This window comes from Nicotiana attenuata, chromosome 1 (assembly GCF_001879085.1).
Source record: "Nicotiana attenuata strain UT chromosome 1, NIATTr2, whole genome shotgun sequence".
In the NCBI taxonomy this organism is placed as follows: domain Eukaryota; kingdom Viridiplantae; phylum Streptophyta; class Magnoliopsida; order Solanales; family Solanaceae; genus Nicotiana; species Nicotiana attenuata.
Genome location: NC_031989.1, coordinates 57,073,887 through 57,209,893, shown reverse-complemented (window position 1 = coordinate 57,209,893; position 136,007 = coordinate 57,073,887). Strand labels below are relative to the sequence as shown.

General features: G+C 38.8%; 5 protein-coding genes across 12 annotated transcripts; 3 read left to right on the top strand and 2 right to left on the bottom strand.

Annotated features, from left to right (window-relative positions):
* Window positions 18,215-22,259, top strand: LOC109227144 (protein ROOT PRIMORDIUM DEFECTIVE 1). 2 transcript variants are annotated; one of them, XM_019392191.1, is made up of 2 exons: window positions 18,215-19,959; window positions 21,511-22,259. In XM_019392191.1, the coding sequence occupies exon 1, from the start codon at window positions 18,386-18,388 to the stop codon at window positions 19,649-19,651; it is 1,266 nt and encodes a 421-aa protein (XP_019247736.1). In that variant the 5' UTR covers window positions 18,215-18,385; the 3' UTR covers window positions 19,652-19,959; window positions 21,511-22,259. The 2 variants fall into 2 exon arrangements, with proteins under 2 accessions (XP_019247736.1, XP_019247726.1); XM_019392181.1 differs by having other exon boundaries at window positions 18,215-20,482.
* LOC109227152 (zinc finger protein 827-like) lies at window positions 22,441-24,098 on the top strand. The gene is made up of 3 exons (XM_019392203.1): window positions 22,441-23,103; window positions 23,178-23,282; window positions 23,388-24,098. The coding sequence occupies exon 3, from the start codon at window positions 23,521-23,523 to the stop codon at window positions 23,998-24,000; it is 480 nt and encodes a 159-aa protein (XP_019247748.1). The 5' UTR covers window positions 22,441-23,103; window positions 23,178-23,282; window positions 23,388-23,520; the 3' UTR covers window positions 24,001-24,098.
* Window positions 26,731-27,528, top strand: LOC109236318 (serine/threonine-protein phosphatase 7 long form homolog). The gene is made up of 2 exons (XM_019402483.1): window positions 26,731-27,066; window positions 27,160-27,528. Exons 1-2 carry the CDS (start codon window positions 26,731-26,733, stop codon window positions 27,526-27,528), a joined length of 705 nt encoding a protein of 234 aa, XP_019258028.1.
* On the bottom strand, window positions 48,739-50,113 carry LOC109227133 (adenylate isopentenyltransferase 3, chloroplastic). The gene has a single exon (XM_019392169.1). It carries the CDS (start codon window positions 49,925-49,927, stop codon window positions 48,959-48,961), a length of 969 nt encoding a protein of 322 aa, XP_019247714.1. The 5' UTR covers window positions 49,928-50,113; the 3' UTR covers window positions 48,739-48,958.
* On the bottom strand, window positions 61,674-69,240 carry LOC109227093. 7 transcript variants are annotated; one of them, XM_019392110.1, is made up of 9 exons: window positions 68,956-69,240; window positions 67,653-67,752; window positions 67,178-67,496; window positions 66,923-67,000; window positions 66,705-66,824; window positions 63,926-63,991; window positions 63,553-63,618; window positions 62,149-62,208; window positions 61,674-62,035 (listed from the first exon to the last, which is right to left on the bottom strand). In XM_019392110.1, the coding sequence occupies exons 1-9, from the start codon at window positions 69,065-69,067 to the stop codon at window positions 61,871-61,873; spliced, it is 1,086 nt and encodes a 361-aa protein (XP_019247655.1). In that variant the 5' UTR covers window positions 69,068-69,240; the 3' UTR covers window positions 61,674-61,870. The 7 variants fall into 7 exon arrangements, with proteins under 7 accessions (XP_019247655.1, XP_019247663.1, XP_019247679.1 ...); XM_019392118.1 differs by having other exon boundaries at window positions 67,178-67,493; XM_019392134.1 differs by having other exon boundaries at window positions 67,178-67,493; window positions 67,653-67,747; window positions 68,956-69,040.

Below are 136,007 nucleotides of genomic sequence, written 5' to 3'. Positions count from 1 at the left end.
TTGCTTGGTTTTGTGAGTTATTTGTTCAATTATTCATGTGCTGTGTTACTGCTGGATACCAGCTGTGTTACTTGCTGCTGATCTCTCTCATGTGTAATTCAATTTCCCAGGTACATATTCGAACTATGAATGGCTGTAGCTTTGACTTGAGATGCTGAAATGAAAAATGCACATTCCTTTACCCTCTGAAACTGGCGTGTTCATACTGTCATAGTAGAAGATATGATATGTGATATGTATTTGTTTAGGTTTACATTTGGTTTGTGTTTGGATTGTATAATTTGGATTGCGAACGATTTGGACTGTTAAACTTTGAACCTAAATTCATTCCGTCCCAACCAGTAGCTTCAATGAAGTGTAGTTGGACTTCTGTGATAGCTGTAGTTTAGAATTAGGAGCTGAGTCGAAAATTAATATACAGACTCCTGCGTATGTTAAGTCCTGGCGTAATAAACAGTTTTAGTAAATATCTCAACAATTCAGTTCTAGAACCACGAATTCCTTGAGTGAATAATGTTAGTTTGAATCAGTTTTTTTTAAAGTCGTTGGTTTGTTCTGAATTGGGATCGTTAACCTGTTCATGCATAGTGTTAAAGAAAGTCACATAATCAAGCTGCTTCTATTGTTGAATCCGATCCACGTTCCGGTTCGATTTTCGCCTTTACCAGCAAATAAATATCTGAGCCTGGAATTGGAATTAAATTGATTAAAAGTGAAATCAGTGTTAATTCAGTAAGTAGGAATAAAATCTGGATGATTGCAAGTATAGAGTTAGTTAATTTTCACTTCTTGGGCCTACAACGTAGTGGGGACATGAGCATTGCAAATCTGAATCATTGTTGCATTTGATCATTTAGTGATATTATTTTGTTTGAAGTCGTGGCTGGGCAGAACAATTTCCTGAAGTGATTTATTGGTGTAAGAATTTAGGGTGCATGCTGTCGGGCTCGTTTGGAGTAAGCCCAAGTGCTGAATAGCCTCCTTATTGGCTCCTCTTTGTACCAGTGTCGAGGCCTGTAACCGGCTAGTTATTTTGGGTGTGGACCTGGGTATAACTTCTCTTCAATGGGCTTATCTCGGAGCCCAATGGTTGGACATTGGTGCAGACTTATCACTTGGTTTGCTTTAGTTCGGTAACAAATTAATTAGGACTTTTTATTTTATTATTAGAGACAAATAAAGTAGAAAATCATAGTTGCTTTAGGTTTGCCTTTTAAATAATGAAATGAGATGAGCCTCGCTAAACAAAACATATAAATTGCGGGGCCCTCACTAATTGCTTATATTAAAGTACTTAGAATTCGGGACGCGCCGTTTAGCGAATTTTCACGGCCTCCCGCGAAGTTAATAACATGTTAGTCGCTTTAGGCGCTTTTAATAATTTTAACTTCCTAAATACGGGTGCACATTTATGTGACCCAAATCCGAATCTCAACGAAGTCGAAATGTGTCAAAAATTGCGGATGCATTTATGTGACACGGTTCGAGATATGTTTTCACGACGTTGCAAGTCTCTCTAAAATAATAATAAAAGCGGCTCAAAGCTAAAAAGAATATAAGTTGAAACATGTTTTAAAATCAAATAACTAAGCCAAATATGACAATTGAGCGACCGTGCTAGAACCACGGAACCCGGGAATGCCTAACACCTTCTCCCGGGTTAACAGAATTCCTTACTCGGATTTCTGGATCGCGGACTGTTATACAGAGTCAATAATTTCCTCGATTCGGGATTCAACCGGTGACTTGGGACACCATTAATCTCCCAAGTGGCGACTCCTAATCTTAATAAACAAATCCCGTCTCGATTGTCCTTTAATTGGAAAAACTCCTTTACGCCCTGGCGGGTGTAGTGAAAAAGGAGGTGTGACAATAGGGGCCGCAATCGATGAAAATCCCTCCACGAAGCGACGGTAGTAGCCCGCCAAGCCAAGGAAACTGCGAATCTCTGGGACGGCCTGGGCCAGCTCTGCACGGCCTCTATCTTCCTCGGATCCACCCGAATACCCTCACTCGAAATCACATGGCCTAAGAATGCCACAGAACTCAGCCAAAACTCACATTTTGAGAACTTTGCATATAACTTCTTCTCCCTCAAGGTCTGAAGCACGGTCCTCAGGTGCTGCTCGTGATCTTCCCGACTCCGGGAATACACCAGAATATCATCAATAAAAATAATGACGAACGAGTCAAGATATGGTCTGAACACACTGTGCATCAGATGCATGAAAGCTGCTGGGGCATTGGTCAGCCCAAATGACATAACAAGGAACTTGTAATGACCACACCGAGTCCTGAAGGCAGTCTTCGGGATATCTGGCTCCCAAATCTTCAACTGATGGTAACCTGAGCGCAAGTCAATCTTAGAAAACACCTAAGCGCCCTGAAGCTGGTCAAACAGATCATCAATGCGAGGTAAAGGATAACGGTTCTTCACTGTAACCTTATTCAGCTGGCGATAATCAAGACACATACGCATAGAACCATCCTTCTTCTTCACGAACAAAATAGGGGCACCCCACGGTGAAACACTGGGTCGAATAAAACCCTTACCAAGCAATTCCTGTAACTGATCCTTCAACTCCTTCAACTCAGGAGGAGCCATACGATACGGAGGAATGGTAATGGGCTGAGTGCCCGGCAACAGATCAATGCCAAAATCAATGTCTCTATCAGGCGGCATGCCCGGAAGATCAGCTGGAAATACATCGGGATAGTCCCGCACCACTGGAACTGAGTCAACAGAAGGGGTATCAACACTGACATCTCTCACATAAGCTAAATACGCGGCACACCCCTTCTCAACCATACGCTGAGCTTTAAGAAAAGAGATAACTCTACTGGGAGTGTGATCTAAAGTACCACTCCACTCAATATGCGGAATACCTGGCATAGCCAGCGTCACGGTCTTGGCGTGACAATCAAGAATAGAAAAATGGGGCGACAACCAGTCCATGCCCAAAATAATGTCAAAATCCACCATACCGAGTAATAATAAGTCTGCTCTGATCTCAAAACCACAAATAGTAACCAAACATGACCGATAAACGCGGTCCATAACAAGAGAATCTCCCACATGAGTAGAAACATAAACGGGGGCACTCAAAGAATCCCGAGGCACACCCAAATGAGGAGCAAAGTAAGAAACACATAAGAATAAGTAGAGCCCGGATCGAATAGAACCGATGCCTCTCTGTGACAAACCAGAATAATACCTGTAATGACGAAGTCGGAGGCAACAGCCTCAGTACGAGCAGGAATAGCATAATATCTGGCCCGGCCCCTCTCTCGAGGGCGGCCTCTATCTCCCTGACCTCCGCCCCTAGCCGGCTGGGCAGGTGGGGTAGCAGCTGGAGCTATGACCGTGGCCTGAGAACTCTGCTGAGTGCGCTGTGGATGAGAAGTCTGTGGGGGCGCACTCCTCCCAAGTCTAGGTCAATCCCTCACCACGTGGCGTGTACTCACCCACACTCGAAAACAACGCTCTAGGGAGGGGTGGCTGTGACTGACTAGGGCCAGGTCTGCTGGACTGACCTCTGGAAGCACCCCGCACAGGAGGCGCGCTAGAAACTGGAGGTGCATAATAAGGCTCCTGAGGTGTAGGTGAAGCTGGAGCACTGCCGGCTGCTGGAAGAGCTGAATGTACAGGGCGACCCGAATAACCTCTGCCATAACGACCTGCTGATAGGGTACGGGCACCAGAGTAGTGACCCGACTCTCGAGACCTCTTGGCCTCCCTCTCCCCTTGCTCCCTGGCGAGCATACCCTCAATCCTCCTAGCAATGCTCACTACCTGCTGATAAGGAATGTCCATCTCCAACTCTCGAGCCATGCTAGACCTGATGGGTGGGATAAGGCCCTCAATGAACCTGCGAACCCTCTCTCGAACTGTAACAACCAAAGCCGGTGCATGCCTGGCCAACCTGGTATAACGGATAGCATACTCTGAAACGGTCATAGCACCCTGGCGCAAATGCTCAAACTCTGCGCGCCATGCATCTCTGAGACTCTGGGGGACAAACTCTCTCATAAACATATCCGAGAACTGGGTCCAAGTTAGTGTAGCAGCCTCGACTGGACTGTCTATCTCATAAGTGCGCCACCAATCGTAGGTGACTCCCCAAAGCTGAAAAGCAGTGAAAGAAACCCCGCTGGACTCCACTATGCCCATAGTGCGAAGAATACGATGACACTCCTCTAGAAATCCCAAGGTATCGTCTGATGCTAATCCACTGAACACTGGGCGATCATACTTCTTGAACCTCTCAAGTCTCCGCTGCTCGTCCTCTGAAGCAGCTGACCCATCCTCGGGCTGAACTGGCGCTGCAGGCGGTGCCGGAATAATCTCGGGAGCCTGCTCAACCTGCACTCGCTACTCAGGAGTGCGGACAGCGGGAGTCTGTGCTCCTCCCTCGGCCTGGGATGTGGCTGCAGCAAGGGGAAGAAACCCTGCCTGAGCCAAGGTGGTGTACATGCTCATGAACTGAGCCAAAGTCTCCTGGAGCGCTGGAGTAGTAGTGGCAGTAGCAGGTGTGCCAGGTGCCTGGGCTCCGGCTGGATCTGCTGGTGGTACCTCGGCGGCAGCTCGCGCAGGTGCTCTGGCTGCACCACGTGCGCGTCCTCGACCTCTCCCCCGGCCCCGGCCTCTGGCGGCTGCAGTAGGGGGCGCGGGTGCCTGATCATCTTGAGTAGCACGTGTCCTCACCATCTGTGAGAGAATAGAAGTCAGAAGTTTTGAATTGATGTCCAGAAATATCGCACGACGATGGAATTCAAATGAAATGAAGATTTTTCCTAAACAGTTACATAGCCCCTCGTAGATAAGTACAGACGTCTCCGTACCGATCAGCGAGACTCTAATAAACCGGCCTATGTTCCGTGACTCCTATGAACCTAGAGCTTTGATACTAACTTGTCACGACCCCAGTTCACCCTCCATGAACATGTCGTGATGGCACCTAGTTCCTACAACTAGGCCTAACAGTGCGGAAATAACAATTTAACTTGCGGAATCATTAATTAAACTGAACATATGGAAAAATATCAACTGGAAATAAGGCCACCTGGCCTATACAACTCTAAAGATATGCGAAAGTCTACAACTCAATCCCAAAACCCGGAAACTCACGGGAAAACACAGGCTTATAGAATTACCATAAGTACTCTAGTCTCCAGAATGTCTACATCAAAGTATGATAGGAATAAAAGCACTACAACTAGAATAAGGAAGAAGACTCTTCGGTCTGCGAACGCTGCAGATATACCTCGAAGTCTCCGTGTATCTCCTCGCCTCAAGGATAGTGTGCCTGAGTAGAGGTACCTGGATGATCTGCACATGAAAAATATGCGCAGGAAGGGCATGAGTACACCACAACGGTACTCAGTAAGTGCCGAGCCTAACCTCGGTTGGGTAGTGACGAGGAAGGTCAGGGCCCTACTGAGATAAACATAATATATGATGAAATAAGGAAAACAGAATAGATAAAGTCTACAGCGAGAATCTAAACAGAATAAATAAGGGAAACATCAATAGTAAAAAGAAACGAAACGATATAAGGAATACTGCTCACAACAGGAAGTAATAGCCAGGGATCTCTTGGTATCCCGAGGATCTCTTAGTATCCTCATCATATGCACTAGGGATCTCCTGGTATCCCGAGGATCTCTTGGTATCCTCATCATTTACACGAGGGATCTCTTGGTATCCCGAGGATCTCTTGGTATCCTCAAATCTTACATTTAAATGTGCCGGGGATCTCTTGGTATCCCGCACCTCAATCCAGAACATAACAAGTACATGGGGATCTCCCGGGATACCGTCCCGTAGTCCCAATTTAAAACACACAATAATAGCCCAAACATCAGGATAAATGCTAAACTCAGAACAAGTAATAGAAATCCTAGCCTAACATATTCCACGTAGCACAAACAAGACAGTTTAAGCACTTAAGCAAGTAGGTCAACTAAACTAGCATAGGATAAACTTACAATTCAAATAAGCAGGTAAGCAAGAAGACTCAATTTAAATACTTCAAGTAAAAAAACGGATTTTCAACAATTAGCTCAAGTACGCGCTCGTCACCTCACGTACGAGGCTTTCAGATATCAAATATCATGTCCTAAGGGGAAGAAGTCCCCCACACAAGGTTAGACAAGCCACTTACCTCGAACCGGCTCAAAATCAATTAGAAATCACGCCCTTGCCACGAGTATCCAACTCCAAATGGCTCAAATCTATTCAATTCAATTACATATCGTAAATAACATCGCAAACAACTGGTTTTTGCTATTTAATTCAAAGCTACAGCGTGAAATTAGGTAAAATGACCAAAATGCCCTTCGGGCCAACATCTCGGAATCGAATAATTTTCACATTTTCAGAACCCTCGTACTCTCACGAGTCTAACCATATAAAAATCTCCCAAATCGGAGGTCAAATGCTCACCCAAAACTCAATGGTTTAGTCTAAGAAGTTTTCTCCCATTTTGATGCCAAATTCGAAATTAGATGATGGATTAAGCTATATATTGATGGAATACAACTAAAAGGGATTAAGAAAATGTTACCCAATGATCTTCACTTCAAAACCCACTCAAAATCGCCTTCTCCTGAGCTCTCAATTGATTTTTCCAACTTTTGAAACTCAACCCTCGAAATTCCCTTTTCTGAACAGGTGTTTCCGCTTCTGCGGACAAGGGACCGCTTCTGCGGTCCCGCTTATGCAGAAAAGCAACCGCTTTTGCGGTTTTCACTTAGTAGACCAGATTCCGCTTCTGCGGTACAAATGTCGCAGGTGCGAACCGCATCTGCGGTCAAACCTTCCGTACCTGCGGAAAAGCTGAGGAGTCCAAATTTCGCATCTGCGATGGGCCGGCCGCTTCTGCGGCTCCGCACCTGTGAAACCCAAACCGCAGGTGCGGTTATGACAGGTACCAGAACTTCAGCAGCCCATTCAACTTCAAAACTTTCCGTCAACCACCCGAAATCATCCCGAGGCCCCCGGGACCTCAACCAAAAGCACCAATACCACCTAATACCTTATTCGAACTTGTACCAATCTTAAAAACACCTAAAACAACGCCAAAAACCCGAATTAATCAAAGATTCAAGCCTAAGAACTTCAAATTCCAACAAAACACGCTTTCGATAAAAAACCTAACCAAAACACGTCCGAATGACCTGAAATTTTGCACACACATCCCAAATGACATGACGGAGCTACTGCAACTTCCGGAATTCCATTCCGACCCTCGGATCCAAAATTCACTATCGGGCCGGAAACTTCAAAAATTCAACCTTCGGCATTTCAAGCCTAAAAGACCTACGGACTTCCAAAATACATTCCGAACATGCTCCCAACCCCGAAATCACCTAACGGAGCTAACGGGACCATCAGATTTCCATTCCGAGGTCGTCTTCACACTGTTCCGACTACGGACTACTTTTCCACACTTAAGCTCTCATTTATGGACTAAGTGTCCCAAAACTCTCCGAAACTCAACACCGAATGTCCCGGCAAACCAAAATAGCAGAAATGAACTTAGGGGAAGCAGTTAATGGGGGATTGGGGCGTAATAAGACGACCGGCCGGGTCATCACACCCTGTACAATTAAGTACAGAAGCATAGTATGAGTACATAAACAATATGTACCCAGTAAGTATCCCGTCTAATCTCGAAGAAGTAAAGACGAGAGGTCGACTTTACACTTACTAGGGTCAAATAATGTGAGGAAAATTTATAACAAGCATGGATAGTACAAGTTATTGGCATTAATAATCATGGATTAACAGTTCTTTTCCCAAGTATTTTCATGGATGCTCACCTATGTCTCAAGCAGATACTAAATTCAGTCCTCAAAGAAAAATGCTAAGCAAAACATGCGCAAGTAACACCGTGGGACGTACGGCCCGATCTAACATAAAAGTAAATTGTGCACTACCGAGGGCCGAACGACTCGAACCATAGATGCATCTATTACCCCACTCGCGAATCACCCATGCGATGCGGTCAAATATTAATAAGCTCATCAACAAGCAAACAATAATGTATATCTGAGGAGTAGTTACTCACAGGTATACTCAATATTTTCTTTTGAAAGACCAAACAGGATAAGGTTCCTTCAATAGTCTCATTTACCTTAATCAAAGTAGTTTATACGAATCCGAATCTATTATTAAGTTACAAGAATATCACGTGGAGCATGCTTATGGGTCCTAGACTACCCGGACATAACATAATAGTCGCCACGCACGGACTCTCGTCACCTAGTACGTACGTAGCCCCCGCATATAATGGAAATTAATTTAATTATTATACCTATGGGGACAATTCCCTCTTACAAGGTTAGAAAGGAGACTCACCTCGCTCCAAGTGCACCTTCAATGCCAAGAACAAGTCCAAGCCCTCAATCCGGAGCCGAACGATCCCAGACTAGTTAAACGAAGTAAGAACTAGTTAATATAGACTCATAAGATCGAATTCTAGCTATTTAAGCGATTTTCCAACCTTAACACAAGTTTACTAAAATCCGACCCCGGGCCCACGTGCCCGGATTCCGAAATTTTTCGAAGGAAGTTGTTCCCTACAACCTAAGGATCACTAATATATGATTTCTAATCAATTCCATAATAAATTTCGTGGTTTAATCTAAGTTTTATTAAAACCCTAGGGTTAGCTCTAACCCTTTGATTTTTCCTAAGCTCTAGTGTTTAATCTACCTAAAATACAAGTATTAAACTAAGGATGGGTGGAATAAACTTACCTCTTGATGCTAAGTGAAGTCCTTCTCTCAAAAGCTCCCAAATCGCCCAAAGGAAGAGTGAAAATGTCATAAAAATGACTTAGAGCCCGTCTTTAATGAACCTCACTGGTTCAGTGATTTTCGCACCTGCGGTCAGGGGACCGCATCTGCGGTCCCGCATCTGCGAGAATGCGACCGCATCTGCGAAAAGGGGAGGGAAGGCTGGGACCGCATCTGCGGTCTCTAGGCCGCATCTGCGATGCCGCTTCTGTGGCTTGAGAGCCGCATTTGCAAAAATGGCCTGGTCGCCCTGGACCGCTGCAGTCCAAGAACCGCATATGCGGTTATGACAAAAGGAGAAGTTCTTCAGCCCTCTCTAAAAATTTCCACTTCACTTGAGCCTCGTCCGATTGACGCTCGGGGCTCCCGGGCCCCGCCCGAATATACAGACAAGTCTGAAATCACGAGGCGGACCTACTCAACCTTCAAAACACCCGAAACAACGCTAAAGGTAGAATTTACCCCCTAAAACCAAATGAATCAAACTTATGAACTTCAAGTTCTTATTTTTCTTCCAACGAGCCAAAACGCCCTAAAAATACTCGGATTGACACCAAATTTTACAGGCAAGTCTTAAATGATATTTTGGACCTGTACCGAGCCTCGGAACCAAAATACGAGCCCGATACCTAGGAAATCAATAGTTAATTAGTTTCTTTAAATCCTTAAAACTTTAGATTAACAATTTCTAATAAAAATTCATTACTCGGGCTGGGACCTCGGAATTCGATTCCGGGCATACGCCCAAATTCCATATTTTCTTACGGATCCTCCAGGACCTTTAAATCACGAATCCGGGTCCGTTTACTCAAAATGTTGACCAAAGTCAAACTTAGCCTTTTAAGAAATCCTAAGGAATCAAATGAGCATATTTCACCCAAAACTCTTCCAAATCCCGAACCAACCATCCCCGCAAGTCGTAAATTAGCTAAAGCGAGCACGGAAAGTTGTATTTAAGGGAACGGGGTTCAAAAAGGCAAAACGACCAGGCGGGTCGTTACAATATCTAATTGAAGCATAGCTCTAGAATTAATTGCAATAAGTGTCCAGCAATCATACTTGTAAAGTAAAAAACCAATCATGTACTAAACTAGTAAATGATACCTTATTACTTACATATGATCCACAAAATAACACCACAGGGCATGCCTGTATTGATTAATTACTTTTGTCGCTCGCACTGTTTGTGTTTCTGACTCGTTCCTATATCATTCCTTTCCACTGATTTGTACGACAAATTAAGTTATGTAGTTTTATTATGTTTAACAAAATGGAGTTTCTTGTGGAATTCTCAATATTATTTCCAATTTAAGTGGTTCAAATGAGGCAAGTCGTTCAAGACTTATGGATAATATCACGGTAAGAAACTTTGTCTAACTCTTGTAAAAATAAATTCGTTGGTTGATATTGTTCAATATCATATTTCATGTTTGTATTATAGTTTTCAGTTACAATTTATTTAGTTCTCTGTCATGGTTACCAGAAAATGTTTCTTGTCAAACGACTTTCCTCATACCAAGCACACATACATTTCAGTTTAAATAACATTTTGGCATAGCTAAATTATACCACAAGCCTTTGCTAAATTATACATGTATCTCCCTTTTTACATCACCAGTTTCGGTACAGTACACTAAGGTTGTCTGCTATAAAGCTCTTTAAAACTATTTTGTTTACATAAAGATTTTGTCTCATTTATCACAATAATATAAATGTTCCAATAGCACCCATTTTTGTACAGAAAAAGATCTCTTTGCTTTTTCTTTCTTTGTAAAGTTCTTGCTGCTATTATTCTGGATTCTGGAATAATTCTATAGGCATGATTTTGACAGTCTTCCATATAATTCTTACTTGATAATTTCTTAGCTTTAGCTTTGGTTATAAGAATTTTTTTATATCATTCATTGGTGCCCAAATTTTTCTTTTTTTGATATGTACTAGTGTACTTTATAATTTTCTTTTATAAAAAATATAATGATAATTTATCTTCTTTTGCAGGATGAAGATGAATAAACCAACATAGCTGACAATATGGTTCATCTAATGCTCAAGCTACTAGAAGAAGATTTACTTTTGGGTTGTTATTAGATTAGAAATTATGACCTTGTAGATGCTCTTGTTTTTACTTTTAAGTAAGAACGTGTGTTTTAGTAGTATTTAGGTTTTGAAAGTATGTAAATACTTAGTGAATCAGTTGTATTGACCTTTGCAAATATATATCATATATTAATTTATATATATTTGTGATAGTTTAAAAGAAAATGTGATTTGTGTATGTAGAAACTACACATTTTTTATTGCTAGTTGTACAAGAGAAAATATAATATTGTTGGCAAAAAGTGGTTTGTGCCCACAACAATACGTGTTGCGAAAAGCCTTTATAACAGATTATTAACTACCCTCCTGCCAATTTTTTGCCACAAGTAGTATTGTTGCGAAAATAATAATAATTAATCGCAACAATAATTTTTGTTGCTAAATATTTTTATAAGCCACAAACGTATACTCAAAATATAATTTATGGCAATAATATTTCTTGTTGCGTTAAGTCAACTTTTGGCAATGACAATTTTTGTTGTTGCAAAAACTTTTTCCATCAGCATTTATTGCAACGGCATGCAACAACTTTTTTGTTGTTGCCAAAAGTACTTTTCGCAACAATATCCAATATATGGCAACGAAAAAAGTTGTTGCAAATTCCATACTTTCTTGTAGTGAGTATTATGGTTAGATTTTGACATGGAATTAGAGAAAATTTATGAGACTTTTGTTGGAACCAAGGGTTTGGTAAAAATGGTAGTTGACCACATGATTATGGAATTGGGAATAAATTATATATTTAACGTTTATCTTTAAAAAAAAAATTCAAAATCCGGGCACGAGTGCCCGGGGGTGACTTTTATGGACTTTTCGAACTTGGTTGATCAATTAGCTTAATAGTTAAATCATGAACTTTTGAGTATATATTGATTAGTTTATACGACTTTTGACTAGTTTCGAATTGATCGGCGTCATTTGAGGATTTCTTGTGAGGTTAAGAGCCGAATAGTGAACTTGAAAGCGAGGTAAGTCTCTTGCCTAATCTTGTAAGAGGAAATTATCTCCTTAGATGTATTAATTGTTACGTGCTACTTGTTGTAGGAGCTACATACGCACGATCGACGAGAGTCCATACGTAGCTATATTCATGTTATGTCCGGGTAGACTTAGATTCACATCATGCCTTAAATGTGCTATTTGTAATCACCTTGTAATTGATTTTCCTTAATTTATGACTGGGATTGGGGCTAGAATAAAATACTGCTGAGTCTCTTACTTTGTAAATTGTGGAATAATTGATGAACAATAAATTTGTGTCTTCTTAACTCGCATGTATTTTCGCGAGTGAAATAGTTTCTCCATTCTAATAGGATCGGGACGTTTGCCTCTGCAATATGGTAATATTATTCTTATAGGATCGGTATGTTCGCCTCGGCAGTAAGGTAACACTATTCTTATGGGATCGGATCGTTCGCCTCAGTAGTACTACGTATCACTATCCCTGTGGTGACCACAGAAGAGATTTTGTAGGAGTAAGTGATTTCCGCAGATGCGGACTCTTGGGTACAGAAGCGGTTGCGCAGGTGCGAGAAAAGGGCCGCAGGTGCGAGATGCCTGGGCAGAAGGTATATAATGCACACTTCGCGAAATTTGGGTTATCTTCCACCATTTTTATTCGGACTTGGAGCTTTTTGGAGTGTTTTGAAGAGGAAATCAAGGGGGTTTTCATTAAGGTAAGTTACTTGAGCTCAATACTCATGATTATGGTAATTTTCAATTGTCTAAGCATGTAATTAGTAGAAATTAGGGATGAAATTGAGGAGATTAAGGCTTGGTAATTGGAGAATTTGATTTGGGGATTTGAGGGACCATTTGATGTCGGATTTTGATGAATTTGGTATGGATAGACTCGTGAGTGAAAGGGCTTTCTAGTTTTGTAATTTTTGTCGGATTTCGAGACGTGGGCTCGGGGGCCGGATTTGGGTGAATTTTGGGATTTTTGGTCTAAATTGATAGTTTTTCGTATGGAATTGGTTCATTGGCCTATATTGATTGCATTTTATTACTTTTGGTTAGATTCGGGACATTTGGAGGCCGATTCCAGAGTCAAGGGTATCACAGAGTAGGGATTTGACCGATTTGAGGTAAGTAATGATTGTAAATCTAGTCCTGAGGGTATGAAACCCCGGGTTTCACATCGTTTTACTTCTTTGAGGTGACACACATGCTAGGTGACGGGCGTGTGGGCGTGTGGGCGTGCACCGTTAGGGATTGTGACTTGGTCCGTCCCGTAACAACTATAAAGTTGTGTATTTGATTGAAACTATATGATACTTATGTGTTTTAGAAAGAATTTCTATAAATTGGGCTGAATGCCATTTTGGGCCTCGTGCCAAAGCTGTTCGGAACTTTAGGGACCTTTTCTTATTATCCTCTCATTGTTTTGATTTAAGAGCTATACTCAGTCATGCTGTGTTTACTGATTTCATAACTCAGTCTTTATTACGCCGTTTTGATGCATAAAATATTATTTTAGGCTGAGCACCCTATTTGTTTTTACTGATAGCCCGAGTGGCTTGAGAGGTTTATGACTGAGGGAGACCGAGTGCCTGTTTTTGTGAGGATATTATGGGATCGGGCTGCATGCCGCAACATGTTGTTACTAATTCATGATTATGTGAGGCTAATGGCCTGCTTGATTTATGCCACGAGGTGGCTTGTTATAGCGCTTGGGCTGTAGGAGCCCCTCTGGAGTCTGCACACCCCCAGTGAGCGCGGGTACCCTGAGTGAGTGATATGATATATGTCCAAGGGGCTGTATACGAGTGACTGTGAGGTCTGCCCGAGGGGCTGATTCTGGGTGATGTTATGCTCGAGGGGTTGTTTATGATTCATGTTGTCCGAGGGGCTGTATACGAGCGATGTTTGCCCGATGGGCTGTTTATGATTTTCATCACTTTTACTCTCTTTTTCATTGAGCCTCTCTTGAAACTGTTGAAAATATATTCAAATGATTTTTACCTAAAACTGGACTTTTAAACGAGAGGATTTGACTCACACTCTGATTTGAAAGCATGTTGTACTTACTGAGATTCATGATGTGGACTCTATGTGTTTTCTACTGCTCAGTCTTTATTTATTTTTATTACTTACTGAGTTGGCGTACTCACATTACTCCATGCACCTTGTGTGCAGATCTAGGGGTTGCTGGACGTGCTAGTGAGCGTTGATTTCATCCGTCGCGGATCTGCTGGAGTTGGCAAGGTAGCTGTGATAACTGTGATTTTGACACGTTTTATGCCCATACTTGCCTATGCTTTATGTATGATTTGCCATAAAATATACTCAGAATGCTTATAAGTTGCGCTTGATCGCAGGTTTGAGCAACAAGGTGACGAAAGTCAAGAATCGGCTCGAAACAGAATGAAACCTGCTCAAGTGTCAAAGATCATGAAAGCATTGATATTCAGAACTTGGTGCGGACCGCACCATCATGTCATGCGGCCGCACCACTAAAGTTTAGAGATTGGCATTCTCAGCTCCAACCAATGCGGCCGCGCTGCAAGTTCACGCGGTCCGCACCACTGAAGTTCAGAGAGTTGGTATTCTCTGTCCTAGCTCATGCGGCCGCACTACAAGTTCACGCGGTCCGCACCTCAAAAGTTTAGAGACCATCACAAGCCACTCATGCGGCCGCACTACAAGTTCACGCGGTCCGCGCCAGTCATCATGCGGCCGCACTTCATCATTGTGCGGTCCGCGTCAGCATCTTCAGAAAGCAAGTCTCAGAAGTAAAGCAACCCAGTGCGGCCGCGTGTCATCATCGTGCGGACCGCACAGACCCCGCAGGGGTATTTTTGTCCGGTTTTTCTTAACTTAGTATAAATAGAATATTTGCCATTTTTTAGGGAACGGATTAGATACAGAACAGCTGCTGCACTCGTGAGACAAAAGTGTTAGCCTATTTTAGGCATTTTTCATCTTGTTTAACGTGGATTATTGTAGATTTACCTTCTAGCTAATTAATATGTTCATTTTATCTATTTCTCCTTCAATTTCTGTTGTTATTATGGCTAGCTAAACCCATAAGTTAGGGTTGTGGCTCAACCCTAGTATGGGTAATTAATGGGTATGATTGTTTAATGCTTGAATGATGTTGGGTGTATGATATTTGGGTTATTTTTATGTTTTCACTTGGATTTGGTGGTTGCAAACACTAAGTCTAGCTTTGTGAGTTTTGACCCTTCTTGAGAAAGAGTGTCTAAGACTCTAAAATTAACCCAACAAGGAATTGATGGACCTATGAGAATAGTAGTCCCAATTAACGGGTAAAACCTCGAGAGAGCAATTATCCAACTTGAACCCTAAGTTGCTTGGTTTGTTAGCCTACCCGATTGGTCTCGAGAGAGCCAATTGGGCAAAATCATTCTCTCTACCGAGAGGTGTGAGAGTGAGTGCTATCGTGTAACGGTTATATCATAAGCCCCATAATCATCATTCTCATATTAGGAATCTCTACCCGTTAGTTGACCACCTAGGTAAATGCCACGACCCTAGTGCCGTTTTCTATCTTGCATACAACCGAGACTTGATATCTTAGCATAATTTAGTTATAATTAGTAGTTGTTAAATTGTAGTTGATAATCACAAAGAAAAACCCAAAAATGATAGAAGATCAATTAGAAGCAAACTCGCATTTCTAGGCTAAACAAATATCCAACTCCCTTTCTAGCTCCCTGTGGAAATTGACCCCGATACCTCTATTGGGTAAAAGTATTAGCGCCCACTCTTCCTAAGGTTGAGTCTGCTGCGACCTAATCAAGCTGCATGGTGATCGCTGCCATGCTCTTCTCCCTCCTATCTTCCTATAGATGTTATTGTTTGTTTTCCAGATTGTATTAGTCTTAGTATTATTGGTCAGTACTTAGTAGATTCTCATGACTAGTGACACCCCGATGTGGGGCTTTCTTTCCGCACTTTTGTTTTAATTCAAACTCTTTATGAAGGTTTATTGTTAAATAGCTTTGGTTTTATCTTAAAAATGAAAATATCACCTTGTTTTGGTAATGTATCGGCTTGCCTAGTACCACGATAGGCGTCATCACGACAGGGTTGATTTTTGGGTCGTGACAATAAATTAGTAAAAACCTTGGTCAAACTAAAACTGCTTATAAGCTGAAAGGCCATAAGTTGGGGGTGACTAAGAGCCTGTTTGGATGGGCTTAAAAGTTGGTCAAATCAGCTTTTAAGCACTTTTTCACTTGTAAAGTGTTCAGCAACCAAAAAAAAGACTTAAAAAAAGTTAAAACTTGCTTTTAAAAAAGCCAAAACCAACAAGTTGGGTAATTCCAACTTTTTCGAAATTGGCTTAAAAGCCATATTTCTTTGACCAAGGATATTAAATTCTTATCCCTTATAATTTTTCTTAATCCCGAAATTAACCCCGGTAGAAAACCCTAAAACATACTCTCTTCTTCTTTTCTCCATTCTTGTTGCAACCTCTACTTTCTTCTTCCTCTTCTTCCATAACTTTCCTAACTTCAGCTCCAATTTTGAAAGCTCTTCAGTCCACGTAAGTTTAAGTAGTGAAGCAAGTTCAAATGTGTTTTTATGAGTTGATTTTCTGCCAATGCACTACACTGAGACACCAACTGGAGAAAAGGGATAGACTGGAGAGTTTCTTCACATTGGTACATGGTTCTTTTCCTTCTTCTCCCTCCACTGTTCCCATTTTTGCCAACCATTTCTAATGCCATTACCATGGCATATCCCATTTATACGTTGCATTTCTTTTACATGGCCAGACAAACAATGTCATAATTGATTGTCTTGTACAAAGACTAAAATACAAAAATATTGGAAAAGTTGAAACAATATATAGCACTAAATATAGTAACTTCAAATAAAATTCATCTAAACATAAATTAATTTTTCCAATTTTTTTGAAGGAAATTCTCAAAAAATAACATACTTTAGTGTTAACAACTTTAAGGATATTTCAGTCATTTTAACAGAATAAGTGCTTATTAGCACTTATTTATCAAACACTTCAACAACTTTTTTTCAGCTTAAGCATTTTTATCCAAACACGTAACTGCTTATTTATAAAACAAGTTCTAGCACTTAAAAAGTGCTTTTAAGCACCGTGCTTAAAAGTTATTTTTTTAAGCCAATCCAAAAGGGCTCTAACTTATGACTTATGACTGAACTTAAATTTAAACATTGTCTTATAAAAGTTGGTTTTTGGAATTCGACATCAGGAAGTGTTTTCACACCATCGACCGACATCGACTCATCCCAATCTTTAAGGAGGAGATCGACGATCCCAAGTTCTTAAACCCCATTCAGAAAGTCTTTTCCGTCGGACGACTCGTAGGAGGTGAGAAGGGCCCTTATTCCATCCCACATAGTGTATTACTATCAGCCCTACCAGGCAACACCTACCTACACAAGCTCGATCAGGAGATAGAGAGGATCCGACAGAAGTACGAAATTCCGATTGTTCAGAGAATAAGATCGGTTCTATTAAGCACAGGTCGTATTGATGACCAAGAAAACGTATAGATAAATCAAAAAATACTTATAAGCCAGTTTGACCAGCGTATAAGCTTACAACTTGTTTGGATGGTTGTTCCCGGTTGTATCGTATTGTATTGTTATCCCAAAACAATGTTTGTTTTGATTGTTTCATTAAAGTTGGTTGTATTGTATTGTTAAATTCATTGTTCCGGAACAATGAAAAGTCTCCTTTTTTGAAACGACCGATTTGGTGTGGTGGGATTGTTTCCTATTTTTCTTTCCAATTATGTCCTAATTTATTACTCCACAATTCTATTTTATCCTTTATCTTTTTTTTTTTAATTTTAACTCCACATCTCCAACCTATAACCTACTTTGTTTTTTTCCAAAACTTCTGCCGCCAACGTTAAAGGTGTTTGCCGCATTCTATTTCATTTTTTCTCCTAATTTGCTTTTAACTCGATTCTAACTAGATGTGCTCCTTTATTTTGCCTTCTTCTGTCTCGCTTCTTTATTTTGCTTTCTTAAGGTGTTTTGCCTTCTCGTGTTTTAAATTATTTTTTATGCATAATATTTGATAAATTTAATATTTAAATAATTGAGGGTATTTTAATAAACTTATCAATTACACTACATACGATACAGTCAAACTAAATAACAAAATATTATTTAACAATAAAAAATAATACAATCTATCCAAATATTGTATTCATAGAACGATACGATATGATACAATACAATACATTATAAACGATGGGGAACAATGATCCAAACATAGTGTTAGCCAAACATCCCATACATTTGGATTGTGTCTTAAGTAGGTCCCTCGAGCACTATTTGTGCATTTCCCTAGGTTGACGGCAGTCTTGGTAGCCAGCATCAACGCATTACATGACCAAGCCCAAATCAAACCCGTTCAGTTGGAACACTCGGGTCCCGGAATTTCACCAAAACCCTAAACCCTAGAATCTGGAATCCAAACCAATTTCTATTCCACAATTACACCAAAACCCTAAACCCAGGTATGCAACTCGCAAATCGGCTTGTCTATTTACTCGGAAGCTCAAATCGGAAACCCGATGAATTTAGGGGTTTCACGCAATTCACAGCATCAATCTCAAGCCTTAAAGTAGCATGGCGCAAGGACTCAAAGCTAGACCAAGCAATCGAAAACGACAAAAAATGGAAGCATTGTGCAAGAGTTGTTAAAGAAGTGCTAAACGAACCGGGTCAGGTAATTCCTCTTCACTATTTGGAGAAACGACGCGAAAGATTGCGGTTGCCCGTAAAAATCAAAACTTTTCTTTATTTGAACCCCGGGTTATTCGATACTTACATGGATCGGGTCAGGCCTAAATCCGATCCGGTCACGTTCATTCGGGCAAGCGATAGATTAAGGCAATTCTTGGAAGAGGAGAGTAGGATTTATGTAAAAAATGAAAACTTTTTGGTTTCTAAGTTATGCAAACTTCTAATGATGTCTAAGGATAATGTTGTAAGTGCAGATAAATTAGTACAGGTGAAGAGGGAATTCGGGTTCCCGAATGATTTTTTGGTAAATTTGGTGCCAAAATATCCGGAATATTTTAACTTAATTGGTGAACCTGGGGAGGGAAAATCATTTTTACAATTGGTTACATGGAACCCGGAGTTTGCGAAGTCGGTGATTGAGCTAAGAGCTGAGGAAGAATCAAGGTTAACAGGGATCAGAACTAGGCCAGCATTTAACTGGAAACTTCCTCCGGGCTTTTTCATTAGGAAGGAAGTGAGAGAGTGGATTCGAGATTGGATGGAGCTTCCTTATATATCACCCTACAATGATGCATCACATTTGGATCAATCTTCACGAGAGATGGAGAAGAGGACTGTGGGGGTTTTCCACGAGTTGCTATCGCTTTCTATTTATAAGAGGGTTCCTATCGACATTTTGGGGAAGTTTAGTGACGAATATAGGTTCTCAAACGCATTCTCAAATGTTTTTACTAGGCATTCGGGGATATTTTATATGTCGTTGAAGTGTGGGATTAAAACTGCAATGCTTAGGGAAGCATACAAGGATAGTGAGCTGATTGATCTAGACCCACTTCTTGAGATTAAAGACAAATTTCTCGAGTTACTTGCTGAGGGCCACAAGCAGAAAGCTGAGCGATTGAGATTGCAAAGAGAGATGGTTCAGAAGGACATGAAAATGATGGCAGTTAGCAATAATGGACTAGACTATCATAAATACGAGGAGGAGCTTCTGGACGAGGAGGAAGATGCCGAGCTGTCAACACTAACATCATCTTGAAAGTGAAGTTGGGTGTAAATACAAAATGGCTAGTGATGTTAGAACAAAGGAGTCTTCATTTCCTGGATCTCAGTGAGGGAATATTCATTTTGAAGATGCTACATTTCAGAGAGGATTTCTTCTGACAAAAGAACCAAAAGATGCTGTTCATATGATTCAGTTGTTTGTACCAACTCGTTCGTTTTCTCTGCAAACTTCTACTTCCCTCATAGCAAGGGTTACGTCACTTTGGGTTTCAGCACATGCTTCTGCAAATTCTTGTTTTCTTTGTGACTTTGACTAGCAAAACAGAGAGTTGAGAGTTCCGGGTAGTTATTCACTGCTCATTGCAACTTGCAAATTAGCAGAGCACTTATGCTTTTAGTAGACACTGTTTTTGCAAAGCAGCTGTGTCTTTTCAAAAATTTTGGGACAAAGATATTATTGTTGAGAAACCCAGCTTCACAAATATGGATGGACATTCTTAGTTTAAAATTAATTGCTTCATATGAGAATTTAATTTCAACCTGAATATCTCCTTTTCTTTTTCTTTCTGAAAAGGAGTTCAAGCTGACAATCTATTCTCGACATATTTTGAGACCAACAGAGTCTTAATTTTATAAACCTTCTTGGCATGCATCTCTCTCTTTCCCCACACTCCCATACCCTGATGTCTCTTGTTTCTACTCTTCTTTGTTCCCCTTCCATTATCTAAGGGCTGTAAGAGTTGCTGATATGATGGTTTTGAATGAAATGATGAGAACTTAACCATCTTTCTTCTTATGCCCTATAACGGAGGATAATCCTGCCTTATCCGTTGGTTACATTTTATTCCTTCTTCTTATTGTTAAGGTATCCTCCATTTACTATTAAGCCAATAATCATTTCAGGACTTCCTGATTTTAGCAAGTTTCGTTCCTGGTGCCTATAAAGCTTCATTAAATGACAAATCTTATCCACCAAAATATGGCAGATGAAGTTTGATATGAGTCCTATGTACAACAACAATTACGCCTCAGTTCCTAACAAAGTTGGGGTCGGCAATATGGATCCTCACTTTTCTTTTTAAGCTCAACTCATATCATCGTCATTGCCAAAATAACATAAAGTAGTGAAAATAAGTTAAATATTATATAGATAAAGTAACAATAATAATAATAATAATAATAATAATAATAATAATAATAATAATAATAATAATAAAAGTTCTCTAACAAATTTTAACCCTAATCCTAGGTAGTAAGTATCACATATATGGATCCTTTTCTTCTATTGTGCCCTATCTTTAGCTAAGTATGCATTGGTTCAAAGGATTAGTAGATCTTTCGAGACAACTTCCTTTCATGTGATTTTAGGTCTACCTCGTCCCTCAGCATTTGTTACTTTCATGTGGTTCGTCATGCATGGTTCAGTGAATAGTTGCAAACAGTTGAGAGCACCTATGAAACCTACGATATAGCTCCTGAACTAAGATTTCATGTCTCCGCATCTTAAAAGAATGGTCCAATGCCAATCGCTCAAGGGATTGCTTTCTATGCGTAAAACACCCTGAAAGAAATAAACTGACAACAACAACAACAAACTCAGTGTATTTCCACAAGTGGGGTTTGGGGAGGGTAGTTAGTACGCAGCCTTACCCCTACCTTATGCAAGTAGAGAGGTTGTTTCCGATCGACCCTTGGCTCAAGACCCTGAAAGCAACAAACTATCCCCCAAAAAGGATAATGACTGACAAGAAGGGTCACCAGCAGGATGAATTCCAGTGGAAAGGAGGCAATATCCAGCTTGTAGCCAGAGATTTGATTTGGTCTTAATGCAACAAGTTAGAAGTTTCAAATACTATACAGAAGAAACTGATTGAATGCATTTTCCTCTTGCAGGCATCTGTAGTTCAATGTCGATAGCTGCATTAGAAGGGAGATTTGAGCATCAAGGATGAAGAATTCATAATAAATTCGAGTAATATGGATTATGCTATTCTGTGGTCGACCTGCAATTATAACGTGCCTTGTAAACGAGGTGTCAGCCTCGCATAAACTCAGTTCATAATGAGAGATGATGACTACCAAACGCCAATCCTGGAAGTGGAGCTAATCTGATGTGATAAAATCATTGATCATACCAAATTAGCAAAATTGCTGAAGATTGCAGTTTCTCAATAATAATTGCACTTGTGGACTGCTCCATAGGGCATGACAGGGGAGCACATGCTAATTATCTAGCCAATTGGTGATTGAACGGATGAAAGAGGTGGACAATACGATGACCGGACAATAGTTATGTTTCGTGGAGCAAGGGACGTGGTTGGAAACTTATGGGCCTAATGATAACTGCAGGGGATGTTTAATGTGATGTAAATTTTCAGTATAAGCATCATGCAGACCGAGAACAGGCTACAGATGCTAATTTCTTTGTAAGATAAGTCTGGTGCAATGGAGTTAATCATGATCAGTATATATTCATCTTCCTTTCCTGAAATTCCGAGCACCTTCCCTTATGCCAAAAAAAAAATAGTAAGGGACAGGGAAATGGTATAGTTTGTACTTTGTACTAATCTTTGACACTAGTGTGACTTTGTTCCCTCTAGTTTGGTTAATATTCGGATCTCCCTCTATTTGGGATTGAGGCGTATTCGTTTTTGTTTGTTGTAGTTATTGAGATCTCCGTCTAAACTTTTCCTTTGTGAGGATAATATGCACTGGTTGGATTTCCTGGCATCATCATAGCTACCAGAAACTATCTCATATCTTTGCTTCCAAGTTTCTTTAAAGTAGAGTAATATTTTGTGATCTCAAATTGTTAGAGGAGTTCCAATTTGTAATTTAACTTCGTAAAGATATTGTTTAGGGCTGGACTTAGCTGCAGTTACCTCTTGGTGTTGGAAGTATATTATGCTTATAGGAACTCCTTGATCCTGCTATACATCATTTCCTTTTTCTTTTCCAAATTTTTGTCCATAATTTTTTGCAACAACTGGCCAAGCTTATATATTAAGGGGTTTACCGATGGATTGCAGCACACATTTGTACCTCAGCAATGTTGACCTATGTTGGGTCTGTGCAGGAAATAAACAGTCATGTTTGTATAATCTACGTTTTGTATCACAAGGCTTAAAATAAGTGTGAGATTAATTCTCGCTCTCCCCCGTCCCCTTCCTTGATCCCAATGTTATAGAAATTCTGAAAAAAAATTCTGATTGTATTTGAGCACTCTTAGAAGTAAAACCCAGGCCCTTCTGATTGTGAATGATAAATCCTATAGTTTGCTTGTCTTTATGTTTTTCAACTGGTACTGTTTTTTGTTTAATTCCTTGTATTATATGCTTTTGCTGATTCATAGAGATCTCCAATTTGGAACAATAAGTCTCTAGAGTAACAAGCTGGCAGCTGCCAATAACTTTGGAATAAAAGGAAGAAAATCAGAAACATTGAATGTGATAAATAGTCTGCTAATCCCATCTCCTCCCTCAACAGGTGATAAAAATGAGTACTTATTGTAAGCGCTTGGATTTTAGTACTTCTATTTATTTTATTTATGTTTGTAACAGTTAGGAAGCTTTCAGTTGTCTCAATTTTGTATTGAGAAAAAGAAGCAGCATTCACACAAAAAGAGAGGCTTTCTCAACCATGGACCTAATATGCTCTACTATAAGGTACATACCAACATTCACCCTTTTCTCTCTTTTCAAATTTTTTTGGCTGATGAAACCTAAAAGTCAGTACCTAATTTGAATAACATGCAAAGCTTGTGAATGCAGGGTTATAGTCTATATAAGTGAAAGTTAGATTGGTGGCAGGTAGGTACTTCTACTTGCTACTGAGGATATAACAAAGACCTTGAAAGCTGCTTTTTCAAGTGTCAAGTAGCAGAACGCTTTGTCAATCGGGGAGATGGACATACACAACCTACCAAAGATAGTATTGATTGTGGTTTTCCTAGTGCTGCACCCAAGTGGATCAAGAAGCCAATGGGTGCCTCAGCCACCTATTGTCACTCGTCCGCTTTGTGCCTCTCAATTTGCACTTGTGAATCATGCATGTTCATTGCTTCCATACAATCCAGGGCCTCCACCATCTCCACCATCACCTCCTCCACCACCACCGTCACCTCCTTCTCCTCCAGAGAGAAGACACAGACACAAGCATGGACGACACCACGTTCATAAGGAAACTCCTGTAGAAGAAGAGTGCTGTAGGTGGATGAAACAAGTCGATAGTGAATGTGTCTGTGATCTGCTGGTTCGCTTGCCTCCTTTCCTTTCTAGGCCTGTACACCAGTATACTGTTGTGGTTGATTCATCTTGCAATGTTACTTTCGAGTGCGGTTCGAGGATAAAGTTTGAAACTCAAATGTTACCCCAGTTTCCCTGATGCCCCCCATCTCACAATAACCTTTCACAGGAATTATGGTATACTGGTGTTTGTTTATCTTTGTTAACTATAGCTTCTTGAAATTGAAAAAAAAAAAAGAAAGATAGATAAGTAATAGTGACCTATTTAGTTTTAATGCCGATGAAAGTCTTAATGTGTAGTTGAACTAAAGAAATAAAGTGATGTAGTATCTGTTTCCATCAATTATGTGCTAACCTTTTTTGCTCCTTGTAACTTCTATGTTTTTCTTCAAATATGTAAGGCTTAAAGCTTTTCTTGGTACTTCTTTGCTAACATTGAGAACAATGAACCCAGATTAAGAAAGCATTTATTGGTATTTTTACCTACCCTTTTTACGTGGAGGTAGAACTAGAATGGTTTTGTCGGTTTAACTTTAACTCATTATTAAGGAAATTAACACTAATACATTATACATATAATAAGATAACAATCATTCTAAAAAGCTGCCATTCTCTTTTATATATACAATACAATAAATAAAACATGAAAAGCCGCCATTCTCTTTGGCCTTACTACATCTGGCGACCAAATAAAGGGTAAAAATTAGCTTTTGCCAAGTCAACCAAATATATATATATTTTGACGTTTATAGGCTCTATTCTTTGAATAAATGATCAAATATCATATAGGCCAACATAGCCACTACTAACTTTGATGGGACTTGTGCTCTTTGTAAAGAAGTATTAGAAAAATTAAGAAGATGATTGTTAAGGCCTCAAATTAAACAGGAGCATATGAGATCGTGTAACTTCATTCACTATCCACAAATAGCACACATGAGGAATAAAGTAGAGTTTGACTAATAGAAGTATCATAGTATAGCCAAAAAAGAGACTTCGAATGGAATTACATGCTGATTATGATTGATTTGATTGACTTAAGTTTATTTCCAGATTATTTTTTTTCATTCAAGTACACCATTAAGAGTCCGGAACCAAAAGTGTGATTTTTTTTTATTCAAAGCATAAAAATAGGTGAAAAATCAACTGATGACCAATTTATATATAACGCATGGGGTGAATGCGTTATACCTTAATGACACGTTTGTCCCTTAAGGTATAGCGCATGCAATCCATGCGCTATATTTGAAATTCAAATGTCGGTCAAATTATAAGTATAGCGCATAATATGGGATGTGCTATACCTGAAGTTGAAAATATGCGCTATACCTATATAATAAATGGCCCGGCCTTCTTTCTCGACAGAACGCACAAATCGGTCTCCCCCCTCCCTCCCCCCCCCCTCCCCCAACCCATTTTTAAAGCATAAATTTTCATTGGAGTCCACCCGTCTCCCAAAAATCGTGTCCCCTTAGTATTTTAGCGAGGTAACACCGGATCCAAGGCGTTGTCATGTAGTGGATCTCTTCTGTTACTCGTTTCGGTGGTCAAATCATCAATTTTTCTCAATTCAAAAAACTCTAAAACGAGGTATTCCGATTCACTTTTTAGTAAAACTCATGTATATAAATTACCAATCAGTTGTTTTTACTGTGTTGTATGCTTTTTGTGATCGTTTTGTCATTTAAGTATTTTTTTATTTTTTATCCCAAAGTTTATTATGTGCTAAAAAATTATGAAAATTATATATTGTTATTTTGTGGAATAATTAGTGTTATATGTGACTTTATTGTTGTACATATAACAATATGTGGCTTTGTTGTTGTTCAGTTATGTTGTGCCTTTAATTGATATGTAGTGTCCTTTAGCGCAGTAAAACTGATAATAAATTTTAGTTTATGGTAGTTGACTTTGTTTATGACCATTTAGAGTAGTGTGACTTTAGTGCTCTTTAGGATTCTTTAGTCTAGAATAAAAATTATGTGCCCATATTAACTAACTCGGCTAGAGTACTCATTTATAGATTTAATGTATTAGTAGATAATTATCAAATTTAGATATGAATCGTAAAATAATTAGTTGACATTACAAAAGAGATGCTGCCGAAGTTTTGGGCAAAATATAAAAGTTAACAAATAAATCGTTATGAATGAAATAAATTTAATATTATTTATTATTAAGTTTGTAGTATTTTTAGATGAATAATCATTAAATATATCTTGATTAGTTATGAAAATTTAATTTAATTCTGTTATAACCCAAAAAATCTGAAAACATATGGCATTTCAAACAAAACACTGCAGAATTTTTGTCAAAAAATGTAAGAAACTAACATATAAAATATTAATATAGAAAATTTATCAACCTAAGTATTTGTTATATAAATAATTACTAAAATATTTTATTAGTTATGAAAATTAAATATTTAAATCTCTTATAACCCCAAAAATAACTGGAAAAAAAAAGATGATAGTTCAAACAAAATCGTACCAAATTTTAGTCAAAAAATGTAAGAAACTAACATATAAAACAATAATATAGAAAATTCATCAACCTAGGTATTTTTATATGACTAATTATTAAATATATCATGATTAATTATGAAAATTAATTATTTAATTCTCTTATAACCCAAAAATATCTGAAAAAAAGAAGATGATAATTCAAACAAAACCCTGCTGAATTCTAGTAAAAATGTAAGAAACTAACATATAAAATAATAATATAGAAAATGCATCAACCTAAGTAATAATATAGAAAATTTATCGATTAAATATTATTATAAAAAATATCGCAATAAATTTAAAGATGTTAAACGATTAGACAGAAAAATACTTTAATTAATATTGTTCAATTTACAGACATCGTCATGGAGCTTCCCCCTATGCATCCTGGACCTGCTGTTCGAGAGCTACTGTTGCTCCAGGGCAACCATAGGTCTTCACACATCTGGGATGGACAGTGTCTGTCACATACCTTCCACCCCAGACGTATAGACGATCTTTGGGAGTTCAATAGGGACCACCCACTACATCCCCGTAAAGTTAGACGCCTTCAGCAGATGGAGTTTTACCAGATTATAGAGATCGGCCGATTGCAGTTTGACTGGGCCCTGATCACGGCTATGATAGAGCGGTGGCGATCGGAGACGTACACGTTTCATCTACCCATCGGCGAGGCTACCATCACGCTAGAGGACGTGGAGGTTCAATTCGGGTTGCCCGTTGATGATTTCCCTATCAACTACCCGCATGCTCTTAGGGACTACATGGGAGATGACTAACTACATATGTTGCAGAGGTTGACAGGTTTCCAGCTTGCGGAGCCGACTGCTTTGAGTGGTGCCAGTCGATTGCAGCTGACGCCCGTTAGGCAACATTTGGTGGCGTTGCACGCGGAGATTATTGATGACTCACCACCAGAGGCTATCGACCGGCAGACGAGGTTGTTGTTGCTGATGATATTTGGTGGTATTCTGTTCCCGAATACTTCAAGAAACCTAGTTAGCTTGCGATTTCTACATCATCTGGAGAGGCTAGATGGGTTACCTAATTACAACTGGGGTGGAGCTGTTCTAGCCTACCTTTATAGGCAGCTGTGCCGGTCGTCCAAGGGCACCGTGAGAGACATTGCCGTTTTTATATTGCTGCTGCAGGTGGTAACATAATCAATTCTTTTCATGATTATAATATAGATAGTACGTCCACAATCAATATTAGGTTTGGGCCTTGGAGCGGTTCCTGCAATTCCAGCCACCCCTGCCACCGATAGCTCCAGATGCATCACCTCCACCATTTCTACCACTAGCTAGGAGGTGGGTAGATAGGCGAGGCCACGCCCGCGAGGTCGAGGCTCGATATCATCTCTGTTATTACATGGATTTGTTGGATTTACTTGAAGACGCTCAGGGACATATATACTCAAGTTTACTTGGCCTGGCTTGATATGTATTGCGTTTACTCACAGTTCTTGTGTTTAATATATAGTTCATATGGAGGCCATACAACGTCGAGCTCATAGTTGGATTGCAAGGTTATTGCTCTTGTGGTCGAGCTATGTGGATGTCTTCAGTCCCACTTATATGTCTCGATATAGTCGAGCATCATGCCATCGAGCGAGTCCTTCGACAGTTTGGTCAACGCCAGCTTGTACGTATTTCGCCCACTTGGCATCCCACACATTACCAGCGGGATGATCGCTGCAAGGTCGACCAGACATACTTCGCCTGGCTAGAGGCCCAGATAGAGGATTGGGATAAGAGGTATGGCCTGATTCCGACATACCCTCCACCTGACCATTTGGACGAGGAGCATGAGTACATGGGATGGTATCGCAGTGTTACTCACCTTCTGATCAGGCATCCCAGTTCTACCAGCTGGGACTGGAGATGCTACAATATGCAAGCGATGGAGCAGAACTTGTGCACGGACTTGGTCGTCGGGTCGCTGCAATACTGCAAAAATGTATGCCACTGTGCTCACTTCCTATATTTCTTTAATCGTTTCCTCGGCTGTGGTATAAATTCAACACCCATTTCCATCAATGACAATGCACCTCTGGATCTTTCAACAAACATCTCTGCCATCTGCTTGAATGACATCCGCACCATGGCAGTGATAGGCAATCCACGGGCAAACTTTAACAACCCATTGAAAGACTCTGACACGTTTGTAGTCAAAATTCCCCATCTTCTACCACCATCCTTGTGCAAAGTCCACTTGTCAAGCTCATGTCGCATCAACCAACGATAAGCTTCTGGGTCTTCCTGCCTAATCAAGTCCATTCGCCTTCTGAATTTACACTCTTGATGATCTGTTGCAACCATCCCTATTAAATTATGTAAGCTCTTATTCGGATGAGCCCTTTGGAAGTTGGCCTTCAAGTGCCTAACACACTAACGGTGGTAGGCATACGGTTCCTGCCATGTAACCAAATTCTGTACAGAACTTAGAATACCACCATGCCGATCAGATATTAGATAAATACCTGAACATTGTCTGACAACGTGCTTCTTCAAGTGGTTCATAAATAATGTCCAAGTCTCTTGGCTTTCATTGGCACAAATAACAAATGCGAGGGAAAATATGCTTCCATTAGCATCTACTGCAACGGCGATCAACAACTTAATATCATACTTTCCATATACATGAGTGTCGTCTATGGATATTGTCGGCCGATAATGCACAAAACCATCAATGGCTGGTTTAAATGCCCGGAATACATATCTGAATATGAATTCTTGTTTTCCCAGACTCCGCTCAAGCTTCTATTCAACAACAGTCCCGGGGTTAAAGTGTTGCAAAGCATCTATTTACCTGGGTAAAGCGGCAAAGGACTTATCCCAGTTACCATAAACAATCTCAAACACACGTTTACACCCAAGAAATGCCTTTCTTTTGGTAATGGTACAACCGTATACCTGGTGGATAGATGTTATACACTCTTTAATCTTGTACCTTATGGATTATTCAATGTGTGGAATCAAGACAAGAGAAATCAAGTCAACATTCAAGTTAAAATGATTCCTACTGAATGTGTCCATATCACAAGTGTGGGTGCCAATGTATTTTCCTATAATCTACATATTTGTTTTCAACTTTCTCGCACGCAACATCCATCTCAACCTTGAAACCATCTACGACAAATAACCTTGTATACTTTCAGAGATGACTCATGAACCTCGATCTCACGACACTATTTTATGTTGTACATTCGCACCGCCCAGCGTAGGCGCGCTTTATCAGCAAAAAGCATATTCTTTGACAGCACAATTGATCTAGATTCATCCCACATTGCTGTCCGAATATCATTAAGATCCCTTGTGAGGGCATCCACATCCGGCGTACTGGGCAACTAATCAAGGTAGGGAATCGCCCTTGAATGAATAGGCACATGTGACTCGTTCACTATGGATCTAACAGGAGGTGGAGTCTGCATATACGGAGCATGCTCATTGGTGGCATCATGCTCCCTTTGCAAATCAGGTTGCTCATTCTCATTCTCATCAGCAAAACGCGTTTCCTCATCATCATCGCCCTCATCAGGGAAGGGTGTGTTATCTCCACACTCATCAGCATTGTTGTCATAATCACTATCATCTTCCTAACTCTGTGCATCTGCCAGATCCTGATTAAATATACCGACTTCGGGCAATTGAGTAAGGACAGGACCTTCAAGGTGCTCGTTTTTACTGCACAACCAATAAAATAGTGAGTTTCTCAAATTCATCCCAACATTATATATAGATTTTATCTCTTAACTTACAACTCATAATCTGTTGATATCCCATGATGCACATTATCGAGTTGCTAATGATTTTCGGATGGACCACCATGATTCTCAAATTTTATCTCTTAGCGCATTCATTATAACCGCTATATATGTAGCGCAATAAATCTATGCGCTATACACACCAATTATTGTGGGCCAGTCAATTTCAAATATAATGCATGGGTTGGATGCGCTATACCTTAACGGACAAACATCCCGTTAAGGTACGGCGCATTCAACCCATGCGTTATACATAAATTGGTCATCAGTTGATTTTTTCACCTATTTTTGTGCTTCAAGTCAAAAAAGACCACACTTTGATTCCGGACTCCACCATTAACACGTCCTTAAGAAAATTACCATCCATATAGTGACTTAAAAGGAAAAAGAAAGAAAAGAGAAAAGGAGAACCTTGGGCATTCCTTCAATTTGCAATTTATTCAGAAATTAGTTTTAAAATAAGTTTTATGTACTGGTTGTGGTGTAAAAGTTATTTATACAGTTAGGTCATTAAATAATAATTGAAGGTAACTCTATATAAGAAATTCAGACCAATAATATAAAAATTATCTATACAACTAGTATAGAAGCAAGGGCGTAGTAACTGCGTGAAGTTGCGCCTTAGGACATCCGTTTTTTTGCTTGTTAATTCCCTTACCCCTATTATTTGTATTATAGTCATAAAGGAACTAAAAGAAATTTAACAACTTTACTAATAGAAAAGGGATACGCTCAAGCATGTGAAGGAAGCTCAAAGAGCTTCTCTTATGGAGTATTATAGAAGGTTTGTAGAAAGGAAATTCTTCAAATATCCCATGTTGTAGCTAGGGGATTCAAAGAAAAGATTGTAGTTTAGGGGAAGCCCCCCTAAACCCCTGAGATAACTCGATCTCGACGGGTCAATTTCCTGTCAGTGTTATCTCGTGCACGAAGGGTTGCTCATGCTTTCCAAACGTTACGCATTTTTTCGGTCATTACTTTGTATAGCTCTCTGGACAATGAAATAGGAGCGACTTCACATAATTTCTGACACGTCTAATTAGGGGTGTACATGGGTTGTGTTGGTTCGGTTTTTATCAAAATCAAACCAAACCAACTATATCAGTTTGGATTGGTTCGGTTTTGTTAGATTTTTCAGGTTTTTTCGGATTTTTTTGTTACACAATACATGTTTATTAAACATTAAAAAAATTGACAAACATATGATCTATCAAAATATTCTTATGGGAGAATTTGTTTAGTAATACGTGATAGTTATTTTCTTAGTTGTCTAACAATAATTTTTTGTTAATGTACGCTTTCAAGGTTGATCGAATTTAATAAAATATAAAAATAAAGATGATACCTAAATTATGATATATTGTATTTAATGTCAAATTATCGAAATACCATTCAAATTCGAAAAAGATACAAGAAATCTTGACATATGAATATGGAAGAACAAAGAGATGAATGACGCATTTCAGTAACACTTGATAAGAAAGTGATACAACCCATTATTTATAGTAAATAAAGATGAATGCACTTTATAGTTCTATTAAATATTACATCTCATGGGAAGATCTCAAATATTTCTATATTTTTTTGAAGAAAATTCAATAATAAAGTCTTAAAAGTATATATAAAAATTATATATTTGTATGCCGGTTTGGTTCGAATTTTTTTACTCAATACCAAACCAAATCAAACCAAACTTAGTCGGGTTTTTTAATCGATTTGGTTGACTTTTCGGTTTGATGCGATTTTCTGGTTCGATTTAAACACCCCTACGTCTAATATATATATCAAATCCATTTGAAAATACTTAGATCCAACGGATGATTGTCATGAAGTCCTTCGATTCGAGTTCCACTCTTTTAAGTTTATTCTCAAAACAGAAAGAGCCCTAAAGCTAGTTGCTGTTTTAGGTCCATTCCTATTAAGTACAACATTTTGTTTATTTCTGTCATTTTCTTAATTCTATTACATAACGGAAGAGATACAAGGGTAATGAGTGAACAGTGATAATCGAACCTACATTTATTGTGTACCAATATCATTTACCGTCAAAATATTCATGTATTCTGGCAGTGTTAGGGTTTACACCACTTTAACTTCTAATATGTTTCCTTATTCCAGTCTAACACGTTAAAAAATTCCCTAGCCCTGAATGTTACAATTCAACATGCAGATACTAGAAGCATTGCTTGTAATTTTTCTGATGATAATTAATTAATTTACGTAATATATATTTAATGTGGTGCAACTAATATTATGTTATGATGTCCAGTCACAGAAAAAGAGAGATCTTTTCCTTTTGTTCTTGATACTAGCGATCTCATCCAACTAATTAAATTCGATGGATCTTATCCTTTTGATATAACTAGTTGAAAATGAAAGCTACCTCATATATATGTGTGGTTGTGTGTGTACACAGCACACACTACAACTATGTGAATATTTCTTTTTACTGTTCGCTTCCTTTTTAATAATATACGCTCTTCTTTTTCTTTTATTACTAATACCTTGTTTGATGCGGAATATATTATTTTAGTTATATAATATTTTTTGTATGAGATAAGAAAAATAACATAGAAAATCAGTAAATAAACATAATTTTTTTTGGTAGGAGTATTTTTCTAATTCAAATTGTAAGTGAGCGTGAGATCCTAATCATCTATATCTATCTATATTTATACTATATACTATATTAAAAGCATAAGGCCCTTAGCGAAATGTCGTTCGCCTTTTTACCCTTTTAAAGTAGGGAATCTTAAAGAAATGTTCCAAAAATGTCCCAACTTACCGACCTCTAGTCACTAATTATAGACTTACCAAAACTAGCCAAACACATATAAAAATTAAAAACCCAAAAAAATAAAGTTCTTTCTCTCCAAGAATCACACAAAAAGATCTCCTTCCATATTTTTACGCGTGATTAGCAACATTAGATGCAAGACGGAAAGGAAATTTCATGGATGAGGTAGCAAATAAAGTGATGAAATAGAAATATATATATATATATATATATATATATATATATATATATATACACACACACACACACACAAGATTCCAAAAATCTAAGCAAAAAAGGATATTTTTTCAATGGGTATGGTTGAGATTTATTGGAAACATATAAATGAATCAATATACAAAATCTGAGAAAGATTGGAGGTGATTTGGACTGAATTGGTATCAAAATTCGTAGTTAAAAATTAAATTCAAAAAATTCTTTTGCGACACATGTATCACCCATTTATCTCACACCCAGGTATACATACATATCTGATATACAAGTGATACACAGAGTGTGATACACATTATTTTTTCATGTTCATCTTCTACTTCGAATTTTCAATTCAAACCATCTCAAAACTCCACCAAATCATCCCAAAACAGAGATTCAAGCTCCTTAAGATGTACCGTATTTATTCTAATAATACCCTTCAAAAGAAAGCAAAAATTTGACTTCTTTTTGCTACAAATAGCTAATTGGCTAATATTAGTAATATTTTATGAATTAGTCAATTTTTATAATAAGCTACTTATAAATGGACATAACTGGTATTTTTCCTTTAAAATAAAGTTCACATGGGACAAAACAGTCTTTCGATTATTTTCTTAATATTTAGGAATAATTATTTAATTATTTTTCTGGATTTAGGAATAAAGGTTTAATTAGATTTCTACTATTTAGGAATAGCCATTTAATTAGCTTCCTATTATTTAAAAGTAGTCATTTAATTATTCCCAAAGATTTAGAACTTTTATGTTTTAATTCCTTTATGTTCTAGAATTTCAAGTACACATTCAATTTACACTATGAAAGATTCATGTTCAAGTTCATTCACACGTTGGAGAATCAAATTTCTCCTTTTAGGTTTAGAAGGGTCTTTTTTGGTTAATAAAATTTTGACATATTAATTCACACTACGGAAGTTTCATTTAATTTCACCATCTTGTATTCCTTTTAGGTTTAGTAAAAAACAAATACTTTGAACTTCTTTTTGATTTAGGAGACTTTATTTTTTTAAATAATATTTTCTTTGTCTATTTGAACTATACATAATTAAACCTAATATAAATTCTTTCCCATTTGAATTATATAAGCGACTACTTCTATTAAAGAAGCTACGATTCCATATTTTATTATCAAAACTTTGTGTTGTTCGAGCAGCAGCTACAAAATTAAAAATTTCCAAGTTCTATTTTATTGAGTGATGTGTGGCTATAATTTCATAGTTTCGTACATTATTTGCCTTGCATTTTATATGTTTTAATGATAAATTACACTTTATTGGCGCATAATGGAGTCTGTTTTATGTATAGGTGGATTGGAGATGAAAGTAGAGCAAAAGGGATACTTAAACGTTGAAAGCGTACTCGAGAACAGTGAAAAGGAGAAAGCTGGTGAAGCCAGGCCAATAGCAGGCTTTATACCTGGCGAAGCCAGGCTTTTAGCTGGCGATATACCTGGCGACTCTAGGCTTGAAGTTGGCGAGAGACCTGGCGAGGCAAGGGAGAGGCCAGCTTAACCAGGCGTTATGACTGGCGACACCAGGCCTGGGGCGAGGTCCACCAGGCATTAGACGTGGCGACGGCAGGTCTCGGCGTGTACATTCTGAGTTTTGAACACTTAATTCGTCTCCTGGTTTGACTAGGACTTGACTACACGTTTAGGTTTTTTCCTACACATATAAATAGACCTAAAAATGCCACTTTTGGAGGGGATTGGACAGGGAGATCGACAAGAGACCGTGGATTCGACCTAAGGAGGCAAGAACACACTAGGAGCAAGGCTGAGAATTCATCTACGAGTTTTTCACTTCCTTCTTCCTATTTCCATTATTGGTTATGAATTCTAGTATTGTAGTTATGCATACTATTATGAATACCTAATTTGTTATCTAGGATTTTGATGGAACCTATTGGAGGATGATTTTTCTGTTACGTTAGTATAGATTTGCTGTAGCTTTTTCTCTATTTGTTCAACTACGTTTATATTGTGGTTGGTTGAAGAGCTCTCAATCGATTGTGCCTATTTAGTGTGTATTACTCGGGAGAGAGTGCATATTTAGGTAGTTGTTGAACAACATCACTCCTAACGTATATGAGGGATCAATACGGAGGGTTTAAAGGTGGGATTAGGGATAACGAAACCTTGGTGTGATTCGAGTGAGCCATACTTAATGCCAGCTAGCGTACTTCGGGAGAATATGTCTAGTAAATTATGGTAGTTACTCGGGAGAGAATTACAACACTTAGAGCACTCATGATCCGTAGAGAAGACTTAGGCAAATTTATAGAAAATGAAGCAGAAAGGATTCTGACAATAGAGAAAATCATAATTCTAGACCTCCTTAATCTTGTCTCTAATCCTTATTCTTGTTAATTGATAGTTTTACTGCTTTCTAGTATTTGTTAGTTAATTAGATAAAAATAAATATTATAATCTTTATAATTAGGAAATTATTTGGACTTGTTTTTCTTAGCAATATTGAACAACTGTAGCTAAGCCTTAGTTCTCTATGAGATTCGCCGGACGTGTAAACCAGATTATATTTACAACGACCGCTTAGTCCTTTTTAAAAGGCATAGTTGGGCGTGATCAAATTTTGGCGTTGTTGCCAGGGAACTAACGGTGTAGTTGTAGGTGTACATATTTGTCACGACCCGATTTTCCACCCTCGGGAGTCGTGATGGCGCCTACTCGTGAAAGCTAGGCAAGCCAACTGTTAAGGTTCTACACATTAACAATCAATCCAAACAGTTATAAACATAAACTAAAATTAAACAGATGATAAATGCGGAAGAGTTATAACATGATCAAATAATCCAATACAAGTCTACCCACAGATCGCACGACAGAGAAGAATAGATGTGAAGTTATTCCTAAACTCTATAGCCTCTGGGGATAAGCACAGACGTCTCATTACCGATCCCTCAGACTCTACCTAGCTTGTTCGTGAATTGTGAGACCTAGGCAACCTAGTGCTCTATTCAACCTTCTTGATATGGTAGAGTTCGACGTCATATTGGGAATGGACTGGTTATCCCCTTATCATGCTGTATTGGACTGTCACGCCAAGACCGTGACCTTAGCATTGCCGGGGTTGCTTCGTTTGGAGTGGAGAGGGACTCCTGGTCATTCTACCAGCAGGGTTATCTCATATATGAAGGCTCGACGTATGGTTGATAAGGGATGTTTGGCTTATTTGGCGTATGTTCGCGATTCTAGTGCCGAGGTTCCTTCTATGGATTCTGTGCCCGTTGTTCGTGAGTTTGCAAAGGTTTTTCCTGCAGACCTGCCGGGGATGACCCCCGACAGGGATATCGACTTTTGCATTGATTTGGCTCCGGGCACTCAGCCCATTTCTATTCTGCCATATCGTACGGCCCCGCCAGAGTTGAAGGAGTTGAAAGAACAGTTGCCGGACTTGCTTGATAAGGGCTTCATTAGACCTAGTGTATCGCCCTGGGGTGCGCCGGTATTGTTTGTTAAGAAGAAGGATGGGTCGATGAGAATGTGTATTGATTATCGGCAGTTGAACAAGGTCACCATCAAGAACAAGTATCCATTGCCGAGGATTGATGATTTGTTTGACCAGCTTCAGGGTGGCAAAGTGTTTTCGAAGATTGATTTGAGATCTGGCTACCATCAGTTGAGGATTAGGGCATCCGATGTCCCTAAGACAGCTTTTCGCACTCGGTACGGGCATTATGAGTTTTTAGTGATGTCGTTTGGGTTGACAAATGCCCCAGCAACATTCATGGATTTGATGAACTGAGTATTCAGGCCTTATTTGGATTCCTTCGTGATTGTCTTCATTGACGATATTTTGATCTATTCCCGTAGACGAGAGGAGCACGAGCAGCATCTTCGAGTCGTTCTTCAGACTCTGAGAGATAGTCAGTTGTATGCTAAGTTTTCGAAGTGCGAGTTTTGGTTGAGTTCAGTTGTATTCTTGGGCCACGTTGTATCAGCAGAGGGTATTCAGGTGGATATGAAGAAGATAGAGGCAGTCAAGAACTGGTCTTGACCCACATCAACTACAGAGATCCGGAGTTTCTTGGGTTTGGCGGGTTATTACCGTCGCTTTGTGAAGGGGTTTTCATCTATAGCAGCCCCAATGACCAGGTTGACCCAGAAGGGTACCCAGTTCAGGTGGTCGGACGAGTGTGAGGCGAGCTTTCAGAAGCTCAAGACAGCTTTGACTACGGCGTCGGTGTTGGTATTGCCTACGGGTTCAGGGCCTTATACGGTGTATTGTGACGCATCTCGTATTGGACTTGGTGCGGTGTTGATGCAAAATGGCAAGGTTATAGCATATGCTTCGCGGCAGTTGAAGATTCACGAGAAGAATTATCCAGTCCATGATTTAGAGCTAACAGCCATTGTCCACGCGTTGAAGATTTGGAGGCATTACTTATATGGTGTGTCATGTGAGGTGTTCACGGATCATAAGAGTTTGCAGTATTTGTTTAAGCAGAAGGAGCTCAATTTGAGGCAGAGGAGGTGGTTAGAGCTTTTGAAAGACTATGATATCACCATCTTGTATCATCCGGGGAAGGCGAATGTAGTGGCCGATGCTTTGAGTAGAAAGTCAGCCAGTATGGGCAGCCTTGCGTATATTTCGATCGGTGAGAGACCGCTTGCTTTGGATGTTCAGGCTTTAGCCAATCAGTTCGTGAGGTTGGATGTTTCTGAGCCTATCCGTGTGCTAGCTTGCACAATCGCTCGTTCTTCATTATTTGAGCGTATCCGAGATTGGCAGTATGATGATCCTCATTTGCTTGTCTTTAGGGACACGGTGCGGCGGGGTGACAAGCAGGTTACAATTGGAGATGATGGAGTTTTGAGGATGCAGGGTCGTGTTTGTGTACCTAATGTGGATGGACTTCGTAAGTTGATTCTAGAGGAGGCCCATAGTTCCAGGTATCCTATTCATCCGGGCGCCGCTAAGATGTATCAGGACTTGCGGCAGCATTATTGGTGGATGAGGATGAAGAAGGATATTGTTGATGTAGCTCGGTGTTTGAATTGTCAGCAGGTAAAGTACGAGCATCAGAGACCTGGTGGTTTGTTCCAGAAGATTTAGATTCCCGAGTGGAAGTGGGAGCTTATCACTATGGACTTCGTTGTTGGACTCCCACGGACTTAGAGGAAGTTCGACGCATTGTGGGTTATTGTGGATAGGTTGACTAGGTAAGCGCATTTCATTCCTGTGGCAGTTTCCTATTCTTCTGAGCGGTTGGCAGAGATCTATCTCGGGGATATTGTTCGCCTTCATGGTGTGCCCGAGTCTATTATTTCTAACCGAGGTATGCAGTTTACCTCGCATTTCGGGAGGGCAGTGCAGCGTGAGTTGGGTATGCGGGCCGAGTTGAGTACATCACTTCATCCTCAGACGGACAGACAGTTCGAGCGTACTATTCAGATTTTGGAGGATATGCTCCGAGCATGTGTTATCGACTTTGGAGGTTTGTGGGATCAGTTCTTGCCATTAGCAGAGTTTGCCTACAACAACAGTTCCGGTCGAGCATTCAAATGGCTCCCTATGAGGCTTTATATGGTAGGTGGTGTCGGTCGCCGGTTGGATGGTTTGAGCTGGGAGAGGCTTGATTGTTGGGTACAGATTTAGTACAGGATGCCTTGGACAAAGTTAAGATCATTCAGGATAGGCTTCGTACAGCTCAGTCCAGGCAAAAGAGTTACGCCGACCGCAAGGTTCGTGATGTGGCATTCATGGTCGGAGAGCGAGTGTTGCTTCGGGTGTCGCCCATGAAGGGCGTGATAAGATTTGGGAAGAAGGGCAAGATAAGCCCTAGATTCATCGGTCCTTTTGAGATTCTCGATCGAGTGGGAGAGGTGGCTTATAGATTTGCATTGCCACCGAGTTTATCAGCAGTGAATTCAGTGTTTCATGTGTCCATGCTTCGGAAGTATCACGGTGATCTATCCCATGTGTTAGACTTCAGCACTGTCCAGTTGGACAAGGACTTGACCTATGAGGAGGAGCCGGTAGCCATTCTAGACCGGCATGTTTGTCAGTTGAGGTCGAAGAATTTTCCTTCAGTTCGTGCGCAGTGGAGAGGTCAGCCTGTTGAGGCAGCAACCTGGGAGTCCGAGTCCGATATGCGGAGCCGTTATCCTCATCTTTTCACCGACTCAGGTACTTTTCTATGTCCGTTCGAGGACGAACGGTTGTTTTAGAGGTGGAAAATATGATGACCCTAAAGGTCATCTCTTGTTTTAGAAGTCAAAACTGTGTTCCGAGGCCTTAAAAACCTCTTTTTGTCTCCCCTCGATTTTCGTGCACAGTCCGGGCGCGTTTCCGGAAAGCTCTCATGTGAAGTTTTAGAAAAATAATGAAATTGGCCTTTAAAATTGATTAAAGTTGACTTTGGTCAACATTCTTCGTAAACGGACCTAGACCCGTAATCTGATGGTCCCGTAGGGTCCGTAGTAAAATATGGGACTTGGGCGTATGCCCAAAATCAAATTCCGAGGTCCCAAGCCCGAGAAATTTTTTTTTGAAGAAAATTCTTTGCTGGAAAATATAAAGGTTTCTAGAAGTAAAATGATGCATTTTCTTGATGGTATCGGGCCAGTATCTTGGTTCCGGAGCCCAGCACAAGTTTAAAATAATAACTAAGTTGAACCTGTGAAATTTGGTAAGAATCGGAGTTGATTTGGTATAAATCGGACCTATAGTTGAGAAAATGGAAATTTTAATATTCTTGGGTAATTTCATGAATTTGAGGTTAAATTCATAGTTGTTGATGTTATTTTGATGATTTGATCGCACGAGCAAGTCCGTATGATATTTTTAGACTTGCGTGCATGTTTGGTTTGGAGCCCCGAGGGCTCGGGTGAGTTTTGGATAGGCCACGGAGTGAATTTGACTAAGGAAAATTGCAGCTGGTGTCTGGTATTTTGGCCAGGCCTCTGATCTCGTAATTGCGAGATCAGAGGCCTGGGCAAAAATACCAGACACCAACTGCAATTTTCCTAAGTCCAATTCAATCTGTGGCCTATCCAAAACTCACCCGAGCCCTCAGGACTCCAAACCAAACATGCACGTAAGTCTAGAAACATCATACGGACTTGCTCATGCGATCAAATCATCAAAATAACATCAACAACTACGAATTTAACCTCAAATTCATGAAATTACCCAAGAACATTGAAATTTCCATTTTCTCAACTAAAGGTCCGATTTATACCAAATCAATGCCGATTCTTACCAAATTTCACAGGTTCAACTTAATTATTGTTTTTAACTTGTACCGGGCTCCGGAACCAAGATACAGGCCCGATACCATCAAGAAAATGCATCATTTCACTTCTAGAAACCTTTACATTTTCCAGCAAATAATTTTCTTTAAAAATTCTTTTCTAGGGTTTGGGACCTCGGAATTCGATTCCGGGCATACGCCCAAGTCCCATATTTTACTACGGACCCTACGGGACCGTCGGATCACGGGTCCGGATCTGTTTACCAAGAGTGTTGACCAAAGTCAACTTTAATCAATTTTAAAGGCCAATTTCATTATTTTTCTAAAACTTCACATAAAAGCTTTCCGGAAACGCGCCCGGACTGCGCACGCAAATCGAGGGGACAAAAAGAGGTTTTTAAGGTCTCGGAACACAATTTTGACTTCTAAAACAAGAGATGACCTTTAGGGTCATCACAATATATCTAGGTTGCAAGTTTGAACTTTTATTTTTGTTTTCTTGTATTTGATTATTTATTTATTTTTTATTTTTTTTATTTTTGATTTGAGAAACATGGCATCTTGAAATTATGAGAGTTTTGATGTTGGTAATTCTACTATTGATCTTCATAATGCTTATTGTGGAGGAAGCCACCCATGGCAAATTATCAAAATATTTCCGAGAGCGAGTTATGTGCACCAACTCAATCTTATGTGTGGAATATGTGTGATATGTGTGAAGGTCAAGATGGTCACTTTCATGGTTGTGCTTATATTTCTTATCTTCCCCCAACCCCTTACTTTGATGGTTCTTCTTTTTCTTGTAAAGTTAATAGGAACAAAGAACCCAGGGATGATGACCTGAAAGAGATTAAGGATATGTTAAAGTGCCTTGCGGAACAAAATAGTAAAATACAGCTGCAGATAGAAAGGCAAGAGGAAACTGTTCACAACTTGAAAGTTCAAGTGAGTCAACTGGTTGAAGATTTTAATGCTCAACAAGCCAATATTCTGAATAGTATCCAAGAAGAGCGTGAATTAGATGCAAAAATTGAGGTGCTAGTGGAGAAGGCTAGAGTAGAACACCAAAAATCAATTGAACTAGATTTTGAGGATACCGATGTTGTAGAAGAGATACTAAAGTCAACAAACGACATTGATGATACGTATTTAGTTGACTCTAGTGTCATTAGTGTTGAGGATGTTGACAATCCCAATGTTTATGTAGTTGAGTGCATTGGTCCACACTCCAAGCATTTTCCACATTGTGTTTGGATGATGATATAGAAATAGAGTCATCCGAGCCACTTGAGGAGTCAAGGAATGAGGAACAAGGTGCCTACATTCTGGAATTCTTCTTGCCAGAAAGTCGGGATTACACACCTCATCTAAAGGCCAAGAAGTGTAGAATACAACATTATTTTATTGGGCCAGTCAGATTCGTTCCACCACCCCAGGAGCATGATCATAGAGCATAATCAAAATTTGGGGTCCAATTCATAAGCTCGAGGTGGAAGCAGAGAGTGATACGCGTCGTGCCGCGACATTAAATCAAGCACTTGTTGGGAGGCAACCCAGCTTTACTGCTTTCTTCTATTTTATTTTATTTTGTTTATTTTTAATTGTATTATTTTTGTAGTGTCGATTTTTAATTTTCTAGGAGCATGGAAAGCAAAGCTATTGGAAGGATGCAACAGCAAATCAGATGGTTGGAATTAAGTGTGAGGTACCCGCACGAAGGACAAGGCCTGGGAGAAGTCTGAGTACACCATGAGCTGCTAGTGTTTTGGCCTTTGGCCTACAAGGAGTTTCTTTTACCCTCTTATTAGTTATGGTGTGCATTAGGGACAAAGAACAATTTTAAGTGTGGGGTGAGGAGATTGTCTGGGTGACTTTCTATGCTATTTTAGTTGTGTTAGTTTAATTAATTAATTTTTTTTCTTGAGGGATCTAAGTTTAAAGAAAAAAAAAGATTTTCTTTGTAGGTAGGCGTTAGACCTGGCGACGCCAGGTCTGGGCGTGTACATTTCGAGGTTTGAAGACTTAATTCGTCTCCTGGTTTGCAAGGACCTGACCTACACGTTTAGGTCTTTTCCTACACATATAAATAGACCTAAAAATGCCACTTTTGAAGGGGATTGGGCAGGGAGACCGACAAGAGACCGGGGATTCGACGTAAGGAGGCAAGAACACACTAGGAGCTAGGCGGAGAATTCTTCTACGAGTTTTTCACTTCCTTCTTCCTATTTCCATTATCGGTTATGAATTCTAGCATTGTAGTTATGCATACTATTATGAATTCCTAATTTGTTATCTAGGGTTTTGATGGAACCTATTGGAGGATGATTTTCCTGTTACTTTAGTATAGATTTGCTGTAGCTTTTCCTCTATTTGTTCAACTACGTTTATATTGTGGTTGGTTGAAGAGCTCTCAATCGACTGTGCCTATTTAGTATGTATTACTCGGGAGAGAGTGCATATTTAGGTAGTTGTTGAACATCACTCCAAACGTATATGAGAGATCTATACGGAGGGTTTAAAGGTGGGATTAGGGATAACGAAACCTTGGTGCGATCCGAGTGAGCCGTACTTAATGTCAGCTAGCGTAATTCGGGAGAATATGTCTAGTAAATTGTGGTAGTTACTCGGGAGAGAATTACAACACTCAGAGCGCTCATGATCGGTAGAGAAGACTTAGGCAAATTAATAGAAAACGTAGCAGAAATGATTCCGACAATAGGGGAAATCATAACTCTTGACCTCCTTAATCTTCTCTCCAACCCTTATTCTTGTTAATTGATAGTTTTACTGCTTTCTAGTATTTGTTAGTTAATTATATAAAAATAAATATTATAATCTTTATAATTAGGAAATTGTTTGGACTTGTGTTTCTAAGCGATATTGAACAACTGTAGCTAAGCCTTAGTTCTCTGTAGGATTCGACTCCGGACTGGCAAACCGGATTATATTTTCAACGACCCTTAGTCCTTTTTATAAGGCATAGTTGGGCGTGATCATTAAACAAAAAGATTGTGTATTACTAGTTGAATTGAATTCACGTATTTGTATTAGTAGTTGAATTCATTAATAGACTAAATTGAATTTTGCATTCATGTATATTATTTATATTATTTTTAAAAGTTTTCTTATTAATACGAGGGTCACACGCTATATTAAAAGCATGAAGCCCTTAAGCGAAATATCGTTTGCCTTTTTTATCCTTTAAAAATTGATTTCATACTAGACAAATTAGTGATTTAATGCTTTCCTAATATTTAGGACTTCAAAATCTACTGAATTATATGTATTAATTTTTTCTTATTTTAACTACTTTGTAAGAATTCCTAATAATTAAGATTTTAAATGTTTTACCTTATAATTTTTTTTCTTATTTGAACTATTTATTATAAATATAATATTATTTGAAAATTTAAATGGGAGGGCATTCACGCCTATGTTCCTAGATGAAGTATCTATTTTTTTTTATAACTCTTATGTAGCTATTTTTAATTTTAAAGCTTAATTTGGTAGGTTTTAGTATTCCCTAATAAGGATGCAATATCAATAAAATAAAAGAGTATGAAAAAATAGGCAAAGTTGTTTTTGACAAGAAAAACGAACAAAAATTGATTTCGCATAATTTTGATTTTCTATATTGGCCTTTTGTCATTAGATTTTAAATTTTTAACCACATAAGCACAATTTTGTCCGTCTATTTTGTTGGGTTTTTTGTGTATTTAGTATATTAAATACATAAAAGAGTGTAAATGGGAAATGGAGGGAAATAAAATTTTTGAATGAAATTTTAAGTTCGGACATTGTCCCATATTGGAAGAGGAAGAGGTTTTTTATGGGTATATAAGCAATTGCTCTTCTTATAGCTCTTAAAGAGTTGAGAAGAAGGCAAGCCTCGCGCCGTCGTCGTCGTCGCCCGCTCGACTCGGCTTCGGCTTCGGCTTCGGCTTCGGCTTCGGCTATTTGTTAATAGTAAAATATTAGCAGAAATGTTATTAAATATTTATTTTAATAACAGAATATTAATATTAAAAATAAATATTAATATTAAATTCAATTCAGTTATCCAAATTTCAGTTTTCTGTTTTTGTAACAGAAAATTAACTACCCTTTAATTTTCCCTCTTTATTTTCCCTCTTTATTGTTGAGTAAATGGCCATTTATATAATGGCATTTATGCTGTGGCCGTTTTGCATAAACAGTCATTCTGAAGAGTTGCACCTCTTCAGATTTCAGCCCAACTTTGGCTATAAATACAACACTATTCTGCTCAGAATTTCACTACGATTTTTTGAGTTTCTCCTCCTTCTTCTGCATAGTTTAAACATCAAACAAAGCAACAGTAAGTGTGATTTGCTACCGAACTTTGTGTTCGCTGAAACACTGGGGTTTGAAGTACCACTACACCAGTGTGTAATTCGTTCTATCCTGGGAGGAAATAATCCATAACCTTGGGTACTAGGAGGGGATTAAATTCCTTAAGGAAACACTGTGAATTCAGTGGGCTCGAATTAGTTTTCTGATATTTTGTTGTACATTTCTGTTGTTGTTCATTTCTGTTTATGTTTATTTTTGTTTATGTTTATTTATATTTCCATAATTATTTTACAAATACAGTATAATAACATATTTTTCTTTCATATAACCTATTCACTGTTCATAAAACTCAATTTGCAAGTGTTTTTTAAGAAGTTCTATTGATAATTATACTTTTGACTATTCTTGAAATTTGATTCTGTAAGTATTTCAACAATATTTTTAGATAGTATCTATTATTAAGTTTACAAATTGTAGTTATTTTCATAAAATTAATTTGTAAGTGTTTCTTTATTTTGAAAGCTTAATTGATAATTTATATTCTTTCTTGCTTTGGATTTTTGAAGACACTGTACCTCTTTCATCTTTATTTCACAATTCAAATAATTTATAATAAAATATTTATATAATTTTTTAACATATTATATTATAGGGTACACGCGCAACACGCGTACGCTTAGACTAGTTATACCTAAAAAGACTAAGATAGTAACCCACTGAATCTTTTTCTTATTTTCTTCTCATTCTCTTACATCATTTTTTTTATAATTATCTCCACTTTATTAGAAATATTGTATGGGTGGTTTTCTTACAATCATATGGTAGTTGAAATTCATTGGCTCGTCTAATCCAGAATTGTGCTGCTTAGGAACAATTAAAGAGGAAAATTTGGAGAATTCATTACAAAATGGACCATGGTTCGTCTTTGGTCACTTCCTCTCAGTGCAATGATGGGAACCAAATTTCGTCCCTTCAACTGCCAAACAAATCTTTACTGCAATTTGGGTTCGTCTACCTCATCTTCCCACAAAATTCAACGATGAAAAAATTCTGAAAAAAGTGGGTAACACAATTGGAAGACTACTCAAAGTCGATGCTTGCACATCAGCAGCTCTACGTGGTCGTTATGTCAGGCTTTACGTGGAGCTACCTCTGGACAGGCCAGTTAAATCCAGTGTGTGGATAGGTACTCACAAACAACAAATCCTCTATGAAGGACAAAAACTCCTCTGTAAAAATTGTGGCCATTTAGGTCACACAACATGGCAGTGTACCATAGAAAAACGATGCCCAGCAAACTTAGTAACAAAAGAGCGTGGTGAAAATGAGCAGAGTGGCCAAGAGCATGAGAACCCATCCAAAGCAAAAGAAGAATGGAAGACGGTCATATTCAACAAAAAGAAAAAGAATCCTTCAATGAGTGGGAGCTCAGAAACATCAAAGGCTGCAGGTATTAATGTCAACATTTTTATGCCACCACAGGTAAGTTTCTTAGCTCACAAATCTTTAACTATAAATCTCGTTCTATACAGAATACTCCTAGTGAAAATGGTTCTGGGAAATCTACCACGCTAAAGGAGACCTCTTCACAAGCAAAGACAATATCCAAACAAAAATCACTTTACAACTCTAATGGAGCAGGATAGGGTTTTGGAAAAAACCACAAACCAGCCATCGGAAAAAACTACTAAAAATAATTTAAAAACTAATAAGACACACAATATTGACAACTCAATTGGGCACGTACCAAAAAAATCAGACTACTCTACCCAAATACATAATAATACTGCTAACAAAAGCTATCAAAATAGTTTTAATCACGCCAATTCCACAAATCACCCTACTAATCCTAATAATTATAATCTGCACGCCACAAATGACAAATTATACTTGTCACGCGAACAACCTCCTTCTTTCCAAATGGCCAATGCCTTGCAACATGTAAACCAAGCCCAATCTACTCCCACCTTCAATAATTCTATACGCTATCCCCCCTCCTCCAAATGACATGCAAACTGAGTAAGCAATTATTGACAAAGATCCTGCAAAAATACAAGGATCCACTACTCTCCCAAATCCTTCTATAAGTACTAACCCTTGAACAGACAATGCCAAGACTACCATTCCCAGCAGAAGGCGTTATTGTCTCATCCAAATCCTACGCCAACAGCGACCTCTAAACATGGCAAACCAACCACCTCCTCACTCCCAAACAATGAACACCCCCATAATCTTCATCCAACCTCCACTGCTGGAGAACCACCAACCATTATCGTGGGTGGAGTTGGGCCTGATGGGCTATGCCATCTCCTTCAACATAATATTGAATGGAAGAGAGACAGTGATCGTGTTACAAAACTCTCACTACCTAGCACAGCTAATCTCGGAGGGAATCCGGATGGTGATGAACAACTTTATGAATCATGTTTGAGTGAACAACATATTCCACCCCATAGCACCAAGTACAACAACATAACCCAGATGATGATGGGACAGTGGAGTTTGCCACCATACTTTGTCCCGATTCAAAATGCAAACCCATTGATGGAGCTCCCATTCTTCTTTCCGGAAGTGATGACCAACATCAACCCGATGTTTACACCTTGGAATGCACATGCAAAACAAGGCCAAGCTCCAAATGCTCAGCATGCACCCCAGTTTCATCACCACGGACCATCACAACCCCAGACACACTTAAACACACCGCAACAAGACATGATGGAGGAAGCAGTGGAACCCATCAACTTAATCCTAGAATCAATACTCGACGAGGTAAAAGTGTTTATCTTCGTGGAGACGTAAGAGCAGAGGCAAGTACTCAACTGTCCGATGGCACTTTACAAGTGCACAATAAACATAAGGCCAGCGACAGACCCAACAGTAGGGCAGCATGTAATGATCTTGGTTCCCTTTCAGAGAAGGAGTCCAATACATGCACCATCAGTGCTGGAGAATGGGGATCTACACAACCAGACCATCAACATGAATAGAGCTATCTCATTCATTATATGGAACATTCGGGGTGGGAACAATGATAACTTTAGATTAAATTTTAGGGAAATGATTAACACCCATCGATCTTGCATGGTCACTCTCTTGGAAACAAGAAGTGACAATCATATGCCTCTCGTAAACCCATTTGGTTTTTCGGATATGATTGAAACTCCGGCTCAAGGTCAATCGAGTGGAATGGTGTGATCATACCCTTGTCAACGTTCACAGCTTTGTACGTTGAAACCATGAAATCAGTGCCACCATTGAAGTCATTAATGCACCATGAGAGGGACCTTCTACTACGACATAATTTCAGGCAAGGGAATGCAGTAGCTGATGCACTAGCCAAGGAAGCCAAAAACAAAAAAACCAATCAATTACTACCTATCTCTCTATGTAATATGCTTAGATCTCTAGGAAATCAAAATATTGTGAGTGACAATAGTTGTTTGTATGAGGGGATACACGGCCCCAATGTTACTTTGGCGTGTAATATGCAAAACTCTATCAAGTACGTAATATGTAAATCTTTTTTACTACTCAAAAAAAAGGGGGGAAACTTCCCCTACCAGATATTTTTCTATTTCCAAGGCATAAACCCGGGACCTCTAACCAAGGGTGAACTGATCCCGTCCATCTATCACACTCCTTGGTTGTAAATAGAATGATAATAGTAATTATTCCTTCAATTATATTTTATATGATAATTCTCTTCTTTTGGTCTGTTCCAGAAAATGACTAAAAAGAAGAATGTGCAAAAAGTTTTTTTTGTCTTTTTCAACTTTCGCGCCTAATCAAATACCATTACATAAAATGAAACGAAGAAATAATAAATGTCTGTCCAACCCCCACCATCTTTTGTGGTTTTGTTTAAAAAATTGAATAAATAAATTAAATTTACACGACTTAGAAATCTGTGATTAACACAAAAATCATCATAAACTATTCTTGAATGTTTTAACTGAGAATAACTATATATCATTCATCCTTCGTTGCAGCAATTAACATACAAATTCAGCAGCAACAGCCATTAGAACTTTGTCACTTTTTTTGTCCATGAAAAGAACTAGCACTCTTATTGTCTCTGTCAATTATTTTATGTTCCATATATCAGAAAGGGTTACACTCTTTATGTAGTTACAATGGTGAAAAACTAAAACTCGAAAGTGATCAGTGAAAAATACAATAAAATAAACTATATGCTAAAAGTGGACATATATGAATGTTATCTCCCAAAACTGGCGATCGATCACGCGACTAAGGTACAAAAAAGAAGTCTTCAGATTAATGCACAACTTGCTCTAATATTGAGCTATGGCCGACGCTGCTGCTCTCTTAATGGCTGTCACATCATTTCTGTAAACCATTTTGCTCCTATTATTTTCGCATAAAATTTTACCCACAATCTTTATGCTCTGTCCCATCACCATATTCTTCCAAATTTCCTCTGCTTCTTCCTCTGCATTTCTCTGTTTCCTCCTAAAAACTTCTGTTGCATCTAATCTTTGAATTTTCCATCCCTTAACATTTATCAGTCTCTTTATTTTCTCTAATTGTTTACTAGCTAGTATACAGTTATTGATCTTCACTTCATTAATAGCTTCCTTTAGTAGCCTCTCGCGCGTCTCCACGTCTACTGAGTTTGATAATTCAGCTCGAAAATAACTATCAAATTCTGGTACGCCAATTGCTTTACGTATGCCTTTGGTATAATCTGTGTTTTTTGGATTGAACATGTTTCTTACCTCGTCAATCATACCTTGCTCCATCATTTTGTCCACTCGTTCGTACAAAAATGAATTTAGTACGTTCATGGACACATCGACCCATAGGAAACAACAATCATACCTCGTACGAAAATTATGAGAGTTGTCGTGGACAAGCGCCTCGATAAACGAATTGGAACCTCCAACGATGATCGGAAGTTTACCACGGTCGGTTATAGAGTTAACTGCAAGTGAAGCCATGTTGCAGAAGTTTTTGGTGGTGAATTCTTTGTAAGGATCAATTACGCCTAGGAGATGGTGTGGTATACCACAACGTTCTTCTTGTGTGATTTTGTTAGTTGCAATATCAAGACCTTTGTATACTTGTATTTTGTCGGAGTTCACTATTTCTCCTCTGAATTGAGTGGCTAAGTCTATTGAGAGTCTTGATTTTCCGGCGCCGGTGACTCCCATCACAAACACAACCTTGTCCTTTTGAGGCAAATTTCGCAAATTCGGCCATACTTGTTTGCACATTAGTGTAGAGTTTCTCATCCCAATCATACTAGGACGATAGCAACTGCGCCTCAATCTCAAACAAGTTAGGATCGACTGCTCGGTCGTAAAATGGGTACGGATGGGAAGTACCTTATAGATGGAAATGCGGCAACTTGACAATGAGTTTGTTATAAGCGCGTTTTGGAGAAAGAAAAGGTTCTTTGAGGCTTTGGGTGGTAATGGTTTGTCAGCTTTATATAATGGTTCTGAGCTTCAAAAAGCTAAATGGAATACTACAAAAAATCACCATACAATGATATACCAAATGATTGATTGATATAAAAAAAAGTGTCAATGGTAGGACCCTTTGGTTGAAAGTGGGTTTAAAGTAGTCTTTCTGAAATTAAAAAACCAAAAGCCTTTTGGCTTAAGAAGCAAATTTTCATTTTTTATCAACATATTTTTCCAAACAAAGTGGTGGTTAGACCGGCCATGATGTATGGGGCTGAGTGTTGGCATGTTAAGAACGTACATATCCAAAAGATGAAAGTAGCAGAAATGAGGATGTTGAGGTGGATGCGCGGGCATACTGGGATGGATAAGATTAAGAATGATGATATTCGGGAGAAGGTGCATGTGGCTCCCATTGATGACAATATGCGAGAAGCGAGGCTCAGATGGTTCGGGCATGTACAGAGGAGAAGCTCAGATGCTCCAGTAAGGAGGTGTGAGAGACTGGTTGTGGAGGGCACGAGAAGAGGAAGAGGGCGGCCTAAGAAGTATTGGGGAGAGATGATCAGGCAGGATATGGCGAGACTTCATATTCCGAGGACATGACACTTGATAGGAAGTTGTGGAGGTCGAGTATTATGGTTGTAGGCTAGGAGGTAGTTGAGTCTTGCCTTTGTACCTTTGTGACCCTAGTCTAGTAGGATTTTTGTCTAAGATAGCTAGTGGCAATGTCGTGCCTTTTTTTTTTGCTCTGCATTTTATGTTCCTATTCTCCCTATGATCTCTGTGGTGAACTAATATCGTCTCCTTTTGTCTTTTTATTCTCTTGAGCCGATGGTCTTTCGGAAACAGCCTCTCTATTCCTTCGGGGTAGGGGTAAGGTCTGCGTACACACTATCCTCCCCAGACCCCACTTGTAGGATTTTACTGGATTGTTGTTGTTGTTGTTGTATATTTTTCCAAACAAAACTCTTCAATAACATTTTCCAAAAAAAAATAATAATGTAAAAGAAGAATTATAATAAAAAGTGTCCTCCCAATTGCTTAAATTAAAAAAATAATTGATGATCGTATAATAAAATATATGTGTAGTTTGGGACGAAGTGGACAAACAATTATTTTTAAGGTTGTTATTTAGGAACTAACCAATATTTATTTTGTTCTGAAATTTTGAACTAAAAATCTTAATTGAAGTACAATTCAGGATATTTGTGTCCCGAAAAATTAAAGTGAAATGCAGAATGAATTGCCTAATTCTTAAAGAGCAGTCCTTTCAGAGTGGCTACTTGGTGCAATTTCTACTATATAATCTATGTATACTAACAAAGGAAAAGTAAACAGATCTAACCGGCTATTTGTATAAAGATTCCAAAATAAAACTTTTTCACAAAATTATTTTTGAAAGTTAAACTAAAATCAAATTCAAACGCCACCCTAGTGTTTCTGCCTTTTCAATACCTTTTTTTCTTTGGCTTTTGGTATTTGAGTTTTTCTTGTAAGAGGCCTTTTTTGGACACTGTGGACGGTGATACAGTAGGTACCTTTATTCTTATACCAAATAAATATTACGAATTTCATATGTAAGCTATTTTAGCCGTGAGTTATGAAAGGTGATATAAAATTAAGTTTGATAATGCATAATTAGTTCTACTTGGAATAAATAATTTGTGGAGTAATTAATTAGTAGAATCTATGAAAGGCGTAAGTTATAGGGGTTCAATTAAATTAAGAAAAAAAGAGTCACGCTAAAAGTCAATCACCTTATATGTTGGATATTTTGGTTTGATACTGTACTTTTTTTATTTGGGACGATTATGATATAATCCGCCTTGTTTATCTTGGGAAATTGGACAGAAAACTATTCCAATGCAAAAAATGATCACGATGTTCCATAGCTTTACGATGGCTTTCCTTGCATTACCAGGTATGAGTGGTTTTATTGCCGAATTGATAGTATTTTGTTGGAATAATTTAATAGCATCACTAGTTAATTACTATGATATCAAATAGATATATATCACATCATGTACGGATCAAGTGAAGGATGCCATATTTATTTTTACGATTAATTTAAAGGTCATTATCGACGATAAGTATGGTTACTATAAATAGTCGAAAGGACATATTGTAATCCTTTTCCCACATCCACTCTTTTCCAGATTCTTTCATTATTATCAATTAGTTCACTGATTTAGACATTGAAGTATAAATTCTGGAAGCATCTTGGAGTAGAAAACTTACTTAAATTTTCTTGGAACCTACTCAATTTACCAACATAGTCTATGTTAATAACGAATAAAAGAAAGAAAAAAAAAAAAGAAGGTGAAAATTAAGAATATTGTTCGAGGTGTGTTGTATAGTTTTTTATGGTGAGAAACTGATAATACAATCAAATGGAAAGGGGAATATGAATTTTTTGTCCTCAAGTTTATTGGAACAGGTCACTACTCACCTTTTGGGGCTAAAATTATTTTACTTAAGATAACTTAAACAATTTTCTTGGAAATTATTTTAATGATAGGTCCAACGGTACGCATGATTTCGATATGCATGTGTTGGTTTGGTGCTCTCTTTTTTTAAATCATCAAATGGGAGATAAATATTTTATCGTACTAGATGAGGAAAGGCCCGTATACGGGCCCAACATTGTAATTTTATTAAAATTATTATTTGTTGGTGTTTAGTTAATTAACTTTTGAGGTTTAACAAGCTATATTTTTTAAAATTACTTTTGAATATAAAAATATTTAGTTTGAAATCGTCTTCAAATAGTATGAATAGATGAAAATTATTTATTTTTTATTTTCTAATTGCTTTAAGATAGTATGGGTAAATATGAAAATCTTGTAAATATTGATACTTTTTTTGGTTGTTGTATTATTTAAAAATTAATTTTATTTTCTCTATGAAAACCTATTTGAATAAAACAAAATTAATAATTTTCCAAAATGAGGAAAAGATTGGAAATGAGCATGCATTGCACAAACAGTCTAATCAACACATGCATAGTGCATTTAAAGGAGAGTTGTGGCTAGAGGAATGTGGGGTCCACGTGTATTTTGTATTTAAGAAATGCAAACATGGAATTTTTATGAAATGATATATATGCCCTTGATCAACCATCTTTCCTTTTCTATATAATAGAAATAACTACTACTACTACTAGTAAATTCACTTATAATATATTCGTACTACTAATAATATATTATATGGGAATACATCCACTTAGCTTTCGGTTTAATGAGAAGTCAATTTACTAAATTGGGTATTGTCCTTTTTGTAATAGTAATAAACATAGAACGTGTGGGGGATAATCATAGATAATTACTGCTAATGGAAGTCGAATCATGCCTTTTTTGTATTTTTATATTATTTTCAACCTTAAAGTTGACCATAGATTTATCCATGAGATGAGAATTGTGAAAAGACGGATTCGTACGGTCCATTTATATAAGCATTGTCGTTTCTCAAATCAAATCTGATTCCTCATGCAAGTGGAAGGGTTTATTTAGTCTTTTTATCATTTAAAAGCAGTCAACTAGTGGAAAACCTTTACAACATTACAGGATAAGTGAATCTACTTTAGTCTTTTTACAGCAATTCAACTTGTGGAGACCTTACATTGCATGATAATGAATCTACTTATCGCTTCATTAAAAAAATATCAAAAGATTCTATGCCTATTTGTTAGTGTATGGTTTTTACTTTAATATATTAACAATGTGAAAAAATATTATATTATATTATCATAATACTTTAAAGCAAATTATAAGTGATTTTATATTAAATATTGATCAATAACTTGAAAAATAAAATTACTAACCTGTTAAAATTAGCTAAACCTTATTGTTAAGTATGGAAGTTGTTTATGCATATAATTTAGATTCAATTGGATAGCAAGTCATTAGAATCTAGACCCGCAATATTATACGAGTTGTGACTCTCTGATCGAAATATCAACGCATAATTTAACATTCTTTTTGAGTTAGATCAAGTCATTTTAGTAGTACTCTATTTTTTTCAATAAAATTTTGGAGGGATTATAACCTCTTAATCAAAAGATGAGAATCAAGTTGTATGTACAATCAAGTCGATAGTCGTATCAAATGAAAGCGTGGGATGGAAATTGGAATAAAACAATGAATGATGAAGTAAGTAATTGTGGATACCAATCCAAGAAGGAAAGGCTATGAATTAGGCCTCGTACCATCAAAAGCTTTAAAAAAAGGCTTTTCACTTAGCTAGGCTGTGGTTGGTCCAAAAGCCCATTAGTGGAAAATGGGCCCACCATTACATCATCTTTGATGAGTAAAGGATCAATTTGATTTCCATTTTTCTTTCTTTTTGCCCTTTTGGTAGTACCTCAGTGGATCTATCTGTCTTGTTATAGCCAAGAATAAAAAAGGTTTTTAGCTACTTTTTCTGTTTGCTTGGATAGACTAGTGCAGTTGCGTTCACGTATAGTACGGAAAAGGGTCGCATTATTATAATGTAGGTAATCTTCCCTGATGTAAGCATTAATGGCTGATTCCACGGCTCGAATCCGTGACCTGTAGATCACACGAAGACAACTTTAATGTTACTCCGAGTCTCCCCTTCTTAGATGGACTAGTGCATTGTAAGAAAAGGTGAGAGGAAGAAGCGAAAACACTCTAGTTTTATGAAATCCCTCGGAAAGGAATGAAGCGATAGAAAGTAATCAACATGGCCTTTATGCAAGGATGATAGAGAAGATTAGCACCGCTTTTGTGCAAGAATGACACGCACAAATCAAGAAATGGTTTCACCAAAGAATGAAGAAAGACTTTTAGTTAGGTCCAGAGCTGCATATTCTAAAGGGGTTCAACAATAGAAAATTATAATGTGCAAACGATTGAATTCTCTCGACAAAAAGAAAGTTTATGGGTGTAGCAACAAAGTAGTTCAAAAATTATTTTAAATCATAAATTCAAATAGCATTTTTCTACTTTCTGAATCTTTAATTAAAATTTCTAGCTTGATCACTATTCTCAGTGGAAAATCTTTAACCTGATATATTTTCATTCCCAATAGGGTTGCAATCATTTTTACAGTGTTCTTGAAAAGTTTAGAAGGGAAAACGAAAGTCAGTATAACAATCATTAGAAATTAAAGTAGTACTCCCTCCGGTTCAAAATAAGTGATTTTTTGACCTTTTTCTTGTGGTCCAAAATAAGTGATTTTTCCAGATTTCAAGAATGAATTAATTATTTTTTTCCTACATTGTCCTTGAAGTAAATGGTGTTGGAATATGTGTTATGAGTGTTTATGTGAGATAGTAAAGGTTAATATAGTCAATTCCATTGCTAATTAATGCTAAAAGGTGGATTTCTTAATTTGTGTGAAAACATCCAAAAAAATCACTTATTTTGGACCGGAGGGAGTAAGAAACAATTTAGATGTCAGCTTATTCATTAATGAGTTGATGGCTCTCCTTCTCGTCATTTATATTCGTGAATATCTTTTCAATCATCAAACCATTAGTGACTAATGATGGTTTATATGAAGAATAAATAATGACTGTTCAAAAAGAAGATGCACTTTCTTTTTTTTTGAACGATGGAGGACTGATTTAGCCATCATTTCAGCAGAAACCTAAGTCACGCTAAGAATCAAATAGCCTTTGTTTTCTATGCAGATGAGACGCACATTGCACAGTAAATATGTTAAGTCATCATACGTAGATAAAATTAATTAAACTTTTCAACTTGGTGTTATTTAATTTGATGTTGTATTAGACCTTAGTTGATTAAACTAGATGTATTGTTTAGATACATTTAGAAGTACTTTCAGTTGTCATTAGGTATGATTGATGAATATTCAAGCTTAGACAAACAAATGCAATCTATTAAACTTTGCACGTTTTTATTAGAAAACTATGGTAGCATAAAATGGGAATCTGGAAATTAAGGCTTTAAGGCAGTCTTTTACTCTGTAAATTTGATTTTACGCTCCACCTATTATGGTGTGTAAATAGGTTTAGTAAAGGAATTACAATAAGTATAACATACCTAGTGTATTTCCACAGGTGGGGTCTGGGGAGGGTAGTGTATACACATACATTACCCCTACCTTCAGGGGCGGATTTAGGGGGGTGGACCCGAACCTCCTTCGTCGAAAAATTACACTATATATATAAGGCAAAATCTGTTTTTTACCTCTATATATTACGTTTTTAATCCCCTTCACACAGTCCAAAATTGTAGCTTAGTGGTCAAAGGGGTTCAAAGTCTTTGTAAGGTCATAGGTTCAATTCCCACTGGCTACAAGCTTTATAACCTTTTTCTTTTTGAACCCTTTTAGCGGAGATCCTGCCTCCGCCACTGCCTACCTTATGAAGGTAGAGAAATTATTTCCGATAAATCCCCTGCTAAAAAAAAGCATTATATTTCAAAGCAGGTGGCTTAGCAAATTAAAGGAATTAAGTTATATAAATTGATAATGTAAAGATAGTTCACATTGCCGATGTAGTTTAACATGTGATAGTAGGTGAATTGACATTTTAACTTGGTTATTAATTAATATGTATCATAGAGAATAATTTTTACACTATCGGTACATAAAACTTAAACTTGTTAGCACATATCCTTTTGAATAGAATGAGGTTCATTTCTGAAATGTGAGCATTCAAAGGTTGAATTACTAGAATGCAAAATTCCTCAAAACAAAAAAAATGGAAGAATCGTGACTAATTCCAATCACCATCTAAATGTGGCGCGATAGATTGTGAAATGGATTTGGAAGCATGCCTTTACGTACCTAGATACGGCCGGTATGTTATTGGGTCCTAGCGCGCAAATTAAATGTGCAAGACAACTGCAAGAATATAATAGACATGATTCTTATTGCTTTGGACCATTTAAGATTTTGATCTTTTATCCGATTCCTATTTGATAAGATCAATCTATCTATGCCTCAATTTCAAAAAGTAATTCGCCTACCCCTACCAATGGTTAAAAGTGTACAAACAGGTTTGACAAACCTCTATCAAGTTTAATGGAGTATGACAAATGAAATCAGGATAGAATAACTAAAACAAACAATTCTGCAGCTAGCGAAGTGTGTTTAGGCTGAGGTAAGGCTCCCAGAAGAGTTGAATTTCCCGGAAGAAGATGAAGAAGATTCACCCGACGAAGTAAATATTAGTTCTCCAAAGTGAGTAAATAACTCTTTCTTCCCTTTGCTTTGGTTGTGTTTGACCGCTTAGCTAATAGTAATAGTTAGAGCGGGTATCAGTCTAAAAGCGAACGAGCTAACTAATATATAAATATATAGAGCTGAGCGCGAGTAAGCAAGAACTTAATTACGTCCGGGAGTCTTCCTCTTTTTTCTTTTTCTTTTGCGTTTAACTTAGTAAAATATAGCCTATTTAGGATAGGACATAACGGTTTGATTTAATTTCAAACTAATAATGTTTTCGTGGTTAGTTAACCTCTAACATTTCATTAGTTATGGATTTAATATTAGTGCAGAAAAACAAAAATATAAAGAAATACTAGTTCCTCGAACTTATTCGCAACTAGTGGCGAATTGTTATATTTATGTATCGACCCTAAGGAAGTTTAGTATATCCAAAGAACTTTTCGACTACCTTGTGCGCATACGCTTATAAACTCACTAAAATTCCTCTTAGGAATCAACGTGGGACAAAGTCCCAAATTCATACTGAACACAACCTAATTGTTGAGCAGATTACCTCATTATATAAAGTATTTTTTTTCCACAAATACTGTAGTAAAGAAGAGGTCCTGTGGTAAGGGACGAAAGGTGTTTTCTGTTCCCCTGAGCCGAGGGATGCTCGTGGGACTTGGGTGAGGGTGTCCTACGACGACACAAGGCAATGAAAGGTTGCTCGCTTTAAATTAAATAGCTGACATGAAACATTTTCCGTGAATTTCTCTATAAGAAAATAGATTGTGGGCTTAATTGATCAACCTCAAACGTTAACTTATGAGATGACTGTATTGGGAAAAAACTGAATTTAAATATTGAAGATGACGTGTCATGACACGTGGACCGGTCAAATAGTCAAAGCGTGGTAATCAGTTAGAAGGCACGAGCAACAACAGATGCGGGAGAGAAGATACTTAAAGGCACGAGCTATTATTCAAATGAAACGAGACTCGTACCTGTTCGAGTCATTTAAAGTCCGAAGATCAGAAGGAATTGAAGAATCTGATAGCGAAAAAGAGTCCAAATTCAGCATTAAATGCCAAATACGTTAGAGAATTTGTATTTAATATGAATGATTGAGTAACGTTTCTTTCAATGTCATTTATTGCTCGTAATTGCCTCATTAAGACAAAGGCATTACACTTTCTCTAAAAATTAACTATAAAAAGAGAAAGTCACAACATCTGTAGGGGACAAGAAAATATTACGGGAATAAACTTTGTTCTTTTTGCTTTCTGATTATATCATTCAAAATTTCTTTCTTATATACTTTTCCGATTATCAGTAACCCGAGTTCTTCTAAATTCAAGCTTTGACCTAAAATCTAATTTTTGGTTAAACAATGACGATTGTCCAAAATCTTACAAGAAGTCGGAGACCAAATAACCCTTTAAAGGTTCTTTGATGGTGACATAATAGACATGCAGGCAATTCCCACAATAGACTTGCAAACTTTTCTTGACCAAGATACGGTCTGAGCTAGAGTTGTCTGTTTCATTTGGTCCTAGAAATGTGCGAGACAACTGCAATATAATTGATCCTTCTTTGAAATATTTGAACCTTTCCAGATATTGTCTGATTCTTAGATATGACTTTGGACCACCCCCTCCTTTGAACTGATCCTCCTTGACTCACTATTTCTTTAATTAGCTCCAAAAGCCTTGCCTCTTTTTTTTTTCTCACTATATATATATATATATATATATATATATATATATATATATATAAAGGAGAGAAGACAAAAGGAGAGAAATATGCATCAAACAAAAAGGTCAACCCCTATCTGGATCTAATTCTGATTAGGACACTTGTTCGGTTTCTATATATTTTTTGGTGTTATATGCTTTTATGTGATATACTTCCTTAATACAGTAGAAAGCTGAAACGGCTAAATTCGACGCCGCTTTCAGTCGACATCTTTTTAGCAAATAATGGCAGCAATCAAATTGATATGCGATTATAGCAAATGTAAACCCGATGGTGGAGTGATAAGTATTCCTCCATCTTTGACCAGAAGATATGAGTTCGAATTATAAGGATTAAGTCGCTTTTGATAGGGAGCACTTTACACCCAATATGAGACTTTCTAACGCGAATTCAGATTAGTCGGCCCTAAAGTAGATACCGGACAACGGGTGAAAAATAAATAAATGAAAATAAACCCAACACCACGCCATTGCCACAGCTTTGACATAGGCAAATACAAATTTATATGTCAGTTGGCAATCCAGTGTACAAAGCATTCTGCGTTCAAGCAAGGTCCGAGAAACGCCGCATCCAAGGGGCATAATGTAGGTAGCCTACCTTCCTACGCAAGCGTCAGTGACTGATTTCACGGCTCGAACTCGTGACTTTTAGATAACGCGGAGACAACTTTACCGTTATTTATGTGTCAGTTAATATAAAATGACGCTGCGTCTGCTCTAACCTTGTAGAAGTGGGCGTGAAATTAGAAATATACGTTCTTTAAAATAGTTTCTACTATATATATACGGTTCAAGTTGAAAGTGGATAACGGCCATACCTGCTATCCAAATACTACATTTTTCAATGGGCAGCGATAATTGTCACCCCAAGATTGAAAGAGTTATGGAGAACATTTCTCACGATCCCGACATTTCCCCTTGGTCTAAAAATTCAAAGCATCCTCTAAAGTTGGCACTAGTGCTCAACTATTGCACTTAGGACAGCAATTTTCTTTATTGAACTGGACAAAAATATAAGAATCTGGTAAAAAAAATATTCATTCCATTTCCATGTTCACGAATTTTGTGTACGAAAAGTTTAAAAAAAAAAAAAAAAAAGAAGTAGAACTCATTGCTGCTTTCATTTTCGATGTTATCACTCGCATATGATATGATTAAAACACAACAGTAGCAGACCTTTCGTCCTTTCTTGTCCTTCATTTGGACCTGATAAAACACAAGATGCTGTTTTGTCAATTTCACAAATGACCCTCTTTTTGTTATTTGGCCACTTACTTTTCTTTAGTCGCTGTTCAAGTTGTCATTCTTAGGTCACAGCATAGAGTAACTTTAATCAGGAGTGGCAAGACGCAGAATGAAGTAATCAAGAAGGAAGCACAACATGACTTCCCAAATCCAAGTTAAGGAGAATCTGCTTTCTTATCACAACTTAAGATGGAAAGAAAAGCATACTTCGATTGAACGCGGAGTTTAAACCAGTCTTTGACATGCAAGTCAAACATCTACAACATAGCAAAATTATCCTTTTAGATGAGTGGTGGTGAGAGTTTCACATGTCTTTTCATTTAAATAAGCGGTGAGGCTCCCAACCAAATCATGTCATTAAGGGTAAAATGGAGATACGACAATGTATTGTTCTCTTTGGAAAAAAATAGGAAGGGAAGTGAGAGATAAATTGGGACATAGAAAGTACTATTAGTAGTAGTAGAAAGCACAAGAATTTCTTTAAATTTAAGTTTCACATTTTACACTTTATCTCTCAAAGGTACCTATCTGCTTCTGGTACACAGAGGGGTTGAAAAGATGGGTTTAAGGGTGAGAACAGCTGTTTGCACTACTGCCAAATCATGTACATCAATCAATAAGCATCACAATCCAAAAAGTATTTTGGCTGCCAAAAAAGAAAAGGTAAGGAAATGTCCCCAAATAAGCTGTTTTCTATTCGACTACACGACAAGTTAGGAAAGTGAAGCATCTTATACTCATCCAAATATCAACATGGTTTTAGTCAGTCAGTACTGTAGAGAACTTTCATGGACATTAATTTGACTTTCGTTGTTTAAACTAATCCCAATGTCCACTAAGCTCTAAATCTAGCACAAATCAAGTGTGTCCAGTGGTGCCTGGGCAGGAGTTGCAGTCTCCTGGAGAGTAGCAAGGAAGAGTTGACGGGGGGTGGGGTACATCAGTAGAATGGCAGCTGAGAGAGAAAGAACGAAAAGAAGAAACAGTAAAGAAGGATTATATAAGGAACTCTTTTCTTGGACCTCGATTAAACAGATACAATAGATCCTAATGCAGAGGGTTAAAACAGCAAGAGTAGAAAAAAAGGGGGTGGCGGTTGAAGGTGTAATGTGCCAAAGGGACTGAGATTTTAGTAATTCAGTTGTACTCTCTCAATTTCATTTTATACCTCTTATTTCTTTTTTAGTTTGTGTTCAAGAAAGAATGCCAGCTTTCTATACTGGAAACTCTTCAACTTTAAACTTCTCATTTACCCTTATTACATGCTCTTATGACCATAGAAATGTCATGGTATATTTAAAACCATATGTTCTGAAGGCAATTGGTATGTGCCAAAAGTCCTTTCTTTTCTTTCTTAGACTCCGCGCCTGAAACAAAGGGAATTTTTTTATTTTTTTATTTTTTATAAATTCAATTGTCCTTTACCTTTGACAAACAAATAAAGCAGAAAATGAGCACCTAATTGATAGTGAAAGTTGGAACAAGCAACCAGCCAGGGAGAAGATATGTACAAAGACAAATCCTCTTGAGCTTTGCTTATACAAAAGCATACGATATTTTTCTTGCCTAATTACCACTTCAGATTTCTCTGCCATAAGAAAACATGAAAAGTTATATGTAGACCTGTTCTCAGTTTCTACTCATGATGATGCATTCCTTCTGCCAGAGCCATAGGCATAAAAATTAGGCCCTTATTCTCCAGCAGTTGAGTTGCCATTGAGGGATTCACTTCCAGCAACTTGCGCAATGTCTCTTCCAGAGGTTCAATCAGTTGTTCATCAAGAATGTAATGTCCACAACCCTGCAAATCAGTCAGAAACTATTACGTTCTCCAAAAATTAGTTTTTGTATGAAGAAAGAGTCCAAAAGTTTGATTAGTAATGTAATTGTATATATTGGAATCACGAATGGTACCTCAACGAATAAAAATGGGATAGAAGAAGGTTCACCTCCCAATCTGCTCCTTGTGAGATCCTGCACAGTCAGGATTGAGTTAATTACAGAATGCTGTTAAGGAAATAAAAAACTACAATGGTTCTTGATGACCTGAAAGATGATACAAAGTAAAGAAAAGAAGTAAAAAGGCAGCTATTCGTCCGTGATACATCAAGATTAATAGCACCAACATTAACATGAAGATCGATCACTTTGAGGCACAAAAATAGGTCACCAGTTAAACCATTATCCAAATAATTGAACTACTGATACTGACACAGTAAGAAACCATAGCTCCTGAGGAAAAAACTGTAAACTTATAAATATACTAAAACTATTCTAGAGAATGTACAACTATACAAGAAACCACACTCTATACAGGCTTATATATCTATGAGCAACAAGTATAGCATTAAATAAGAATCATTATTTTATGTTTGCTTAAAAAACAAAGCAATTTAGGAGCCTAATATGTTCAAAGCTAAATGAGAAGGATGATGATGGTGGAGTTTAAGGTCTATATAATTCTTTGGAATGATCTTCCAAAGAGGATTTGGCTGGAAAATGAATATAGTATGCACAACAGTGTTCCAGTCGAAGGAAAGTTATAGGCTAGCAGTATGTCTTCGGTTCCATACTAACTGGACAGGCACTTTTTTTTTTTTTTACACAGTATTCCAGTAGAAGGAAAGTTATGGGCTAGCACTATGGCTTCGATTCCATACTTACTGGACAGGCACAGTTTTTTTTTTTTTTCTGCTTTGCTCTAGGTCTTCTTTTTTTTTTTTTTTTTTTTTTTTTTTTTGCTCTAGGCTCTAAACGGCCTAGGTTGATGGTTACTGGAGACAAGCCAATTCTTCCTTTTTCAAATGGTTGAACAATTGAGCTAGACTTGCTATGCATCCGGTTTACCGGGTTAACTGGTTGTTTCCTCCTTTCTTAGCTTGAGTTTGTAATGTCAAACAAAAAGAAGCTCCCTTAAACACATCATCACACAATCACGTTCAGCAATATTGATCTTAATTCATCTTCTTTGAAGAAAATTGAGGGATTCACGGTAATAGAAGGCTTCAAGCTCTTATAGCCAAAATTTTCTAGTAATATTAGGAGTGGCATAAGCACTACATGGTGTGGCTGTTTGGTGCTTAGTTTGCAATTTTGCGTATGGCTCAATTAGTTAAAATCCTTGTAGGCAGAGAAGCAGTATCAAAGTCAAACACACAACAAAATTATTGTTGCACTAATATGTTTAAAAAGCCAAATCAGAAAATGTTCAGGCATTCGGATGGTTCATCGCTTTAAGAACAGGAAAGTTCTTTGTCCACAGTGTATGCAGATGAGCTTATTTTATTCGAAGGACATTAAATAAGAACATCTATGTACCTTTATCTGGAACTGCAGATTTTTGATGTGGTCGATAACTTCATCCATCAGAGATGCTCTTCCACCCTGCAAAACCACAACTTATCAATTCTTTAATTCATTGTAGCAATCATGCCATTCCTTTTTTGGTCTTTTAGTTTATAAGCATGGAGAAAATTGGCATGAAACCAGAACATAAAACTACTGCTTCACCCATTCCTTAGGGAGCAGAAGACCCTATAATGCATAGATGATTCCAGTAACTAATTCTTTGTATTCTCCTACTTTCTGTGTGAAAAGCTTCACGTGCACAGCTTTTAAAAGATCTGAATATCCAGCATTTTGAATATCTATGCAATATACATAAAGGTCAAATGCCAAAAGGATGTGTTACCTGTTTAGAGCATGGAAACAATTCTTGGAATGCGTCTATTCGTTCAGCAATTCTCATCTTGCGACGCTGAATAGAAAACCAGCTACAATTAGGTATCAGCTAAATGATATTTTGATGAAGTAAATTAGATTCATTAAAGGGCATCAAGAAGATGCAAAGAGTACAAAAGAGATAGGATAATTAGCTCCATTTACAAAAGCCTATGCTACTATCAGGGAGCTAATGAAATCCACAAAAGTATCGGCACTATTAACAGGGGTGAGATAGTTCCAGCTAAATAAGTTAACTAAACACGCAGCCTTCGAGGGAGTAGAGTGGAGTTGATATGCCATCAAAACATCTTCGGTTCCTTTCTTTCCAAATACACCAAAAAATTGCAGCCGACACCATTTTCCAGATTTTTCTGATGGATTTGTCAACTCTCCAAAAATACCAACTTTCAAAAGCTTGCTTTGTTGATTGTGGTATAACCCATTTCAGACCAAAGATAGTGTAGAAGAAGTTCCAAATTTCTTTTGCGACTAAGCAGTGGAGGAATAGGTGGTTTACACTTTCTGACCATTGTTGGCACATGTAGCATCTATTAACTAGTGTGATGTTCCTCTTGATTAAGTTGTCTTGAGTGAGACAGGCCCCATTTAGAGACAACCATGTGAAGCAAGTCACCTTGGTAGGCACTTTAGGTCTCCAGATGTGTATCCATCGCCAGTTATCTATTATTGGATTCTGGTCACAGAGGTGAATGTATCCTTCTTTGACTGTGTACTTGCCTTTCTTAGAATTTCCCCAGATAAGTTTGTCAGGCTGTTGATCTTCGATGTCGTGACCTTCTAGGGAGCTTAACATTGCGAGTAGGCTGTTGACCTCCCAATCCTGCAAATTTCTTCTGAAAAGTGGGCACCAAGTGCCATTGTCTCTATTTTGAGCAACAGTGGAGTCTTTGTTCAAGGCAATTTGATACATACTGGGAAACATGTCTCTCAAAGGTGTATTTTCGCACCATCTATCCTTCCAAAACTTAATACGAGTTCCATTCCCAACTTTGAAAGTTGCATTTTGGAAGAATTCATCCCAGTGGTTGCTGATGTTCTTCCACAGACCAACTCCATGAGGTGTGTTTGTTTTCGTGGAACACCAGTGGTTGTTTGCTCCATATTTAGCAACTATGATGTCCTTCCATAGCCTAGATTCCTCCTGTCCATATCTCCAGAGCCATTTAAAGAGCATAGCTTTGTTGTGTGCTTGTAGATCCCTGATGCCCAAGTCTCCTTTGAATTTTGGTTGTGTTACCTTGAGCCATTTCACTAGTGGAAATTTGTGTGTTTTGCTGCATCCTTCCCATAAGATCTTCCTTCTGAGTTTGTCCATCTGCTTTAGGACTGAGATTGGAATTGGGAACAAAGACATGTGGTATGTGGGAAGACTGTCCAATACACTATTGATTAAAGTTAACCTACCACCCATGGAGAGGTATTGCATTTGCCAAGTCGCAAGCCTCTTTTCAAACTTCTTAGGACTCCATTCCAAACTTCTCAGCTAAATGATATTACAATTTGATTACTGTAAAGCTTAAGCTTCACCAAAATTATGACAATCTCGTAAATGCAACGGTAGGAGCAGAAAATTTTCTTTGCGGGGTAGAGTCTGGGACTATCAGCCGTACAAACTTATTAATTCTGATCATATATTCTGTATGCTAGGAATTATATACAACATACTGTAGAGCACATTCAGACATTTATAACAACAACAACAAACCCAGTGTAGTCCCGCAAGTAGGGTATGGCGAGAGTAGAGTGTACCCAGACCTTACCCCTGCCTTTAAAAGGCAAAGAGACTGTTTCCAGTAGACCCTCGGCTCAGACATTTACAATGTAGGGGAATTACTTTGACCTCTCCTTTAGTACTGCTAAATTAACCGGACTTCCCTTCTAGTTTGAGAAATACCAAGGACTTCTTCTCGGCTTTGATGTTTCATTACGAAGACCTCCCTTGCCGTTAACGTCCATTAGTAAGAACGTTTAACAGCTATATCAGCTCAAACATCAGGTCTGTTGTAATTTTACCTTCAAACTAATGTAGGAAAAGATTCACTTCAGACCATTCTCCCAACCACCAAGCTCTACCCTCACAACCTCTCCCCTGCCTAGCTGGGCTAGCCCTTCTCCTAACTAACCCCTACCCCCCCCCCCCCAATCACACTGCTCCTTGCTGTCCCCTACCCATACATATACATATTGTGTTACATGTGTAACATAGCAGGATGATAGCTTCAAAATTGCAACTGCTGGTTTATGCTGTTTGTCAGTGGATGTCAAATTAATTCATCCCAAACTATTAAGAAAATAAAGAAAAAGTCATAATTAGAGAGAGTATCTAAACTTCCAAGTAAAGACTCTGTAGTACAAAATGGGATACACGTTTTGACAAATAAATATTCCATAAACAAATGCTGAAGCTCAATATTGCATTACCCCCGCCATGCAAAGTACTAACTGTTAATTACAACTCATGATGACTAAATTTGTCTGTTTACTAATGGAAAGAGCCTTAGAAAAGTTGCACCAACTATTACAAAAAACCTAGAGAACACATCTTGATATTTCTAGATGACCTGATAATCATGAATATTTACAAATAACAAAGAGCCAGTAATATTTGTACTAGTCTTTAAAGGTGGTTGGATAGGCACAGTCAGTATATAAAATCTGCAAGAAAATAATCAATCCCCGATCAGACAATGCATACAGCAAGAGAGGATTGAAGGATTTAGGCTTACTCGATCAGACAATGCAGCCCTTGCTTTTCTAGAACTTTTGGAAGGATACGATGATCCAGCAGCTAATGCTTCAGAGCAAGGTCCAGAAGCATGCCTGACATCTCCTGTTGGCTCCCATGTCTGCCGTCCAAAGATCAAAGGTCATGAAATAGTCACATTTCTTTTCTTTTTTTCTCCTTCAACTTTGAAGTACAGATTGAAAATAATCTCAACATTACCAAGGCACCAACTTGATGTTCTGAGCCAATTAAAAAGTCGAGTGGAACCCCTTCATAATAAGGACTCGGATATCTTATCTACAGAAAAGTTAAAATTCCAACTCTCTCATTAGAGATGAATTTAAACAGTTACCACAGTGATGCAAGGAATCTTGACTTGCTAACAGAACATAGTACCCCAAACTCTAATCTCATATCTGGTAAACCAGTTGATTGTCAGTTTTATTGGCTAAGCATGCAGATAAATGGCCATACCTCCTGCGCTATCATGTCAGCAGAGCCATCAACTAGTCTGAAACCAGAAGCTTCTGCGGAAGCATCAACTTGAACCTCAGAGACCACATTCTCTGCAAGATATTCAACATAATTTTGTGGTGTTTGCTGGTTATGGATCCATTGAGGTGAAGGCACAGGAAGATAATGGATCCCATCAATTCCAACTCCTGCCATGTACTGCTTGTTAAGTTCAGGGCCCGCTAGATAATAAGAATCATTTGTACTTCCAAGAAATCCCCATTGTGCTTCTAGGGCATTTGGCTGATTCTGCTCTTCCATGATACCAAAGATCAGACTGCTAACTCAAAGCAAAACAGAGATTGTTAAATCGGAAAAACATAATCTTCCCGATAAACATGAAGTCAAATTGCATATTAAAGAGGGCAGAAGATTTTAGTAGTTAATATAAGTATCTGTTCTACCCCAAAAAAAAAAGAGGGCAGTAAGATCTCACAATGATATAGGAGGCGGATCCAGGATTTGAACTTTATGGATTTGAGTTCGAAATTCTACAGCAATCCACTTGATTTTAGTAGTTAATATAAGTATCTGTTCTACCCAAAAAAAAAAAAAAAGAGGGCAGTAAGATATCACAATGATATAGGAGGCGGATCCAGGATTTGAACTTTATGGATTTGAGTTCGAAATTCTACAGCAATCCACTTGATTTACTGGGTTCGAAATCAATTATTTGTACTTATTTTAGTGATTTTTTTAACACGTATGCACGGTCCGAGCAAAAGCTACTAGGTTAGGATGAATCTATATCTTACTCTCTACATCATCCCACAACTTCAACTAGAATAAACATTCATTTTCAAATGAAGAGCCACATTTAAGAAAAGTCCAATTCAATCAACAAATATAAGGACTTTACAAAAACGAGCTTAAGCTTTTGCATTTCCTTTTCTTCTATAAAGTTTAAGGAATGTGCAACAGAACAAATGCTCAACATTGAAATCTTAAGATCATAAGTTAATACTAACAAATTGGCGTGATCATTGAAAATACAACACAATAGATTTTGGTGGTTAAATATAACTATCCAAATTGTTAATGCCTTTTTCTTTCCTACTAACTGAGAAATCTTCGAGGGCCAGTAGCTCATGGTATGAGACTCAATGGATTATGGGCCCACTCCTTACCCTTCTCCACTTAAATATCACACTTTTATCATGAAAGGGCTCGATCGCATGATGTGCATCTAATCCACACATCACTCGTTGCGCTCTTACCACTAGACCAAAGCCCCACGCTGTGGGCTAATCATTCTCCTTTTTTAATTTATTTTGCTCCCTCCCCAGGGGCCAATAGTTGTTTTTGCAACTTCCCCCCGCTTGGCAACTCGACTCAACCTCTTGGAGGGAAGTGGAGTATTGTTCCACTTAAGATACAGAGTAATTAAATATACCTCTTATAAACGTAACAGATTACATTTCCAATTTTCATTTCTCAGCTCGAAATTCGCCTTTCAACAGTGTACAACCTCTTAGTAACCACAAAATTCAAACAAAGAAAAAAATTAGAGCATAAAAATGGTGTCACGAATCTACAAATACAAATAGAGGGCTTAGATGTAGACAACTAATTTAATCAGACTAGTTTCAGTGTTAAGTGTATGAGCATTGACAAGAAAAACACCAAACGAATCAACATGCATAAAACCAGATAAACGTGATCGATGACATGAAAAAAAAAAGAGTTTCACATAAAAGAAAATCACCACCTAAATCGAAGAGTGTGAAGAAAAGTTGTACCTGAATTTTCGTATAGAGATGCTGAATGGTGAAAAGAGTATGGAGTATGTATGAAATAAAAGAGGCAAACAGAAGATTCTACACTAGGGTTCGTTGGGCTGCTAGCTAACATGCGCTCTATGTAACTGGTACGTACACATCCATGTAGCTAGCAGAGTATCAGTCTGCACTATCGCCTGGCAAAAGTCGTGCTCAAGCTAGGCAAAATTAACTTTTTTTCCCAAAAAAAAAAAAAAGGGGAAAAAATAGCTAGGAAGAGAGAGAAAGGAAAAATTGGCAAGACTGATAGTTTTAGCCATTAATTTTAAAAAAGAACTATGGCTTTTTATATATAAAACTCTAAACTTTTTTTTTGAAGGAAAAACTCTTTAATTTTAAAATTTATGTTAAGAAACTAACCTCAAAGTAACAATACAAAACAATAAAATAGACAAGAGATATAGAGGGGAAAGAGAGGAGAGATTTTTATTTCTTCCATGTATTCAAGTGTGTACAAATACCCAAACCCTCTATTTATAGGATGATATTTAGGTAATACAAAAGGATGCCATGAATATGGTATTAACTATTGAGATCATGGGGGGAGATCATGGAGGAGGTTACGGAGGTATGGGAGTTACAACCATAATGGTAAGAAGTAGTGGGAGGTTAATGGAGAACAGTAGTGGGCATAACTTCTTAAGGAGTTATAGATATCCACTATATAATATAATGTTTCATAACACTCTCCTTGGATGTCTATAGATAATGTGCCTCGTTAAAACCTTGCTAAGAAAAAATCCTGCCGGAAAAAATCTTAGTGAAGGAAAAAGAGTACACATATCTTGTAATACGTATTGTTTGCTGCCTCGTTAAGAACCTTGCTAGGAAAATCCAGTGGGATAAAACCTCGGCTAAGGAAAAAAGAGTGCAGCGCGTATTTTACTCCCCCTGATGAAATATCACTTTACTTTTCGGAAATGACACATTCCAATCCTGTATACCAACTTCTCAAATGCTGGGGTTGATAATGATTCATTGAACAGATCCATCAAATTATCAATCAAATAATTTGTTGATCGAACATCTATATCACCAATCTGTCGAAGATCATGTCTGAAAAGAACTTTTGTGAAATGTGCTTTATTTTGTCGCTCTCAATATATCCTTCTTCCAATTGAGATAAGCAAGCAACATTGTCTTCGATATTATTGAAGTCTTCTTTATCAAAGAAAATCACACATTTGTTATGTGTTGAGTTACTTGCTTTATAAGTTGCTAATATTTTGGCATGACTTAAATCAATAGTTGATAGCCTTCGTAGAATATCATAATATGACAGTACCCTCACATGCAAATAGATTGTTTAAAGAACGAACTCTTGCATTTGCATAATCAACAAAACCTTGGAATATTTGTTAGAATAAACTAATCTATATCAAGGATTCCTTTTGCAATATAATACTAATCGTATTCCAATATCTCCACATAGGAGTAAAACTATATCTCGCTAGCATATTTTTATCTCCATGGTTCTAGCAAGATACATAAGTGTATCAGTTGCACTAGACACAAAAACAAATCATGTACGCCATGATTGATCTAATCCACAAAAGAATTTGATGAAGATTTATTTAATAAATTTTTTGGGAACCTTAATATGATTCAGAACAGTTTAAATCCTTTAATGATTTTTATATACGCATATCAAAATTTTCAGGTATTGCCAGACTAAAATCTGAAAGCAACTGCATTCACCACAAGAGAACATGTTTCCATATAATCAATGCCAGGACATTTACGAAAAATTTTGTGTCACCCCACTGGCTTTATACTTTCACGCTTTGGGATTATCAGTCCAAAACTTCACATTTTCCAAGTGATGTCAATCTTGATTGCATATTTTTGGTTGACCAGTCATTTATCTGTCCATACTATATGACAGATTTGAGCTCAAGATCCTCATCAATATTAATAAAATTGAGCGTTATACGAACAATATCGTTGACAATCATTTGATATCGGTTCCATCATCACTCAATAAAGACATAACTTATCGAGATCTCATTAGTTTCAGGTACCTGAGCCTCTCATTGAGGTCTTATTAAGTGTTATGTCGTGGTGCTCTTGTAGAGCACTTGCCTTCTTATGATGACCATCTTAAACATTTGCTCCTCTCCTTCTTCAAGGAGTTTTATCTTTGGAACCGATTAGTATATTACGCTTCATGCGTTCCATAGACTACGTCCATCATGGATTTTATTCTATTTGGAGCATTTAGCAGCTGATAGCATTTAGCTTTGGGTCAGCAAATGTCACTGGCAATATTTTGCAAATGAATTATCACTTGAATCAAGTTCACATTTTCTTGTACGAGGATCTAGATGTACTCATAATAATTCATTCCACGTATCACTTTTTCAGCTGCCCATTTTCTTCCCCTAATGTTAGGATCACCAACACATTTTTCAACCTTCTTTGAGAACCCATCTTTGTGCACTGTGGTGCTATAATAAAATCATATAGCACATCCATATTTCTAGATGAAAACTATTTGGTTCTTGACCTTGAACCAATTGTGATAGGGAAAAATTATCATAACTTGTTGCCTAGATGCGTACAAGTGTTGCTGTATATTAATAATACATCTCATACCAAAATTCTATTTGAGAGTTCTGTTCTCATAATCAATGGTTTAGCTATAATTGGAGGCATACAATTTTTGCTAAACCAACTTGGATTTAAACCAGCATTATCAAGATAAATTATCATAATTTATATTATGGAATTGTGCTCTAATAATTTGAGCAAACAACCCTGTAAAAACTAAACTGCAAGTTGATAACAGACGCACATGTGATCATATAATAGATGCATCTATTAAAATCATATAATAGTAAACGATCCACATGGCAGGTGACTGGGCACAGATATATATCACCTTTTATTCGTTTCAGAAATCAAGTGATTCAATCGCAATCTTAGCTGGTATATCAGGAGAATAAGCAGTACAAGAGAATTCTTGAAGAATCTTCTATTTCTTCAATATATGCCAATGTGAATTCTCAATCAATTTTTCGCATCATACTTGAACCGGGATGGCCAACCAGTCATGCCAACTAATATTTGTTTCAGTAAACCTCTAGTTTACTCGTGGCATGTGATTGCATCATCATGCTTATACTTGTATAGTATAAATAGAAGAAAAGTCGGGTAATCTTTCATATTTACCCGGTATGTTTATAGTAGTATGAGGATATTCATTCTTTCTTTTATTTATAGTCTCAATATGCCAATCACTTTGGCTAATACATTTGAAACTCAAAAAGTTTCGTTTGAGACTTGATACAATATCAAAGTCATGAAAAATTTCATTCATCCGGGTAGTAACAAATTAGTTCTCCTGGGCTCTTAATTGATTTTTGTACTACAAGATCTTTTGTCACACCTTCCATATGGTGAACATTTCCTTTACGGAGAAAGTCATAAAAATAATTGTCATGGTTAAAATCATCACAAGCCAAAATATTTCTTGCTTTAACTTTTCCTTTAATAACCTTTTATAAGACGCGACAAAATATTTTTGGCGTATTACATGCGGGACCAATGGCATATTCAAGTAACCACACAATAATGTTCATTATGTTTCTTTATCTCAAACCTCCTGTAGAGGTGAGTTGTAGTATTTATTCAATCATACATAAGCACATTCTTATGCATAATTTGTATCACAATATTTCCACATTCACTTTCAGGAATGAGTCTGCATTTATAATGCTTATCACAAGTCGCATTCTTTTAAAAATGGGCTATAATCGTCTGAACGTGCCTCATATTTACAGACCATATTGATACACATTTCCTTCACCTTTGAAGGATTATTTTGAGAATCATTATTGTTCTCATTTTTACAATTGCCATAATGATGACTATTATTATTTTGGTCTTTGGAAAGCCCACATTCATTAGTCAACCACTTGTCTTCATTTAGATTTATTATGCACCGCTATCACATTCACTTCAAGAATTGAGCAAATAAAGTGGGACTAGCTTCATGCTTTTTCATGAAAAATACATTTATTTTTCTTTAATCATCATTATATCATCAATATGGTGCATTGGGACTCAAACCCAATGTCTTACCCATATAACGTCATGTTAGGCCATTTGAGTTGTCGCTCAAACCCAACTCTTATAATCACGGTGCACCGGGACTCACACCGATGCCTTATCCTCATGGTGCTGTGAACTGAATCCACCGTCTTACCCTCAAGCCATAGTCAATATGCACATTCTTCATTTAGTCAGCTTATTTTCCTGCAAAAATTTATTTGTATTGTCATGTAATATAAACTAGACCAAGCCAACCTCAAATAATTTAAAATTAGAATGCATAAATTCACTCCCTATAAGCTAGTTGGACTCAATCTCAGGAACTTGCTAGTCTACAAAGGGAATTAAGATAAAATATGCAACTATATGACATATTAATGCATCTTCAAGATATTTCAATGGCGAAGGCGAGAACACTTTGGGAAAGTGCAAACTTTGCCTAGCTTGCTGACCTTGATGTAATGAGGCTAACTGTGATGATTGTAAAAGTCTTTTAGGAAAGTGATACTATCCGATTGTAATAGATATCTCAGTTGGTTCGAGACTCGTGCTGATAACGTGTTAAGAAACTAAGCTCAAAGTAACAATACAAAACAATAAAATAGACAATATTGGGGAAAGAGAGGAGAGATTCTTATTTCTTCCATGCATTCAAGTGTGTACAATGTGATATGCAAACCCTCTATTTATAGGATGATATTTAGGCATTACAAAGGGATGCCATGAATATGATATTAACTATTGAGATCATGGGGGGGGGGGGGGGATCATGGAAGAGGTTATGGAGGTGTGGGGGTTACAACCATAATGATAAGAAGTAGTGGGAGGTTAATGGAGAAAAGTAGTGGGCGTAACTTCTTTAGGAGTTATAGACATCCACTATATAATATAATATTTCATAACAATTTATATTTTACCGTTAATTATATACTTTTACAGTCAGAGAAATATTAAGGCATATTTAAAAGTATAAGTTTTAAGGATTCTTTTGTATATGCCAAAAGTATTAGTTTTTTTTGTTAAATTTCACGTTAGATTAAATACCATCATATAAAATGAAATGAATAAAATAATAATTTAGAAAAATTATTGAAGTTTTCGGAAAACTTCATGACTATTTCATTTTGTTAAAAAAAAAAGGGTACAAGTCATTCAAAACGGGACGAGTTTTTGTTTCATAACTCCAATTGGAGTTTACTTGTGAATAAAACTAAATTAAATAGAAGCATGCGTCTTTATTTAGAAAATGATAAAAAAGTAAATTAGTAAAGTAGAATAGCTTGTGAGTTGTGTACATGGTCTATCTCATTTTTTAGTAACGTCATTACCATTTTATAGTCTTTTTCTAATTAAAAAAAACATATAGTTTGAGAATAAAGTTTAGAGACTATCATCCATATTGAGCCTCCCAGTTCGAGGATCACGAGATCATAGCCCATATGCACAATATTAACGTCCTCAATGTACGAACACCACAAGACAAATATATCGTATTTACGTCTACACAGTCTCGTCAATATTGATAGACAACCCACAATAGGTAACAGAAAAAACGTATAAAAGTATCCTTTCTTGTGCAAAAAAAAGTACTATCAATGCGCAATTGCATAAGAACCTTCCGTTGGAAAAATAGTAGAAAAATAAAAATATTACTATAATATTATTTGTGAGCAGATACATGAACTAACTTGAGTTATGCTACAATATTTTAAAAAAACAATTTTAGCAATGTAAAATATTTTCTCCGAACTAAATATGCCTGCCTCTATCCAAGTGACCACCACAAAGGATTCGTATTGCATTTCCAAATGAGTATCATAGCAATTAACTAAAACAAAGGGGAATATGAGTTATAAAATTGCAGGATGAGGAGTTTCGTACGTGTCACGACCCAAAAATCACTAGTCGTGACGGCATCTAACTCGACCAGTTAGGTAAGCCAATTAACAGTCAATACATTCCAAATGAGATTTATAGGAAAACAGTGAAGAATTATCTGAACATTTACATATTAACCTAAGGACTGGTAGTACGAATCATAAACTTCTAAGACTTTGAAATTTACAAAGTTGGTAAAAATAAATATACAATCTATTTGAAAGTTACATGAACAGATTAGCAAAATCTAAAGCTACCAAGGACAAGTGGCATCTATGTTCCGGAACGCACGAACATCTTCAGAGTCAGCTCCCGACATCACCAGCAGCTCCACTCCAAAATCTTCACGCAAGGTGCAGAAGTGTAATCTGAGTACAACAGACCCCATGTACCCAGTAAGTATCTTGCCTAACCTCGTCGAAGTAGTGATGAGGCTTTTTAGTTAAAAGATACCTACTGATAAAACCTGTACCGTAAACTAGCAATAGAACAATACTACGATATAACAGAAAAGAGTACACGAAGCGAATATGCAAAGTAATAACTGAGTACTAGAAGAGATCACCATTTATCATTTCCAATATCTCGACCAATCTTTTCCTTACAGCGAAAACCAATAAACTACGATAGTCACTCCATAACTTTCAAAGCGTGAGGAATGTACTCAGATATCAAGTCAATGGCACGGCAACACCCTTCATGCATTGATCTCATCCTCACCAAATATGCGTATAACAGTACCAACCGGATGGCAAAAATGCAAATAACAATAATGACAAAGTATGAAATACGCAAGTAGCAATAATGAACGAGGATATACATATGGGCAACAGTAATAGACTAGGCGAAGGCATAGGAGTAACGATAACAATTAGGAAAAAGGAATATAAACTTCAACTAACTAGCATGGTGGAAGGCCTAGATATAGATATAACAAATAAGAAGGGAACACATGATCTTTATAAGTTAACAAGTAGAGGCAAGATTGACTAACATAGTAGAAGACTTGTACTAAAGTGCAACAAAATAGATACGGCATGAATATAATTATAACAACAGGAAGTAAGCATGGTGTTTGCAAGTTTAGCAAGTAGAAGGCATGAGCAACACAACAACAATTAAGATAAAGGATAAGGACAGGGCAATAACGACAAGTCACATAAGAACCATAAGTACGACAATAACAACTCAATGCAAAGGCATGAACGTTTACACAAGGAAAAGATATCACAATATATTGCATGTCCCTCGTCCTCGCCTGCACGGAAACACCCATCGTGCCATGAACTCATGATAATATAAAAGCATGATTATAAATGAAATGGCACGACATCACCTTTAGTGTCTTACACTCACATAACATGACACGACATCACCCTTCGTGCTTTTACTCTCAAATGATATGGCACGACATCACTCTTCGTGCTTTACACTCACATAACATGGCACAACATCACCCTTCGTGCTTTATACTCTTATAACATGGCACAGCATCACCCTTCGTGCTTTACACTCTCATAACATGTTACGGCATCACCCTTCGTGCTTTACACTCTTCCTTACCAAGCATACGTATATCAATGGCAAACACGGTAGGAAGCATAAATAACATCAAGGAGAGTGTTGAAATGAATATTCTAAATAAATACCAATCACAACTTTTCCAAGCCAACAATAATTCAATAAACCCTCAAGAACCTTATTATTCAAGTATTTCAATAAAACTCATGAATGATCTACAACACGAGTATAGAATCTTGTATCTCAAGAATATCGGCCGTAGCAATGTATTAATGATTAAGCATAGTGATGACCGAATTAGACGCATAAATGTTTTCTCAGAATTCCATCAAATTTAATCAAGTTATAATAAACTAAGTCTTGGTTTTAACATTTAATTCTATATTCTTAGAATCTATGAGTCAAGTAATACATGAAGCAAGAAGGTCACGTAATTCAACAGGGCACAGTTTGTAGCATAATCTACCCCCGAGCATGATTAACCCTGGCACATGCTTATATGTGTCACGACCCGAATTTCCCACCTTCGGAACCGTGATGGCGCCTAACATTGCACTCGCTAGGCAAGCCAACGTTACAGAATATTTCACCTTTTTCCTTTGTTCTTTTATAATTAAAATTTAATAAAACTAAATCAGCGGAAATAAAAGCGAAAGTACATGATTTAACTAGTTACGCTTATACTATTAACGAAAAACAGGAGTAGATACCACCCAGAAACTGGTGTCACTACTCACGAACAATCTACGAATACTACAAGTATTTGTTTGAAGGAAAAATATACATCTGTCTCGAAGAAAAATAAAACAGAAGGAAGTGAAGATAGGAGGGGACGGCAGGGCCTGCGGACGCCTGCAGGACTACCTTGGGTCTCCTGAATGCAGTGGAAGCAACCAACCTCGATCAACCACTAGCTCCAAAATCTGCACAGAAAGTGCAGAGTGCAGTATCAGTACAACCGACCCCATGTACTGGTAAGTGCCGAGCCTAACCTCGATGAAGTAGTGACGAGGCTACTACGGGGCATAACAATATATAACCTGCAACAGTTTATACTAAAAACAGAAAGGAAATACAGAATGAAATAAAACAGTATTGAAGTTAATGGTAATTCACATTGTTACCAAAAAAAAGAAATAAAACAGTAACTTGCATTAATAAGTACGGAACCCAGTCGTTCTACCAATACTCAGCTATAACCAATTCTTAAGGGAGTTTTAACACCCCAATAATGAACCTCGGCAGAATATAAATACATAAACAACAATTGATGTGGCGCGTATCCCGATCCCACAATATAATCAATAACAGTATAATCATTCACCCTTATTACTCCTTGTTGCGGCGTGCAACCCGATCCCACCAGTCCACCCTTATTACTCCTCAATATATCACCCTTATTCCTCTTATTGCGGCGTGCAACCCGATCCCACCCGTCCACCCTTATTACTCCTTGTTGCGGCGTGCAACCTGATCCCACCAGACAATCACATTCACTCTTATCGTGCAACCCGATTCCAATATATATATCTGCACCAATCACAACATAGAGACAAGTGTTTCACAAGTTAACTCAAATCCTCCACAACACTTATACCTCAAACCAACACAAGAAAATATCATTACAATTATGAAAGATCACATACTAAAACTATACAGCGAGACCAACCAAAGTGTACGATGAAGCACCAATAAACCAACATAAACCAACAGTGTAATATAATGGAACAATGGAACAATTAACAACACCAATAGAGAAACAACATTAAACAAGAAGCAATTAGACATGGAAGCATAAATAAGCAAGTAGAAAGTAAAACAGGAGAGCAAAATATAGGGAAACGGGGCAAGGGAACAGGATAAACAAGTAATTTTGGGACACACAGGTGCTCGTCACCACACCTATACGCCACACACATGGTATCTCACATAGCAAGCAAGTCGGGATCCCTAATCCCTCAAGTCAAAGTTAGACCAAACACTTACCTAAAGCCAACGGGTAATTCACAGCTCAACCACCGCTTTAACTCTCGATTCCACCACCAATCCACTCGTATCTAGCCATATTTAACTTTATAACATCAATAAACGCTAAAGAAACCAAGTCTAATGCAAAATTATAGATTTCCCAACATTTTTCCCAAAGAGTCAAAAATCGACCCCGGGCCCGCTTGGTCAAAACTCGAAATTCGAACAAAAACCCGATTACCCATTCACCCCCGAGCCCGGATATACAATTGGTTTTGGAATCCGACCTCAAATTGAGGTCCAAATCCCCAAATTTTGAAATTCCTAGGTTCTACCCAAAATACCCAATTCCACCATGAAAAACCCTAGATTCTAAAATGAAATCTTGTAAAAAGCTGAAATAGATTGAAATAAATAAGTTAAGAATCATATACCTATGATTTGGGGAAGAACTTGCTTTGGGAAAATCGCCTCTTGAAGTTTAGGTTTTGAAAAATGGGAGAATGAATGAAAAATTCCGTCCAAGTCCCTTTTTGCACAGTTGCAGATGTCGCATTTGCGACCAGAGCTTCGCAATTGTGAAGCTCGCAAATGCGAGACAGGCATCGCAAATGCGAACTTGCCGCATTTCTGCTACTATCACAATTGCGAACCTTTGGTCGCAATTGCAATGATTCCCCCTTCCCAGACTACTTCGCATTTGCGAAGGTTCGTTCGCATTTGCGAACTCTGTTGTCCTAGCCTTCTAATCGCATTTGCGATGAAGGGCTCGCAAAAGCGGACCTTGCAGGGTTCGCAATTGCGATGCCTGATCTCGCAAACAGCTGAAGCATACCAGCAACTATTTCCTAAGTCCAAAATCATTCCGTAGCCTATCCAAAACTCACCTAAGCCCTCGGGGCTCCAAACCAAACATGCACACAAGTCTTAAAACATCATACGAACTTGCTCATGCGATCAAATCGCCAAATAACACCTAGAACTATGAATTTAACACCAAAACGCATGAAATTTTCAAGATAGTTCAAACTTTCTATTTTCTTAACCAAAGGTCCGAATCACGTCAAATTACTTCCGTTTTCCACCAAATTTCACAGATAGGGTATAAATATCATAACGGACCTGTACCGGGATCCAAAAATAAAATACGGGCCCGATACCAATAATATCAATCATTTTTCAATTTCCAAAAACTATTATATTTTTCAGTTAACAACAATTTTCTTCAAAAATACATTTCTCGGGCTAGGGACCTCGGAATTCAATTTCGGGCATACGCCCAAGTTCCATATTTTACTACGGATCCTCCGGGACCGTCGGAACACGGGTCCGGGTTTGTTTACCCAAAATATTGACCGAAGTCAACTAAAATCATCTTTTTAAGCCAAAAATTATCTTTTCTTAAATTTCACACAAAAGCTTCCCGGATACGCGCCCGGGCTGCGCATGCAAATCGAGGAGAGATAAATGGAGGTTTTTAAGGCCTCGAAACACGGAATCGGATTCTAAAACAAAAGATGATCCCTTTGGGTCATCATAATATGCTCGTCACCTCATATATGTATCACCCCCGCATGTAGCAAATGATGTTAAATAGTCGAAAAAATTCCCCCAACAAAGTTAGGCAAGACACTTACCTCAATTCGGCTAAACTCAATACTCAATTTAGCTTTTTCCTTCACAAATTTACCTCTGCTCGGCTCAATCTAGCCAAAGACGACTTAAATATATCACACAATGCAAGAGAAAATAATTTCAATTAATAAATATGTGATCTTTAGACAATTGCTAAAAAGTCAATAAAAGTCAACCCCCGGGCCCGCACGATCAAAACCCGAGTCCAAGGGTAGGTCTTGACTAACCATATCCCTACAAGTCCATATACGTGATTAGTTTTCAAATTCGAGTCTTATTCGACTCTCAAATCCCAAATTTTAATTTTTCAAAACTTTGACAAAATTCCTAAATTTTTCCCTTGATTCTCATGAATTTGATGTTAAATCTTATGTATAGTCATGAAATATAATTGAGAATTGATTAGAGGTACTTACCCAATGGTTTGGTATGAAAATCCCTTCACAAAATCGCCTCCCATCGAAGCTATGGTTCACATATGACAAAATGAAGCTAAGTCTCGGAATTCTCAGCTATATGCAGGCTGCAGATGTCGTATTTGTGACCCAAAGTTCGCAATTGCGACCACATGTTCGCAATTTTGGAGTTCGCAATTGCAACCAAATGTGCGCAATTGCGGCCAAGGTTCGCAATTGCAACAAAAAGTTCGCAATTGCGAAGTACCAGCACCAGCAAACCCAAACTTCACTGAAATGATCCGAAACCACCCTGAAACTCATCCGGAACCTCCCGAACACAAACCATATATGTATTTCAATCATAAAACACGCTACAGATCTGCTTGCACCCTCAAAACACCGAAAAGAGGTCGTCTTGACCTGATATTGACCATGATCAAACTCCAAATTACTTAACTTAACTAGTCTCTCAACCAATGATACAAAATACACCCGAGCCCCTCGGGAACCCGTAAAATCATACCAACAAGTCCCAAAATATAACACGGACCTACTCAAGGCATCAAATCTCACATATTAACATCGAAACGACGAATTGCGCCTCAAATTAATATCGATGAACTTTGAACTTTCAACTTCCACAACTCGCGCCGAAACATATCAAATCAACCCCGAATGAACTCAAATTTTTCATACCAGTCCAAAATGATATATCGAAGCTATTCCAATTCCCGGAACTACAATCCGAATTCGATATCCTTAAAGTCAACTTCCGGTCCAACTTATGAAGTTTACAAAACTTTAAATTTACAACTTCTGCCAATATCCTTCTAGAAACATCCAAATGCAAATCCAGGCATACGCCTAAGTCCAAAATCACTATCTGGACCTAACAGAACCATCCAAACTGCAATCCGAGGTTAAATTCTAAAAAGTCAAACTTTATGATTCTTCCAAATCGATTCCGAATAACTTGAAAACTAGAGCCGACGATTCACACAAGTCATAATACATCATGTGGGGATATTCGTGCCCTCAAACTACCGAGAAAAGTGCAAATGCTCAAAACGACTAGTCGGGTGGTTACATCCTCCCCCACTTAAACATACGTTCGTCCTCGAACGTGCCAAGAGTCATTCCAAGGCCATCAAATCACGGTGTAACCTTACGATGCACATACCCGGGGGTGATCCCACGTCACCCTGCTCCGTATAAGCCTGCCAACACAACATAGCTAGAGATCCTTACTTCAACCTTGGTCCTTAAACATTAGAACCCAATCTCTAACATCCAGAATTCATTACCAGACCCCAATCTCACATCTACAGACTGTATATGTCTGAGCTAGTTGTATTAAGTAATAATCATAACCCAAGATGTAATAACATGATATACCCCATCACTCAGATACTCACAGTAGTAACTGTCGACCACCATGGCTGCCCAAAAACAAATTCGCCACCGGTAGTAAACCTCATTTCGATTAGAACCTCGTTCAAAACCTTCATACACTGCCGATGATGAAAGAAACACGCATAATCTCTTAACCACTCATCTGATCAATAAACCAAGAAGCTGACTCGTCCGACCAGGCCATTGCCCAAATCTTCCACAGAAACATGGTATCATTCTTCCAAACATTCCTTATCTCGATACGATAGTGCAAATCTCAGGTCTATAAACCTCATCTCAGCTAATATAAGCAGCCCCACCAACAAGTCTTAATAATAATATAACACCCCATAAATTCGGCTTAGGTATGAATGAGTTAAAGGAGTAGTAAGGTTACATTTCAGACATATGAAGTCCTAGCTGGATGAGTATGGGTAAAAATAGTTGGTTTAGAATCAAGACGGAGAGTGAGGTGCATAAGATTTGACAAAATCGACTAAGTTTGCAGAAGGTCTGTCTTCCAGCAGGGTTTAGTAAAAATGTGTAAGGAATTTGGGAAAACTCAAAGCATGAATGTTTTATGAGCTTTCCAACAATATATTGCGGAGCCCAAATGGAGCTCTGTGCAAAAAGTTATGCATGCTTTACAGAACAGTATGCGATATGCGCGCCCTGAGCGCGCCCCGAGCGCGGCCGCGCTTCTTTTGAGGCAGTGTTACTTCCATTTTGCGCGGTCAGATCTACAGGTGCGCGGGCGCGCTCATGGAGGGTCATTTTAAAGCCCTACTTCGTCCCCCACAATCCCAAAAACACAAAAACTTGCTCTTGAAAGGGGAGCTCTCGAAAACCTAACTCCTTAAGGGTCCCTCCACCACCCAAGGTAAGTTCTAATGGTGATTCTAAGTTAATTTTAATTTCCCAACATTTTATTAACATAGGTAAACCCTCCATATCATTAGATATTCGATTGGGACATCATCTTTGAGAGAAGGAACCCTAGAACTCGAATTCAAGAAGATTGAACGTCAAGAAGGTAATATCTTCACCCTTTAATTGATTATATCGCTAGATTAATGGTTGTAGACTACAAGTTCATGAGATATGAGTTGATGGGTTTGATAGAAAAGCATCAACAATTATAGGTTTGGGGTGTTGATTGTTGATTATTGGTTAAGGGTGTTGTTTACCTTATGGGTGATAAAGAATGATGTTGATTATAACAATTTGAGACTTTAGAATTTATCTAGGAGCAAGAGAATGGGCTATTGGGTGTAGAGACACCATTAATAAGGACTATGAAGCTTTATGTTACCAAGTGTTTGAGAAAATGCTTAAGTGACCAAAACATGAGAATTATTGCTAATATGGAATACCTTTGACTTGTATTGATATAGATTAAAGTTGAAAGGGTTGGCGAATGTTGTATTACGCTCAAGAGCAGGAAGTTAAGGTATGTGAGGCTAACTCTCTATGTTTGGGAATTTTAATGATTCTCCCTACACTACGTTTCTTTTACGACGTTACCAATTACCTCAGAAATTTAGTTAAGCCTAGTTCCTTGAATAGTTGCAGAACTTCTATTCTCTAGCTTCATAACTCGTTTACCACTTTCATTCTGAACGTGGTGAGCTCAGTGCGTAATCAATATAGACTTGGGTTTGATGCCCCCGAGTCTTAGTATAGATTACTCAGTATGCCATAAATAGTTGAAGTTTCAGTGTTCATAATCAATTCAAGAATACATGTCTCAGTCTAGTCCTATTCAACATTCCAGTATTATGTAACTCAGTGTGATCCAGTATTCCAGTATCATGTAACTCAGTGTGATTCAGTATTTCACTATCATGTATTGCAATTTGATTCTCAGTTCCTGAATGTTGAACACCTGTATTTGGGCCTGAGGCTGCAGTTTATGCTTTATGCATTTTGGACCTGAGGTCGCAGTTATGTATATGTATACTTGGGCCCGAGGCCGTAGTTGTGCACATATATATATTGGGCCTGAGGCCGCAGTTGTGCACATATATATATTGGGCCTGAGGCTGCAATTTAGTATTCAGATAAACAGGTTGTTCATCATTCAGAAGGGGGAGTATTAATATCCTTACTTCCTTTATCATTTCAATTATCAGTTATCATTTCAGTTACCAGTTATCAGTTCAGTTATCAACTATCAGTTCAGTTATCAGCTATCAGTTATCATTTCAGTTTCTATTTCAATAGTATCATTTCAGTACCAATTATCAATACTCAGTTATCATCTTAGTTTCAATTTCATCATTTATAATTCTTTCTTTCAGTTGCTTTACATACCAGTGCAATTCAAATGTACTGACGTCCCTTTTGCTTGGGGCCTGCACCTCACGATGCAGGTAATGGTTTACAGGTTGATGATTCAGAGCGCTAGGATTCTCGTTCCAGCTATTTGGTGATCCCCAGTTCTTTCGGGGCATTATCATTACTACAGTCTTCAGTATTTTCAGACAGTCAGTGTTTTCAATATAAATTAGAGGCTTCATAGACTAGAGTAACAGTTAGACAGAGTCTCAGTCTTTTCATGTAAAGCTATGTTGGCTACATATATGTTTCAGACTTGTTTTTAGTATTTCTGCACTTTGATTTATATCATCCAGACTTTCAGTATATCAGCATGTGTTAGTTTATCTTCTACATTCAGTATGTTATGATATCACATGTTGATTCAGCCAGCCAATTGGTTCGCTCGGTCACATGTAGTTAGGCACCGAGTGCCGTGTTACGTCCAGGCCCAGGTTTGGGGCGTGACAAAGCTTGGTACCAGATATAAGAAGCCGCCTCGTACCATAAATGAACGACTGGAACATTTAACACTGCATCTTCTCCTACGGATAGACAACATATCACGATGATAATCAAGCATCCATCGCCCATCGTAATCCATCCGCAGCATCACAAATCGTCAATACTGAGTGCACAACTTCAAATATGAGCGATTGGGAAGAGTCAAAGCCATAGATTTCAAGCTGAAACAAGGCCGCACGATAAGGAAAGAAGAAAGAGAAATTTTCCTAAGAGCCCTGTGGCCTCCCGAAGATAGGTATGGACGTCATCATGCCAATCCGCAAGACTCTACTAGACACTTGCTCATGACTCGTAGAACCTACGAACCTAGTGCTCTGATACCAATTTGTCACGACCCAAAAATCACTAGTCGTGATGGCACCAAACCCGACCCTCTAGGTAAGCCAACTAACAGTCAATACATTCCAAATGAGATTTATAGGAAAACGGTGAAGAATTATCTGAACATTTACATATTAACTCAAGGACTGGTAGTACGAATCGTGAGCTTCTAAGAATTCGAAATTTACAAGCTGGTACAAATAAATACACGATCTATTCGAAAGTTTCATAAACATATTAGCAATATCTAAAGCTACCAAGGACAAGTGGTAGCTATGTTCCGGAACACACGGACATCTTCAAAGTCAGCTCCCGACATCACTAGCAACTCCACTCCAAAATCTGCACGCAAGGTGCAGAAGTGTAGTATGAGTACAACAGACCCCATGTACCAAGTAAGTATCTTGCCTAACCTCGTCGAAGTAGTGATGAGGCTTATTAGATAAAAGATCCTTAGTGATAAATCCAGTACCATAAACTAGCAATAGAACAATACTACGATATAACAGAAAATAGTACACGAAGCGAATATACAAAGCAATAATTGAGTACTAGAAGAGATCAAAATTTATAATTTTCCAATATCTCGACCAATCTTTTCCGTAGAGAGAAAACCAGTAAACCGCGATAGTCACTCCATAACTTTCAAAGCATGAGGAATGTACTCAGATATCAAGTCAATGGCACGGCAACACCCTTCGTGCATTGATCTCATCCTGACCAAATATGCGTATAACAGTACCAACCGGATGGCAAAAATGCCGATAACAATAATGACAACGTATGAAATACGCAAGTAGCAATAATGAACGAGGATATACATATGGGCAACAGTAATAGACTAGGCGGAAGGCATGGGAGTAATGACAACAATTAGGAAAAAGGAATATAAACTTCAACTAACTAGCATGGTGGAAGGCCTAGATATAGATATAACAAATAAGAAGGGAACACATGATCTTTATAAGTTAACAAGTAGAGGCATGATTGACTAACATGGTAGAAGACTTGTACTATAGTGCAACAAAATAGATACGACATGGATGTAATTATAACAACATGAAGTAGGCATGGTGTTTGCAAGTTTAGCAAGTAGAAGGCATGAGCAACATAACAACAATTAAGATAGAGGACAAGGACAGGGCAATAACAACAAGTCACATAAGAACTATAAGTACGACAATAGAAACTCAATGTAAAGGCATGAACGTATACACAAGGAAAAGATATCACAATATAATGCATGTCCCTCGTCCTTTCCTGCACGGAAACACCCATCGTGCCATGAAGTCAAGATAATACATAAGCATGATAATATAAATGAAATGACACGGCATCACCCTTCGTGTTTTACACTCACATAACATGGCACGACATCACCCTTCGTGCTTTTACTCTCAAATAATAATGGCACGGCATCACCCTTCGTGCTTTACACTCACATAACGTGGCACGACATCACCCTTCGTGCTTTACACTCTTATAACAGGCACGACATCACCCTTTGTGCTTTACACTCTCATAATATGGCTCGACATCACCTTTTGTGCTTTGCACTCTTCCTTACCAAGCATATGTATATCAATGGCAAACAAGGTAGGAAGCATAAATAACATCAAGGAGAGTGTTTAAATTGTCACGACCCAAATTTCCCACCGTCGGGACCGTGATGGCGCCTAATATCGCACTCGCTAGGCAAGCCAACGTTAGAGATATAATCACCTTTTTCCTTTATATTTTTCATAATTAAGATAACAGAAGCTGATCCTACAGAAATAAAAGCGGAAGAACATTTTCAACTAATTACCCTTATTCTATTAACCAACCCGAAACAGTTACCTCCCACAAACTGGTGTCATAACTTATGAACGTTCTATGAATAACTAAAAACATGGGCTTGAATGAAAAATACATCTGTCTCGAAGAAAGTAAAACAGAAATGAAGTAAACATAGAAGGGGACGCTAGGGCCCACGGACGCCTGCAGGACTACCTTGGGTCTCTTGAATGCAGTATTAGCAACCGACCTCTCGATCAGCCACTACCAGCTCTGAAATCTGCACAGAAAGTGCAGAGTGCAGTATCAGTACAACCGACCCCATGTACTGGTAAGTGCTGAGCCTAACCTCGACGAAGAAGTGACGGGGCTACGGCGGGGCATACCAATATATATACTGCAACAGTTTATACAAAGACAGAAAGGAAATGCAGAATGGAATATAACAATAACTTGCATTAAATATACTCAGCTATAACCAATCCTTAAGGGAGTTTCAACACCACAATAATGACCCTCAGCAGAAAAAGAATACATAAACAACAAATGATGCGGCGCGCATTCCGATCCCACCGTATAATCAATAACAGTATAAGAATTCACCATTATTACTCCTTGTTGCAACGTGCAACCCGATCACACCTGTCCACCCTTATTACTTCTTGTTGCGGCGTGCAACCCGATCCCACTAGATAATCACATTTCACCCTTATTCCTCCTGTTGCGGTGTGCAACCCGATAACATCACATCAGTACCAATCACAAACGAAAAACAAGTATTTCACAAGTTAACTCAAATCCTCCACAACACTTATACCTCAAACCAAAACAACGAAAGATCACTACAATTATGAAACTTCATCAGTTATTACTACACAGGGAGACCAACCAATGTGTACCATGAAACACCAATGAACTAACGTAAGCCAACAGTGTGATATAATGAAACTACGGAACAATTAATAACATCAATAGAGAAACAACAATTAACAAGAAGCAATTAGACATGGAAGCATCAATAAGCAAGTAGCAATTAAGACAGAAAAGCAATATATATTATGAAACGGGAAAGGGAACAGGCTAAATAGGTAATTTGGCGTCGCATAGGTGCTCGTCACCACACCTATACGCCACACACATGGTATTTCACATAGCAAGAAAGTCGGGGATCCCTAATCCCTCGAGTAAATGTTAGACCAAACACTTACCTCAAGCCAACGGGTATATCAAAGCTCAAAGACCGCTTTACCTCTCGATTCCACCTCCAATCCACTCGTATCAAATCATAATTAACTTAATAACATCAATTAACGCTAAATCCTATTAGCCATTCACCTCCGAGCCCGGATATATAATTGGTTTTGGAATCCGACCTCAAATTGAGGCCTAAATCCCCAAATTTCGAAATTACTAAGTTCTACCCAAGAACACCCAATTCCACCATGAAAAACCCTAGATTCTAGGATGGAATCTTGTAAAATGATGAAATAGATTGAAAGAAATGAGTTAAGAATCATTTAGCTATGATTTGGGGAAGAAATAGTCTTTGGAAAATCGCCTCTTGAAGTTTAGGTTTTAAAAAATGGGAGAATGAATGAAAAATCCCGTCTAAGTTATGCCTTGAACAACTGCAGATGTCGTATTTGCGACCTAAGCTTCGCGCTTCGCAATTGCGAAGCCTTCACAATTCTTGCTGCCTTCGCAAATGCGAGGAAAGTGTCGCAATTGCGACCACTGACCTCACAAATGCGAACAAAAGGTCGCATTTGCGATCCATACCCCTCCTAGACTCCCTTCGCATTTGCGGAGGTTTGTTCGCATTTGCGAACTCTGCTGGCCCAACCTTCTAATCGCATTTGTGGTGAAAGGCTTGCAAAAGCGGACCCCGCAGGGCTCGCAATTGCGATGCCTAATCTCGCAATTGGGAGATCAGGGGCCTACAACAGCTGAAGCATACGCTCGGACTGTCCGTCCGTCTGAGGATAAAATGATGTGCTCAAATCGACCCGCGTACCCACCTCACGCTGCACTGCCCTCCAGAAATGCGAGGTAAACTCCGTACCTTGGTCAGAAATGATAAGTACGGGCACACCATGAAGATGAATGATCTCCCAGATATAGACCTCAGCCAACCGCTCTGAAGAATAGGAAACTGCCACAAGAATGAAATGCGCTGACTTAGTCAGCCTATCCACAATAACCCATACTGCATCGAACTTCCTCTGAGTCCGTGGAGTCCAACAAAGAAATCCATAGTGATACGCTCCCACTTCCACTCAGGAATATCAATCTTCTGAAGCAAACCACCAGGTTTCTGATGCTCGTACTTTACCTGCTAACAATTCAAACACTGCGCTACATATGCAATAATATCCTTCTTCATCCTCCTCCACCAATAATGCTGCCGTAAGTCCTGATACATCTTGGCAGCGCCCGGATGAATAGAATACCGGAACTATGGGCCTCCTCTAGAATCAACTCACGAAGTCCATCCACATTAGGCACACAAACTCGACCCTGCATCCTCAAAACTCCATCATCTCCAACTGTAACTTGTTTGGCATCTCTGTGCCGTACTTTGTCCCTAAGGACAAGCAAATGAGGATCATCATACTGCCGATCTCTGATACGCTCAAATAATGAAGGACGAGAGACTGTACAATCTAGAACACGACTGGGCTAAAAAACATCCAACCTCACAAACTGATTGGCCAAAGCCTGAACATCCAAAACAAGCGGTCTCTCACTGACTAGAATATACGCAAGGCTACCCATACTAGCCGACTTCCTACTCAAAGCATCGGCCACCACATTGGCCTTCTCGGGATGATATAAGATGGTGATACATAGTCTTTCAATAGCTCCAACCACCTTCTCTGCCTCAAATTGAGCTCTTTCTGCTTGAACAAATACTGCAAACTCTTATGATTTGTGAACACCTCACATGACATGCCATATAAATAATGCCTCCAAATCTTCAGCGCATGAACAATGGCTGCTAGCTCCAAGTCATGAACTGGATAATTCTTCTCGTGAATCTTCAACTGCCTCGAAGCATATGTAATAACCTTGCCATTCTGCATCAACACCGCACCAAGTATACGAGATGCGTTACAATATACTATATATGGCCCTGAACCTGTAGGCAACACCAACACCGGCGCCGTAGTCAAAGCTGTCTTGAGCTTCTGAAAGCTCGCCTCACACTCGTACGACCACCTGAACGGGGCACCCTTCTTGGTCAACCTGGTCATTGGGGCTGCTATGGATTAAAAACCCTCCACAAACCGACGGTAATAACCCTCCAAACCCAAGAAACTCCGGATCCATGTAGCTGATGTGGGTCTAGGCCAGTCCTTGATTGCCTTAATCTTCTTAGGAACTACCTGAATACCCTCCGCTAATACAACGTGACCCAAGAAAGCAACCGAGCTCAACCAAAATTCACATTTCGAAAACTTAGCATATAACTGGTTGTCTCTCAAAGTCTAGAGAACGATCCAAAGATGTTGATCATGCTCCTCTCGGTTGCGGGAGTAGATCAAGATATCATCAATGAAAATGATCACAAAGGAATCTAGATAGGGCTTCAACACCCGGTTCATCAAATCCATAAATGCTGTTGGGGCATTTGTCAACCCAAATGACATCACTAGAAACTCATAATGCCCGTATCGAGTGCGAAAAGTTGTCTGAGGGACATCGAATGCCCTAATCCTCAACTTATGGTAGCCAGATCTCAAATCAATCTTCAAAAACACCTTGGCACCCTGAAGTTGATCAAATAAGTCATCAATTCTCGGCAATGGATACTTGTTCTTGATGGTGACTTTGTTCAACTGCCGATAATCTATGCACATCCTCATCGATCCAACTTTTTTCTTAACAAACAACACTGGCGCACCCCAGGGCGAGACACTAGGTCTAATAAAGCCCTTATCAAGCAAACTTGCAACTGTTCCTTCAATTCTTCCAACTCTGGCGGGGCCATGCGGTACGGCAAAATAGAAATGGGTTGAGTGCCCGGAGCCAAATCAATCCAAAAGTCAATATCCTTGTCAGGTGGAATCCCCGACAGGTCCGCAAGAAATACCTCTAGAAACTCCCGAAAAACTGGCACAGAATCCATAGAAGGAACCTCAGCACTAGAATCACGAACATAAGACAAATAAGCCGAACACCCCTTCTCGACCATACACCGAGACTTCATATAAGAGATAACCCTGCTGGTAGAATGACCAGGAGTCCCTCTCCACTCTAGTCGAGGCAACCCCAGCCATGCTAAGGTCACGGTCTTGGCATGACAGTCGAATATAGCATGATAAGGTGACAGCCAATCCATCCCCAAAATGATATTGAAATCAGCCATATCAAGAAGTAGGAGATCTACACTAGTCTCAAGTCCTCCAATAACAACCACACACGAGCGATAGACACGATCTACAACAATAGAATCCCCTACTGGTGTGGACACATACACGGGAGCACTCAAAGAATCATGAGGCACAACCAAATATGAAGCAAAATAAGAAGGCACATAGGAGTATGTAGACCCTGGATCAAATAGAGCCGAAGCATCTCTACTACAAACAAAACAGTACCTGTGATAACTGCATCTGAGGACTCAGCCTCAGGCCTAGCTGGGAAAGCATAAAATTAGGGTTGGGCCCCACCACCCTGAACCATGTCCCTGGTACGACCTCCTGCTGGCTGGCCTCCATCTCTAGCGGCCTGGCCTCCACTTCTAACAGCCTGACCTCCACCTCTAGCGTGCTGACCCCTACCTCTGGCTCCCTGACCCCTACCTCTAGTTGGCTGGGCAGGCGGTGCTGGAATCATGGCACGAGAACTCTGCTGCTGTGACTGAAAACCCACTAATCTCTGACAGGTCCTCCAGACATGCCCATACTTACCACAATCAAAACATCTATCTAAATACTGCGGCTGAGAAAACTGAGACTGACCCTGACGGGCCGGCTGACTACGATAATAACTCTGAAGAGGAGGTGCTCTGATGGGGGCTGGCGGTGCACTATAAGCTGGCTGCCCTAAAGGAGGTACATAAGGACCACGACTCCTTGAAGCTCCATGGGATATCTGAAGTGCTGAATGAAACGGCCTGGGATGATGGCCTCTACCAAAAGTACCTCTACCTCTAGATGAGGTCCCACTGAATCCACCAGTGTGACGAGGTCTCTTGTCAGACCCCTGACCACTCCCCTGAGCTAAAACCATCTCAACTCAGCTCGCCACATTGGCTGCATCCTGGAACGAAATCTCACTCCCTGTCTCCTTAGCCATCTGCAATCTGATAGGCTGAGCAAGTCCCTCAATAAAGCTCCTCACCCTCTCTCTCTCGATGACAATTATAAGAAGAGCATGACTGGCCAAATCAACAAATCTAGTCTCGTACTGAGTGACAGTCATAGAACCCTGCCGAAGGCGCTCAAACTGCCTCCGATAGTCCTCTCTCTGAGTGATAGGAAGATACTTCTCCAAGAATAGCTAAGAGAACTGGTCCCAAGTGAGAGCTGGTGATCCAGCTGGTCTGGCTAAACAATAATTTCTCCACCATTTCTTGGCGGAACCTGATAGACGAAAGGCAGCAAAGTCGACCCCATTGGTCTCCACTATCCCCATGTTCCATAGAACCTCATGGCAACTGTCCAAATAGTCTTGGGGATCCTCCGAAGATGTACCGCCATAGGTAGTAGTGAAAAGCATGGTGAACCTGTCCAATCTACACAAGGCCTCAGAAGACATAGCTGATCCATCGCCGGTCTGTGCTACAACACCCGGCGGGACTACCCCAACTGGCTGATCTGCTGGAGTCTGAAATTGGGGATCCATCTGCTCCGGAGTGTGAGTAGCGGGAGTCTGTGCTCCCCCCCCCCCAGCCCGAGAGACGTCTGGTGCTACCGAAAGTATGCCGGCCTGAGTAATACTCTCCATAAGGCCCACTAGACGAACAAAGCATCCTGAAGTACTGGGGTAGCTATGAACCCCTCTGGAACCTGAGCCAGCCCCGCTGGAACGGTTTGGGCCAGAACCTCATCATCAAACTCTACCTGAGGCTCCGCCGCTGGTGCTGCTGCTCGAGCTCTGGGCTGAAACTCTGCCCCGCGTAGGAGCTATCACTGGGGGCTCGGGCTGCTGATCAGCTGATAAAGCGGTACGTGTTCTCGCCATCTGCGAAAGAAAAAAGTAGAGAGTTCAATTAGCATTGAGAGATCAAACCGCACGACAGAGATGGATAGAAGTGAAATTGTTCCTAACTCTGTAGCCTCCGGGGGATAAGCATAGACGTCTCCGTACCGATCCTTCAGACTCTACCAAGCTTGTTCGTGAATCGTGAGACCTAGGCAATCTAGTGCTCTAATACCAACTTGCCATGACCCGGGTTTCTCACCATCGGGACCGTGATGGCGCCTAACATCGCACTTGCTAGGCAAGCCAATGGTAGAGATACAATCACCTTTTTCCTTTATATTTTTTATAATTAAGACAACAAAAGCTGATCCAACAGAAATAAAAGCGGAAGAACATTTTCAACTAATTACCTTTATAGTACTAACCAACCCGAAACAGTTACCACCCAGAAACTGGTGTCACAACTCACGAACGTTCTATGAATAACTAAAAACATGGGTTTGAAAGAAAAATACATCTGTCTCGAAGAAAGTAAAACAGAAATGAAGTAAACATAGAGGGGGACGCTAGGGCCTACGGGCGCCTGCAGGACTACCTTGGGTCTCCTTAATGCAGTATCAGCAAGCGACCTCTCGATCGGCCACTACCAGCTTCGAAATCTGCACAGAAAGTGCAGAGTGCAGTATCAGTACAACCGACCCCATGTACTGGTAAGTGCCGAGCCTAACCTCGACGAAGTAGTGACGGGGCAATGACGGGGCATAACAATATATATACTGCAACAGTTTATACTAAGACAGAAAGGAAATGCAGAATGGAATATGACATGAACTTGCATTAAATAAATATTGAACCCAGTCGTTCTACCAATACTCTACTATAACCAATCCTTAAGGGAGTTTCAACACCACAGTAATGAACCTCAGCTGAAAAAGAATACATAAACAACAAATGATGCGGTGCGCATTCCGATCCCACCATATAATCAATAACAGTATAAGCATTCACCCTTATTATTCCTTGTTGCGGCGTGCAACCCGATCCCACCAGTCTAACCTTATTACTCCTCAATTTATTACCCTTATTCCTCCTGTTACGGCGTACAACCCGATCCCACCTGTCAACCCTTATTACTTCTTGTTGCGGTGTACAACCCGATCCTACCAGACAATCACATTTCACTCTTGTCACACCTCCTTTTTTACACACCTACCCCGAAGGATAATGTATAAGGGAGTTTTTCCATTTAAAGTGACATTATTCGAAATGGGATTATCTATTTATTTTTAGAGTCGCCACTTGGGAAATGATTGGCTTTTGGTGTCCCAAGTCACCGGTTTAATTTGAATCCCAAATCGAGGAAAAATTCGACTTCCCAATTGGAGTCTGCGAACCAGAAATTCTGTGTAAGGAATTCTGTTGACCCGAGGGAAGGTGCTAGGCACCCCCAGATCCCGTGGTTCTAGCACGGTCGCTTAAATTATTATAATTGGCTAAAAATCTGATATTAAAATATGTCATCCTATAGTGCAATTTTGAAATTATTTACCGCTTTAAATTAAATTTTTTAAGAAATTGAACGTTGTTTAAAACATGTTTTTGGATCACGTCACATGAAATGCACCCGGATCCTCGACACATTTTATTCAACGTTTTGGGATTTGGATTTGGGTCACATGAAATGCACACCCGAGTTTAGGAAAGTTATATTTTTAAAATTCGCACCAAAAGTGACTAACGTATCAATATCTTTGCGGGAGGCCGTGAAATTTGCTAAACGGCACGCCCCAAATTCTAAGTATTTTAACTAAGCATTTAATGAGGGCCCCGCAATTTGTGCATTTTTGTTTGGCGAGGCTCATCTCACTTATTATTTAAAGGCCATCCTAGAGCAAACTATAATTTTCTATTAAGGATTGCCTCTAAAAAAAAAACTTAATTAATTAATACCATGAATCAATTACTATAAAAGCAATCAAATAAAATTCGGGCCTCAAGATCAAGTCCAAACTTAAACAAGGGGACCTCCATTATTGAAAACCCCCTTAGCTCAAGTCTGCTACCTAACTTGAAAGGCCCGATGCCTGAACCTTATTATTTTAAACACCTGCTCAGTCCGAAAAATAAACGAAGCCAACCTAGTCCATAAACGAGCAAGAACCTGGCCTAGGAGCTGAATCTCGAGCCGAATTTTGAGGGCCTTAGCTTAGCAGATGTAACTGATTAGTCAGTCTAATAATTTTGAGGCCTGAAGACAGGCCCATTTAATCGCTTGGATAACCTATTTTAATTAACCAGTCCATAGTGCCAATTGGGGTTGGATTTGAAAGAACTGAAGCGATTGAAAACAATTACAAACAACAATGATTAACAGGACTAAAATTGCTCATGATCTACATTTAAAACCATTAAAGCCATTTGAAAAAAAACGATTAAAACATCAATGAAAACAACTGGAACTGCCCATTATCCCATTTTAGAACAACTGAAACATTTTATTAACAACACAAGGCGATTTAAAAGCATATTACCAAATTGGCTTCTTTTGAAGGACATATGGATTAGATACTGATTCTAACAACTATACGTTTAGGTCTAGGATACATACAAACAAGCTTATAATCATTTTTGTCATGCTCAAACAACATCCGAATTATGAATTTGAACTAAAATCTGAAACAGGATTACAGATCCTGAAAGTACTTAACCAAAATCAGTATTCTTATAGATCAATTATTGAGGATTTCCCTGATTCATGACCAATGATAGCTTAATCATTATAGCCTAAACGAAATGCTACACAATTATCAAATTTTAACACTAAACTAGATAATCANTGATAATTCCATGGTACCGCAGCAGGGTTCGTCATAGGCTTCTGTGGTACGCGTCTAATAACCACTGGCTCATTCAGCCGAGATGGTTTAATTGTCCCCCGTACCACATAGGCTTGCTTGGGTATGTATATTTTTGTTCCTTTCTTCAAATCAACTTTCTTTTCTGGTTCTGACTTGGTGATTTTGCTCTTCTTTTCCCCTTTCTCTTGCTTCGGGGCCACCTCGGGCTTTCTTTCTGCATCGGTGATAGCAATTATAGCTTTTAGGGCCGGATCGAATTCTCTGTCCTCACAGATCATCCCGATTACTGGCCCGTTGTTGTGAGCGGGCAGCGGATTATTGGTCACATTTGGGACATCCTCATCCCTCAGCACAATTTTCCCTTGCTCTATTAAGTTCTCCACCGCTTGTTTCAAAGTCCAACAGTCATTTGTATGATGGCCCTCTGCCCCTGAATGGTATGCACACCTGACACCAGCTCTGTAGGCAGGCGATGCCGGGTTTTGTCTGTTCTGAGGAACCGACTACAGTAGACCCATTTGGACAAGTTTCGGGAATAGACTGGAGTAAGATTCACCAATTGGGGTAAAGTTTGGTCTCCTGGGTGGTTCCGGAGGACGAAAGTTATTCCGCGGAGGATGGGGGTTATAGTGGTTTTGCTGAGGAGGCTGATGTCTTTGAAATGGAGCTTGGTTTCTATTGGCACGTGGCTGCAGCCGAGCAAAGGGTTGAGCATTCATGACTGCATACGGTTGAGGAGCATAAGCCATGTCATGGTGAGGGTAGTGATGTTGAGGGGTTCTTTCAGAGAAGATGGGCCTAGGGGCCCAGTGTCTTCTTGCCCCTGATGCTGCCATAACCATTTCTTCTTTCTGTTTACCCTTGGCCATTCCTCCAGAACCGCCTTGGATGGCTTGGGAGGTTTTTCTAATAGCCGATTGACTCAAAATCTTGCCAGTTTTCAAACCATTTTCTACCATTTCACCAATTTTAATCGCCTCTGCAAAAGGCTTGCCCATGGCCGACATCATGTTCTGGAAGTAGTCTGCTTCCTGGGCCTGAAGGAACACAGTGACCATCTCCACCTCATCCATTGGAGGCTTCACCCTTGATGCCTGTTCGTGCCACTTAATTGCATATTCTCGAAAACTCTCTGAGGGTTTCTTCTTTAGATTCGCCAAGGAGTTCATGCCTGGCGCAATGTCTATGTTGTACTGAAATTGTCGAACAAAGTCTCTAGCAAGATCGTCCCAGATATGCCAACGTGAGATGTCTTGATCCATATACCACTCTGAGGCAATGCCTACTAAGCTTTCTCCAAAGTAAGCCATCAACAACTCTTCTTTTCCGCCGGCCCCGCGCAGCTGGTTGCAATATCTTTTGAGGTGGGCAATAGGATCGCCATGCCCGTCATACTTTTCGAACTTTGGCGTTTTAAATCCCATGGGCAGGTGCACATGAGGGAACATGAACAAATAAGTATAAGAAACACTTTTCTGCCCGCTTAAGCCTTGCATATTCTTCAAGCTCTGCTCAAGGCTCCTCATTCTTTTCGCCATCTCATCTTGTTCAGGAGCTTTGGGAGTTTTATCCTGCCCCGGTGTAAGCTCAAATGGTGGTGGCTGAGAGTAATTATATGTGGGATATTGAGGAGGATCCACTGGAAAGACAGGGTTTTGGAAAGTGAAAGCTGAGGGATTAAAGGCGGGCCTTGGCAGTGAGGGTTGTGTTGTAGCAGAGCATGGTGGAGCAGTGAAGATGTTAGGAGCTGCTCCTGCCGGGAACACCTGGGGGCGGACCTCAGAAGGTGTTCCGACGAAGTGAGCAGTCATGGTAGGCTGTCCCAAAGGAGTATGAGGGTGGCTGATGGGGATATTGGAGGTACCCCCAGATCTAGGGAATAGTTCAGGAAATTCAGGGATGGCGCTTGGAGGCTCCCTTCCATTGGTCCAGGCGTCCCACATTTCCATGAGTCGGAGACGTAGTATCCGGTTCTCTTCGGCTGTGCCAGACTCAGATGCCGAGATCCCCGAGATGGGGCTGTCCTCAGAGATGGGAACTGCGGGCAAAGTCATTTCTGTAGACATTTCCATACTTCCTTTCGGTCTGGTAAAGTATTGATGCGATGCCAGCTTACCACAACCAACCACCGTTTCTAAAAGCTAAGCTGGATTGACAGCAACACACGGTTAGTTTGAGACAAGTAACAGATAGGTAATCGCACATTGGGGTGTGATGCACCTATACAGTTAAACGGATGTCTACATGTTTGCACTGGTTGCATGCGTCATCCCGGCTTTTCTTTTCTATTTTCTCTTCTTTTGATTTCCACTCTTTGTTTTTCTTGCTTTTCTTTCTATTTTTGTTTTTCTCTCATTTTTCCTTTCCCTCTGTTTTTCATTTTCTGCTTTTCTTTTTGCCATGATCTTTCTCTCGATTCCTTATTTTCTCTTTTTGCATTTCTTTTCCTCTCTTGTTTTCTTTTATTTCCTTCCCTCGTGTTTTCTCTCTTTTTTTTTAGGGTACGGTCGAATCCTATGGAGATTGCCTACGTATCATGACCCCGCATGAATCAGACCAAGCGTAGTTCTTGCAAATAGGGTAAATAAACTAACTCTTTTTTTGAATTTTTTGAAAGAAATGCTTTAGAAAGGAAAGGGAAATATTTTTGATTTTGATTTTGATTTATTTTGACCTAAAAGGAAAAAGTGACTATTTTTGCAAACTTTTCTTTATCTAGAAAAACAAGGACTTGGTTTTGCAGATACGGCCTTTCAGCACTTCTGGGAGGAAGATTTTGAGGCTGTGTCCGCAAACCATTTAAAATGACTCAGGGTGGCTGTTCTTGCAGAAACAGCCTTCCGGCGTCCTTTTGGGGACATTCGGCTTATTTTAAAACAAGAATTCCATCACCCGCCTTATTTTGACATTTTTGGCTATTTTTGCAAAAGGGAGGTTGGACCCGATGAGGGTTGCCTACGTATCTCACATCCGGTGAGAATCAAACCAGCGTAGTTCGGGCCGATTGGGAATGGAGTAAACTAACTCTTTTTTTTTCTTTTTATAAAACTTAGACCATGAAGCTTTAAGGCAAAAGAAAATATTTTTTGTTCGAATTTTCATTTGTTTTCTCTTTTTCTAAGGAAAAAAGAAAATATTTTTGGATTTTGGATGTAACCTCTTAATTTTCGAAAGAGGGACTTCTTTAAGAAAAATGTTTTGAATTTCTGAACTTTTATTTATTTACAAAAGTACTTCTAAAAAAAGCAAAAATATTTTTGGTCTTCAAATTTTCAAAATTTTTATTGACGTTTACAAAAGAAAGACTTCTAAAGAAGAAAAGAGTATTTTTGGATTTTTGTTTATGATTTTTTTTTTGGATTTTTTTTTTTTGTAAAAAAAATTACAATGAAGGAAACCCGTATTTTTGGATTTTGATTTTTATGAAAGACATTAGAAAGAAGGAAACCATTTTTTAGTTTTAACAACTTCTTTGTTTTTTTTGAATTTTCTAAGGAAAGATTTCTAAAGAAAGAACTAAAAGAAAATATTTTTGGATTTTTTTGAAAATTGGCGTCGGAGCCGATGAGGTTTGCCTACGTATCTCACATCCGGTGAGAATCAGACCCGCGTAGTTCGGTAGACCTGCCAAAAACTATTTTGAACAACAATTTTCCTTTTTTTTTCAAATAGTTTTCTTTTTTCTTTTTTTCATTTTTCAAAAATCCGGCAGCATTTCGGCACTATTTGGGCATTGGTTTTTTCTTAAATGGTCACCCTCACTTAGTCCTAACACTGCTTATTTTCTCAATTTTCACTTATTTAGACAAGCCGGTCAACATGCAAAGCCGAGCAAATAAATGCGCAAGTAGCACGTAAGATGCATCAGGATGGTCAATTCATTTCCGGTCACGTGTCCTAGACGGACCCAACCCATGTGTTGAGTCCCCTAAGTCAAATGCACATGATGCAAACAAACGTCCTACTAGGGATCCGGCATGAGGTCGAGTTATTCTAGGTTCAAAACCTGAGTATATGTTCTAGACTGTGTACCCGAGCGGACAACTCGAGTCGAGGAGGGGGCTACGTACCGGGAACCAAAAGGCCATCCGGCTCAGTAACTTGTCCGGCCTCTTTCTTATTTTAAGGTATTGACACTAACAGAATAGAGAGTCTCAACCAGTGAGCACATCCCCGGAGATGAGAAGAGAAGGGTTTCGTAACAATTTTATATATACAATTCAGACAATATCAAAGCAGTAAAACATTTAGCACATATAGCATGGAATATGTAGAAAAATCAGATAAAGCCAAATATAACAATTATACTAAGCTCGAATTCTTGAACCCTGAATCGAAATTCTGGGTTCGTGTCCCCAATGGAGTCGCCAGAGCTGTCACACCTCCTTTTTTACACACCTACCCCGAAGGATAATGTATAAGGGAGTTTTTCCATTTAAAGTGACATTATTCGAAATGGGATTATCTATTTATTTTTAGAGTCGCCACTTGGGAAATGATTGGCTTTTGGTGTCCCAAGTCACCTGTTTAATTTGAATCCCAAATCGAGGAAAAATTCGACTTCCCAATTGGAGTCTGCGAACCAGAAATTCTGTGTAAGGAATTCCGTTGACCCGAGGGAAGGTGTTAGGCACCCCCAGATCTCGTGGTTCTAGCATGGCCGCTTAAATTATTATAATTGGCTAAAAATCTGATTTTAAAACATGTCATCCTATAGTGCAATTTTGAAATTATTTACCGCTTTAAATTAAATTTTTTAAGAACTTGAACGTCGTTTAAAACATGTTTTTGGATCACGTCACATGAAATGCACCCGGATCCTCGACACATTTTATTCAACGTTTTGGGATTTGGATTTGGGTCACATGAAATGCACACCCGAGTTTAGGAAAGTAATATTATTAAAATTCGCGCCTAAAGTGACTAATGTATCATTATCTTTGCGGGAGGCCGTGAAATTTGCTAAACGGCACACCCCAAATTCTAAGTATTTTAACTAAGCATTTAATGAGGGCCCCGCAATTTGTGCATTTTTGTTTGGCGAGGCTCATCTCACTTATTATTTAAAGGCCATCCTAGAGCAAACTATAATTTTCTATTAAGGATTGCCTCTAAAAAAAAACTTAATTAATTAATACCATGAATCAATTACTATTGAAGCAATCAAATAAAATTCGGGCCTCAAGATCAAGTCCAAACTTAAACAAGGGGACCTCCATTATTGAAAACCCCCTTAGCTCAAGTCTGCTACCTAACTTGAAAGGCCCGATGCCTGAACCTTATTATTTTAAACACCTGCTCAGTCCGAAAAATAAACGAAGCCACCCCAGTCCACAAATGAGCAAGAACCTGGCCTAGGAGCTGAATCTCGAGCCGAATTTTGAGGGCCTTAGCTTAGCAGATGTAACTGATTAGTCAGATCTCTGAACCTCTTCCCCCTTTTGCAAGGCAAGAATAGCATGCCTTTATAAGCAAGCCATTAGGGTAGCCCTGCACATTTATTTTTTACCCCCTTAGGTCCTTTTTAATTTAGCTTTTTGCTTAAAAGTCCCTAAAATCTTGGCTTGTCACTCAAGTCATACTACCCAAAAACCAAAAATTGACATTCAAACCCCACGCTAGAAGCTTCTAGGGGCTTCTATTTCAGTTACTACAAGATTCCCTAACTTAAACTACCTAATATACCCTCAAGACCCCCTGAAAATTACCTAAGTCTACCAACCAGGAGTCCGGACCAAATGACCCAATTCAATGGGTCTGAATAGATCCAAATGAATTCATTACTGGGCCTAATGATCACACCACAATCAAAATGGTGTTCAATCGACCCAAAGAACAAGAACCAGGGACTCCTTATCATCACAAACTCAACTCAGCCTTTAATGCTGAGTGATTCACAGGGACGACCCAAATAAACCAGAAGACAAACAAAAATAAAAATAAAAATAAAAATAAGCTAAATAACAGATGTAAATCAACCTTGCATAAATAGGCACGTGTAAAATTAAACCAAGAGAAAAAGAAGAAGCAGGTATATAAGAAATAATAATGAAGGAAGAGAAAACTTACTATAATCGGACCAAGAAAAGGGAGGCTCGAATCTTTAAACCTTCGTATTCTTGGTCTAAACTGATATTAATCGTATGTTCCCATAGGGAACGAACGAACAAAATCAATTTGCACCAAGAATATCCACAGAATCTTGATTTTTTTTAGAAAAATTAGGGTTTGGACTCCGATTTGGTATTCGGAAGATTTGGCTAAGGTTTGAGGGGAAAAGGGTTGGTCTTTGGAATGGGAGGAGGCTGGGGAATTTAGGGTGTAAATTTTGGGATTTTTGGGTGAGTTAGGATTTTGACCGCCTCTCTTCGATTCCAGATTCGAGAGGTTTGGCGAGGATTCGAGGAAAATTAGTTGGATATTTGGAAAGAGGAGGTGAAGGGGAGTCTAAGGTGTAAAAATGGGGTTGATTGGACAATCGCCGCCGGCGGAGAACGGAGGCGGAGTGGTGGTGTATATAGGGGTGTGAGAGAGATGACCGGATAGGGGGTGGGGTGGGGTTTGGACATATATATATCAAGATTAAACCACTTTCCAACCGTTGGATCAAAGATCCTCGACGGCCAGGATTAATTTTAACAAAAACGACGTCGTTTTGTTACAAAAGGAATTGGACCAGGTTAGGATGCGGGTTTGGGCTGGGAACAGGGGTGGTTTGGACGGATTTGGGGCTTTGATTTAGGCTGGGGGTGAATTTAGCCCAAATTTGGATCTTCTATTAAGGACTCAATTTCCTTTTGATTTTGTTTTCTTGCTTTTGTATTTTATTTATTTATTTATTTATTTTTTGGTATTTTAGTATTTATTTATTTTTTCTGGATTTATAAAATGCTAAAACAAAACAAGGACCTAATTAAACTATTTAACTCCTAAAATTATTTAAAACTCTATTTAAAGATAAATGCAACAATTAACAATTAAAAATGCAGAGAAACTATTTTTTGCAATTTTCTTTAAATTTTGTTCTAAAACTAATTAATACCTAAAATTGTGAAATTAGATCCCTAAATGCAAGTGCATATTTTTTGTACTTTCATATGAATAAAAATGCAACCAATTAACACAAAAATTTAACAAAAATTCACAAAAATTGTAAAATAATAAAGAAATCAATTATTTGAAACTTTTGGAATAATTTGCTTAGGGCAAAAATCACGTGCTCACAACTCTTATTCCTCATATTGCGGCGTGCAAACCGATAACATCACATCAGTACCAATCACAAACGAAAAACAAGTATTTTACAAGTTAACTCAAATCCTCCACAACACTTATACCTAAAACCAAAACAACGAAAGATCACTACAATTATGAAACTTCATCAGTTATTACTACACAGCGAGACCAACCAAGGTGTACCATGAAGCACCAATGAACCAACGTAAACCAAGAGTGTGATATAATGAAACTACGGAATAATTAATAACATCCATAGAGAAAAAACATTTAACAAGGAGCAATTAGACATGGAAGCATCAATAAGCAAGTAGAAATTAAGACAGGAAAGCAATATATATTAGGAAACGGGAAAGGGAACATGCTAAACAGGTAATTTGGCGACGCATAGGTGCTCGTCACCACACCTATACGCCACACACATGGTATTTCACATAGCAAGCAAGTCGGGGATCCCTAATCCCTCAAGTCAAGGTTAGACCAAACACTTACCTCAAGCCAACGGGTATATCAAAGCTCAAAGACCACTTTACCTCTTGATTCCACCTCCAATCCACTCGTATCTAATCATAATTAACTTAATAACATCAATTAACGCTAAAGAAACCAATTCCAATGCATAATTATAGATTTCCCAACATTTTCCCCAAAAAGTCAAAAATCGACCCCGGGCCTGCTTGGTCAAAACTTGAAATTCGGACAAAAATCCTATTAGCCATTCACCTCCGAGCCCGGATATATAATTGGTTTTGGAATCCGACCTCAAATTGAGGCCTAAATCCCCAAATTTCGAAATTCCTAAGTTCTACCCAAAAACACCCAATTACACCATGAAAAACCCTAGATTCTAGGATGAAATTTTGTAAAATGATGAAATAGATTGAAAGAAATGAGTTAAGAATCATTTACCTATGATTTGGGGAAGAACTAGTCTTTGGATAATCGCCACTTGAAGATTAGGTTTTGAAAAATGGGAGAATGAATGAAAAATCCCATCTAAGTTATGTCTTGAACAGCTGCAGATGTCGCATTTGCGACCCGAGCTTCGCAAATGTGAAGCTCGCAATTGCGAAGGGGCTATTGCAATTGCGAAGCCTTCACAATTCCTGCTGCCTTTGTAAATGCGAGGAAAGTGTCGCAATTGCGACCACTGACCTCGCAAATGCGAATAAAAGGTCGCATTTGCGATCCATACCCCTCCCAGACTCCCTTCGCATTTGCGAACTCTGCTGGCCCAGCCTTCTAGTCGCATTTGTGATGAAAGGCTCGCAAAAGCGGACACTGCAGGGCTTGCAATTGCGATGCCTGATCTCGCAATTGCAAGATCAGGGGCCTGCAACAGCTGAAGCATACCAACAATATTTTTCTAAGTCCAAAATCATTTAGTAGCCTATCCAAAACTCACCCGAGCCCTTGGGGCTCCAAACCAAACATGCACACAAGTCTTAAAACATCATACGAACTTGCTCATGCGATCAAATCGCCAAAATAATACCTAGAACCATGGATTCAACACCAAAACACATGGAATTCTCAAGATAGTTTCGAACTTTCTATTTTCTCAACCAAAGGTCCGAATCACATCAAATCACTTTCGTTTTTCACCAAATTTCACAAATAAGGTTTAAATATCATAACGGACCTGTACCGGGCTCCGGAAAAAATACGGGTCCGGAACATAAAATGAGGGTTCAAGGCCTCGGAACACGGAATCGGATTCTAAAACAGAAGATGACATTTTGGGTCATCACCTAAACGAATATTCCAAATGAATCCCAATCACAACTTTCCAAGCCAACAATAGTTCAATAGACCCACAAGAACCTTATTATTCAAGTATTTCAACAAAACTCATGAATGATCTACAACAAGAGTATAGAATCTAGTATATCAAGAATATCGGCCGTAGCAATGTATTAATGATTAAGCATATTGATGACCGAATTAGACACATCAATATTTTTTCAGAATTCTGTCAAATTTAATCAAGTTATAATAAACTAAGTCTTGGTTTCTAAAATTTAATTCTATATTCTTAGAATCTATGGGTCAAGTAAGACATGAAACAAGAAGGTCACATAATTCTACAAGGCACAGTTCGTAGCATAATCTACCCCGAGCATGATTAACCCTGGCACATGCATATATGCTTGTCACCTCATATATATATCATCTCCGCATGTAGAAAATAATGTCAAATAGTAGAAAAAATTCCCTCAACAAAGTTAGGAAAGAAAATTACCTCATTCGGCTAACTCAATACGCAATTTAGCTTTTTCCTTTACAAATTCACCTCCGCTCGGCTCAATCTTGCCAAAGATGACTTAAATACATCACACAATGAAAGAGAAAACAACTTCAATTAATAAAGCTTTGATCTTTATACAATTTTTAAAAAGTCAACCCCTGGGACCGCCCGATCAAAACCCGGGTCCAAGGGTAGGTCTTGACTACCAATAGCCCCACAAGTCCATATACGTGATTAGTTTTCTGAGTCCTATTCGACTCTCAAATCCCAAATTTTTATTTTTCAAAACTTTGACAAAATCCCTAAATTCTCATGAATTTGATGTTAAATCTTATGTATAATCATGAAATATAACTGAGAATTGATTAGAGGTACTTACCCAATGGTTTGGTATGAAAATCCCTTCACAAAAACGCCTCCCATCGAAGCTAGGGTTCAAAATATGACGAAATGAAGCTAAGAGCCCGTTTGGATGAGCTTGTTTTAAGTGACTTTTAAGCCAAAATAGCTTTTAAGCCATAAGTTAGGAATTCTAGCTTTTGGCTTTTGGCTTGTTTTTGTCATTTTAGCTTAAAAACCAGTGCCTAAAAATACTTTTTTACTTTATCCAAACACTACAAAATGGCTTAAAAGCTATTTTGACTTAAAAGCACTTAAAACAAGCCAATCCAAATGGGCTCTAAGTCTCGGAATTCTCAGCTATATGCAGGCTGCAAATGTCGCATTTGCGACCAAAAGTTTGCAATTGCCATCATATGTTCGCAATGCGGAGTTCGCAATTGTGACCAGGGTTCGCAATTGCGACCAGATGTTCGCAAATGCAGAGTTCGCAATTGCAACAAAAAGTTCGCAATTGCGAAGTACCAGCACCAGCAAACCCAAACTTCACCGAAATGATTCGAAACCACTATGATACTCATCTGGAACCTCCCGAACACAAAGCATATATGCATTTCAATCATAAAACACGCTACAGATCTGCTCACACCCTCAAAACAGCGAAAAGAGGTCGTCTTGACCCGATATTGACCATGGTCAAACTCCAAATTACTTAACTAGTCTCTCAACCAATGGTCCGAAATATACCCGAGCCCCTCGGGAACCCGTCAAATCATACCAACAAGTTTCAAAATATAACACAGACCTACTCAAGGTGTCAAATCTCACATAGCAACATTGAAACGACGAATCACGCCTCAAATCAAAATCGATGAACTTTGAACTTTCAACTTCCATAACTCGCGCCGAAACATATCAAATCAACCCGGAATGAACTCGAATTTTGCATACAAGTCCCAAATGACATATCGAAGCTATTCCAATTTTCGGAACTACAATCCGAATCCGATATTCTCAAAGTCAACTTCCGGTCAAACTTATGAACTTTTCAAACCTTTAAATTTCTAATTTCGCCAGTTAGTGCCGAATCCTTCTAGAAACATCCAAATGCAAATCTAGGCATACGCCCGAGTCCAAAATCACCATCCGGACCTAACGGAACCATCAAAACTCCAATCCGAGGTCAAATGCTAAAAAGTCAAACTTGGTCAACTCTTCCAACTTAAAGCTTAAATGTTGAAGTTCATTCTTCCAAATCGATTCCGAATAACTGAAAATCCAGAGCCGACGATTCGCACAAATCATAATACATCATGTGGGGATACTCATGCCCTCAAACTACCGAGAAAGGTGCAAATACTCGAAACGACCAGTCGGGTCGTTACCGTTCGACTATATTTTTTAGCAAAATATATTGTATAAAAGTCTCATTACCCACAATATTTGAGATTTTCTTGTTTATGTTTCCTTATGCAATTATTTGCGTGACATTCATTGATATTATTGTTGAGTGTCAATGTAGACTTTGGCTTGGTAACGTCCAATATTGACACCTACTTTCTCTTTTGACCTTGTATTACTAGGATCTTGGCAATATTTTTTGTCATATGCGAACCAAGAAGATAAGTAGCATCACCAGATATGTTAGACAATAATTGCATGTTAAGGCAATATAATCAAATTTGAAGGTCCTGGAGAAATAGTTACATACCATAAATAGTTGAGTATGATAAATAAGTGCCATTCTTTTTTAGAACTCGCCATATTGTATCAACAAGCTTGATTTTTTAACTGCAACAAAATTTATAGTTTTTATATTGTAATATATAATTTTATTTCAAATGAAAAACTAGTTTGAGTTTGCGTATAATATTAAATGGATCATCTCAAATTCAACAAAAAAGTACTTTTGACTTAAACTCACTATTTAAGTCTTATTATTGAAGAAAATGAGAATTTGATGTTTTAATTTACATAAAAATATTAAATATTTGACCCTCCAAATTCGACCCAAGCCGTTGGGTTTGAGCTAAACAGGATTACTATAATTGACTTAACACAGAATTCGGGTGTGTTTGATAATGATGGATAATAGTTTCAATGAAAAATAAGTAGTTTCTTACTTAATTTTGGATGTTTGGCTAGAAAGCAGATAATGATGTCTCAAAAGTATTTATATATAACTAGTCTTAGGTACGAGCGTTGGGTGTGTAACTAAGTCGATGACTTTTTAGAAAATCATATAATTACTATTAAATATAATATGTTTGTATTATAAACCGTTCCATGTTATTTTATGTTATATTTAATAGTTATACAAACATGTTATATTTATTCTTAAAATATATATAGTTTCAGTTGAAAAGGCTTATCTATAAACTCTTCCATTTTAATTTTTCTACTTTTCTGATTTTAATTTTTAATTCAAAGCTTCTAAAAGCCTCTTAATCTAATAGTTAAGGTCTATTTTCTATTGTTGTTTGAAACATATTTAATTTTAAATACTAATTTGTTCCAAGGATCACTTTGGCGATTTTATTGTGGAATATAACCTGGATTTAATATATTAAGCTTCCTATTAATATAAAATTTCTATTGAATTAGTTTTGAATTATGACTATATTTTAGTGCCTTTGTTAAGGTGAGAGATTAGAGATATATTTAAATTAATAATAGAATCACGCTAAAGAGGGATGATTTTTGTCCAAGCGAGAATTTGTGTGGTATTCAAAGATCAATTTTTAGAATCTACTTCAAATATGGAAAGATTTCTTATTAGGAAAATTATTAAATGACTATTCCTAAATATTAAGGTAATGATAAAAGATTATTTTGTCTAGTGTTTCGCTAAGAAACTTCGTGCTTTTAATATAGTAGTATAGTATAGATAGATAGATATAGAATTACGTAAAACAATATGGAAGGAATTATGTTATATTAATAGATAAGGAATGAATTTATGTAAGTAAAATCTTGTGTATAATTCAAATACAAAGAGATCTTTATTTTAAAAATAAAGACTCCTGCATCAAAAGGAGTTTAAAGTGCTCATTTTTCACCTAATATAATATGTTTCTATAAAATATTAATATGCCAAAATTTTATTATTAAAAAAAACCTTCCTAAACCTAAATGGTCGAAATCTAGTCTAGTGTAAATGACAATTTCTAAATATTAGAGAATGTTACGAAACTTAGCTCAAAGTTATAATATAAAACAAAAAGATAGACAATAATGTAGAGAGAAAGAGAGAAGAGAGTCTATTTCTTCCATATATTCAAGTGTGTACAATGTGATGTCCAAACCCTGTATTTATAGGATGACATTGAGGTATACAAAGGGATATCATAAACATGGTATTAACTATTGAGATTATGGGGAGGTTATGGAGGTGTGGGAGTTACAACTATAATGGTGAGAAGTAGTGGGAGTTATCTACATAGTGGGAGTAAATTTTTTTGGAAGTTATAGACATCCACTACAAAATAATATTTCATAACACTCCCTCTTGGATGTCTATTGATAATGTGCTTCGTTAAAACCTTACTAAGAAAAAACCCCGTGGGAAAAAATCTTAGTGAAAGAAAAAGAGTACACATATCTTGTAAATACGCATTATTTGCTGCCTCATTAAAAACTCGCCAGAAAAACCCAGTGGGATAAAATCTTAGCTAAGGGTAAAAGAATACAGCGTGTATTTGCCTCCCCCTGATGAAAACATCACTTTATTCTTCGGAGACGACGAATTCCAAGCTTGTATAACAACTTCTCTAATATTGAGATCTTGTGAAGAAGTTTGTCAAATTATCACTTGAACAAATTTGTTGAAGAACTTTTAAAAGTGAATGTGCTTTATTTTGTCTCCTTCGATAGTCCTTCTTTCAATTGATATAAGCAAACAACATTATCTTCAGTATTATTGGAATCTTCTCTTCAAAGTCAAGTCACACGTCTGTTGTGTGTTAAGCCCCTTGCTTTATCAGTTGCTTATCTTGGCATGACTTGAATAAGTATCAACAATTAGCTGCCTTGTAAAATAATAATATGGCAGTACTCTCACATGCAAATAGAATGTTTGAAGAACGAACTTCAGGAAAATGCCTGCATTTGCATAACCAACAAAATCTTGACAATATTTGTTAGAATAAACAAATCTATATCAAGGACTTCTTTTGCAATATAATCATAATAGTATTCCAGTATCTTTATATAGGAATTAAAGTATATCTCGCTAGCATATTGTTATACTCGTGGTTCTAGCAAGATACATAGTGCACCAATAAATCATGTACGCCATGATTGCTCTAATTCACATAAGGATTTACTGAAGCTTTATTTAATGAATTTCTTGGGAACCTTAATATACTTTAGAACAGTTTAAATCTTTCAATGATTTTTATATACGCATATGAAATTTATCAGGTATAGCCAGACTAAAATCTGAAAGCAATTGTACCCACCACAAGGGAACATGTTTCCATATAATCAATGTTAGGACATTTACGTAAAATCTTGTGTCACCCCACTGACTTTATACTTTCAGGTGTTGGGACTATCAGTCCAAAACTTCACGTTTTCCAAGTGAAGTCAATCTTAATTGCGTATTTTTCATTGACCAATCATTTATCTGTCCAAATTCCATGACAGATTGAGCTCAAGATCCTCGTCAACATTAAAAATATTAAGCGCTACATTATATCAGCGATATCATCGATGATCATCTTACATCGCTTCCATCATTACACAATAAAGACAAAACTTATCGAGATCTCATTATTTTCAGGTACCTGAGCCTCTCCCATGAGGTCTTTATAAAGTGTTATGTCATGGTGATCTTATAGAGCACTTGCCTCCTTATTATGACCATGTTGAACATTTGCTCCTCTCCTTCTTCAAGGAATTTTATCTTTGGAACCGATTAGTCTATTACGCTTGATGCGTGCCATAGACACTGTCTATCATGAACTTTATTCCATTTGGAGCATTAGCAGCTGAAATATGACATTTAGCTTTGGGTTAGCAAATGCGCCTGGCATAATTTTGCAAATGAATTATCACTTGAACTTCAAGTTCATATTTTCTTGTACGAGGATCTAAGTGTACTCATAATAATTCATTCCATATATTACTTTTTTTTCAGCTGCTCATTTTCTCCCCCAAGTGTTGGGATCACCAACACATATCCCCAACCTTCTTTGGGGACCAATCTTTGTGTATTGTGGTGGGATAATTATATCATATCGTACATCCATATTTCTATATAGAAATTATTTGGTTCCTGACCCTGAACAAATTGTGATAGGGAGAATTTATCATAACTTGTTGGCTAGATGCGTACAAGTGATGTTGTATATTAAATAATATACCTCATACCAAATTTCAATTTGGGAGTTTTATTCTCATAACCAATGGTTTAGCTTAATTGGAAGCATACAATTTCTGCTAAACCAACTTTGATTTAAACCAGCATTATCAAAATAAATTATCATAATTTATATTCTGGAACTGTGCTCTAATAACTTGAGCAAGCAACCTTGCAAAAGCCAAACTGTAAGTTGACAACAAACGCACATGTGACCATACAATAAATGTATCTTTTAAAATCATATAATAGTAAACGGCCCACATGGCAGGTGACTGGGCCCATATATATATATATATATCACCTTTTATTCGTTCCAGATTTTAAGGGATACAATCCCAACCTTGACTGGTATATCATGAGAATAAGCAGCACAAGAGAATTCTTGAAGAATCTTCTATTTCTTCAATATATACCATTGTGAATTCTTAATTAATTTTTTCATCATAATTGAACCGGGATGGCCAACCGGTCGTGCCAACTAATATTTGTTTCAGTAAATATTTAATTTACTATGGCATGTGATTCCATCACCATGCTTATACATCTGTAGTACAAATAGATGAAAAATTGGGTAACCTTTCATATTTACCCAGTATGATTATAGTAATATGAAGATATTCAATCTTCCTTTCATTTATAGTCTCAATATGCCAACCACTTTGGCTAATATATTTGAAACTCAAAAAGTTCCTTTTTGAGACTTACTACCAACAATGCCATGAATAATTTTATTTATTCGGGTAGTAACAAATTCGCTCTTTCGAAGCTCTCAATAATTTTGTACTACAAGATCTTTTATATCACCATCCAAGTGGTGAATTTTTCCTCCACAGAAAAAGTTATCTTATCATTGTCACAATCAAAAACATTATAGACAAGACTTATTTCTTGCTTTACTTTTGCTTTTAATAACTTTTTATGAGGCATGTCAAAATATTTTTGGTGCACCACATATACACGACAAATGACATATTCGTGTAACCACATAGTAGTGTTCATGGTCTTTCTTTCTTTCAAACCTCCCGTAGAGGTGAGTTGTAGTATTTATTCAACCATGCATAAATATATTCTTGTGCATAATTTGTATCACATATATATTTCATATTCACTTCAGGAATGAGTCTACATTTACAATGCTTATCACAAGTCGCATTCTTTCAAAATAATGGACTATAACCGTCAGAGCGTGCCTCATATTTACAGACCATATTGATACACAATTCCTTCACCTTTGAAGGATTATTTTGAGAACCCTTATTGTTCTCCTTTTCACAATTACCATAATAATGACTATTATTATTTTGATCTTTGGCACGCCCACATTCATTGGTCAACCACTTTTCTTCATTTAGACTTATTATGCACCGCTATCACATTCATTTCAAGAATGGAGCAAATCAAGTGGGACAAACTTCATGCTTTTTCATGAAAAATACATTATTTCTCTTTATTCATCATTATATCATCAATATGGTGCAGTGAGACTCAAACCCAATGCCTTGCACATAAAAGCATGTGTTAGGACTTAAACCCAACTCTTATAATGGTGCATCAAGACAAGAAACGATGTCTTACCCGCATGGTACAGTGGGCTTGAACACATCTTTGTTACCCTTGCATCATCGTATTTAATCATCATAAGACTTAAAAGTATTATCACTTCCAATGGATATAAGCGTAAACTCATCTAGTGATAAATAAAACTATAGTATCTGCATCGATAAAGGGGAGAACTAATCATAGCTTTTAATATTGTAGACACAAAAAACATAAACAAATTATGCATTATATCTATTAATATTAACTCTAAGAAAAAATATTATATGTTTTTGAAACATTTCCGGTCGTTTTGGTAGATGGCGATGGAATTGTTAGAGCCGATGTTCCTTTTAGAAGGGCAGAATCGAAGTATAGTGTTGAACAAGTAGGTGTAACTGTTGAGTTCTACGGCGGTGAACTCAACGGCGTCAGTTATAGTGATCCTGCTACTGTGAAAAAATATGCTAGACGTGCTCAATGGGTGAAATTTTTGAATTAGATTCGTGCTACTTTGAAATCCGNGATCTAAATCCGTTGGCAGCATCATTTTGTGATTTTCATTGTTAGGCAAGTTTCAATTTAATACACAGTTTGCATGTTAGTTTTTAAGCATAATCATAAAATTAAAAATTCGTGGATTAGTAAACAAAAATGGCATAAAGACTCTTACCATTGTATGTGAAAACAGATAAATAAATAGTTACCTGACAACCAAAAGGGTATGAGTAGGCAAGCCGTGAAAGTTAAGAAACACCTACCACAACCTAACGAAGAATGAGGCGTTCGTGCTGATAACGTGTTACAAAACTTAGCTCAAAGTTATAATATAAAATAAAAAGATAGACAACAATGTAGAGAGAAAGAGAGAAGAGAATCTATTTCTTCCATGTATTCAAGTGTGTACAATGTGATGTCCAAAATCCTGTATTTATAGGATGACATTGAGGTATACAAAGGGATATCATAAACATGGTATTAACTATTGAGATAATGGGGAAAGATCATGGGGAGGTTATGGAGGTGTGGGAGTTACAACTATAATGGTGAGAAGTAGTGGGAGTTATCTACATAATGGAGAAGAGTAGTGGGAGTAGCTTCTTTAGAAGTTATAGACATCCACTACAAAATAATATTTCATAACAGAGAAATAATTAAATGATTATTCCTAAATATTAGGGGAATAATCAAATGACTATTTTGTACAATATAAACTCTATTTTAAAAGGATAAAAAAGACGAAAGATATTTTGCTAAGGACCTTCATGCTTTTAATATAGTATAGATAAAGAAAAGCACTATGAGGGGTTTTGGGTGGAGACAATGGCGGATCCAGGATTTATAGATTGTGACTGCTTCACTGATTTTAGTGTAAATATAAAGTAGTGAAACTTGATTATAGTGGATGCTCATGATCAATTTTAAGTATTTCTATCAAGACATAAAATAATTTGGCCAAAGCCAATGGGTGCTTTAGCACCCATACTGATAAGTGCATTTTACCTGATATTAAATGTATAACTTTCTTTGTAAAAGCATAACAATTATCATGTTTTTTTTCATATTTTTAACTTGATTGTGCAGGAAATGTTACGACTTCAAGAATTGGTGCAAAAACGATAAGACTTCAAGAAAAGAAAGCAAGTTACGACAAAATATGAATTGTATAAACTTTATCTACCGCAACAAAGTGGCCATAACCAGATCCAAGAATAAAAGAATCTTTCACAACCCAAACAAGCAGCTATAACCAATCCAACTGGTTATGGTTTGGTTATAAAAGCATATTTTGGCAAATGAAGAAAGCAACTGAAGAAGGGAAGCTCAATTAGAACTTTGAAAATTCTTTAAAACTTACTCTTTTCTATTCTGTCTTTAGTTTTTCAAATTTTCTCGTTATAACCATTATATTGGCTTTGTTTCTTGTTTCGAATAAATTTTAAAGATGGAAATTACTCTCATTCCTGCTTTTAATTAAATAGGGAGAATTATTCTTCTTGAATATTTTTTTCTATTTTCTTATTTAATGGAGAAGTTCCTGCCACGACTTAGCCGGTCGTCTTATGTATTGTAGCCCCGTTTCCCTGTTTATTACTTATTCTATGTTCACTTGTGGTAACATGACTTGCCGGGGTAGTTAGTTTGGTTTTGGGGATGTTTCGGCGCGTCCCAAGGTTGATAGCTTAAGTTAAAAGAGTTGATCGGATGTTGACTTTTGTGTAAACGTCTCCGGAATAGAATTTTGATGGTTTCGATAGCTTCGTATGGTAATTTTGGACTTATGCGTATGTCCGAATTTGGATTTGGAGGTCCGCATGTCGTTTTGGCTTGAATTGGCGAAAGTTGGAAAGTTGAAGGTTTGAAAGGTTGAGAAGTTTGACCGAGAGTTGACTTTGTTGCCAGACTCGAATTTTGATTCCGAAAGTTGGAATAGGTACATTGTATCATTTATGACTTGTGAGCACAATATGAGGTCAACCGGAGTTGGTTTGGTGTGATTTGTGATTTCGATATTATTTGATGTGATTTGAGGTTTCAATTAAGTTTGTATCGTGTTTTAGGACTTGTTGGTATGTTTGGATGGGATCCCGAGGGCCTCGGCTGTATTTCGGATCAAGTTTGGGCTCATTTTAGACTTTGTTGGATTGCTGATATCTGTGCTTCTGGTTTCCTCTTTAACGATCGCGAGAAGAGGGACACGACCGCGAAGAGTCTTTTCTGGCAGCTGGGCATTTGTTTTGTGCGTTCCCGAGATTGTGGACACGATTACGAAGTTTTGAGTTTTTGTGGAATGCGAACGCGAGTGTATGGACGCGTTCGCGAAGAAGGAAGGAGAGGCCTGGTATTTTTAGACGGTTGTTCATCGCGATCGCGTGAGGCTGTCCTCGATCGCGTAAGTTTGGATGATTGGTCACCACGTTCGCGGCCTTGTGAGCGCGTTCGCGTAGAAGGTTTTGTTACTTATGAGTTTTGTTCTCCGCGATCGCGAAGTATTTTCCCCTATTACGATGTGTAATCACTGGGCAGCAAAATGTTTAAAATCCTAAATCAAGGGTTAGAGTATTATTTCATATGTTGAGTTGTGGAGCTCGGTTTTTGGCGATTTTGGAGGGAATTTTCACGTCTTGGATTGGAATAAGTGTTTTTAACTCGGATTTTGTCACTAATTCATGATTCCATCTTTGTTTTAGCATTTAATTAGTGAATTAAAGTGAAGAAATAGGGATTTTGTGGAAACTTTGCAAAAATGAAAAATGGAGGAGGTTTGAAGGTCGATTTGAACGGATGTACGGGATTTGTGAATTTTTCGGGTTCCGAGGCGTGGGCTTAGGATTAACTTTTTGGGTTGACTTTTTGATTTTGGTTAAAGATCTTAGCTTTATCATTTATAATCAATCCCTATAGCTTTTATTGATAGTATTACATTATTTTGGCTAGATTCGAGCCTTCCGGAGGTTGATACGCGCGGGAAGGGCTTTTTATGGGAGTAATTTGGCTTGCTTGATGTAAATATCTGTTTACCTTGAAAATGGTAATAACAATTAGATTTGATTTTGTGTGATGTTCTAGACGTCAATACCACACAAGAGGGGGGAGGGGGTGATTTGTGTGGTACCTAATTTTCGCACTAGAAGAACCTAGTTCTTCAAGATGTACTTACTAAGACTGTTTGCGGAATTAAGAGTGCATAAAATAAAGAACACAGAGATTTTCACGCGGAAAACACCTGACTCAAAAGGTGAAAAAACCACGACCTACTACTCAGTAGGATTTTCCCAAACTTCCACTAAAATCACTGAGCCAAAACTGCATTTACAAAACTCTTGTAAACCTAAGGATTAAACTCTAATCCCAGTGTGGCACACAACCTCAACTGCTGCGACACTTTCAAGTTAACTCTAACTTGAATACTCAAAGTACCTAATACAATTGCTTCTATGAAAGCTGAAAGGTACAACTTTAAAACACCTACTACAATTGAACTAGAATAAAAGAAAGACACAATGGAATTGGTTCTTCTATCTTGTCCAAGTAGCTTCAGGAATGCACACTTGAATCTCACGTAAATTTCTTGCAAAAAGCCTTGCTATTTTGCTCTTCAATTTAGTTTCACTTCTGCGTTTTGTGCAACCCTGTAAAAGAGAACAATCATTATTATTTATAGAGTTAGTAATCATAGTTTGATTGAAACTCGAATTGCTGATCCTTCATCAAATTCGAGTCCTAGAACAATTCAAACTCCAATCCTTATTCTTGATCCGGATGTAGTTCTCTTCACATAAGGAGACTTCAACTCCTTATCCTATGCAACCTTTTCGATCAACTCAGAAGATATTGTTGCTGACCCTTGAGACTTATCTTCACACGTATGTCACATGTATAAGTATATCAACACTGTGTTTGTCTCACATGATGGACCTGGTTCATGACTGAGTTCATTTTGTCAATCTTCAAAACTTCATATGAACTTGGGCCAACAAATTCCCCCTTTTTGATGATGACAAACTCTGTGCTTTTATTAATCAGAGACCCTGTGGAACTTAGCTTAATTATCACACTTTAATTGAGTTTATTATTAAGGACCAGGTTTAATCAGGTTATAAATATCACTTTATTATCAGAATACAAAGTAAAGCACAATATCTCTTCCCACTTTTGGCATCATCGAAAAGTTGCATATTATATGAATCCCAGATGTTAATTATTACTCATGGCCACTGGGGCAACTGCAAGTTAAAACATGATTCAATTAATCAATAATAAACTTCACAAGAAATTTAGCTATTAAGATCAGAAGTTTCATAGAACAAGAGAAAACAAAGCACATTGTCATTGATTAGGAGGTGTTTCTACAAAATAGACCACAAAAAAAAAAACATCCAACCATGAACGAAAAATAGAGAAAAGTCCCGAATCTGGGTCACTGAGGGGGTTTCTAAACTGGTTCTAGGGCTTGGAGGAACTAGAGTGTTGGGATTGAAGAGGTTTAAGCATTGTTTGGAGCATCCCTTCACTCTTTTCCTTTTCCTTTGCTAGCTCAACTTTGAGGCCATTTCTTTCACTTTCTAGTTCAGCAATGCGAGCCTGGAGCCTAGCAATTTCTGCATCTTTTGTTTCACACTCTAGAACCAATGCCCTAACTTTGCTGTTCACAGAAGTCTTCAAAGATGAACCAGGTTCAACTGGGGTTACACTTAGCAGATAGTCACAAGCCTGCAGAGTTTTGATTCCAAGGTGCTCTTTGCTGGAGGCCATCTCCCACCTTTTCAATGGCATATCTAACTTGGCCAAGACAGTTGTCAGTATAAACCCATAAGGTGTGGCATGGGCCTTGGAGCCATTGATGACTCTATCCAGCAGCTTGACAATGAAAGCAGGCCAGTTAATCTGCTTTCCTCTCACAAGACACTCCAGAAGGACCAGGTCCATATAATTTGCAGTGTGCTTTCTCTCCTATCTGGGCAGCAAACACTTGTTCACAAACTCAAAGAGCACTTTGTGCTCAAGCTTCATCTCACTCTTTTGCACAAACCTAGCCTCAGGCACTTCTTCAGCAGACTTGGTATTACAGAAATTTCTGGTGATTTGGAGAGCAGAAGGGAGAGAATCTAGACAAGGCCACCTTTGCCTAGTATAGTCATCATAGCCCTCAAAGGGTATGTCTAGAATTCTGCCCAATTTAGGTGCATCAAACTGCACCTCTACTCCCCTCACCAAGCTTGTAACAACCCCATTCACCACAGTGGCATTTGCCATAAACTCGATCAGCTCTTTCCTTGCCAGCCTGCCCTCCAATTTAAGAACCATGTCCTTCTACCCCTGTGCATCCAGGGCATCAACCAATCTTTTCATGCCTGGCTCCTCCAGGTCTTTCAGAATTCTTCCTTTCAATATCTTTCTCCTGCCAAAAAGGACAAATTTGTCCTGTTCTTTTTCAGATTCCTCTTCTTCTTCCTCTCCACTCCATGCTTCTTATTCTTCAGGAACTTTCACTTGTTTTCCTTTGACTGCAGACCTGGTTCTTTTAGCCGGGGAGGGTTCAACAGATACAGATTCTGAAGACTTCTTGGTAGAAGTCTTGGATCTCTTTGGTGTAGGAGTGGGAACCTCCTCAGTTGTACCTCTTTCCCGATGGACCAATTCCATCTCCTCCTCCTCTTCTTCTGCAGCCACAGAACTTTCCACAACTTTAGCTTTTCGCTTTTCCTTTTTCTTTTTCTTGCTTGTCTCTAAGGCTTTCTGCAACTCAGCCTCACTTTGCTTTACCCTGCTTCTAGTAGCTTTCACCTTTGGTACTGAAGGGACAGTAGACTTAGGAGATGACACCTTGCTCTTCTTTGTTGGCTTAGAGGCGGTTGAAGCCTTTTGAGAAGAAGCTTTGCGCTTCTTGGGATCATAGCTTGCCCCAACTTTCTTTAGAATGTCAGCCAAGGTTTCTTCCACAGATGAACCAGGTTCATCTTGTTGTTCACTCAGGTGTACAAGGCCTTCAGCAGCCTCCCCAGTTTCACTTCCCCCTGGCTTGTTGCCACTCTCCTCTATTCCTCCACAAATAGCAAGAATGTTATCTTTCTTTTTCTTTCCCTTTCTACTAGACTCTCCCTCATTTACATCTCTCACAGAACCCACCAACACAAACCTATTGTCCACCTTCTCAACTACATCAGAAAAAACATAGCATGTATTTACCTCCCTAGGGTTTTCTTGATTTTTGTCTGAGTCAGAAGACCCACGTTCTTCTCCATCGCTTGCAGAAACAAACGCTTCAGACTCAGAACTCGAGTCAGATGATTCCTTTTCAGAGCTCTCCTTTTCCGGCTGGCTCTCAATTTTTCGTTTAGAGCCGTTCTCAGAGCACCAGTAGCCACAGTCTTTCTTGCCAACATTTTCTGCCGGCGAAATCTTGGTTTAGGATCATCGCTAGGAGGTGCAGATGAGGTTGTGTTAGGAGATACTGGTGGGGAGTTCCTGGATTTTCTTGAGGAGTAGTCATGGTGAAGAATTTCTGGAGAATTTTGGGGATTTTTGGAGATTTTTAGAGAGAAGGATGATGATTTGAGGTTTAAGGCTTAATGACGGTTATGGACTAGAATGAGAGTATGTGGAGTGTATTTAAAGTGGAGTATGATTAGGTGCAGTAACAGCAGTCTTTTTGCAGTGGTCAATCAAGAGTCTTATCCCTTTAAGACTCCGGTCTTTTAGTGATAAAAAGGTGGCGCTTGGTTTTAGAAAATAGTCCCGTTTTCTTTAGAATTCTAGGAGAATGAAACTGGTTCAATGCTCAATGGTTATGTCTATAGGAGTTTGGTTAGAATAGGACTTCTGCTCATAATTGGAATATTTATTTTTTTAATTGTGCAAAGTATAGAAACATACCTGACCTTTTCTCATGAGCATATACTGATGAATCAGGTTCTTCAAGTAGAACTTCTCTTGATTATGCCTCATATATCAGAATAGAATAAACTTTGTAAGAGATCAATGAATTAATATAAACACACGTCACAGGAGTATACTGATTAGAGTATGAGACTGAGTAAGAATTAGTCTAGATATTTACATAAAGTCAAAACTTCTAACCAAAAATGTGATTTTTTTTCATTTTTTTCATTGTATTCTGAACTGGTTCCTTTTTAGGTGATCTTAATCATCCCTAATTCCAACCTGTTCCTTTCAAAGTTTTCCCTATTCAGTGCTTTGGTGAAGATGTCAGCTATTTGTTTATCAGTAGCACAGAATCTATTGAGATTAATCCTTTCTCATAATTATCTCTCAAGAAGTGGTGTTTAACATCTATGTGCTTGGTCCTTTTATGATGAACAGGGTTCTTTGTCATACTTATAGCACTAGTGTTATCACAAAATATTGGTATGCATCCCACTTCAATTCCAAAATCTACCAATTGTTGTTTAATCCATAGTAATTGAGCACAATAAGAAGCTACAGCTACATACTCAGCTTCAGCAGTAGACATGGCTACTGATTTTTGCTTTTTGGTAGCCCATGATACAAGACATGAACCAAGGAAGTGTGCCATACCTGAGGTGCTTTTTCTATCCACTAGGAAACCTGCATAGTCAGCATAAGCATATCCTACTAGATTGAAATTACTACCTTTAGTACCAAAGACACAATTCAGTAGTGCCTTTCAGATATCTCAATATCCTCTTGACAGCAGTCAAGTGAGACTCTTTTGGATTTGCCTGAAAACGAGCACATAGCCCTACACTGAAAACAATGTCAGGTCTACTGGCAGTAAGATACAAGAGTGAACCAATCATACCCCTATACAACTTCTGATCAACTGATGAACCAGGTTTATCAATATCTAATTTAGTGGCAGTTGCTATAGGTGTATCTATTTCTTTAGAATCCTCCATTTTAAACTTCTTGATTAGTTCTTTTGTATACTTCTGCTGATGAATCATGGTTCCATTTTGGCTTTGTTTGATCTGCAACCCTAAGAAGAAGTTAAGCTCACCCATCATGCTCATTTCAAATTCACTTCCCATTAGTTTTGCAAAATCTTTGCTTAGCTTGTCAGTGGTGGCCCCAAAGATTATGTCATCAACATAAATTTGTACAACAAGAAGGTCCTTACCTTTTTCCCTTAAGAATAAGGTACTATCTATTTTACCTCTCTTGTACCCATGCTCCAGTAGGAACTTTGACAGTCTTTCATACCATGCTCTTGGTGCCTGTTTGAGACCATAGAGAGCCTTGTCCAGCTTGTACACATGTTCAGGACATTCTTTGCTTTCAAACCCTGGGGGTTGTTTCACAAACACTTCTTCCTTTAAGTAGCCATTCAGGAAGGCACTTTTGACATCCATTTGATGAAGAGTGAATTCCATATGTGCTGCAAAGGCTATAAGAAGTCTGATAGCCTTTAGTCTTGCAACTGGAGCAAATGTCTCATCATAGTCTATTCCTTCCTCTTGGCTGTAACCTTGGACCACCAACCTTGCCTTGTTCCTTGTGACAGTTCCATCTTCATCCAGTTTGTTCCTAAAGACCCATTTAGTACCAATGACTGATCTGCCCTTGGGTCTTGGAACTAGGTGCCAAACTTGACTTCTTTCAAACTGGTTTAGTTCATCCTGCATTGCATTCACCCAATCTGCATCCTGCAAAGCCTCAACAATATTTTTAGGTTCAATGATAGATAAGAAAGCATCAAAAGCACACAAATTCTTTAATTGTGATCTGGTTTGGCCTCCAGATGTTGGATCAGTGAGAATGTTCTCAATGGGATGAGAACTTTGATACTTGTGAGGTTTTACAACCAACTGGCTTTTGCTGGATGTTTCAGCCATTTGATGAGGAACATGTTCATGAACAGGTTCCTTCAAGGAGTTTATTTCAATTCCTCTTTGACTTCTTCCCCCTGTCAGGTTGCCCTGTAAGAAAGAACCTGGTCCATCACCTTTTCCTTCTGTAGGTGTCACTTTGACTTGAGCTGATGCTTCAACCAAGTCTTTGACCAGTCCAATGGCTTCATCTTCATGTTCTTGTCTCTCAGAAAGAATGTTAGTTTCATCAAATACTACATGTACACTTTCTTCTACACATAGAGTTCTTTTATTAAATACTTTATAAGCTTTACTATGTGAAAAATATCCCAAGAATACTCCCTCATCACTTCTGGGATCAAACTTTCCTAGGGAGTCTTTTCCATTATTGTGCACATAGCACTTGCAACCAAATGCCCTAAGATGGGATATATTTGGTTTTCTCCCTTTAAGTAACTCATAGGGAGTCTTCTCTACTAGAGGTCTGGTCATGCATCTATTTATGATGTAACATGCAGTGTTTACAGCCTCTGCCCAGAAGCTGTGAGGCAATTTGCTAGATAGTAGAATTGTTCTAGCCATATCCTCTAGAGTTCTATTTTTCCTTTCAACTACTCCATTTTGTTGTGGAGTCCTAGGTGCAGAGAAGTTGTGATCTATGCCATTTTCATCACAGAACTCAGCAAACTTAAAGTTTTCAAACTCAGTTCCATGATCAGACCTAATGGATGCAAGTTGATTTCCTAATTGTTTCTGAGTTTTCCTAACAAATGCAGAAAACATGTCAAATGCTTCATCGTTGGAAGTTAGAAATAAAACCCAGGTGAATCTAGAATAGTCATCAACTAGCACCATTACATACTTCTTTCCACCTCTGCTCATGGTTCTCATTGGACCACATAGATCCATATGAACCAGTTCCAACGTCTTGGAAGTACTTACCATTTTCTTGGATTTGAAGGATGACCTTACCTGCTTCCCCCTTGCACATGCCTCACAAACTTTGTCTTCCTTGAACTTGATATTAGGTAACCCTATAACCAAGTCCTTGGAGACTAATTTGTTTAGCTGATTTAGACTGACATGACCAAGTCTTTTGTGCCACAGGAGGGGATCATTAACCAACACACTTAAACAAGTGAGTTCATTTTCTGAAAGAGTGGACAAATCTACAATGTAAATATTGTTAACTCTTTTTCCCTGCAAAACAATCTTGTCAGTGGTAAGATTAATCACAAAGCATTTGGTGGAGGTAAAAGCCACAAGGTTACATCTGTCACACAGTTGTGACACACTTATTAGGCTATATTTCAAGCCAACTATCAGGTAGACATTCTCTATGGAATGAGAATCTATTTTGCCTACCTTTCCAACCCCAATGATCTCACCTTTCTTTCCATTACCAAAGGAGACATTACCTCCCTTTAGGTCCTCAAGTGAAAGGAACTGGTCCTTGTCCCCAGTCATATGTTTTGAGCAGCCACTATCCATCTACCATATTTGGCTCCTCCCTTTCACTTGGACCCGCAAAAGGAAATCAGGGTTAGTCTTAGGAACCCAAACTAGTTTGGGTCCGTTTCTATGGGCAAAAGGATGAATCAGATTCTCTCTTGCCCAACTAGGCAGCTTGTGCTTTACTTGAACAAAAGCTTTGTTTCTTTGACTGGCCTTTTTTTTTGCATTACATTCATATTTGTAATGGCCAGTCTTACCACAGTGTGTGCAGATTTTATTTTCAGGAAGAGTGAGGTACTTGCTTTTTGGATCCCATTTAGGAGCTTGAGTCCCATAGCCAAGTCCTCTTTTGTTACTGCTATGCTGCTCTTGCAGCCAGGAGAGAGCATCAGAAGCCTTGTTCCACTTGCAAGTTCTGTCTAGTTCATGTTTTACCTTTCCTAGATCTTCTTTCAAGACTTTAATGAATTCATCTTTCTTGTATAATTCATCTTTTTTTTTCAAATTTTCTTCTAGAGTGAGATATGTGTGATCAGCTTTCTTCTTTCCTGCTCCTAATTTCAATTTTAAGTTTTCAGACCTAAGCTCTAGGACACTGTTGTCAAGTTCAAGAACCTAGTTCTTCAACTCAGCCTTTTTGTTATCACTCTCATTTGCCCTAGACTCTAGACTTTTACATTTTGCTTTTAGAATCACACATTCCCTAGACAGAACTTTCTTCTCATTATTAGTTATCTCAGACTCATCAATGAAGTCTATTATAGCTCAGCCAGCCTTTCTTCAGACAAGAATTTAATCTTGTCTTTGAGATGAAGAATACCTACCTCTTGTTCATCATCTGATTCTCCGATGGCCATTAGTACTTGCTCATCCTCAGCTTCATCTTCTGAGTCTTCATCTGAGGTTTCTCCCCAAGCAGCAACCATAGCCCTGGCTGAACCTTTGTTTTTCTTTGGTTGAACTTGTTCCTTCTTCCTGCTCCTTCGTTTAGCTCTTTCTTTCTTCCACTCAATTTCCCATTGAGGGCAGTTTTTGATCATGTGGTCAGTGTTACCACACTTTTAGCATCCCTCATTGGTCTGTTTCTCCGGAGCTCTTGTTTTGTTGAAGTTTGTACCTCTTGAAGAACCCTTTCCTCTCATCAGGTACTTCTTGAAATCCCTAGTGATCATAGCCACTTCATCATCTTCCAAATCTGCACCTTCAGCAATTCTGAGAGCTAAACTTCTCTCCTTTTTGGGAGTATCCATCTTCATGGTTTGTCTCCTCATTTCATAGGCAGTTAAATTTCCAATTAGTTCATCCAGTCTGAGGGTAGCAATGTTCTTGGACTCCTGAATGGCAGTGATTTTGCTTTCCCGTGTGACTGGCAGAACCCTTGTCATAATCTTCTCAACCTTGTCTTCTTCAAGGATAATCCTTTCAAGAGATTCAAGTTCATTTGTCAAAGTGGTGAATCTAGTATACATCTCCTGGATAGTTTCTCCTTCCTTCATAATAAAATTCTCATATTGAGAATATAGAAGTGTTCCTCTTGATCTTTTCACTTGAGGTGTTCCTTCATGAGCCACTTGCAGAGTGTCCCATATTTCCTTAGCAGTTGTACAACTTTGGATCCTACTGTACTCGTCTGGTCCTAGACCACATACAAGCCACTTCTTGGCCTTAGCATTTTTCTCCCACTTCCTCAAGTCCTCAGCAGTACAATCAACCCTTGTTTTTGGCACATCAATTCCTTCAACATTCTTCTTAGTGGTTGCTAGGGGACCATCAGTGACTATGTCCCAAAGTTCATAATCTTCCCCTATAATGTGATCTCTCATTCTGTTCTTCCACCAAGAATAGTACTGACCATTGAAAAGTGGATGCCTGGCAGTGGATTGCCCTTCCTAGTTTCCAGGTGGTGCACTCATTGTTGATCTTCTCCTAAGGTGTTAGCCTCTTCAAGGATAACCTGCTCTGATACCAATTGATGTTCTACGCGTCAATACCACACAAGAGGGGGGTGATTTGTGTGGTACCTAATTTTTGAACTAGAAGAACCTGGTTCTTCTAGATGTACTTACTAAGACTGTTTGTGGAATTAAAAGTGCATAAAATAAAGAACACAGAGATTTTTACGTGGAAAACACCTGGCTCAAAAGGTGAAAAAACCACGACCTACTACTCAGTAGGATTTTCCCAAACTTCCACTAAAATCACTGAGCCAAAACTGCATTTACAAAACTCTTGTAAACCTAAGGATTAAACTCTAATCCCAGTGTGGCACACAGCCTCAACTGCTGCGACACTTTCAAGTTAACTCTAACTTGAATACTCAAAGTACCTAATACAATTGCTTCTATGAAAGCTGAAAGGTACAACTTTAAAACACCTACTACAATTGAACTAGAATAAAAGAAAGACACAATGGAATTGGTTCTTCTATCTTGTCCAAGTAGCTTCAGGAACGCACACTTGAATCTCACGTAAATTGCTTGCAAAAAGCCTTGCTCATTTGCTCTTCAATTTAGTTTCACTTCTGTGTTTTGTGCAACCTTGTAAAAGAGAACAATCATTATTATTTATAGAGTTAGTAATCAGAGTTTGATTAAAACTCGAATTGCTGATCCTTCATCAAATTCGAGTCCTAGAACAATTCAAACTCCAATCCTTATTCTTGATCCGGATGTAGTTCTCTTCACATAAGGAGACTTCAACTCCTTATCCTATGCAACCTTTTCGATAAACTCAGAAGATATTGTTGCTGACCCTTGAGACTTATCTTCACACGTATGTCACATGTATAAGTATATCAACACTGTGTCTGTCTCACATGATGGACTTGGTTCATGACTGAGTTCATTTTGTCAATCTTCAAAACTTCATCTGAACTTGGGCCAACATGTGGTTCTAAAAATACGTGATTTATTTTTATGCTAGTTGTTAGGCAATAGATGCTATGTATGAGGCTAGAAAATAAGATAAGAGCTTGAAGATAGTATGTTTAGGAAAATTGAGTGGCTGAGAATCGGGGCCTCAAGCCTGTTTATACGGGGCCTCGAGGTCGAGCTCGATACTAAGTTATGGACATCCAGTGAAGGACTAACAACTTTGAGAGCTTTGATGAAGGCTCTTTATGATCAATAATGAGCAGTAAATGAAGAACAATTAATAGAACACAATAAATGTAAGCAATAAATAATAGAATCAAGGGAGAATGTGTTTAAGTGTGAGAGCAGGGAATGTTCTTGTATTCAATATTGTGTGTTGTGTTGTCTCCCCTTTTTACAAAATGACAAGGATCCCTTTATATATGAGGGGAAATCTCAATATGGTGCAGATGCATTTATTACAAAGAAATACAGCTGGTACAGCTATTTGCTAGTTTGGTACAGACTAGGGCTTCTCTTGCAGGTTTTGTCAGCTTTGATCATATGCCTTGGGAACTTTCCACTTTCTCATGATAATCACCGATTTGCACTGTCTCGAGGTCAAAAGTTAGGAACCCTCGCGGTCGAACCCCGAGCTGAACTTCGAGCCTTCTGGGGGCGGTCTTTACGAGGTGTCTTAATGATCACAAAATTGGACCCTCTGATTTTTTCCGTATACAGATTGTCCCCGCGTTTCTTAGATTAAAATGATAAGAAACGATTTCGACACTGATCTCCTCGAGCCTCTTGTGATGACGTCATGCTTATGACATAAGCTTTTGTGATAACTGAGACGTCCCATCGGTACATCTTTTCTTGAAGCATTCAATGCAGCGCCGGTTTATTTTCTCAAAGCGATATTACCGCCGCCGATCCATCTCCCAAAAAGCATTGATTGCGCCTGCCGATACGTTTCCCAAAGACATTGATTGTGCCGTCGGTTATGCTGCCACCTTTCTATAAATGGAAGCTTTCTTGAACCAAAACTTCATTTAGTCATTCTTCAACAGTCTTTAACTCCTTTCTTTTCTTCGTCCTTCTTCAACTCTTTTTCCCATGTTTAAAGTTCGTGATCGTAAGTTCACACGGTAGTGTCCTCGCCGGTTATGCTATGGCTCTTTCTCAGATCTTTCACCTACTGAGTGGGATCGCACTGGCTTGTTGTTGTTGTTGGCCCGAAATAATGAGAGAGGAATCTCAAATTATCTTCGTATCAGAGGATATGTGGACCATGAACTGCTGCTCATCTCACATAACACCCCCGCATCGGAGGATATGCGGGCCGTGAACTGCTGCTCATCTCTCTTACTTCCACCTGGTGTGGCGCTTCACTCCTTCTGCCTTCCCCTGGGTGAAGCGACGTCATCTACTTACTGTTGCATCCCACACCGGTGCAATGTCTCAAGAAGTGGCTCCCCAATAGTAGCGCTGGCGAGACCCATACTCGCAAAATTTTTCACCCAACCACTTCTTCATCTTTTTCTGCTTCTTCATCGTTTTTTGCTTCTTCATGTTTTTTCGCTTCGGAGGAGGTTCTCAAAGAAATCGTTTGGAAGGTCGAGATGGGATCTCTGAGGGAATGGTTCTCGCAGAAATTGCCGTCGAGGGTGTACCTCCGAGAGTAGATTAGCCTTTTAGCTGTTATTTTTTGTTTCTTTGTTTCTATGTAAGGACCCTTCGTGGGCTTTTGTAATCAAGTGTAAGGACCCTTCAAACAATTTTCTTCAATTTGTCTCTGATTTGTGCCGGATTTCCCTTTATTTGCGTTTGTGAAGAATCTAAGCACGTGACTTTACCGATCGGTTCGAATACCGGACCTGGGCGTAGGAATTTCCTCGATTCTTGATTGGTTAACATGATTTTCTCTGAGACCCTTTGCCGTTCCTCGGACTAAGTCCGTGTTGACTTAATACAAACTTAGGCCGGCGACTTCGAGAATGTGGCCCCGATTTTTAGAACAAAACTTAGCCCTTTTAAACCTCGTTAACAGTCCTCGAGGGATAATTTGCTCGAGCGTCTGAGAAAAAAATAGCCTTTAGACTTTCACAGACAATCCTCGAGTGAGAGTTTGCTCAAGCTCGGGCGGCCTAAAAACTTGATTTGAACTTAGAGTGAAGATAGCCTTAAGGCGTTATAGGTAGACCCCGGATGAGGATACGCCTGGACCTGGATAGCCCCCGGACTAAAGTAACCGATAGAGCGTTCAACTTGATCTGAAAGCGTAAATAGCCTTAAGGCTTAATTAGTAATTCTCGAGCGAAAACTGGCTCGGGCTCAGGTAGCTCGAGGGCTAAAGAACCGGGTAAATGACCCGCATTTGCAGAAATCCTCAAGATAGGGTACCACCTCGAGGTTAGGTTTATATGAATAGCTCCTTAGAGCTTGTATTTTGTTTTGATAGAGATCCTCGAGATCTGGCACCATCTCGAGGCTTAGAGCGATATTGATGGCCCCTTAGAGCCTATCTTTATCTTGACGGAGATCCTCGAGATTGGGAACCATCTCGAGGCTTATAGTAATATCGATGGCTCCTTAGAGCCTATAGCCATGGTAGCAAAAATCCTCAAGATCGGGTACTATCTCGAGGCTAGGTTGACGCGGGGGTCTTTGATCCTTCAAACATCGTATGATAGCGTCAATCGTATGACGTGGTTGTGAAATGACCAAGGTGATCATGCCGATATCCTCCCTGGAAATGGTAATGGCTTAGCCAGCATTTAATTGGCCTTTGAGGTAGGCAGACAGTTATCGCTTGCTCTATATATAGGTTTGCCTCCCCCTTTTTTGAGGATTCCGCTATTTTGAGAAGCTATCCTTCTTCATAGAGTTCTTCTTCCTTGCGTTAGGTCTTTCACCATTTTTAATTTTGAAACCTTTGCTTAAGTTACCACTCCCCCCTCTCTTGTTTCAATATAGTTATGGTTGCTATACTAGGATCCGTTCAACAAGGAGAGGAAAATTTCACCTCCGGTTCCTGCCTGGTTGGTGGTATACCGCCGGTGTCTGGTGAGCCGACCTCGAGACATTTCATCTCGAGGAAGGACCCTTCGTCAGAAAAACCTCCCGATGTTTAGGGCCATTGGGAGTATGCTTCGAAGTTCATTTCTCTAATAGGAGAAGGGCACCTCGAGTCAGTGAGGAAAGATTGCGGATGGGGGGAAAAGGTAGTATTGTAGGTACCTTCCCCGAAAGAGAGCATCATGGATCATGCAGAGGGTTTTTTGAACGTATACACGTACCCCTTTATGTTGGGCCCCCTTGATAGGGTCGTGCTCGACTTCTGTCGGAAGTATCGGGCTACCCTGGCACAGGTTCACCCGTCATTTTGGAGGATAGTATTGATGATGAGATTCTTTGCGGAGGAAGCAGGGCTTGAGTTCACCCTTAGTCATCTTATCAGGCTATACCGGCCCTTTCACCACGGAGGCCTTCTAACCTTGCGGTGCCGATCTACCAGGCCTTTCGTTGTCGATGATGAAGAAGATGGGGACCGGGGATGGATGAGCCGATTCATCCGAGTACGGACTATTAACATTATCCCTGTGGAGTTCATGCCATTTCCCGAGGAATGGAATTATACACGTAAGTGGTACACTTGTGTTTTCATTGTTTTGCTTATGGTGGAGGCAGGTCCTGCAAATGCGCTTTTCTTCCCTTTTCTGCAGCAATTCTGTAGATGTTGTACGAGGTCCCCGACCTGACGGACTGGGCTTAGAAGCTGGCGACTTGCTCGACTTATAATGAGCTTAAGTGGCGAGACTTATCCAAGGGTAGGTGGGAGGCAAAACACCATGGTATGTGCTATGTGATTTGCTTTCTTTTGAAAGGCACTTTCTTTTTATGCGTACTGACTCCGTCAGGCATTGGGGAATTTTCGGAGATAAGATCGTGCCCTCTCGGAGAGGGAGAAGGGTCGTCGGCTTCGGGACCGAGGAATAATAACAAACGAAAAGAACCTTTGCAGGGCGGAAGTGCTCATAGCGGAACAAGTCCAGCCCGGAGGCTCAGAGGAGATGTATCAGATGAGCCTGCATCATCCGAGATTCTTGGCTTTAGAGAAAAGGTGCCTCCTTCGCCGCCGTCTTCTTATCCCGTCGAAGGTACTTCGAGGGATGTCCGAGGCCATGGGCTGCCTACATTGAGTGGGATATCGAGCGATCGTGCTCCAATCGGGAGTGGTTTTACCGGGGCCGATGGGTCCAGGCCAGTAGATGTGCGTTCAACCTTTGACAAGGCTCAGCGGCTTTACTCAATGGTGAGTTCTGGTCGACTGTATTGGTTTTTTAGTTTTGTAATTTTACCTTCTCATCTATTTCCTTCTCCATAGGCTTTCGACAAGCTCAAGTCTGAGCTGCTCCGTCGTGAGGCCAAGTTGCAAAAAGCCGTGGATGGGTAGAAATCCCTCAGGCTTCTTTGCAATAAAAAGGAAGATGATTTGGTGTACTTGCGGTATGAGGCGAGTCGAAGTCTGAACTACGAAAGTTATCTTGAGGAACGGGTAATTTTTGTTTCGAGGGGGTACATGTTTCTTCTTCTATCCTCCGAGATTAATGTTTTGATACTTCAGTTGCAGAAAAAGACAGAGGACCTGGAGTGCCTTTGGAGCGAAGTTGGTCAAGCCAAGCATGAGTGTGGTGGGCTAAAGGCTCGGGTGGATGCCCAGGTTGCGGCTAAAAAGGATGCTTTGGCCAAGGCTTCTGACCTCGAGGTACAACTCCGGAATTCTCGCGAGAACAGCTCGGTTCGAACAGACATGATTGCAAGGCTCGAGTCTGAGCTTCTGAAGATGAAGGCCGAAGTTGTGGATGCCCGGGCTGAAGCTGAAGCAGAAGCAATCCAAACTAAGGCTGATAAGAAAGTGGCCGTCTATTTGAAAGACGCTGTCGATGCTCGAGCTGAGCTGGGGGGGGGGCTCTCGATCGGGAGAGTAGGATCAAAGAGTATGCTCGGTGCAGAACTCGAAGGGAAACCCTCGAAGAGATTCGTACTAGGGGCTTCGATCTCTCGGAAGAGATAGCGCAAGCCAAGGCGGATGAATACGACGCCAAGTTCCTTTTGTTTGATGCGAAGATAATGAGGAAGAGGCCAATGGGCCGCAGTCCCCGAGGGGAAAATAGACTAGGCTTTTTTCTTTTTGATTCTTTGTACAGTGTTCTTAGAGAACTTTGTAAATGTAGACTTGCGTCGTTTCATATATGCATATATAATGAAACCTTCCAGTTTTCTCCTTTCATGAGTTTCTATTTGTTTGTGCCTGTCTTTCTTTGTTTTGGATCTGTACGTTCGTCGGTGATTGGCCAGACGATTTGGCTTTTGAGTAGAAACCCTTAGGTTTACAATTCGGCCCTGAGGCTTACTGTGCTGGCCCGTAGGCTCTTACGTATGGGGTCGGTACGACCTTTAATTTTAAGTTGGCGATAGTGGCTCTTACGCCTTTGCCCTTAGGCGTATTCAGTTAACTGTTTCGGGCTCAGTCTTCGAGCCGGATTTTGGCTCGAGCTTATTGACCCTTAAGTTATTGAATTTTAAGCTGGCCCTTTGGCTCTTACGCGTTGGGTCGGTACGACCTTTATTATAGGCTGGCGACAGTGGCTCTTACGCATCGGGTCGATACAACCTCTTAGTGTAGGCTGGCGACAGTGGCTCTTACGCATTGGGTCGGTAGCAGACTTTTTGAAGCGCAAAGTGTTTTGATGGAAGAAAAATATTCTTTGATTACTTGGCACAAGTATACATGTTATCGTCGTTAAGGGCTCGGTTATTCTAGACGGACACGGTTCGTTTGACCGTTTGGCCCGATACATCATTTTCTATCGAAACCCTTTTTGGCACATCTTGACTTCTCGGAGGATTTGACCTCCTGGGGAGGATGCTCCCCAGTATTCGGGATTGATTGAAGAGAAGCCTTGAATACATGTTGAGTTTTCCTTAGTAGCACATAGATGTTGCCTCGTTAAAAACCTTGCCGGTAAAACCCTTCTTGGGATAAAACCCGATCGAAGGAAAAGAGTGCAACGCATGCTTTGAGACCTAAGGTCTTCAAGCTGGAGATCGCTTCGACTGTTCCAATCGGATACCTACGCATAGGTTAGTGTAAAATGCAAATGAAAAAGGGAAATGATTATACCTTAGTGCTGATGGCACTTCAAGCCTCAATAAGCTCCTGCCGTTTGCTCCGAGGACGCGGTACGGTCCCTTACTCATTTAGTCGGGTGCAGCCGAGAATATATCTCGCTATTGCTTCTTCACTATTTGCTTATCTTTTGGCTCCTTCGATGCTGGAGGTGTTGATGTCGGTGCCACATCGTGCACCGCGAACATCTCTCTCGCTGCATGTTTTCTCCGTAGACGGTTTTTATTCCGTCCTTTATCTTAAATTTCATCATTTGATGGAGGGTAGATGGTACTGCTCTCATGTAGTGTATCCATGGCCTTCTGAGCAAGGCGTTGTACCTCATGTCTCCTTCGATGACATGGAACTTGACATTTTGGGTTGTGCCGGCCACGTTGACCGGGAGGGTGATTTCTCCTTTCGTTGTCTTGCTCGCCATGTTGAATCCGTTGAGGACTCGAGGGGCGGGCATGATCTGGTCGAGCAGTTCGAGCTGCTCCACCACCCTTGACCTGACGATGTTGGCCGAGCTTCCTGGATCCACAAGTACACGTTTAACTTGAAATATTTTTACAAGGAAAGATATTAACAGTGCGTCGTTATAAGGTTGAGACAGGGTCTCGATGTCCTCGTCGCTGAATGTGAGAGCGTCCTCGGGTATGTAACCCCGAGTTCGTTTTTCCCTGGTGATGGATATTTTTGTTCGTTTGACAATGGGTTCCTGTGGGAGTCGACTCCTCCGACAATCATGTGGATGACATGTTGTGGTTGTTCTGTTTCATTCTTTCTATTTGCCTCTTTCCCGAAATTGATTTTTGGCTCGGTCGCTGAGGAACTCTCGGAGGTGCCCTTTGCTGAGTAGTCGGCCTACTTCCTCACAGAGTTTTCTGCAGTCTTTGGTCCTATGACCATGCATGCCGTGAAACTCACACATTAGGTTGGGGTTCCTTTCTGACGGATCTGGTTGTACGGGTTTTGGCCACCTGGTTTCTCTGATTTTACCGATGGCAGAGACGATGTCTCAAACGTCAATGATGAAGTTGTATTCGAACGATCGGGGTGCCTCTGTCGGTCATGTGTGTTTGTCGAACCCGAGGGTTCTGACCTCGATCTATCCTTCGATAATTTCGGGGTATGCTACATCTTGGGGCGTTTCTTCTATCTTCAGTGTATGGTTGGTACCTTTCCTTGTTTGGCGTTGGCTCCTTTTCTAGAAGCCTGTTAGGATATACCGAGCCCGAGAGGGCTCCTAGTTGGTCGTCCTCGACCCTGATCTTCGATTGGTATCGGTTGTGGACATCCGACCAGGTCACGGCGGGATATTCGACCAAGTTCTGCTTCAGCTGCTTCGAAGCTACCGAGCTTCGCTCGTTCAAACCTTTAGTGAAGGCCTGTACGGCCCAGTCGTCGAAGACTGGTGGTAATTCCATTCGCTCCATTTGAAAGCGAGACACAAACTCTCGCAACATCTCATTTTCTCTTTGTTTGATTTTGAAGACGTCGGATTTCCTTATAGCCACCTTGATGGCACCGACATGTGCCTTTATGAAAGAATCTACCAGCATGGCAAATGAGTCTATTGAGTTCGGGGCGAGGTTGTGGTACCACATCATGGCCCCCTTCGAAAGTGTTTCTCCGAACTTCTTTAGTAGGACGAACTCAATCTCGTCGTCCTTTAGGTCGTTGCCCTTCACTACACAAGTGTAAGCGGTGACGTGCTCGTTGGGGTCCGAGGTTCCGTTGTATTTCGGAAGGTTGGGCATTCTGAACTTCTTTGGGATGGGTTTTGGAGCAGCATATTGTGGGAATGGCTTTTGTACGAACTTCTTTGAATCTACACCCTTCAAGATCGGGGGCACGCTCTGGATTTGATTGACCTTAGAATTGTAGGTCTCCACCTTTTTGTGATTGGCTTCTATCTACTTCTCGCCCGATTCAATCCACTTCGTGAGGTCCTCGAGCATATTTATGATAGCGGGATCGGCTGCTGACCCGTTGTTGCTTGATCTTTCTGGTATTTGTTCGGCTCGAGGAGCCGCCTCCGGTGTTGCTGTGCTTGGAGTTTTTTGGTGTCTTTGTAGTTGAGCAATCACTAGCTGTTGTGCCTGTAACATCTCAAAAATAATGTGAAGGCTAACCTCTTGTTCCTCCCGAGCTGGGGTTTTCTGAGCTTCTTGGGGGTCTCCTTGGCGTATGCTCCTGTCAGTGTGGGAGTTTATATCGACGTGTTGAGCATCTCGTGAGACCACATCCGCAGGGATTGGCTCTGGTGCGTCCCCAGGGTTTTGTGGTGGTACACCAATACCTGGAACAGCTACACCATTCTCTCCATGGTCCTCAAGACCGTTATTGTCATGTGCGTTTACTGAGTTAGACATTTTGACCTGAAATCAAAGATTCTTGGACGAGAAAAACTGTGAACGATAACTTGCGTTATGTAGTTAACCAGCCAGAAAACAATCACTATTATTTTTAGCCCCACGGTGGGCGCCAAACTGTTTACCTTGAAAATGGTAATAACAATTAGATTTGATTTTGTGGTTCTAAAAATACGTGATTTATTTTTATGCTAGTTGTTAGGCAATAGATGCTAAGTATGAGGCTAGAAAATAAGATAAGATCTTGAAGATAGTATGTTTAGGCAAACCGAGTGGCTGAGAATCGGGACCTCGAGCTTGTTTATACGGGGCCTCGAGGTCGAGCTCGATACTAAGTTATGGACAGCCGGTGAAGGACTAACAGCTTTGAGAGCTTTTATGAAGGCTCTTTATAATCAATAATGAGCAGTAAATGAAGAACAATTAATAGAACACAATAAATGTAAGCAATAAATAATAGAATCAAGGGAGAATGTGTTTAAGTTAGAGAGCAGAGAATGTTCTTGTATTCAATATTGTGTGTTGTGTTGTCTCCCCTTTTTACAAAATGACAAAGATCCCCTTTATATATGAGGGGAAATCTCAACATGGTGCAGATGCATTTATTACAAAGAAAAACAGCTGGTACAACTATTTGCTAGTTTGTTACAGACTAGGGCTTCTCTTGCACGTTTTGTCAGCTTTGATCATATGCCTTGGGAACTTTCCGCTTTCTCATGATAATCATCGATTTGCACTGTCTCGAGGTCGAATGTTAGGAACCCTCGGGGTCGAACCCCAAGCCAAACTTCGAGCCTTCTAGGGGCAGTCTTTATGAGGTGCCTTAATGATCACAAAATCGGACCCTCTGATTTTTGCCGTATACAATATCTTATGGAAACTTGGTTGAGGCATTAGTTGCCGAATTATTTGCGATAGCTACGTGCTATGAGTGCACACATGCGTGGGGTTTTGAGCCCATGTGCTAACACTGGGGGTTATTATCCATGCTCGAGTTATGCTTAGGCTATGATAAGCCTAGAATTGACTGTTAAGCTTTAAGATATTATGCATCGCATATTTATAACATGTTTGTGAACTATTTGAGCCATATTTGAGGCTATATAGAGTTTTAGTCCCTAAATGAACTTGATAAATGTTTTTGTGTGAAGAAATTGCCGATTTGAGCTATGATAGCACACTTCGCACATGCCTATACTTTAGTATGTCATTTATACGAATCCAGGAGCACGAGATGTGTTATTCATTCATCACATATATGTATTCTTGTTTATTCACTCATGTGTGATATGATTGGACTAGGTGCCTATGACCACACTGGGCGGATTGTGTTGTTGTGCCTATGACC

Excerpts from the sequence above, each read along its gene's own strand:
- LOC109227144 (XM_019392191.1), top strand. The coding sequence starts at position 18,386 with ATGCAACTCGCAAATCGGCTTGTCTATTTACTCGGAAGCTCAAATCGG.
- LOC109227152 (XM_019392203.1), top strand. The coding sequence starts at position 23,521 with ATGGACATACACAACCTACCAAAGATAGTATTGATTGTGGTTTTCCTA.
- LOC109236318 (XM_019402483.1), top strand. The coding sequence starts at position 26,731 with ATGGAGCTTCCCCCTATGCATCCTGGACCTGCTGTTCGAGAGCTACTG. Across the intron at positions 27,067-27,159 it reads TCACGCTAGAGGACGTGGAG|AGGTTGACAGGTTTCCAGCT; the intron begins GTTCAATTCGGG and ends CATATGTTGCAG.
- LOC109227133 (XM_019392169.1), bottom strand. The coding sequence starts at position 49,927 with ATGATTGGGATGAGAAACTCTACACTAATGTGCAAACAAGTATGGCCG.
- LOC109227093 (XM_019392110.1), bottom strand. The coding sequence starts at position 69,067 with ATGTTAGCTAGCAGCCCAACGAACCCTAGTGTAGAATCTTCTGTTTGC. Across the intron at positions 67,001-67,177 it reads CTGACATGATAGCGCAGGAG|ATAAGATATCCGAGTCCTTA; the intron begins GTATGGCCATTT and ends ACTTTTCTGTAG. Across the intron at positions 62,036-62,148 it reads TCCCATTTTTATTCGTTGAG|GGTTGTGGACATTACATTCT; the intron begins GTACCATTCGTG and ends ACTGATTTGCAG.